Source organism: Lepus europaeus, unplaced genomic scaffold, assembly GCF_033115175.1.
Source record: "Lepus europaeus isolate LE1 unplaced genomic scaffold, mLepTim1.pri SCAFFOLD_41, whole genome shotgun sequence".
In the NCBI taxonomy this organism is placed as follows: domain Eukaryota; kingdom Metazoa; phylum Chordata; class Mammalia; order Lagomorpha; family Leporidae; genus Lepus; species Lepus europaeus.
Window position 1 is genome coordinate 327,006 of NW_026909285.1, and position 144,179 is coordinate 471,184.

Here is a 144,179-nt window from a genome sequence, read left to right on the forward strand (position 1 = left end):
CTGATAAAAAACATACAAAAAAATAAAGTCTGAGAATAATATCAGGAATGCACGAACACAGAGGCTGTAGCAATATTGGGATTGAGTTAGCCAAAACACAACCGGATATTTCCGGTTTCATCCAGTAATATACAGACAAACTGGTGTGGAATTCGTATGCAATGGACCGACAAAATCACAGTACAAATGGATTTTGAAAAAAAAATAATCCTTTCATTATTCAAGTAGATAAAATATCATCGATAGAAACTGAAATATCATGTTTGTTTGCCGCAGTTCCTCTAGATTTCTCCCTAGAAAATGCAAATAAGTGGAGCTGGTGTCTCCATGTGGAACCAATTAGAGTTTGCAAAACAAAATTAAATGTTCCATGATAAAAATCATTCAAAACAATAAACTCCGTGGATAATATCAGGAATACATAAACGCACAGTCTGTAGCAATATCTGGGATTGAAATAGCCAAAACAAAACAGGATATTTCCGGTTTTATCCAGTCATATCCGGACAAACTGGTGTGGAATTCGTATGCAATGGACAGAGAAAATCACAGTACAAATGGTTTTGGAGAAAAGCAAAGTCTTTTCGTTAGGCAAGGGCATAAAATGTCATCTAGACAAACAGAAATATCATGTTTTTTTTGATGCACCTCCTCTAGCTTTCTCCCTAGAAAATACGAATATGTAGAGCTGGTGTCTCCATGTGGAACCATTTACTGTATCCAAGCTCAAAATAAAATGTAACCCGATAAAAAACACTCAAAACAAAAAAGTCTATGGAATATCCAGAAAAAACAAACATTGAGGCTGTAGCTATATCTGGGATTCAATTTAGCCAAAACAAAACAGGATATTTCCGGTTTTATCCAGTCATATCCGGACAAAGCGGTGTGGAATTCATATGCAATGTAGCGAGAAAATCACAGTAAAAATGGTTTTGGAGAAAAGCAAAGGCTTTTCTTTAGGCAAGTGCATAAAATGTCATCCATACAAACAGCATTGTCTACCTTAGAAAAACTACTACAGAACATGCCTGTAACTATAGACTTGTAGTTCAGACCATTGAAGATTAGAGATGGGCTTTTCGTTAGGCAAGTCCATAAAATGTCATCTATACACACAGAAATATCATGTTTGTTTGCCCCAGTTCCTCTAGCTTTCTCCCTAGAAAATACGAATGTGTAGAGCTTGTGTCCCCATGATGAACCAATTAGTGTTTCAACGGTACAAAATTAATTGTTCCCTGAAAAAAAAACATTCAAAACAATAAAGTTTGTGGATAATATCAGGTATGCACAAACAGAGTGGCTGTAGCTATATCCTCGATTAAGATAGCAAAAACACAACTGGATATTTCGGGTTTCATCCAGTCATAACCGGTCAAAGTGGTGTGGAATTCGTATGCAATGGACCGTAAAAATCACAGTAAAAACGGTTTTGGAAAAAAGCAAAGTCTTTTCATAGGGCAAGTGCATAAAATGTCATCTATACAAACAGAAATATCATGTTTGTTTGCCGCAGTTCCTCTAGCTTTCTCCCTAGAAAATACGAATATGTAGAGCTGGTGTCTCCATGTGGAACCAATTATTGTTTCCAAGCACAAAGTTAAATGTTCCCTGAAAAAAACATGCTAAAAAATAAAGTCCGTGGATAATATCAGGAATACAAAAACACAGAGGCTGTAGCAGTATCTGGCATTGAGTTAGGCAAAAAAAACAGATATTTCCGGTTTCATGCAGTCATATCCAGACAAACTGGTGTGCAATTCGTATGCAATGTACCGAGAAGGTCACAATAAAAATAGTTTTGGAGAAAAGCAAAGTCTCTTCGTTAGGCAAGTGCATAAAATGTCATCGACACAAACAGAAATATCATGTTTGTTTGCCGCAGTTCCTCTAGCTTTCTCCCTAGAAAATACGAATGTGTAGAGCTGGTGTTCCCATGATGAAAGAATTAGTGATTCAACGGTACAAAATTAAATGTTCCCTGAAAAAAAAAATTCAAAACAATAAGTCCATCGATAATATCCAGAAAACAGAAACACAGAGGCTTTCACAATATTTCGGATTGAGTTAGCCAAAACACAACCGGACATTTCTGGTTTCATCCAGTCATATCCGGACAAACTGGTGTGGAATTTGTATGCATTGGACCGAGAAAATCACAGTAAAAATGGTTTTGGAGAAAAGCAAAGTCTTTTCATTAGGCAAGTAGATAAAATATCATCGATACAAACAGAAATATCATGTGTGTTTGCCGCAGTTCCTCTAGCTTTCTCCCTAGAAAATACGAATGTGTAGAGCTGGTGTCTCCATGTGGAACCAATTTGTGTTTCCAAGCACAAAATTAAATGTTCCCTGAAAAAGAAAACATTCCAAACCATAAGTCCATCAATAATATCCAGAAAATACAAACAGAGAGGCTTTCACAATATTTTGGATTGAGTTAGCCAAAACACAACCGGATATATCTGATTTCATCCAGTCATATCTGGACAAAGTGGTGTGGAATTCGTATGCAATGGACCGAGAAAATCACAGTAAAATATTTTGGAGAATAGCAAGTATTTTCGTTAGGCAAGTTCATAAAATATCAGCTATAGAAACAGAAATATCATGTTTGTTTGCCGCAATTCCTTTTGGTTTCTCCGTAGAAATTACAAATGTAATTACGGACGCCATGAACAAGAATGTCAAATTGTTAAGTCAGCAACAGGAGTCACTGTGTAGTTACATCCCATGTGGGATCTGTCCTTAATTTGTTGTCTAATGTGCAGTGATGCTATAACTAGTACTGAAACAGTATTTTTACACTTTGTGTTTCTGCATGGGTACAAACTGATGAGATCTTTACTAATTATATACTGAATCGATCTTCTGTATATAAAGATAATTGGAAATGAAAAAAAAAAACTTGTTGTTAAATTGGAAATGTCATAGAAAATTAATTAATTTTTAAAAAAATATTATGTAGGATCTCTGCCTTTAATGTGCTGTACACTCTTATTTAATGCTATAACTAGTACTCCAACAGTATTTTTTTTTCACTTTGTGTTGCTATATGGGGGCAAACTGTTGAAATCTTTACTTAATTTATACTAAACTGATCATTTGTATATAAAGAGAATTGAAAATGAATCATGATGTGATTGGAAGGGGAGAGGGAGCGGGAAAGGGGAGGGTTGTGGGTGGGAGGGAATTTTTGGGAGAGGGAAGCCATTGTAACCCATGAGCTGTACTTTGGAAATTTATATTCATTAAATAAAAGTTTAATAAAAAAAAGGAAATTACGAATGTGTAGAGCTGGTGTCTCCATGTGGAACGAATTAGTGTTTCCAAGCACAAAATTAAATGTTCCCTGAAAAAAAAATTCAAAAAAATAATGTCCGTGGATAATATCAAGAATACCCAAACACAGAGGATGTAGCAATATTTCGGATTTAGTCAGCCATAATACAAGCAGATATTTCCGGTTTCATCCAGTCATATCCGGACAACGTTGTGTGGAATTCGTATGCAATGGACCGAGAAAATCACAGTACAAATAGTTTTGGAGAAAAGTAAAGTATTTTCGTTAGGCAAGTGCATAAAATGTCATCGATACAAACAGAAATATCATGTTTGTTTGCTGCAGTTCCTCTATCTTTCTCCCTTGAAAATACGAATGTGTAGAGCTGGTGTCTCCATGTGGAACCAATTTGTGTTTCCAAGCACAAAATTAAATGTTCCCTGAAAAAAAAAAAACAGTGAGAAATAAAAAATCCATGAATAATATCCAGAAAACACAAACACAGAGGCTTTCACAATATTTCAAATTGAGTTAGCCAAAACACAACCGGATATTTCCGCTTTCATCCAGTCATATCCGGACAAAGTGGTGTGGAATTCGTATGCAATGGACCGAGAAAATCACAGTACAAATGGTTTTGGAGAAAAGCAAAGTCTTTTCGTTAGCCAAGTGCATAAAATGTCATCCATACAAACAGAAATATCATGTTTGTTTGCCACAGTTCTTCTGGATTTCTCCCTAGAAAATGCAAATGTGTAGAGCTGGTGTCTCCATGATGAACCAACTAGTGTTTCTACGGTACAAAAATAAATGTTCCCTGATGAAAACATTCAAAACAATAAAGTCCATTGATAATATCCAGAAAACATAAACACAGAAGCTTTCACAATATTTCAGATTGAGTTAGCAGAAACACAACTGGATATTTCTGGTTTCATCCAGTCATATCCGAACAAAGTGCTGTGGAATTCCTATGCAATGGACTGAGAACTTCACAGTAAAAATGGTTTTGGAGAAAAGCAAAGTCTTTTCGTTAGCCAAGTGCATAAAATGTCATCTATACAAACAGAAATATCATGTGTGTTTGCCGCAGTTCCTCTAGCTTTCTCCCTAGAAAATACGAATGTGTAGAGCTGGTGTCTCCATGTGGAAGCAATTAGTGTTTCTACGGTACAAAATTAAATGTTCCCTGATTAAAAACATTCAAAAAATAAAGTCTGTGGATAATATCAGGAATACACAAACACAGAGGCTGTAGCAATATTTCGGATTGAGTTAGCCAAAACACAACCAGATATTTCTGGTTTCATGTAGTCATATCCGGACAAACTCGTCTGGAATTCGTATGCAATGGACTGAGAAAATCTAGGTACAAATGGTTTTGGAAAAAGCAAGTATTTTCGCTAGGCAAGTGCATAAAATATCAGCTATAGAAACAGAAATATGTTTGTTTGCCGCAATTCCTATAGGTTTCTCCCTAGAAATTACGAGTATAATTACTGACGCCATGAACAAGAGTGTCAAATTGTTAAGTCAGCAACAGGAGTCACTGTGTAGTTACATCCCATGTGGGATCTGTCCTTAATGTGTTGTCTAATGTGCAGTGATGCTATAACTAGTACTGAAACAGTATTTTTACACTTTGTGTTTCTGCATGGGTACAAACTGATGAGATCTTTACTAATTATATACTGAATCGGTCTTCTGTATATAAAAATAATTGGAAATGAAAAAAAAACCTGGTGATAAATTGGAAATGGCATAGTAAATTAATTAATTGTTAAAAAAATATTATGTAGGATCTCTGCCTTTAATGTGCTGTACACTATTATTTAATGCTATAACTAGTACTCCAACAGTATTTTTTTTTCACTTTGTGTTGCTATATGGGGGCAAACTGTTGAAATCGTTACCTAATTTATACTAAACTGATCTTTTGTATGTAAAGAGAATTGAAAATGAATCATGATGTGATTGGAAGGGGAGAGGGAGCGGGAAAGGGGAGGGTTGTGGGTGGGAGGGAAGTTTTGGGAGAGGAACCCATTGTAACCCATGAGCTGTACTTTGGAAATTTATATTCATTAAATACAAGTTTAATAAAAAAAGAAATTACGAATGTGTAGAGCTGGTGTCTCCATGTGGAAACAATTAGTGTTTCAACAGTACAAAATTAAATGTTCCCTGATAAAAAAAACATTCAAAACAATAAAGTCTGTGGACAATATCAGGAATACACAAACACACAGGCTGGAGCAATATCTGGGATTGAGTTAGCCAAAACAAAACTGGATATTTCCGGTTTCATGCAGTCATATCCGGACAAACTGGTGTGGAATTTGTATGCAATGGACTGAGAAAATCACAGTAAAAATGGTTTTGTAGAAAAGCAAAGGCTTTTCGTTAGGCAAGTGCATAACATGTCATCTATACAAACAGTAATATCATGTTTGTTTGCCGCAGTTCCTCTAGCTTTCCCCCTAGAAAATACGAATGTGTGGAGCTGGTGTCCCCATGATGAACCAATTAGTGTTTCTACGGTACAAAATCAAATGTTCCCTGATAAAAAAGATTCAAAACAATAAAATCTGTGGATGATATCAGGAATACACAAACACGGAGGCTGTAGCAATATGTGGGATTGAGTTAGCCAAAACAAAACCGGATATTTCCGGTTTCATGCAGCCATATCCGAACAAACTGGTGTGGAATTCATATGACATGCACCGAGAACAACACAGTAAAAATGGTTTTGTAGAAAAGCAAAGTCTTTTCGTTAGGCAACTGCATAAAATGTCATCGATACAAACAGAAATATCATGTTTGTTTGCCGCAGATCCTCTAGCTTTCTCCCTAGAAAATACGAATGTGTAGAGCTGGTGTCCCCATGATGAACCAATTATTGTTTCTACGGTACAAAATAAAGTGTTCCCTGAAAAAAAACATTCAAACAATAAGTCCATCGATAATATCCAGAAAACACAAACACAGAGGCTGTAGCAATATCTGGGATTGAGTTAGCCAAAACAAAACCGGATATTTCGGGTTTCATCCCGTCATATCCATAAAAACTTGCATGGAATTCATATGAATTGTATGGAGAAAATCACAGAGAAATGGTTTTCCGGAAAAGCAAAGTCTTTTTGTTAAGCAAGTGCATAAAATGTCATCTATGCAAACAGAAATATCATGTTTGTTTGCCGCATTTCCTCTAGCATTCTGCCTAGAAAATACGAATGTGTAGAGCTGGTGACCCCATGATGAACCAATTAGTGTTTCAATGGTACAAAATGAAATTTTCCCTGAGAAAAACATTCAAAACAGTAAGTCCATCGATAATATCCAGAAAACACAAACACAGAGGCTTTCACAATATTTAGGATTGAGATAGCCAAAACACAATCGGATATTTCTAGTTTTATCCAGTCATTTCCGGACAAAGTGATGTGGAATTCCTATGCAATGGACTGAGAAAATCACAGGAAAAATAGTTTTGGAGAATAGCAAAGTGTTTTCATTAGGCAAGTGTATAAAATATCATCGATATATACAGAAATATCATGTTTGTTTGTCACAGTTCCTCTAGCTTTCTCCCTAGAAAATACGAATGTGTAGAGCTGGTGTCTCCATGTGGAACCAACTAGTGATTCCAAGCACAAATGTAATGTTCCCTGATAGAAAACATTCAAACAATAAAGTCCGTGCATAATACCATGAATACACAAACACAGAGGATGTAGCAATATCTGGGATTGAGTAAGCCAAAACAAAACCGGATATTTCCGGTTTCATCCAGTCATATCTGGCAAATATGTGTGGAGTTCGTATGCAATGGACTGAGAAAATCACAGCAAAAATTGTTTTGGACAAAAGCAAAGTCTTTTTGTTAGGCAAGTGCATAAAATGTCATCTATACAAACAGTAATATCATGCTTGTTTGCCGGAGTTCCTCTAGCTTTCTACCTATAAAATATGAATGTGTAGAGCCAGAGTCCCATGTGGAAATAATTAGTGTTTCACAGCACAAAATTAAATGTTGCCTGATTAAAAACATTCAAAATAATAAAGTCTGGGGATAATATCAGGAATACACAAACACAGAGGCTGTAGCAATATGTGGGATTGAGTTAGCCAAAACAAAACCAGATATTTCCTGTTTCATCCAGTCATATCCGGACAAACTGTTGTGGAATTCATATGCAATGGAACAAGAAAATCACAGTACAAATGGTTTTGGAGAAAAGCAAAGTCTTTTCGTTAGGCAAGTGCATACAATGTCATCTATACAAACAGAAATATCATGTTTGTTTGCCACAGTTCCTCTAGAATTCTACCTAGAAAATACGAATGTGTAGAGCTGGTGTCTCCATGTGGAACCAATTAGTTTTTCCAAGCTCAAAATAAAATGTTCCCTGATAAAAAATATTCAAAACAATCAAGTCCGTGGATAATTTCAGGAATACACAAACACAGAGGCTGTAGCAATATGTGGGATTGAGTTAGCCAAAACAAACCGGATATTTCCGGTTTCATCCAGTCATATTCGGACAAACTGGTGTAGAATTCGTATGCAATGGAATGAGAAAATCACAGTAAAAATGTTTTTGGAGTAAAGCAATGTCTTTTCCTTAGGCAACTGCATAATATGTCATCTATACAAACAGAAATATCATGTTTGTTTGCCACAGTTCCTCTAGTTTTCTACCTAGAAAATACGAATACATAGAGCTGGTGTCTCCATGTGGAACCAATTACTGTATCCAAGCTCAAAATAAAGTGTTCCCCGATTAAAAAAAATATTCAAAACAAGAAAGTCCATGGATAATATCAGGAATACACAAGCACAGAGGCTGTAGCAATATCTGGGATTGAGTTAGCAAAAACAAAACCGGATATTTTTGGTTTCATCCAGTCGTATCCGGACAAAGTGGTCTGGAATTCATATGCAATGGACAGAGAAAATCACAGTAAAAATGGTTATGGTGAAAAGCTAAGTCTTTTCGTTAGGGAAGTGCCTAAAATGTCATCTGTACTAACAGAAATATGATGTTTGTTTGCCGCAGTTCCTCTAGCTTTCTCCTTAGAAAATCTGAATGTGTAGAGCTTGTCCACATGTGGAACCAATTAGTGTTTCAATGGCACAAAATTAAATGTTCCCTGATAAAAATACACAAAACAATAAATTCCATCGATAATATCCAGAAACACAAACACAGAGGCTTTCACAATGTTTCTGATTGAGTTAGCCAAAACACAACCGGATATTTCAGGTTTCATCCAGTCCTATCTGGACAAAGTGGTTTGGAATTCGTATGCAATGGAGCGAGAAAATTACAGCTAAAAATGGTTTTGGAGAAAAGCAAAGTCCTTTCGTTAGGCAAGTGCATAAAATGTCATCTATACAAACAGAAATATGATGTTTGTTTGCCGCAGTTCCTCTAGCTTTCTCCTTAGAAAATATGAATGTGTAGAGCTTCTCCACATGTGGAACTATTTAGTGTTTCAATGGTACAAAATTAAATGTTCCCAGATAAAAATATTCAAAACAATAAAGTCCATTGATAATTTCCAGAAAACAAAAACACAGAGGCTTTCACAATGTTTATGATTGAGTTAGCCAAAATACAACCGGATATTTCAGGTTTCATCCAGTCCTATCTGGACAAACTGGTTTGGAATTCGTATGCAATGGAGTGAGAAAATTACAGCTAAAAATGGTTTTGGAGAAAAGCAAAGACCTTTCGTTAGGCAAGTGCATAAGATGTCATCTATACAAACGGAAATACCATGTTTGTTTGTCGCAGTCCCTCTCTTTCTCCCTAGAAAATACGAATGTGTAGAGCTGGTGTCTCCATGTGGAACCAATTAGTGATTCCAAGCACAAAATTAAATATTCCCTGATAAAAAACATTCAAAACAATAAAATCTGTGGATAATATCAGGAATACACAAACACAGAGGCTGTAGCAATATCTGGGATTGAGTTAGCCAAAACAAAACCGGATTTTTCCGGTTTCATCCAGTCATATCCGGACAAACTGGTGTGGAATTCGTATGCAGTGTATCGAGAAAATCACAGAAAAATGGTTTCGGAGAAATGCAAAGTCTTTTCGGTGGCAAGTGCATAAAATGTCTTCTGTATTAAGAGAAATATCATGTTTGTTTTCTGCAGTTCCTCTAGCTATCTCCCTAGAAAATAAGAATGGGTAGAGCTGGTGTCTCCATGTGGAACCAATTAGTGTTTCTACGGTATGAAATTAAATGTTCCCTGATAAAAACATTCAAAACAATAAAGTCTGTGGATAACATCAACAAAGTGGTGTGGAACTCCTATGGAATGGACCAAGAAAATCACAATAAAAATGGTTTTGGAGAAAAGCAAAGTCTTTTCATTAGGCAAGTGCACAAAATGTCATCTATACAAACAGAAATATCATGTTTGTTTGCCGCAGTTCCTCTAGCTTTCTCCCTAGAAAATGCAAATTTGTGGAGCTGGTGTCCCCATGATGAACCAATTAGTTTTTCAATGGTACAAAATTCAATGTTCCCTGAAAAAACATTCAAAACAATAAAGTCCATCGATAATATCCAGAAAACACAAACACAGAGGCTTTCACAATATTTCGGATTGAGTTAGACAAAACACAACCGGATATTTCTGTTTTCAACAGTCATATGCGGCCAAACTGGTGTGGAATTGGTATGCAATGGATTGAGAAAATCACAGTACAAATCGTTTTGGAGAAAAGCAAAGTCTTTTCGTTAGGCAAGTGCATAAAATGTCATCTACACAAACAGAAATATCATGTTTGTTTGTCGGAGTCCCTCTAGCTTTCTCCGTAGAACATATGAATGTGTAGAGCTGGTGTCTCCATGTGGAAACAATTAGTGTTTCAATGGTACAAAATTAAAAGTTCTCTGATAAAAAAAATTCAAAACAACAAAGTCTGTGGATAATATCAGGAATACACAAACACAGAGGCAGTAGCAATATGTCGGATTGAGTTAGGCAAAAAAAAAAAACGGATATTTCCGGTTTCATGCAGTTATATCCGGACAAAGTGGTGTGGAACTCCTATGCAATGGACCGAGAAAATCACAATAAGAATGGTTTTGGAGAAAAGCAAAGTCTTTTCATTAGGCAAGTGCACAAAATGTCATCTATACAAACAGAAATATCATGTTTGTTTGCCGCAGTTCCTCTAGCTTTCTCCCTAGAAAATGCAAATGAGTGGAGCTGGTGTCCCCATGATGAACCAATTAGTGTTTCAACGGTACAAAATTAAATGTTCCCTGAAAAAAACATTCAAAACAGTAAAGTCCATCGATAATATCCAGAAAACACAAACACAGAGACTTTCACAATATTTCGGATTAGGTTAGGCAATACACAACCGTATATTTCTGTTTTCATCGAGTCATATCCGGACAAACTGGTGTGGAATTCCTATGCAATGGATTGAGAAAATCAGAATGAAAATGGTTTTGGAGAAAAGCAAAGTCTTTTCGTTAGGCAAGTGCATAAAATGTCATGTATGCAAACAGAAATATCATGTTTGTTTGCCGCATTTCCTCTAGCAGTCTCCCTAGAAAATACGAATGTGTAGAGCTGGTGAACCCATGATGAACCAATTAGTGTTTCGACGGTACAAAATTAAATGTTCCCTGATAAAAACATTCAAAACAATAAAGTCCATCGATAATATCCAGAAAACTCAAACACAGTGTCTGTAGCAATATTTCGGATTGAGTTAGCCAAAACACAACCGGATATTTCTGGTTTCATCCAGTCATATCCAGACAAAGTGGTGTGGAATTCGTATGCAATGGACCGAGAAAATCACAGTAAAAATGGTTTTGGAGAAAAGCAAAGTATTTTCGTTAGGCAAGTGCATAAAATGTCATGGATACAAACAGAAATATCATGTTTGTTTGCCGCAGTTCCTCTAGCTTTCTCCCTAGAAAATATGAATATGTAGAGCTGGTGTCTCCATGTGGAACCAATTACTGTATCCAAGCAGAAAATTAAATGTTCTCTGATAAAAAACATTCAAAACAATAAAGTCCATTGATAATATCCAGAAAACACAAACACAGTGGCTTTCACAATGTTTCGGATTGAGTTAGCCAAAACACAACTGGATATTTCTGTTTTCATCCAGTCATATCCGGACAAAGTTCTTTGGAATTCGTATGCAATGGACCGAGAAAATCACAATAAAAATTGTTTTGGGGAAATGCATTCTTTTCGTTAGGCAAGTGCACAAAATGTCATCTATATAAACAGAAATATCATGTTTGTTTGTCGCAGTTCCTCTAGCTTTCTCCGTAGAATATATGGATGTGTAGAGCTGGTGTCCCCATGATGAACCAATTAGTGTTTCAACGGTACAAAATTAAATGTTCCCTGATTAAAAAAAAACATTCAAACAACAAAGTCTGTGGATAATATCAGGAATACACAAACACAGAGGCAGTAGCAATATGTCGGATTGAGTTAGGCAAAAAAAAAAAAACCGGATATTTCCGGTTTCATCCAGTCATATCCGGAAAAAGTGGTGTGGAATTCATATGCAATGGACCGAGAAAATCACAATAAAAATTGTTTTGGAGAAATGCATTCTTTTCGTTAGGCAAGTGCACAAAATGTCATCTATACAAACAGAAATATCATGTTTGTTTGTCACAGTTCCTCTAGCTTTCTCCGTAGAACATATGAATGTGTGGAGCTGGTGTCCCCATGATGAACCAATTAGTGTTTCAACGGTACAAAATTAAATGTTCCCTGATTAAAAAAAATCATTCAAAACAACAAGGTCTGTGGATAATATCAGGAATACACAAACACAGAGGCAGTAGCAATATGTGGGATTGAGTTAGGCAAAAAATAACTGGATATTTCCCGTTTCATGCAGTTATATTCGGACAAAGTGGTGTGGAACTCCTATGGAATGGACCAAGAAAATCACAATAAAAATGGTTTTGGAGAAAAGCAAAGTCTTTTCATTAGGCAAGTGCACAAAATGTCATCTATACAAACAGAAATATCATGTTTGTTTGCCGCAGTTCCTCTAGCTTTCTCCCTAGAAAATGCAAATTTGTGGAGCTGGTGTCCCCATGATGAACCAATTAGTTTTTCAATGGTACAAAATTCAATGTTCCCTGAAAAAACATTCAAAACAATAAAGTCCATCGATAATATCCAGAAAACACAAACACAGAGGCTTTCACAATATTTCGGATTGAGTTAGACAAAACACAACCGGATATTTCTGTTTTCAACAGTCATATGCGGACAAACTGGTGTGGAATTGGTATGCAATGGATTGAGAAAATCACAGTACAAATCGTTTTGGAGAAAAGCAAAGTCTTTTCGTTAGGCAAGTGCATAAAATGTCATCTACACAAACAGAAATATCATGTTTGTTTGCCGCAGTTCCTCTAGCTTTCTCCCTAGAAAATACGAATATGTAGAGCTGGTGTCTCCATTTGCAACCAATTAGTGTTTCCAAGATCAAAGTTAAATGTTCCCTGATAAAAACATTAAAAACAATAAAGTCCATGGATAATATCATGAATACACAAACACAGAGGCTGTAGAAATATCTGGGATTGAGTTAGCCATAACAAAACCGGATATTTCTGGTTCCATCCAGTCATATCCAGATAAACTGGTGTGGAATTTGTATGCAATGCACCAAGAAAATCACAGTAAAAACGGTTTTGCAAAAAAGCAATGTCTTTTCATTAGGCAAGTGCATAAAATGTCATCTATAGAAACAGAAATATCATGTTTGTTTCTGCAGCTCCTCTAGCTTTCTCCCTAGAAAATATGAATGTGTAGAGCTGGTGTCTCCATGTGGACCAATTAGTGTTTCGAAGCACAAAATTAAATGTTCCCTGACAAAAAAAAACATTCAAAAAAATAAAGTCCGTGGATAATATCAGGAATACAGAAATACAGAGGCTTTAGCAATATGTGGGATTGAGTTAGCCAGTACAAAACCGGATATTTCTGGTTTCATCCAGTCATATCCAGACAAACTGGTGTGCAATTCGTATGCAATGGATGGAGAAAATCACAGTAAAAATGGCTTTGGAGAAAAGCAAAATCTTTTCGTTAGGCAAGTGCATAAAATGTCATCTATACTAACAGAAATATCATGTTTGTTTGCCGCAGTTCCTCTAGCTCACTCCTTAGAAAATATGAATGTGTAGAGCTTGTCCCCATGATGAACCAATTAGTGTTTCAATGGTACAAAATTAAATGTTTCCTGATAAAAATATACAAAACAATTAATTCCATCGATAATATACAGAAACAGAAACACAGAGGCTTTCACAATATTTCCGATTGAATTAGCCAAAACACAACCGGATATTTCTCGTTTCATCCAGTCATATCCGGAGAATGTGGTGTGGAATTCGTATGCAATGGACCGAGAAAATCATAGTAAACATGGTTTTGGAGAAAAGCAAAGTCTTTTCGTTAGGCAAGTGCATAAAATGTCATCTATACAAACAGAAATATTATGTTTTTTTGCCCCAGTTCCTCTAGCTTTCTCCCTAGAAAATACAAATATGTAGATCTGGTGTCTCCATGTGGAACCAATTAGTGTTTCCAAGCAGATAATTAAATGTTCCCTGAAAAAAAAACATGAAAAACAATAAAGTCCGTGGATAACATCCAGAAAACACAAACACAGAGGCTGTAGCAATATCTGGGATTGAGTTAGCAAAACGAAACTGGATATTTCTGGTTTCATCCAATCATATCCGGACAATGTGATGTGTAATTCGTATGCAATGGACCGAGAAAATCACAGTACAAATTGTTTTGGAGAAAAGCAAATATTTTCGTTAGGCAAGTGCATAAAATGTCAGCTATAGAAACAGAAATATCATGTTTGTTTTCCGCAATTCCTATAGGTTTCTCTGTAGAAATTACGAATGTAATTACTTACGCCGTGATCAAGAGCGTCAAATTGTTAAGTCAGCAACAGGAGTCACTGTGTTCTTACCTCCCATGTGGGATCTGTCCTTAATGTGTTGTCTAATGTGCAGTGATGCTATAACTAGTACTGAAACAGTATTTTTACACTTTGTGTTTCTGCATGGGTACAAACTGATGAGATCTTTACTAATTATATACTGAATCGGTCTTCTGTATATAAAAATAATTGGAAATGAAAAAAAAAAACCTGGTGATAAATTGGAAATGGCATAGTAAATTAATTAATTGTTAAAAAAATATTATGTAGGATCTCTGCCTTTAATGTGCTGTACACTATTATTTAATGCTATAACTAGTACTCCAACAGTATTTTTTTTTCACTTTGTGTTGCTATATGGGGGCAAACTGTTGAAATCGTTACCTAATTTATACTAAACTGATCTTTTGTATGTAAAGAGAATTGAAAATGAATCATGATGTGATTGGAAGGGGAGAGGGAGCGGGAAAGGGGAGGGTTGTGGGTGGGAGGGAAGTTTTGGGAGAGGAACCCATTGTAACCCATGAGCTGTACTTTGGAAATTTATATTCATTAAATACAAGTTTAATAAAAAAAGAAATTACGAATGTGTAGAGCTGGTGTCTCCATGTGGAAACAATTAGTGTTTCAACAGTACAAAATTAAATGTTCCCTGATAAAAAAAACATTCAAAACAATAAAGTCTGTGGACAATATCAGGAATACACAAACACACAGGCTGGAGCAATATCTGGGATTGAGTTAGCCAAAACAAAACTGGATATTTCCGGTTTCATGCAGTCATATCCGGACAAACTGGTGTGGAATTTGTATGCAATGGACTGAGAAAATCACAGTAAAAATGGTTTTGTAGAAAAGCAAAGGCTTTTCGTTAGGCAAGTGCATAACATGTCATCTATACAAACAGTAATATCATGTTTGTTTGCCGCAGTTCCTCTAGCTTTCCCCCTAGAAAATACGAATGTGTGGAGCTGGTGTCCCCATGATGAACCAATTAGTGTTTCTACGGTACAAAATCAAATGTTCCCTGATAAAAAAGATTCAAAACAATAAAATCTGTGGATGATATCAGGAATACACAAACACGGAGGCTGTAGCAATATGTGGGATTGAGTTAGCCAAAACAAAACCGGATATTTCCGGTTTCATGCAGCCATATCCGAACAAACTGGTGTGGAATTCATATGACATGCACCGAGAACAACACAGTAAAAATGGTTTTGTAGAAAAGCAAAGTCTTTTCGTTAGGCAACTGCATAAAATGTCATCGATACAAACAGAAATATCATGTTTGTTTGCCGCAGATCCTCTAGCTTTCTCCCTAGAAAATACGAATGTGTAGAGCTGGTGTCCCCATGATGAACCAATTATTGTTTCTACGGTACAAAATAAAGTGTTCCCTGAAAAAAAAACATTCAAACAATAAGTCCATCGATAATATCCAGAAAACACAAACACAGAGGCTGTAGCAATATCTGGGATTGAGTTAGCCAAAACAAAACCGGATATTTCGGGTTTCATCCCGTCATATCCATAAAAACTTGCATGGAATTCATATGAATTGTATGGAGAAAATCACAGAGAAATGGTTTTCCGGAAAAGCAAAGTCTTTTTGTTAAGCAAGTGCATAAAATGTCATCTATGCAAACAGAAATATCATGTTTGTTTGCCGCATTTCCTCTAGCATTCTGCCTAGAAAATACGAATGTGTAGAGCTGGTGACCCCATGATGAACCAATTAGTGTTTCAATGGTACAAAATGAAATTTTCCCTGAGAAAAACATTCAAAACAGTAAGTCCATCGATAATATCCAGAAAACACAAACACAGAGGCTTTCACAATATTTAGGATTGAGATAGCCAAAACACAATCGGATATTTCTAGTTTTATCCAGTCATTTCCGGACAAAGTGATGTGGAATTCCTATGCAATGGACTGAGAAAATCACAGGAAAAATAGTTTTGGAGAATAGCAAAGTGTTTTCATTAGGCAAGTGTATAAAATATCATCGATATATACAGAAATATCATGTTTGTTTGTCACAGTTCCTCTAGCTTTCTCCCTAGAAAATACGAATGTGTAGAGCTGGTGTCTCCATGTGGAACCAACTAGTGATTCCAAGCACAAATGTAATGTTCCCTGATAGAAAACATTCAAACAATAAAGTCCGTGCATAATACCATGAATACACAAACACAGAGGATGTAGCAATATCTGGGATTGAGTAAGCCAAAACAAAACCGGATATTTCCGGTTTCATCCAGTCATATCTGGCAAATATGTGTGGAGTTCGTATGCAATGGACTGAGAAAATCACAGCAAAAATTGTTTTGGACAAAAGCAAAGTCTTTTTGTTAGGCAAGTGCATAAAATGTCATCTATACAAACAGTAATATCATGCTTGTTTGCCGGAGTTCCTCTAGCTTTCTACCTATAAAATATGAATGTGTAGAGCCAGAGTCCCATGTGGAAATAATTAGTGTTTCACAGCACAAAATTAAATGTTGCCTGATTAAAAACATTCAAAATAATAAAGTCTGGGGATAATATCAGGAATACACAAACACAGAGGCTGTAGCAATATGTGGGATTGAGTTAGCCAAAACAAAACCAGATATTTCCTGTTTCATCCAGTCATATCCGGACAAACTGTTGTGGAATTCATATGCAATGGAACAAGAAAATCACAGTACAAATGGTTTTGGAGAAAAGCAAAGTCTTTTCGTTAGGCAAGTGCATACAATGTCATCTATACAAACAGAAATATCATGTTTGTTTGCCACAGTTCCTCTAGAATTCTACCTAGAAAATACGAATGTGTAGAGCTGGTGTCTCCATGTGGAACCAATTAGTTTTTCCAAGCTCAAAATAAAATGTTCCCTGATAAAAAATATTCAAAACAATCAAGTCCGTGGATAATTTCAGGAATACACAAACACAGAGGCTGTAGCAATATGTGGGATTGAGTTAGCCAAAACAAACCGGATATTTCCGGTTTCATCCAGTCATATTCGGACAAACTGGTGTAGAATTCGTATGCAATGGAATGAGAAAATCACAGTAAAAATGTTTTTGGAGTAAAGCAATGTCTTTTCCTTAGGCAACTGCATAATATGTCATCTATACAAACAGAAATATCATGTTTGTTTGCCACAGTTCCTCTAGTTTTCTACCTAGAAAATACGAATACATAGAGCTGGTGTCTCCATGTGGAACCAATTACTGTATCCAAGCTCAAAATAAAGTGTTCCCCGATTAAAAAAAATATTCAAAACAAGAAAGTCCATGGATAATATCAGGAATACACAAGCACAGAGGCTGTAGCAATATCTGGGATTGAGTTAGCAAAAACAAAACCGGATATTTTTGGTTTCATCCAGTCGTATCCGGACAAAGTGGTCTGGAATTCATATGCAATGGACAGAGAAAATCACAGTAAAAATGGTTATGGTGAAAAGCTAAGTCTTTTCGTTAGGGAAGTGCCTAAAATGTCATCTGTACTAACAGAAATATGATGTTTGTTTGCCGCAGTTCCTCTAGCTTTCTCCTTAGAAAATCTGAATGTGTAGAGCTTGTCCACATGTGGAACCAATTAGTGTTTCAATGGCACAAAATTAAATGTTCCCTGATAAAAATACACAAAACAATAAATTCCATCGATAATATCCAGAAACACAAACACAGAGGCTTTCACAATGTTTCTGATTGAGTTAGCCAAAACACAACCGGATATTTCAGGTTTCATCCAGTCCTATCTGGACAAAGTGGTTTGGAATTCGTATGCAATGGAGCGAGAAAATTACAGCTAAAAATGGTTTTGGAGAAAAGCAAAGTCCTTTCGTTAGGCAAGTGCATAAAATGTCATCTATACAAACAGAAATATGATGTTTGTTTGCCGCAGTTCCTCTAGCTTTCTCCTTAGAAAATATGAATGTGTAGAGCTTCTCCACATGTGGAACTATTTAGTGTTTCAATGGTACAAAATTAAATGTTCCCTGATAAAAATACACAAAACAATAAATTCCATCGATAATATCCAGAAACAAAAACACAGAGGCTTTCACAATGTTTATGATTGAGTTAGCCAAAATACAACCGGATATTTCAGGTTTCATCCAGTCCTATCTGGACAAACTGGTTTGGAATTCGTATGCAATGGAGTGAGAAAATTACAGCTAAAAATGGTTTTGGAGAAAAGCAAAGACCTTTCGTTAGGCAAGTGCATAAGATGTCATCTATACAAACGGAAATACCATGTTTGTTTGTCGCAGTCCCTCTCTTTCTCCCTAGAAAATACGAATGTGTAGAGCTGGTGTCTCCATGTGGAACCAATTAGTGATTCCAAGCACAAAATTAAATATTCCCTGATAAAAAACATTCAAAACAATAAAATCTGTGGATAATATCAGGAATACACAAACACAGAGGCTGTAGCAATATCTGGGATTGAGTTAGCCAAAACAAAACCGGATTTTTCCGGTTTCATCCAGTCATATCCGGACAAACTGGTGTGGAATTCGTATGCAGTGTATCGAGAAAATCACAGAAAAATGGTTTCGGAGAAATGCAAAGTCTTTTCGGTGGCAAGTGCATAAAATGTCTTCTGTATTAAGAGAAATATCATGTTTGTTTTCTGCAGTTCCTCTAGCTATTTCCCTAGAAAATAAGAATGGGTAGAGCTGGTGTCTCCATGTGGAACCAATTAGTGTTTCTACGGTATGAAATTAAATGTTCCCTGATAAAAACATTCAAAACAATAAAGTCCATAGATAATATCCAGAAAACACAAACACAGAGTCTGTCACATTATTTCGGATTGAGTTAGCCAAAACAAAACCGGATATTTCTGGTTTCATCCAGTCATTTCCAGACAAAGTGATGTGAAATTCGTATGCAATGGACCGAGAAAATCACAGTACAAATGGTTTTGGAGAAAAGCAAAGTCTTTTCGTTAGGCAAGTGCATAAAATATCAATGATAGAAACAGAAATATCCTGTTTGTTTGTCACAGTTCCTCTAGCTTTCTCCCTAGAAAATACGAATGTGTAGAGCTGGTGTCTCCATGTGGAAACAATTAGAGTCTCCAAGCACAAAATTAAATGTTTCCTGATAAAAAATATTCAAAACAATAAAGTCTGTGGATAACATCAGGAATACACAAACATAGAGGCTGGAGCAATATTTCGGATTGAGTTAGCCAAAACACAATTGGATATTTCCAGTTTCATCCAGTCATATCTGGACAAAGTGGTGTGGAATTCGTATGCAATTGACCAAGAAAATCAAAGTACTATTGGCTTTGGAGAAAAGCAAAGTCTTTTCCTTAGGCATGCGCATAAAACGTCATCTACACAAACATAAATATAATGTTTGTTTGCCACAGTTCCTCTAGCTTTCTCCCCAGAAAATACGAATGTGTAGAACTTGCGTCCCCATGATGTACCCATTAGTGTTTCTACGGTACAAAAATAAATATTCTCTGATAAAAACATTCAAGAGAATAAAGTCCATCAATAATATCCAGAAAACACAAACACAGAGACTGTAGCAATATTTCGGATTGAGTTAGCCAAAACACAACTGGATATTTCTGGTTTCATCCAGTGATATCTGGACAAAGTGGTGTGGAATTCATATGCAATGGGTCGAGAAAATCAGAGTAAAAATGGTTTTGGAGAAAAGCAAAGTGTTTTCATTAGGCAAATGCATAAAATGTCATCTATACAAACAGAAATATCATGTTAGTTTGCCGCAGTTCCTCTAGCTTTCTCCCAAGAAAATATGAATATGTAGAGCTGGTGTCTCCATGTGGAACCAATTACAGTATCCAAGCTCAAAATAAAATGTTCCCCGATAAAAAATATTCAAAACAATAAAGTCCATCGATAAAATCCGGAAAACACAAACACAGATGCTTTCACAGTATTTCAGATTGAGTTACCCAAAACACAACCGGATATTTCCGGTTTCATCCAGTCATATTGGGACAAAGTGGTGTGGAGTTCATATGCAATGGAGCGAGAAAATCAGAGTAAAAATGGTTTTGGAGAAAAGCAAAGTCTTTTCCTTCGGCAAGTGCATAAAATGTCATCTATACAAACAGAAATGTTATGTTTGTTTGCCGCAGTTCCTCTAGCTTTCTCCCTAGAAAATACAAATATGTAGAGCTGGTGTATCCATGCGGAACCAATTAGTGTACCAAGAACAAAATTAAGTGTTCCCTGATAAAAAACATTGAAAACAATAAAGTTCGTGATAATATCAGGAATACACAAACACAGAGGCGGTAGCAATATCTGGGATTGAATTAGCCAAAACACAACCGGATATTTCTGGTTACATCCAGTCATATCAGGACAAACTGGTGTGGAATTCGTATGCAATGGACCTAGAAAATCCAAACACAGAGGCTTTCACAATATTTAGGATTTAGTTAGCAATAAACACAACTGAATATTTCTGTTTTCATCCAGTCATATTCGGATAAACTGGTGTGGAATTCCTATGCAATGGACCGAGAAAATCACAGTGAAAATGGTTTTGGAGAAAAGCAAAGTCTTTTCATTAGGCAAGTGCATAAAATGCCATCGATACAAACAGAAATATCATGTTAGTTTGCCACAGTTCCTCTAGCTTTCTACCGGGAAAATACGAATGTATAGAGCTTGTGCCTCCATGATGAACCAATTAGTGTTTCAACGGTACAAAATGAAATGTTCCTGATAAAAACATTCAAAACAATAAAGTCCATCGATCATATCCAGAAAACACAATACAAAAACTTTCACAATATTTCACATTGAGTTAGCAAAAACACAACCAGATATTTCTGGTTTCATCCAGTCATATCCGGAAAATGTCGTTTGGAATTATGATGCAATGGACCGAGAAAATCACAGTAAAAATGGTTTTGGAGAAAAGTAAAGTCTTTTCATTAGGCAAGTGCATAAAATGTCATCTAAACAAACAGAAATATCATGTTTGTTTGCTGTAGTTCCTCTAGTTTTCTCCCTAGAAAATACGAATATTTAGAGCTGGTGTGTCCATGTGGAACCAGTTAGTGCTTCCAAGAGCAATATTAAATGTTCCCTGATAAAAAAAACATTCGAAACTGTAAAGTCCGTGGATAATATCAGGAATGCACAAACACAGAAGCTGTAGCAATATCTGGGATTGAGTTAGCCAAAACAAAACCGGATATTTCCGGTTTCATCCAGTCATATCCAGAAAAAATGGTGTGGAATTCGTATGCAATGGACCTAGATAATCACAGTAAAATTGGTTTTGGAGAAAAGCAAAGTCTTCTCGTTAAGCAAGTGCATAAAATGTCATCGATACAAAGAGAAATATCATGTTTGTTTGCTGCAGTTCGTCTAGCTTTCTCCCTAGAAAATATGAATGTGTAGAGCTGGTTTCCCCATGTGGAACCAATTAGTGTTTCAACAGCACAAAATGAAATGTTCCCTGAGAAAAACATTTAAAACAATAAAGTCCATCGACAATATCCAGAAAACACAAATACAGAGGCTTTTACAATAGTTCAGATTGAGTTAGCCAAAATACATCTGGGTATTCCTTGTTTCATCCAGTCATGTCCGGATAAAATGTGTGGAATTCGTATGCAATGGACTGAGAAAATCACAGTAGAAATGGTTTTGGAGAAAAGCAATGTCTTTTCATTAGTCAAGTGCATAAAATGTCATCTATACAAACAGAAATATGATGTTTGTTTGCCACAGTTCCGCTAGCTTTCTGCCTAGAAAATACAAATATGTAGAGCTGGTGTATCCATGTGGAACCTAGTAGTGTTCAAAGTACAAAATTAAAAGTTCCCTGATAAAAAACATTCAAAACAATAAAGTCCGTGGATAATATCATGAATACACAAACACAGAGGCTGTAGCAATATTTCGGATTGAGTTAGAAAAAACACAACCGGATATTTCTGGTTTCATACAGTCATATCCGGACAAACTGGTGTGGCATTCATATGCAAAGGACCGAGAAAATCACAGTGAAAATGGTTTTGGAGAAAAGCAAAGTCTTTTCGTTAGCAAAGTGCATAAAATGTCATCTATAGAAACAGAAATATCATGTTTGTTTTCCGCAGTTCCTCTAGCTTTCTCCCTAGGAAATACGAATGTGTAGAGCTGGTGTTTCCATGTGGAACCAATTACTGTATCCAAGCTAAAAATAAAATTCAAAACAATAAAGTCCATCGATAATATCCATAAAACACAAAAAAGAAACTTTCAGAATATTTCACATTGAGTTAGCCAACACACAAATGGATATTTCTGGTTTCATCCAGTCAGATCCGGAAAAAGTAGTTTGGAATTCGGATGCAATGCACCGAGAAAATCACAGTAAAAATGGTTTTGGAGAATAGCAAAGTCTTTTCGTTAGGCAATTGCATAAAATGTCATCGATACAAACAGGAATATCATGTTTGTTTGCTGTAGTTCCTCTAGCTTTCTCCCTAGAAAATATGAATATGTTCAACTGGTGTCTCCATGTGGAACCAATTGCAGTATCCAAGCTCAAAATAAAATGTTCCCTGATAAAAAACATTCAAAATAATAAAGTCCATCAATAATATCCAGAAAACACAAACACAGAGGCAGTAGCAATATCTGTGATTGAGTTAGCCAATACAAAACCGGATATTTCCGGTTTCATCCAGTCATATCCAGACAAACTGGTGTGGAATTCGTATGCAATGGATCGAGAAAATCACAGTAAAAATGGTTTGGAGAAAAGGAAAGTCTTTTCGTTAAGCAAGTGCATAAAATGTCATCTATACAAACAGAAATATCATGTTTTGTTGCAGTTCATCTAGCTTTCTCCCTAGAAAATACGAATGTGTACAGCTGTTGTCCCCATGATGAACCAATTAGTGTTTCAACGGCACAAAATAAAATGTTCCCTGATAAAAACATTCAAAGCAATAAAGCCCATCGATAATATCCAGAAAACAAAAACACAGAATCTGTAGCAATATCTGAGATTGAGTTAGCCAAAGCAACTGGATTTTTCTGGATTAATCCAGTCATATCCAGACAAAGTTGTGTGGAATTCATATGCAACGGCCTGAGAAACTCAGAGTAAAAATGGTTTAGGAGAACAGCAAAGTCTTTTCGTTAGGCAAGTCCATAAAATGTCACCTATACAAACAGAAATATCATGTTTGTTTGCGGTGGTTTCTCTAGCTTTCTCCCTAGAAAATACAAATGTGTAGAGCTGGTGTCCCCATCATGAACCAATTAGTGTTTCTACGGTACAAAATTAAATGTTCCCTGATAAAAACATTTAAAACAATAAAGTCCATCGATAATATCCAGAAAACACAAACACAGAAACTTTCACAATATTTCGCATTGAGTTATCCAAAACAAAACCGCTTATTTCCGATTTTATCCAGTCATATCCCGAAAAAGTCGTTTGGAATTCAGATGCAATTGACCAAGAAAATCATAGAGACTTAAAGTCTTTTGTCATCCACAGTTATATATGATGTGCTGCTCATAAAACTAAAGCGTTGTTGGTTCTGTTTTTAGCTGTCCTCCTATAGGTTCCTTTTGGACTTTTTCCAGCCACTTTTATTGTATTCAGTACTTTGCGATGGCTCTGTAAAAGATGAAGCCAATAATGTATTAACAGTACCAACTGAGAGAAAGTATGGTTAACTGAGGTTACTACAAACAAGAAGCCATTCAAATCAATTGGCAATCTACAAAAACAGTTAAATATTTTAAAAACTATTATTAAAATTGCTATATTGGTCTATTATGCTATGTTATATGTGTGTACATATTGTATGTCCACGTGGGGAAATTTTATTAAGAGTTTTATTTTAAATGGCTTATAGATAAGATTGTCCATAAATTTAAGCTGCTAAAATCAATCAAAGATACATTTTAATTTGAGTGACCTGAATCTCTGTATCATATGTTTTATACTTGTTGGTAGAAAGAAACTAAAAACATTTTAGATGGTTGTGCTTAAGTTTACTGGCTAAACAAACTACACCATGTTAGATATTTAAGAGGTGTTTTCAAATACATGATTCTTAAAATTTATAGAAGGCATTGGACCTTCTGGTAAATGTTTTCTTAAGTTGTTATCTAATGGTTGAAACGGTTTGCTAAGTATTCATTTGATATTGCTATTGTCAGCAAGCGATCTAGGACTTGCTCCCTCATTTCTCTATTCTAAGCCCAACTTGTTCTTTCATTTCTCTATTCTCTTCAAGGTAGGAAACTAATTCTATTATGAAGGAATCTGTAGGATGCACAATTTAATCTTTAGACCTTATAAAAGAGATGGCTAACATTTTTCTGTAATAGCATAGCCAAAATAAGAACTTAAATAATAATCTCATTGCTAGATTCACTTCGCCATCAGCCAAGTATACAGTAAGTAGAAAAAACCTCCCTTTCAGACCAAAGGGAAAGAAAGTTTTAAAGTGAGAATATAATTTTCCTCTGGGCATTGTCTACCTTAGAAAAACTACTACAGAACATGCCTGTGACTATAGACTTGTAGTTCAGGCCACCGAAGATTAGAGATGGGACTTGGGCACTCTCTTGATTGCATCCTCTGGTCTGCTTTACACAAACCAGAAGGAAAAGAAAGCTCGGCATCAGAAGCAATGGGTGGCAGGCCTATAAATGGCTGATCTGTACAGTGATCTGCCCTCAAGGAGACCCAACAGGCCAGTCCACTGCAGTGGATTTCAAAGTGGTAAGCCTGGGCTTCAGCAGAAGTCAGCTTGTGAAGAGCCTTGGCAGCTCTGCCAAGAGTTGGATCACTGGAAATGGACATGCCCTGAAGTTGAAGGATGCCCAGGTCAGAGCCACAGATCTTATTGGCTCTAAGCTGAAAAGCCCTTCACTCAGCCCAACTTCCAAAGTGACCACTGCAGCTGAGGTATGGTCAAGTAGGGTCAGCAACATTGCAGGCAGAACTGTAAATTTCTTGTTAGAGATGCCCACTGCCTTTACCTGGCCAGCTCTCCTCCCAGGCCAGCCAAGTAATGAAAGTCAACAGAGTGCCTTCCCCTAAGAGGTTCACACCTCCCTTAGGATATAGCCCATGTGAAGAGATAGATAGGTCTGAGCCTCTGAATTTACAAGGCCTAAACCCCACCAGATTATTATCAAGCCCCTTTTATCAGGTTCTGTTTGCCTCTCAATCAGAAAAATTACTTGTAGCTTAGACAGCACCTTTCTTAGCTCCTCTAATAATGACTCTGTCCTTTGTTCTAGACCCTTTCTAGCGCACTTGGGCCTCATTCCGTCGTAATCATAACCTCTATTCTACCACCAATGGCTCTACTCCCAACCTGTGTGTACTGATGGTCCTCTTCCCCACTTAATGCTGTATAATTGTTCAAACCTGGTAAACGCCACTCTTAGGATCATTGGTTACTATCCTCACTCTGTCTTTTATGACCTTGTCTAAATATGATCAGAGTCGGTAAACCTGGAAGGCTTCCATAGCCTTGGCAACTCATGACGACAGCCTAGGATGGTTACTGGCACCATAAACTAGAGTGTCAATTTGTTGGGTCAACAACAGGAGCCACTGTGCAGTTGCTCCTCATGTGGGATCTCTGTCCTTAATGTGCTGTACATTGTGATTTAATGCTATAACAAGTACTCAAACAGTATGTTTCATTTGTGTTTCTATGTGGGTGCAAACTGTTGAAAACTTTATATTAAATTGATCTTCTGTATATAAAGAGAATTGAAAATGAATCTTGATGGAAATGAAAGGGGAGAGGGAGAGGGACAGGGGAGGGTTGCGGGTGGAAAGGAAGTTATGGGAGGGGGAAACCATTGTAATCCATAAGCTGTACACTGGAAATTTATATTCATTAAATAAAAGTAAAAAAAAAATATCCGAAAACAAAAACACAGAGCCTGTAGCAATATCTGGGATTGAGTTAGGCAAAACAAAACCGGATATTTTCGGCTTCATCCAGTCATATCCGGACCATCTGGTGTGGAAATCGTATGCAATAGACCGAGAAAATCACAGTAAAAATGGTTTGGAGAAAAGCAAAGTCTTCTCGTTAGGCAAGTGCATAAAATGTCACCTATACAAACAGAAATATCATGTTTGTTTGCCGCAGTTCCTCTAGCTTGCTCCCTAGAAAATACGAATGTGTAGAGCTTGTGTCTCCATGTGGAATCAATTAGTGTTTATAAGCACAAAATTGAAAGTTCCTTGATAAAAAACATAAAAACAATAAAGTCCGTGGATAATATCAGGAATACACAAACACAGAGGCTGTAGCAATATCTGGGATTGAATTAGCCAAAACAGAACCGGATATTTCTGGTTTCATCCAGTCATATCCAGACAAACTGTTGTGGAATTCGTATGCAATGCACCGAGAAAATCACAGTAAAAATGGCTTTGCGGAAAAGCAAAGTCTTTTCGTTAGGCAAGTGCATAAAATGTCATCTATACAAACCGAAATATTGTGTTTGTTTGCCGCAGTTGCTCCAGATTTCTCCCTAGAAAATACGAATATGTAGAGCTGGTGTCTTCATGTGGAACCATTACTGTATCCAAGCTCAAAATAAAATATTCCCTCATAAAAAACATTCAAAAAAATAAATTCCGTTGATAATATCCAGAAAACACAAACACAGAGGCTGTAGAAATATCTGGGATTCAGTTAGGCAAAACAAAACCAGAGATTTCCGGTTTCATCCAGTCATATCCTGAAAAACTGGTGTGGATTTCGTATGCAATAGACCGAGATAATCACATAATGGTTTTGGAGAAGAGCAAAGTCTTTTCGTTAGACAAGTACATGAAATGTCATCTATACAAACAGAAATATCATGTTTGTTTGCCACAGTTCCTCTAGCTTTCTCTCTAGAAAATACGAATGTGTAGAGCTGGTGTTCCCATGATGAACCAATTAGTGTTTCGACGGTACAAAATTAAATGTTCTCTGATAAAAAACATTCAAAACAATAAAGTCCATCGAAAATATCCAGAAAACACAAACACAGAGGCTTTCACGCTATTTTGGATTGAGTTAGCCAAAGCACAACCGGATATTTTGGTTTCATCCAGTTATATCCGGAGAAACTGCTGTGGAATTCGTATGCAATGGACCGAGAAAATAACAGTAAAAATGATTTGGAGAAAACCAAAGTCTTTTCGTTAGGAAAGTGCAAAAAATGTCATCGATACAAACAGAAATATCATGTTTGTTTGCCGCAGTTCCTCTGGCTTTCTCCCTAGAAAATACAAATGTGTAGAGCTGTTGTCCCCAGGATGAACCAATTAGTGTTTCAATGGCACAAAATAAAATGTTCCCTGATAAAAACATTCAAAGCAATAAAGTCCTTCGATAATATCCAGAAAACAAAAACACAGAGGCTTGTAGCAATATTTCAGATTGAGTTAGCCAAAGCAACTGGATTTTTCTGGATTGATCCAGTCATATCTGGACAAAGTGGTGTGGAATTCATATGCAATTTCCTGAGAAAATCAGAGTAAAAATGGTTTTTGAGAAAAGCAAATTCTTTTCGTTAGGCAAGTACATAAAACTTCATGTATACAAACATAAATATCATGTTTGTTTGTCGCAGTTCCTCTAGCTTGCTCCCTAGAAAATATGAATGTGTACAGCTGGAGTCTCCAATGGAACCAATTAGTGGTACCAAGAACAAAATTATATGTTCCATGATAAAAAACATTCAAAACAGTAAAGTCCGTGGATAATATCAGGAATACATAAACGCAGGGGCTGTAGTAATACCTAGGATTGAGTTAGCCAGAACAATATCAGATATTTCTGGATTCATCCGGTGATATTCGGACCAAATGGTGTGGAATTCGTATGCAATGGACCGAGAAAATCACAGTAAAAATGGTTTGGAGGAAACCAAAGTCTTTTCGTTAGGCAACTGCATAAAAGGTCATCTATACAAACAGGAATATCATGTTTGTTTGCCACAGTTCCTCTAGCTTTCTCCCTAGAAAATACGAATGTGTAGAGTTTGTGTCTCCATGTGGAACCAATTACTGTATCCAAGCTCAAAATGAAATGTTTCCCAATAAAAAACTTTCAAAAAAATAAAGTCCGTTGATAATATCCAGAAAACACAAACACAGCGGCTGTAGCAATATCTGGGATTGAGTTAGCAATAAAACCCCAGATATTTCCGGTTTCATCCAGTCATATCTGTACAAACTGGTGTGGAATTCGTATGCAATGGACCGAGAAAAGCACAGTAAAAATGGTTTTGGAGACAAGCAAAGTTTTTTTGTTAGGCAAGTGCATAAAATGTCATCTATACAAAGCGAAATATCATGTTTGTTTGTCGCAGTTCCTCTAGCTTTCAGCTTAGAATCTATGAATGTGTAGAGCTGGTGTCCCTATGATGAACCAATTAGTGTTTCTACCTTACAAAAATAAATGTTCCCTTATAAAAACTTTCAAAACAATAAAGTCCATCGATAATATCCAGAAAACACAAACACAAAGGCTGTAGCAATGTTTCGGATTGATTTAGCCAAAACAGAACCGGACATTTCTGTTTGCATCCAGTCATATCTGGACAACGTGGTGTGGAATTCATATGCAATGGGCTGAGAAAATGAGAGTAAAAATGATATTGGAGAAAAGCAAACTATTTTCGTTAGGCAATGCATAAAATATCATCAATATAAACAGAAATACCATGTTTGTTTGTCACAGTTCCTCTAGCTTTCTCCCTAGAAAATACAAACTTATAAAACTGTTGTCTCCATGTGGAACGATTTACTGTATCCAAGCTCAAAATAAAATATTCCCTGATAAAAAACTTTCAAAATAATAAAGTCTGTGGATAATATCTGGAAAACACAAACACAGAGGCTGGAGCAATATCTGGGATTGAGTTAGCCAAAACAAAACTGGATATTTCCGGTTTCATCCAGTCATATCCGGACAAACTGGTGTGGAATTCCTATGTAATGGACCGAGAAAATCACAGTAAAAATGGTTTTGGAGAAAAGCAAAGTCTTTTCGTTAGGCAAGTGCATAAAATGTCATCTATACAAACAGAAATATCATGTTTGTTTGCCGCAGTTCCTCTAGCTTTCTCCATAGAAAATACGAATGTGTAGAGCTGGTATCCCCATGATGAACGAATTAGTGGTTTCAAGCACAAAATTAAATGTTCCCTTACAAAAAACATTCAAAACAATGAAGTCCATAGATAATATCAGGAATACACAAACTCGGAGGCTGTAGCAATTTCTGGGATTGAGTTAGCCAAAACAGAACCGGATATTCACAGTTTAATCCAGTCATATCTGGAAAACTGGTGTGGAATTCGTATGCAGTGTACCGAGAAAATCACAGTAAATATGGTTTTGGAGAAAAGCAAAGTCTGTTCGTTAGGCAAGTGCATAATATGTCATCTATACAAAGAGAAATATAATGTTTGTTTGCCGCAGTTCCTCTAGCTTTCTCCCTAGAAAATACGAATGTGTAGAGCTGGTGTCCCCATGATGAACCAATTATCGTTTTTATTGTACAAAATTAAATATTCCCTGATAAAAAACATTCAAAACAATGAAGTCCATCGATAATATCCAGAAAACACAAAAAAAGAATCTTTCACAATATTTCGCATTTTGTGAGCCAAAACACATCCGGATATTTCTGTTATCATCCAGTCATATCCGGACAAAGTTGTGTGGATTTCGTATGCAATGTGCTGAGAAAATGAGAGTAAAAATTATTTTGGAGAAAAGCAACGTCAATTCGTTAGGCAAGTGCATAAATGTCATCAATAGAAACAGAAATACCATGTTTGTTTGCCACAGTTCCTCTATCTTTCTCCCTAGAAAATACGAATATATGGAGCTGGTGTCTCCATGTGGAACCAATAACTGTATCCAAGCTCAAAATGAAATATTCCACAATAAAAAATATTCAAAATAATAAAGTCCGTGGACAATATCCAGAAAACACAAACACAGCGGCTGTAGCAATATCTGGGATTGAGTTAGCAAAAACAGAACCGGATATTTCCGGTTTCATCCAGTCATATCCAGACAAAGTGGTGTGGAATTCGTATGCAATGGATCGAGAAAATCACAGTAAAAATGATTTCGGAGAAAAGCAAAGTCTTTTCGTTAGGCAAGTGCATAAAATGTCATGTATACAAACAGAAATATCATGTTTGTTTGTTGCAGTTCCTCTAGCTTTCTCCCTAGAAAATACGAATGTGTAGAGCTGGTGTCTCCATGTGGAATCAATTAGTGATTCCAAGGACAAAATTAAATATTCCCGGATAAAAAATATTATAATCAATAAAGTCCATAGATAATATCCAGAAAACACAAACACAGAGACTGTAGCAATATCTGGGATTGAGTTACCCAAAACACAACCGTATATTTCTGTTTTCATCCAGTCATATCCGGACAAAGTGGTGTGGAACTGGTATGCAATGGAACGAGAAAATCACAGTAAACATGGTTTTGGAGAAAAGCAAAGACTTTTCGTTAGGCAAGTGCATAAAATGTCATCGATACAAACAGAAATATCATGCCTGTTTGCCATAGTTCCTCTAGCTTTCTCCCTAGAAAGTATGAATGTGTAGAGCTGGTGTCTCCATGATGAATCAATTAGTGTTTCTACGGTACAAAATGAAATGTTTCCTGATAAAAATATTCAAAACAATAAAGTCCGTCGATAATATCCAAAACACACATACACAAGGTTTCACATTATTTCGGATTGAGTTAGCCAAAACATAACCGGATATTTCAGGTTTCATCCAGTCATATCTGGAAAATTCGTTTGGAATTCGGATGCAATGGACCGAGAAAATCACAGTAAAAATGGTTTTGGAGCAAAGCAAAGTCTTTTCGTTAGGCAAGTGCATAAAATGTCATCTATACAATCAGAAATATCATGTTTGTTTTCCGCAGTTCCTCTAGCTTTCTCCCTAGAAAATAAGAATGTGTAGAGCTGGTGTCTCCATGTGGAACCAATTACTGTATCGAAGCTCAAAATGAAATGTTCCCTGATAAAACGTTCAAAACAATAAAGTCCATCGATAATATCCGGAAAACACAAACAGAGAGGCTGTAGCAATATCTGGGATTGAGTTAGCAAAAAAAAACCAAGAATTTCCGGATTCATCCAGTCATATCTGGACAAACTGGTGTGGAATTTGTATGTAATGGACTGAGAAAATCACAGTAAAAATGGTTTTGGAGAATAGCAAAGTCTTTTCATTAGGCAAGTGCATAAAATGTCATCTATACAAACAGAAATATCATGTTTGTTTGCCGCAGTTCCTCTAGCTTTCTCCCTAGAAAATACGAATGTGTAGAGCTGGTGTCCCCATGACCAACCAATTAGTGTTTCAACGGTAGAAAATTAAATGGTCCCTGATAAAAACATTCAAAACAATAAAGTCCATCGATAATATCCAGAAAACACAAACACAGAGGCTTTCACAATATATCGGATTGAGTTAGCCAAAACACAACCGGGTATTTCTGGTTTCATCCAGTCATATCCGCACAAAGGGGTGTGGAATTCGTATGCAATGGATGAGAAAATCACAGCAAAATTGGTTTTGGAGAAAAGCAAAGTCTTTTCGTTAGGCAAGTGCATAAAATATCATCAATACAAATAGAAATCCCATGTTTGTTTGCTGTAGTTCCTCTAGCTTTCTCCCTAGAAAATACGAATATATAGAGCTGGTGTCTCCATGTGGAAACAATTACTGTATTCAAGCTCAAAATAAAATGTTCCCCGATAAAAAACATTCAGAATAATAAAGTCCGTGAATAATATCCAGAAAAAACAAACACAGAGGCTGTAGCAATATCTGCGATTGAGTTAGCCAAAACAAAACCAGATATTTCCGGTTTCATCCAGTCATATCTGGACAAAGTGGTGTGGAATTCGTATACAATGGACTGAGAAAATCACAGTAAAAATGGTTTTGGAGAAAAGCAAAGGCTTTTCGTTAGGCAAGTGCATAAAATGTCATCTACACAAACAGAAATATCATGTTTGTTTGCCGCAGTTCCTCTAGCTTTCTCCCTAGAAAATACGAATGTATAGAGCTGGAGACCCCACAGGCCAGTCCACTGCAGTGGATTTCAATGTGGTAAGCCTGGGCTTCAGCAGAAGTCAGCTTGTAAAGAGCAATGGTAGCTCTGCCAAGAGTTTGATCACTGGAAATGGACCTGCCCTGGAGTCGAAGGATGCCCAGGTCAGAGCCACAGATCTTATTGGCTCTAAGATGAAAAGCCCTTCACTCAGCCCAACTTCCAAAGTGACCACTGCAGCTGAGGGTATGGTCAAGTAGGATCAGCAACATTGTAGGCAGAACTGTAAATTTCTTGTTAGAGATGCCGCCTGCATTTACCTGGCCAGCGCTCCTCCCAGGTCAGCCAAGTAATGAAAGTCAACAGAGTGCCTTCCCCTAAGAGGTTCACACCTCCCTTAGGATATAGCCCATGTGAAGAGATAGATAGGTCTGGGCCTCTGAATTTACAAGGCCTAAACCCCACCAGATTATTATCAAGCCCCTTTTATCAGGTTCTGTTTGCCTCTCAATCAGAAAAATTACTTGTAGCTTAGACAGCACCTTTCTTAGCTCCTCTAATAATGACTCTGTCCTTTGTTCTAGGCCCTGTCTAGTGCACTTGGGCCTCATTCCTTTGTAATCATAACCTATACTCTACCACCAATGGCTCTACTCCCAACCTGTGTGTACTGATGGTCCTCTTCCCCACTTCATGCTGTGCAATTGTTCAAACCTGGTAAATGCCACTCTTAGGATCATTGGTTACTATCCTCACTCTGTCTTTTATGACCTTGTCTAAATATGATCAGAGTCAGTAAACTTGGAAGGCTTCCATAGCCTTGGCAACTCATGATGACAGCCTAGGATGGTTACTGGCGCCATAAATTAGAGTGTCAATTTCTTGGGTCAACAACAGGAGCCACTGTACAGTAGCTCCTCATGTGGGATCTCTGTCCTTAATATGCTGTACATTGTGCTATAATGCTATAACTAGTACTCAAAGAGTATGTTTCACTTTGTGTTTCTATGTGGATGCGAACTGTTTAAACCTTTACTTCATATATACTAACTTGATCTTCTATATATAAAGAGAAATGAAAATGAATCTTGATGCAAATGGAAGGGGAGAGGGAGGGGGAGAGGGGAGGGTTGCGGGTGGGAGGGAAGTTATGGGAGGGGTAAGCCATTGTAATCCATAAGCTGTACACTGGAAATTTATATTCATTAAATAAATGTTAAAAAAAGAAAAAAAAATAAAGTCCATTGATAATATCCAGAAAACACAAACACAGAGGCTTTCACAATATTTCGGATTCAGTTAGATAAAACACAACCGTATATTTCTGGTGCCATCCAGTGATATCCGGAAAAAGTGGTGTGCAATTCGTATGAAGTTTACCGAGAAAATCACAGAAAAATGGTTTTGGAGAAAAGCAATGTCTTTTCATTAGGCAAGTGCATAAAATGTCATCTATAGAAACAGACATATCATGTTTGTTTGCTTCAGTTCCTTTAGCTTTTCAGTAGAAAATACGAATGTGTAGATCTGGTGTCTCCATGTGGAACCAATTAGTGTTTCCAAGGACAAAACTAAGTGTTCCCTGATAAAAAACATTCAAAACAATAAAGTGCATCGATAATATCTAGAAAATACAAACACAGAGGCTTTCACAGTATTTCAGATTGAGTTAGCCAAAACACAACCGGATATTTCTGGTTTCATCCAGTAATATCCAGACAAACTGGTTTGGAATTCGTATGCAATGGACCGAGAAAATCACAGTAAATTGGTTTTGGAGAAAAGCAAAGTCTTTTCGTTAGGCAAGTGCATATAATGTCATCTATAGAAACAGAAATATCATGTTTGTTTGCTGCAGTTCCTGTAGATTTCTCCGTAGAAAATATGAATGTGTAGAGCTGGTGTTCCCCTGATGAAGCAATAAGTGTTTCGCAGCACAAAATTAAAAGTTCCCTGAAAAAAGAAAACATTGAAAAATATAAAGTCCATGGATAATATCAGGAATACACAAACACAGAGGCTGCAGCAATATTTCGGTTTGAGTTAGCCAAAACAAAACCAGATATATCCGGATTCATCCAGTCATATCTGGACAAACTGCTGTCGAATTCGTATGCAATGGAGCGAGAAAATATCAGTAGAAATGGTTTTGGAGAAAAGCAAAGTATTTTCGTTAGTCAAGTGCATAAAATGTCATCAATAGAAACAAAAATATCATGTTTGTTTGCCGCAGTTCCTCTAGCTTTCTACCTAGAAAATACGAATATGTAGAGCTGGTGTATACAGGTGGAAACAATTAGTGTTCTGCAGCACAAAATTAAATGTTCCCTAATAAAAAACATTCAAAACAGTAAATTCTGTGGAAAATATCGGGAATACAAAAACACAGAGGCTGTAGCAATATTTCGGATTGAGTTAGCACAAACACTACCAGATATTTCTGGTTTCAACCAGTCATATCCGGACAAACTGGTGTGGAATTGGTATGCAATGGAAGGAGAAAATCACAGTAAACGTGGTTTTGGAGAAAAGCAAGTCTTTTCGTTAGGCAAGTGCATAAAATGTCATCTATACAAACAGAAATATCATGATTGTTTGTCGCAGTTCCCCTAGTTTCTCCCTAGAAAATACGAATGTGTAGAGCTGGTGTCTCCATGATGAACCAGTTAGTGCTTCCAAGCAGAAAATTAAATGTTCCCTTATAAAAAACATTCAAACCAATAAAGTCTGTGGATAATATCAGGAATACACAAACACAGAGGCTGTAGCAATACCTGGGATTGAGTTAGCCAAAACAAAACCGGATATTGCCGGTTTCATCCAGTCATATCTGGATAAACTGCTGTGGAATTCGTATTCAATGGACCAAGAAAATCACAGTAAATATGGTTTTGGAGAAAAGCAAAGTCTTTTCGTTAGGCAGGTGCGAAAATATCATCTCTACAAACAGAAATATCATGTTTATTTGCCACAGTTCCTCTAGCTTTCTCCCTAGAAAATACGAATGTGTGGAGCTGGTGTCTCCATGTGGAAACTACTAGTGTTTCAACTGTACAAAATTAAATGTTCCCTGATAAAAACATTCAAAACAATGAAGTCCGTTGATAATATTCAGAAAACACAAACACAGAGGCTGTAGCAATATTTCGGATTGAGTTAGCCCAAACAAAACCGGATATTTCCGGTTTCATCCAGTCATATCCGGACAGAGTGTTGTGGAATTTGTATGCAATGGACCAAGAAAATCACAGTAAAAATGGTTTTGGAGAAAAGCAAAGTATTTTCATTAGGCAAGTGCATAAAATGTCATCAATACAAACAGAAATATCATGTTTGTTTGCCGCAGTTCCTCTAGCTTTCTCCCTAGAAAATACGAATGTGTAGAGCTGGTGTCTCCATGTGAAACCAATTAGTGTTTCAATGGTACAAAATTAAATGTTCCCTGATAAAAATATTCAAAACAATAAAGTCCATCGATAATATCCAGAAAACACAAACACAGAAACTTTCACAATATTTCAGATTGAGTTAGCCAAAACACAACCGGATATTTCTGATTTCATCCAGTCATATCCGGAGAAACTGGGGTGGAATTCGTATGCAATGGACCGAGAAAATCACAGGACAAATGGTTTTGGAGAAAAGCAAAGACTTTTCTTTAGGAAAATGCATAAAATGTCATCTATATAAACAGCAATATCATGTTTGTTTGCTGCAGTTCCTCTAGCTTTCTCCCTAGAAAATACGAATGTGTAGAGCTGTTGTCCCCATGATGAAGCAATTCGTGTTTCTACGGTACAAAATTAAATGTTCCCTGATAAAAACATTCAAAACAATAAAGTCCATTGATAATATCTTGAAAACACACACACAGAGGCTTTCGCAATATTTCGCATTGAGTTAGCCAAAATACAACTGGATATTTCCGATTTCTTCCAGTCATATCCGGACAAACATATGTGGAATTCGTATGCAATGGACCTAGCAAATCACAGCACAAATAATTTTGGAGAAAAGCAAAGTCTTTTCGTTAGACAAGTGCATAAAATGTCATCTATACAAGCAGAAATATCATGTTTGTTTGCTTCAATTCCTCTAGATTTCTCCCTAGAAAATAGGAATGTGTAGAGCTGGTGTCTCCATGTGGAATGAATTACTGTTTCCAAGCTCAAAATAAAATGTTCCCTGATAAAAAACATTCGAAACAATAAAGTCCATGGATAATATCAGGATTACACCAACACAGAGGCTGTAGCAATATCTGGGATTGAGTTAGCAATATGAAACCAGATATTTCCAGTTTCATCCAGTCATATCCGGTAAACTGGTGTGGAATTCCTATGCAATGTGCTGAGAAAATCACAGTAAAAATGGTTTTGGAGAAAAGCAAAGACTTTTCGTTAGGCAAGTGTATAAAATATCATCGATACAAACAGAAATGTCATGTATGTTTGCCACAGTTCCTCTGGATTTCTCCCTAGAAAATATGAATGTTTAGAGCTGGTGTCTCCATGTGGAAAAAATTAGTAATTACCAGCACAAAACTAAATGTTCCCTGATAGAAAACATTCAAAAAATAAAGTCTGTGGATACTATCAGGAATGCACAAACACAGATGCTGTAGCAATATCTGGGATGGAGTTAGCCAAAACACAACAGGATATTTCCGGTTTCATCCAGTCATATCCGGACAAACCGGTGTGGAATTCCTATGCAATGGGCCGAGAAAATCAGAGTAAAAATGGTTTTGGAGAAAAGCAAAGTCTTTTCGTTAGGCAACTGCATAAAATGTCATCTATACAAACAGAAATATCATGTTTGTTTGCCGCAGTTCCTCTAGCTTTCAACTTGGAAAATTACAATGTGCAGATCTTGATCTCCATGTGGAACCAATTACTTAACCAAGCTCAAAATAAAATGGTCTCCGATAAAAAATATTCAAACCAAAAAAGTCCGTTGATAATATCCAGAAAACAAACACACAAAAACTTTCACAATATTTCGGATTCAGTTAGCGAAAACACAACCGGATATTTCTGGTTTCATCCAGTCATATCCGGACAAACTGGTGTGGAATTCATATGCAGTGGACCGAGAAAAGCACAGTAGAAATGGTGTTGGAGAAAAGCAAAGTCTTTTCGTTAGGCAAATGAATAAAATGTCCTCTATACAAACAGAAATATCATGTTTGTTTGTCGCAGGTCCCCTTGCTTTCTCCCTAGAAAATAAGAATGTATAGAGCTGGTGTCCCCCTGATGAACCAATTAGTGTTTCAACTGTACAAAATTAAATGTTCCCTGATAAAAACATTAAAAACAGTATAGTCCATTGATAATATCCAGAAAACACAAACACAGAGGCTTTCACAATATTTCACATTGATTCAGCCGAAACACAACAGGATATTTCCAGTTTCATACAGTCATATCCGGTAAACTGGTGTGCAATTCGTAAGCAATGGACCGAGAAAATCACCATAAAAATTGTTTTGAGAAAAGCAAAGTCTTTTCGTTAGGGAAGTGCATAAAATGTCATCTATACAAACAGAAATAGTATGTTTCTTTGCTGCAGTTCCTCTAGCTTTCTCCCTAGAAAATACGAACGTGTAGAGCTGGTGTCTCCATGTGGAACCAATTACTGTATCCAAGTTCAAAATAAAATGTTTCCTGATAAAAAGCATTCAAAACAATAAAGTCCATTGATAGTATCCAGAAAAAACAAACAGAGATGCTGTAGCAATCGCTGGGATTGAGTTAGCCAAAAGAAAACCGGATATTTCTGGTTTCATGCAGGCATATCTGGAAAAACTGGTGTGGAATTCGTACGCAATGGACTGAGAAAATCACAGTACAAATGGTTTTGGATAAAAGCAAAGTCTTTTCATTAGGGAATTGCATAAAATGTCATCGATACAAACAAAAATATCATGTTTGTTTGCCACAGTTCCTCTAGGTTTCTCCCTAGAAAATACGAATGTGTAGAGCTGGTGTCCCCATGATGAACCAATTAGTGTTTCTTTGGCACAAAATTAAATGTTCTCTGATAAAAACATTCAAAACCATAAAGTCCATCGATAATATCCAGAACACACAAACACAGAGGCTGTAGCAATATTTCGTATTGAATTAGCCAAAACACAACCGGATATTTCTGGTTTAATACTGCCATATCCGGAAAACTGTTGTGGAATTCGTATACAATGGACAGAGAAAATCACAGTACAAATGGTTTTGGAGAAAAGCAAAGTCTTTTCGTTAAGCAAGTGCATAAATAGTCATCGATACAAACAGAAATATCATGTTTGTTTGCCGCACTCCCTCTAGCTTTATCCCTAGAAAATATGAATGTGTAGAGCTGGTGTCTCCATGTGGAACCAATTAGTGTTTCGCAGTTGAAAATTAAATGTTCCCTGATAAAAAACATTCAAAACAATAAGTCTGTGGATAATATCAGGAATACAAAAACACAAAGTCTGTAGCAATATCTGGGATTGAGTTAGCCAAAACAAAACCGGATAATTCCGGTTTCATCCAGTCTTATCCTGACAACTCCTGTGGCATTCGTATGCAATGGACCTAGAAAATCACAGTAAAATTGGTTTTGGATAAAAGCAAAGTCTTTTCGTTAGCCAAGTGCATAAAATGTCATCTACACAAACATTAATATCATGTTTGTTTGCCACCGTTGCTCTAGCAGTCTCTCTAGAAAATAGGAATGTGTAGAGCTGGTTTCCCCATGATGAACCAATTAGTATTTCTACGGTACAAAAGGAAATGTTCCTTGATAAAAATATTCAAAACAATAAAGTCAATCGATAATATGCAGAAAACACAAATACAGAGTCTTTCACAATATTTTGGATTGAGTTAGCCAAAACAAAACCGGATATTTCTGGTTTCATCCAGTCATATCCGGACAAACTGTTGTGGAATTCCTATACAAGGCCAGAGAAAATCACAGTACAAATGGTTTTGGAGAAAAGTAAAGGCTTCTCGTTAGGCAACTGCATAAAATGTCATCTATACAAACAGAAATATCATGTTTGTTTGCCACAGTTCCTCTAGCTTTCTAAATAGAAAATATGAATATGTAGAGCTGGTGTCTCCATGTGGAAACAATTACTGTATCCCTGCTCAAAATTAAATGTTCCCCGAAAAAAAGCATTCAAAACAAAAAAGTCCATTGATAGTATCCAGAAAAAAACAATCATAGAGGCTGTAGCAATATCTGGGATTGAGTTAGCCAAAACAATATCGGATATTTCCTTTTTCATCCAGTCATATCCGGACAAACTCCTGTGGAATTGATATGCAATGGACCGAGAAAATCACAGTACAAATGGTTTTGGAGAAAAGCAAAGTCTTTTCCTTAGGCAAGTGCATAAAAAGTCATCTATACAAACAGAAATATCATGTTTGTTTGCCGCAGTTCCTCTAGCTTTCTCCCTAGAAAATACGAATGTGTAGAGCTGGTGTCTCCATGTGGAACCAATTAGTGTTTCGCAGTTGAAAATTAAATGTTCCCTGATAAAAAACATTCAAAACAATAAAGTCTGTGTATAATATCAGGAATACAAAAACACAAAGTCTGTAGCAATATCTGGGATTGAGTTAGCCAAAACAAAACCGGATATTTCCGGTTTCATCCAGTCATATCCTGACAACTCCTGTGGCATTCGTATGCAATGGACCGAGAAAATCACAGTAAAAATGGTTTTGGATAAAAGCAAAGTCTTTTCATTAGGCAAGTGCATAAAATGTCATCTACACAAACATAAATATCATGTTTGTTTGCCACAGTTGCTCTAGCAGTCTCCCTAGAAAATAGGAATGTGTAGAGCTGGTGTCCCCATGATGAACCAATTAGTATTTCTACGGTACAAAAGCAAATGTTCCCTGATAAAAATATTCAAAACAATGAAGTCCATCGATAATATGCAGAAAACACAAACACAGAGGCTTTCACAATATTTTGGATTGAGCTAGCCAAAACAAAACCGGATATTTCTGGTTTCATCCTGTCATATCCGATCAAAGTTGTGTGGAATTCCTATTCAAGGACAGAGAAAATCACAGTACAAATGGTTTTGGAGAAAAGCAAAGTCTTTTTGTTAGGCAAGTGCATAAAATGTCATCGATACAAACAGAAATATCATGTTTGTTTTCCGACTTCCTCGAGCTTTCTCCCTAGAAAATGCGAATATGTAGAGCTGGTGTCTCCATGTGGAACCAATTACTGTATCCAAGCTCAAAATAAAATGTTCCCCGATAAAAACATTCAAAACAATAAAGTCCATTGATAATATCCAGAGAAAAACAAACGTAGATGCTGTAGCAATATCTGGGATTGAGTTAGCCAAAACAAAACTGGATATTTCCAGTTTCATCCAGTCATATCCGGACAAACTCCTGTGGAATTCGTATGCAATGACCAAGAAAATCACAGTACAAATGGTTTTGGAGTAAAGCAAACTCTTTTCGTTACGCAAGTTCATAAAATGCCATCGATACAAACAGAAATATCATGTTTATTTGCCGCAATTCCTCTAGCTTTCTCCCTAGAAAATATGAATGTGTAGAGCTGGTGTTGCCATGATGAACCAATTAGTGTTTCAACGGTACAAAATGACATGTTCGCTGATAAAAAACATTCAAAACAATAAAGTCCATCGATAATATCCAGAAAAAAAAAAAACACACAGAGGCTGTTGCAATATTTCGGATTGAGTTAGCCAAAACACAACCGGATATTTCTGTTTTCATCCGGTCATATCTGGACAAACTGGTGTGGAATTCGTATGCAATGGACCGAGAAAATCACAGTACAAATGGTTTTGGAGAAAAGCAAAGTCTTTTCGTTAGGCAAGTGCATAAAATGTCATCTATACAAACAGAAATATCATGTTTGTTTGCCGCAGTTCCTCCAACTTTCTCCCTAGAAAATACGAATGTGTAAATCTAGTGTCGCCATGATGAACCAATTAGTGTTTCCAAGCACAAAATTAAATATTCCCTGATAAAAAACATTCAAAACAATAAAGTCCATTGATAGTATCCAGAAAATATAAACACAGAAGCTGTAGCAATATCTGGGATTGAGTTAGCCAAAACGCAACCGGATATTTCTGGTTTCATCCAGTCATATCCGGAAAAACTGCTGTGGAATTCATATGAAATGGACCGAGAAAATCACAGTACAAATTGTTTCGGAGAAAAGCAAAGTCTTTTCATTAGGCAAGTGCATAAAATGTCATCTATACAAACAGAAATAGCATGTTTGTTTGTCCACAGTTCCTCTAGCTTTCTAATTAGAAAATACGAATATGTAGAGCTGGTGTCTCCATGTGGAACCAATTACTGTATCCAAGCTCAAAATTAAATATTCCCCAATAAAAAGCATTCAAAACAAAAAAGTCCATTGATAGTATCCAGAAAAAACAAACACAGAGGCTGTAGCAATATGTGGGTTTGAGTTAGCCAAAACAAAACCGGATATTTCCGGTTTCATCCAGTCATATCCGGACAAACTCCTGTGGAATTCACATGCAACGGACCGAGAAAATCACAGTACAAATGGTTTTGGAGAAAAGCAAAGTCTTTTCGTTAGGCAAGTGCATAAAATGTCATCTATACAAACAGAAATATCATGTTTGTTTGCCGCAGTTCTTCTAGCTTTATCCCTAGAAATTACGAATGTGTAGAGCTGGTGTCTCCATGTGGAAACAATTAGTGTTTTGCAGTTCAAAATTAAATGTTCCCTGATAAAAAACATTCAAAACAATAAAGTTCTTGGATAATATCAGAAATACAAAAACACAATGGCTGTAGCACTATCTGGGATTGAATTAGCCAAAACAAAACCGGGTATTTCTGGTTTCATCCAGTCATATCTGGACAAACTGGTGTGGAATTCGTAAACAATGGACCGAGAAAATCACAGTACAAATGGTTTTGGAGAAAAGCAAAGTCTTCTCGTTAGTCAAGTGCATAAAATGTCATCTATACAAACAGAAATATCATGTTTGTTTGCCACAGTTCCTCTAGCTTTCTAAATAGAAAATATGAATATGTAGAGCTGGTGTCTCCATGTGGAACCAATTACTGTATCCAAGCTCAAAATTAAATGTTCCCCGATAAAAAGCATTCAAAACTAAAAAGTCCATTGATATATCCAGAAGAAAACAAACATAGAGGCTGTAGCAATATCTGGGATTGAGTTAGCCAAAACAATATCGGATATTTCCTTTTTCATCCAGTCATATCCGGACAAACTCCTGTGGAATTCATATGCAGTGGACCGAGAAAATCACAGTACAAATGGTTTTGGAGAAAAGCAAAGTCTTTTCGCCAGGCAAGAGCATAAAATGTCATCTATACAAACAGAAATATCATGTTTGTTTGCCGCAGTTCTTCTAGCTTTGTCCCTAGAAAATACGAATGTGTAGAGCTGGTGTCTCCATGTGGAAACAATTAGTGTTTTTCAGTTCAAAATAAAATATTCCCTGATAAAAAACATTCAAAACAATAAAGTTCTTGGATAATATCAGAAATACAAAAACAAATGTTGTAGCACTATCTGGGATTGAGTTAGCGAAAACAAAAACTGATATTTATGGTTTCATCCAGTCATATCCGGACAAACTCCTCTGGAATTCGTATTCAATGGACCGAGAAAATCACAGTACAAATGGTTTTGGAGAAAAGCAAAGTCTTTTCGTTAAGCAAGTGCATAAAATATCATCTATACAAACAGAAATAGCATGTTTGTTTGCTGCAGTTCCTCTAGCATTCTCACTAGAAAATACGAATGTGTAGAGCTGGTGTCTCCATGTGGAACCCATTTCGGTATCCAAGCTCAAAATAAAATGTTCCCCCATAAAAAGCATTCAAAACAATAAAGTCCATTGATAGTATCCAGAAGAAACAAACAGAGAAGCTGTAGCAATCGCTGGGATTGAGTTAGTCAAAACAAAACCGGATATTTCTGGTTTCATGCAGTCATATCTGGAGAAACTGGTGTGGAATTCGTACGCAATGGACTGAGAAAATCACAGTACAAATGGCTTTGGATAAAAGCAAAGTCTTTTCGTTAGGGAAGTGCATAAAATGTCATCTATACAAACAGAAATAGTATGTTTCTTTGCTGCAGTTCCTCTAGCTTTCTCCCTAGAAAATACGAATGTGTAGAGCTGGTGTCTCCATGTGGAACCAATTACTGTATCCAAGCTCAAAATAAAATGTTCCCCAATAAAAAGCATTCAAAACAATAAAGTCCATTGATTGTATCCAGAAAAAACAAACAGAGAAGCTGTAGAAATAGCTGGGATTGAGTTAGCCAAAACACAATCAGATATTTCTGGTTTCATGCAGTCATATCCGGAAAAACTGGTGTGGAATTCGTACGCAATGGACTGAGAAAATCACAGTACAAATGGTTTTGGATAAAAGCAAAGTCTTTTCATTAGGCAAGTGCATAAAATATCATCGATACATACAGAAATATCATGCTTCCTTGCCGCAGTTCCTCTAGCTTTCTCCCAAGAAAATATGAATGTGTAGAGCTGGTGTCCCCATGATGAACCAATTTGTGATTCAACGGTACAAAATTAAATGTTCCCTGATAAAAACATTCAAAACAATAAAGTCCATCGATAATATCCAGAAAACACAAACACAGAGGCTTTCACAATATTTAGAATGAGTTAGCCAAAACACAACAGGATATTTCCGGTTTCATCCAGTCATATCCGGACAAACTGGTGTGGAATTCATATGCAATGGAAGGAGAATATCAGAGTAAAAATGGTCTTGGAGAAAAGCAAAGTCTTTTCGTTAGGCAAGTGCATAAAATGTCATCTATACAAAAGGAAATATCATGTTGTTTGCCGCAGTTCCTCTAGATTTCTCCCTAGAAAATACGAATGTATAGAGCTGGTGTCTCCATGTGGAACCAATTAGTGTTTCCAAGCACAAAATTAAATGTTCCCTGAAAAAATACATTGAAAAAAATAAAGTCCGTGATAATATCAGGAATAAACAAACACAGAGGCTGTAGCAATATTTCGGATTGAGTTAGCCAAAACACAACCAGATATTTCTGGTTTCATGCAGTCATATCCGGACAAACTGGTGTGGAATTCGTATGCAATGGACCGAGAAAATCACAGTAAAAATTGTTTTGGAGAAAAATAAAGTCTTTTCCTTAGGCAAGTGCATAAAATGTCATCGATACAAACAGTAATATCATGTTTGTTTGCCGCAGTTCCTCTAGCTTTCTCCCTAGAAAATACGAATGTGTGGAGCTGGTGTCTCCATGTGGAACCAATTAGTGTTTCCAAGATAAAAATAAAATGTTCCCGGATAAAAAACATTCAAAACAAGAACGTCCATCGATAATATCCAGAAAACGCAAACACAGATTCTATAGCAATATTTCGGATTGAGTTAACCAAATAAAACCGGATATTTCCGGTTTCATCCAGTCATATCCGGAAATTGGTGTGGAATTCGTATGCAATGGACCGAGAAAATGACAGTAATAATGGTTTTGGAGAATACCAAAGTTTCTCGTTAGGCAAGGGCATAAAATTCATCTATACCAAACAGAAATATCATGTTTGCTTGCCGCAGTTCCTCCAGCTTTCTCCCTAGAAAATACGAATGTGTACAGCTGGTGTCTCCATGTGGTCCAATAACTGTATCCAAACACAAAATTAAATGTTTCCGTATAAAAAATATTCAAAACAATAAAGTCCGTGGATAATATCTGGAATACACAAACACAGAGGCTGTAGCAATATCTGGGATTGAGTTAGGCTAAACAAAACCGGTTATTTCCGGTTTCATCCAGTCAATCCGGACAAGCTGGTGTGCAATTTGCATGCAGTGGACTGAGAAATGCAATTTAAAAGTGGTTTTGCAGAAAAGCAAATTCTTTTTGTTAGGCAAGTGCATAAAATGTCATGTATACAAAGAGAAATATCATGTTTGTTTACCGCAGTTCCTCTAGCCTTCTCCCTAGAAAATACAAATGTGTAGAGCTGGTGTCCCCTTTTGGACCAATTAGTGATTCCAAGGACAAAATTAAATATTCCCGGATAAAAAACATTCAAAAGAATAAACTCTGTGGATAATATCAGGAATACACAAACACAGACGCTATAGTGATATCTGGGATTGTGTTAGCCAAAACAAAACCGGATATTTCCGGTTTCATCCAGTCAAATCCGAAAAACTGGTGTGGAATTCGTATGCAATGGACCGAGAAAATCACAGTAAAAATGGTTTTGGAGATAAGCAAAGTCTTTTCGTTAGGCAAGTGCATAAAATGTCATCTATACAAACAGAAAAATCATGTTTGTTTGCCGCAGTTCCTCTAGCATTCTCCCTAGAAACTACGAATGTTTAGAGCTGGTGTCTCCATGTGGAATCAATTAGTGTTTCCAAGATCAAAATAAAATGTTCCCCGATAAAAAACATTCAAAAAAATAAAGTCCATTGATAATATCCAGAAAACACAAACACAGTGGCTGTAGCAATATTTCGAATTGAGTTAGCCAAAACACAACCAGATATTTCTGGTTTCATCCAGTCATATCCAGACAAACTGGTGTGGCATTCGTATGCAATGGACCGAGAAAATCACAGTACAAATGGTTTTGGAGAAAAGCAAAGTCTTTTCGCCAGGCAAGAGCATAAAATGTCATCTATACATACAGAAATATCATGTTTGTTTGTCACAGTTCCTCTAGTTTTATCCCTAGAAAATACGAATGTGTAGAGCTGGTGTCTCCATGTGGAAACAATTAATGTTTCCAAGCACAAAATTAAATATTCCCTGATAAAAAACATTCAAAACAATAAAGCCTGTGGATAATATCAGGAGTACACAAACACAGATGCTGTAGCAATATTTCGTATTGAATTAGCCAAAACACAACCGGATATTTCTCTTTTTATCCAGTCATTTCCGGACAAACTCATGTGGAATTCGTATGCTGTGGACGGAGAAAATCACAGTAAAAATGGTTTTGGAGAAAAGCAAAGTCTTTTCATTAGGCAAGTGCATACAATGTCATCTATACATACAGAAATATCATGTTTGTTTGCCACAGTTCCTCAAGCTTTCTCCCTAGAAAATATGAATGTGTAGAGTTGGTGTTCCCATAATGAACTAACTGGTGTTTCAACGGTACAAAATTAAATCTTCCCTGATGAAAACATTCAAAAGAATAAGTACCTCGATATATCCAGAAAACTCTAACACAGAGGCTTTCACCATATTTCAGATTGATTTATCCAAGGCGCAACCGGGTATTTCTGGTTTCACCCAGTCATATCCAGACAAACTGGTGTGGAGTTTGTATGCAATGGACCAAGAAAATCACAGTACAAATTGTTTTGGAGAAAAGCAAAGTCTTTTCGTTAGGCAAGTGCATAAAATGTCATCTATACAAACAGAAATATCATGTTTATTTGCCGCAGTTCCTCTAGCTTTCTCCCTAGAAAATACGAATCTGTAGAGCTGGTGTCTCCATGTGGAAATAATTAGTGATTTCAAGCATTAAATAAAATGTTCCCTGATAAAAAAAATTCAAAACAATAAAGTTCTTGGATAATATCAGGAATACACAAACACAGTGGCTGTAGCAATATCTTGGATTGAGTTAGCCAAAACAAAACCAGATATTTCTGGTTTCATCCAGTCATATCCGGACAAAGTGGTGTGGAATTCGTATGCAATGGACCGAGAAAATCACAGTAAAAATGGTTTTGGGGAAAAGCAAAGTCTCTTCATAAGGTAAGTAGATAAAATACCATCGATACAAAGAGAAATATCATCTTTGTTTGTGGCAGTTCCTCTTGTTTTCTCTCTAGAAAATACAAATATGTAGAGCTGGTGTCTTCATGTGGAAACAATTAGTGTTTCAACGGTACAAAATTAAATGTTCCCTGATAAAAAAAAAATTCAAAAGAATAAAGTCCGTGGATAATATCAGGAATACACAAACACAGAGGCTGTAGCAATAACTGGGATTGAGTTAGCCAAAACAAAACCGCATATTTCCGGTTTCATCCAGTCATATCCGACAAAGAAGTGTGGAATTCATATGCAATGGACCGAGAAAAATCACAGTAAAAATGGTTTTTTAGAAGTGCAATATTTTTTATTAGGCAAATAGATAAAATATCATCAATGCAAACAGAAATTTCATGTTTGATGGCTGCAGTTCCTCTAGCTTTCTCCCTAAAAATACGAATTTGTAGAGCTAGTATTCCCATGAGGATCCAATTAGTGTTTCAACGGTACAAATTTAAATGTTCCCTGATAAAAACATTCAAAACAATAAAGTCCATCGATAATATCCAGAAAACACAAACACAGAGGCTTTCAAATTATTTCGGTTTGAGTTAGCCAAAACACAAAAAGGAGATTCCTGGTTTCATCCTGTGATATCCGGACAAAGTCGTTTGGAATTCGTATGCAATGAACCGAAAAAATAACAGTAGCAATGATTTTGGAGAAAAACAAAGTCTTTTCGTTAGGCAAGTGCATAAAATGTCATCTACAGAAACAAAAATATCATGTTTGTTTGCTGCAGTTCCTTTAGCTTTCTCCCTAGAAAATACGAATATGTAGAGCTGGTGTCTCCATGTGGAACCAATTACTGTATCCAAGCTCAAAATAAAATGTTCCCCGATAAAATGCATTCAAAACAATAAAGTGCATTGATAGTATCCAGAAAAAACAAACACAGAGGCTGTACTAATATCTGGGAATAAGTTAACGAAAACAAAACTGGATATTTCCGGTTTCATCCAGTCATATCCGGACAAACTCCTGTGGAACTCGTATGCAATGGACTGAGAAAATCACAGTACAATTGGTTTTGGAGAAAAGCAAAGTCTTTTCGTTAGGCAATGCATAATATGTCATCTATACCAACAGAAATATCATGTTTGTTTGCCACAGTTCCTCTAGCTTTCTCCCTAGAAAATACGAATATATAGAGCTGGTGTCTCCATGTGGAACCAATTACTGTATCCAAGCTCAAAATAAAATGTTCCCCAATAAAAAGCATTAAAAACAATAAAGTCCATTGATAGTATGCAGAAAAAACAAACACAGAGGCTGTAGCAATATCTGGGATTGATTTAGCCAAAACAAAACTGGATATTTCTGGTATCATCCAGTCATATCCGGACATACTGGTTTGGAATTCGTATGCAAGGGACCGAAAAAATCAGAGTAAAATTGGTTCTGGAGAAAAGCAAAGTCTTTTCATTAGGCAAGTGCATAAAATGTCATCGATACAAACAGAAATGTCATGTTTGTTTGCAGCAGTTCCTCTAGCTTTCTCCCTAGAAAATACCAATGTGTAGAGCTGGTGTTCCCATGATGAACCCATTAGTGTTTCAACGGTAAAAAATTAAATGATCCCCAATAAAAAGCATTCAAAACAATAAAGTCCATCGATAATATTTAGAAAACACAAACACAGAGGCTGTTGCAATATCTGGGATTGAGTTAATCAAAACACAACTGGGTATTTCTGGTTTCATCCAGTCATATCCAGACAAACTGATGTGGAATTCATATGCAATGGACCGAGAAAATCACAGCACAAATGGTTTTGGAGGAAACCAAAGTCTTTTTGTTAGGCAAGTGCATAAAATGTCATCAATACAAACAGAAATATCATGTTTCTTTGCTGCAGTTCCTCTACATTTCTCCCTTGAATATATGAATATGTAGAGCTGGTGTCTCCATGTGGAACCAATTACTGTATCCTAGCTGAAAATAAAATATTCCCCGCTAAGAAGCATTCAAAACAATAAAGTCCATTGATAGTATCCAGAAAAAACAAACACAGAGCCTGTAGCAATATCTGGGATTTAGTTAGCCAAAATAAAACCGGATATTTCCGGGTTCATCCAGTCATATCAGGACAACGTGGTGTGGAATTCATATGCAATGGACCGAGAAAATCACAGTACAAATGGTTTTGGAGAAAAACAAAGTCTTTTCGATAGGCAACTGCATAAAATGTCATCTAAACAAACAGAAATATCATGTTTGTTTGCTGCAGTTCCTCTAGCTTTCTCCCTAGAAAATAAGAATGGGAGGAGCTGGTGTCCCCATGATGAACCAAGTAGTATTTCTACGGTACAAAATTAAATGTTCTCTGATAAAAAGATTCAAAACAGTAAGTCCATCGATAATATCCATAAAACAGAAACAGAGAGGCTTTCACAATATTTAGCATTGAGTTAGCAAAAACACAACCGGATATTTCTGGTTTCATCCAGTCATATCCGGACAAAGTGGTGTGGAATTCGTATGCAATGGAATGAGAAAATCACAGTAAAAATGGTTTTGGAGAACAGCAAAGTCTTTTCGTTAGGCAAGTGCATAAAATGTCATCTATACAAACAGAAATATCGTGTATGTTTCCTGCAGTTCCTCTAGCTTTCTCCCTAGAAAATACGAATTTGTAGCACTTGTGTCTCCATGTGGAACCAATTACTATATCCAGGCTCAAAATAATATGTTCCCCGATAAAAAACTTTCAAAACAATAAAGTCTGTGGATATTATCAGGAACACGACAACACAGAGGCTGTAGCAATATCTGTGATTGAGTTAGCCAAAACAAAACCGAATATTTCTGGTTTCATCCAGTCATATTCGGAGAAAGTGGCGTGAAATTCGTGTGCAATGGACCGAGAAGATCACAGTAAAAATGGTTTTGGAGAAAAGCAAAGTCTTTTTATTGGGCAAGTAGATAAAATATCATAGATACAAACAGAAATATCCTGTTTGTTTTCTGCAGTTCCTCTAGCTTTCTCCCTACAAAATACGAATGTCTAGAGCTGGTGTTTCCATATGGATCCAATTACTGTATCCAGTCTCAAAATAATATGTTACCCGATTAAAAAAAAAACTTTCAATACAATAAAGTCCATTGATAATACCCATAAAAAACAAACACAGAGGCTGTAGCAATATCTGGGATTGAGTTAGCCAAAACATAACAGGATATTTCCGGTTTCAACCAGTCATATCCGGACAAACTGGTGTGGATTTCGTATGCAATGCAATGAGAAAATCACAGTAAAAATGGTTTTGGAGAAAAGCAAAGTCGTTTTGTTAGGCAACTGCATAAAATGTCATCGATACAAACAGAAATCTCATGTTTGTTTGCCCCAGTTCCTCTAGCTTCCTCCCTAGAAAATACGAATGTGTAGAGCTGGTGTCTCCATGATGAACCAATTAGTGTTTCTATGGTACAAAATTAAATGTTCCCTGATAAAAACATTCAAAACAATAAAGTCCGTTGATAATATCCAGAAAACACAAACACAGAGGCCGTAGCAATATACGGATTGAGTTAGCCAAAAAACAACCTGATATTTCTGGTTTCATCCAGTCATATCCGTACAAACTGTTGTGGAATTCATATGCAATGGACCATAAAAATCACAGTAAAAATGGTTTTGGAGAAAAGCAAAGTCTTTTCGTTAGGCAAGTGCATAAAATGTCATCTATACAAACAGAAATATGATGTTAGTTTGCTGCAGTTCCTTTAGCTTTCTCCCTAGAAAATAGGAATGTGTGGAGCTGGTGTCCCCATGATGAACCAATTAGTGTTTCTACGGTACAAAATAAAATTTTCCCTGATAAAAACATTCAAAACAATAAAGTTCATGGATAATATCCAGAAATCACAAAAACTGAGTGTTTCACAATATTTCAGATTGAGTTAGCCAAAACACAACCGGATATCTCTGGTTTCATCTAGTCATATCCGGACAAAATGGTGTGGAATTCGTATGCAATGGACCAAAAAAATCACAGTAAAAATCGTTTTGGAGAAAAGCAAAGTCTTTTCATTAGGCAAGTGCATAAAATGTCATCTATACAAATAGAAATATCCTGTTTATTTGTCGCAGTTCCTCTAGCTTTCTCCCTAGAAAATACGAATGTGTACAGCGGGTGTCTCCATGTGGAACCAATTAGTGTTTCCAAGCACAAAATTAAATGTTCCCTGAAAAAAAAAACATTCAAAAAATATATTCCGTGGATAATATCAGGAATACACCAATACAGAGACTGTTTTAATATCTGGGATTGTGTTTGCCTAAACAAAAGCTGATATTTCCGGTTTCCTCCAGTCATATCCGGACAAACTGGTGTGGAATTTGTATGCTATGGACCGAGAAAATCACAGAAAAATGGTTTTGGAGAAAAGCAAAGTCTTTTCATTAGGCAAGTGCATAAAATGTCATCTATACAAACAGGAATATCATGTTTGTTCGCCACAGTTCCTCTAGTTTTCTCCATTGAAAATACGAATATATAAAGCTGGTGTCTCCATGTGGAACGAATTAGTTTTTCCAAGAAGAAAATTAAAAGTTCCCTGAAAAAAACATTCAAAACAATAAATTCCATGGATAATATCAGGAATATACAAACACAGAGGCTGTTGCAATATCTGGGATTGAGTTAATCAAAACACAACTTGATATTTCTGGTTTCATCCAGTCATATCCAGACAAACTGATTTGGAATTCGTATGCAATGGACTGAGAAATTCACAGTACAAATGGTTTTGGAGAAAAGCAAAGTCTTTCCTTAGACAAGTGCGTAAAATATCATCTATAGAAACAGAAATATCATGTTTGTTTGCCGCAGTTCCTCTAGCTTTCTCCCTAGAAAATACGAATGTGTAGAGCTGGTGTCTCATGTGGAACCAATTAGTGTCTCTACGGTACAACATGAAATGCTCCCTGATAAAAACATTCAAAACAATAAAGTCCCTTGATAATATCCAGAAAAGACAAACACAGAGGCTGTAGCAATATTTCGGATTAAGTTAGCCAAAACACAACCGGATATTTCTGGTTTCATCCAGTAATATCTGGACAAACTCGTGTGGAATTCGTATGCAATCGACTGAGAAAATCACAGTACAAATTGTTTTGGAGAAAAGCAGTCTTTTCGTTAGGTAAGTGCATAAAATGTCATCTATACAAACAGAAATGTCATGTTTGTTTGCCGCAGTTCCTCTAGCTTTCTCCCTAGGAAATACGAATGTGTAGATCTGGTGTTCCCATGATGAACCAATTAGTGTTTCCAACAACAAAATTAAATGTTCCCTGATAAAAACATTCAAAACAATAAAGTCCATCGATAATATACAGAAAACACAAACACAGAGATTTTCACACATTTCAGATTGAGTTAACCAAAACACAACTGGATATTTCCGGTTTCATCCAGTCATATCCCGACAAACTGGTGTGGAATTCATACGTAATGGACCGAGAAAATCAGAGTAAAATGGTTTTGCAGAAAAGAAAGTCTTTTCGTTAGGCAAGTGCATAAAATGTCATCTATACAAACAGAAATATCATGATTGTTTGCCGCAGTTCCTCTAGCATTCTCCCTGGAAAATACAAATGTGTAGTGCTGGTGTTCCCATGATGAAGCAATTTGTGTTTCTACAGTACAAAAATAAATGTTCTCGAGAGAGCAGCATGATGGTGGAGGAGGCAGGGAGCACACTATTATTCCGTGGGAGAGGCAATTTTATATAAGTGGAGATACTGCAGGGTCAAGGAAGAGTAGGGGAAGAAACAGGAGAGGAAACTCTTCCGGAACTAGTGATTCACAGTGGACCTGCGTGGAGAGCGTGGGAGCCCAAGTTCAGGACACCAGCGGCAGACTCAACACTCCAGCGGTGGAACACGAGGTGAGCCAAACCTCAATAGCCCGAGACACCAGCGGGCAAGCGGAAAAAGTAGGCTAGAGAGAACATGGCTTGAAACTCTGTGGGGAAAAATTCGCCAGGCTAACTAGAAGAGAGAGAGGAAAAAAATTTAAAAAATGACTGATACGGACACAAGTTTCTCTTTCTTCGCTCACCTCTCAAAGGCGAGCAAGACAGAGCAGCGCCATTTTGGACATACGTCATATGCAGGGCGACCTCAGGTCTGCACCAGCCCTGAGCCTAGCAGAAAAACCTGACTCTGGGGGGAGGGGTGAAATAACAGGAGATTAGCATCTAACTTGGCAACCCAGTGGGTGACTGCAGGAGAATTGGAGCCCACACTGAGGGCAGCACAGATTTCCTGTGTGGTCCTTGGGAAAAGCTTCCGATCTCTGGCTCCTGTGGGTATATCATTTGCCTGCTAGCTACCTCCAATTACATTCAGCTGTGTGGAATTACTTCCCTTTTGAATCAAAAAAAGAAAGTGAGATTTACCACACCTAACCTGGGAGTGTCATCTTTGACACACCCTCAACCCTGAGGAACCAAACACAGCTCTCAGCTCACACTCATCTCAAGCCTCTAAGGCTCCACTGAAAGCAGACAGTCCACTTAATATAGAGCCATAGTGTAACAAGAAAAAACACCACAGTGAAGAAACCAAATATCTCCAACATGCCAAACAACCAACGCAAAAACCAAGCTAACAAGAACAAGGAAGACACTATGACGACCCCAAATGAAAAAGACACCCCAATTCAAGATTATGAAGATGATGAGATCGAAGAAATGCAAGAAGCGGATCTCAAAAAATTGATAAGAACATTAAGAAGTTCTCAAAAACAAATTCTTGAACTACAGAAATCCTTAATGGACAAGATAGAAAATCTCTCTTGTGAAAATGAAATATTAAGGAGGAATCAAAATGAAATGAAACAACTAGTGGAACAAGAAACTGTGATAGTGACGAGAAATCATAATGAAATGAATTCAATAGATCAAATGACAAACACATGAGAGAGCCTTAAAAACAGAATGGGCGAAGCAGAAGAGAGAATATCAGACTTAGAAGATGGAGAACAGGAAAGGAAACAGGCAAACCAAAGAAAAGAAGAAGAAATTGGAAATCTAAAAAATATTGTCGAGAATCTACAGGATCCTATTAAAAAACCCAACATTTGCGTTCTAGGAGTTCCTGAAGGCATGGAGAGGGAGAAAGGATTAGAAGGCATTTTCAGTGAGATACTAGCAGAAAATTTCCCAGGTTTGGAGAAGGACAGAGGCATCTTAGTACAGGAAGCTTATAGAACCCCTAATAAACATGACCAAAAGAGATCCTCACCACGACATGTTGTAATCAAACTCACCACAGTGAAACATAAAGAAAAGACCCTAAAATGTGCAAGAGAGAAACGTCAGATTACTCTTAGAGGATCTCCAATTAGACTCACAGCAGACTTCTCATCAGAAACCCTACAAGCTAGAAGGGAATGGCGAGACATAGCCCAGGTACTAAGAGAGAAAAACTGCCAGCCCAGAATACTATATCCTGCAAAGCTCTCATTTGTGAATGAAGGTGAAATTAAGACTTTTCATAGCAAACAGAAACTGAAAGAATTTGTCGCCACTCATCCTGCCCTGCAAAAGATGCTTAAAGATGTGTTACACACAGAAACACAGAAACATGGTCACCAATATGAAAGAAGGAAAAGGAAGGAAACCTCACAGCAAAAGATCACAGGAAGCTCAATTTCTCTTTGACATAGAATTAAACTCTGATGCTCTGTTAAAGCAATGTGTTAAAGTAATCTATTATGTGCTCTTGATGTCTGTTAAATTCTAATTGTTCAAAAACAGCTGAATTTTTATTAAGAGCTATGGGTTATTTAACTATGTGCTTATTTTCCAAGATTTGAATAGTCACCTTGTAACAATGATCAAATTTGGTCTATGTTATGTCATGATTTTAAGGAATCTTATTTCAAGCAGATATTTTGGATTTTGAGCCTTCCTGGCATTCTTGACAGGCATTCAAAAAATCAAAGTTTCAAACAATCTGGTCTCTAAAATTTCCAGTAAATCCTGGACTTTGGTTTGTCCAGTTTGGGCCCTACTGAAAAAAATCGAAGGACCTATGTCTCTCATCTTATAGAGACACAAACTTAGCAGGCTATTTGGATTATATTAGAAGGACTGTCAGGATGTGATGTAGTACCAGACTTTAAGTTTCTATAATGGAAAATGCTATTAATACAAATGTTTGAGAATTAAAAAGTCTAATGATCTTGTGTTACAAGACATGATAGTTATCTTAATGAGAAAGCCCCAGAGGCCTAAAGGGTTAAATACTTCAAATCCTACAGGTGCTTTCAAAAATACTGTGAAGTAAGCAAGTGCCTCTTGTTGGTTGATGAGTTTATAATTTTAAACATGGCGACTTAAAGTCTTTTGTCATCCACAGTTATATATGATGTGCTGCTCATAAAACTAAAGCATTGTTGGTTCTGTGTTTAGCTGTCCTCCTATAGGTTCCTTTTGGACTTTTTCCAGCTACTTTTATTGTATTCAGTACTTTGGGATGGCTCTGTAAACAGATGAAGCCAATAATGTATTAACAGTACCAACTGAGAGAAAGTATGGTTAACTGAGGTTACTAAAAACACAAAGTAATTCAAATCCATTGGCAATCTACAAAAAGAGTTAAAGATTTTAAAAGCTATTATTAAAATTGCTATATTGGTCTATTATGCTATGTTATATGTGTGTACATATTGTATGTCCACATGGGGAAATTTTATTGAGTTTTATTTTAAATGGCTTATAGATAAAAATGTCCATAAATTTAAGCTGCTAAAATCAATCAAAGATACATTTTAATTGGTGTGACCTGAATCTGTGTATCATATGTTTTATACGTGTTGGTAGAAAGAAACTAAAAACATTTTAGATGGTTGTGCTTAAGTTTACTGGCTAAACAAACTGCACCATGTTAGATATTTAAGAGGTATTTTCAAATACATGATTCTTAAAATTTATAGAAGGCATTGGACCTTCTGGTAAATGTTTTCTTAAGTTGTTATCTAATGGTTGAAACTATTTGCTAAGTATTCATGTGATATTGCTATTGTCAGCAAGCGATCTAGGACTTGCTCCCTCATTTCTCTATTCTAAGCCCAACTTGTTCTTTCATTTCTCTATTCTCTTCAAGGTAGGAAACTAATTCTATTATGAAGGAATCTGTAGGATGCACAATTTAATCTTTAGACCTTATAAAAGAGATGGCTAACATTTTTCTGTAATAGCATAGCCAAAATAAGAAATTAAATAATAATCTCATAGCTAGATTCACTTCGCCATCAGCGAAGTACACAGTAAGTAGAAAAAACCTCCCTTTCAGACCAAAGAGAAAGAAAGTTTTAAAGTGAGAATATAATTTTCCTCATGGGCATTGTCTACCTTAGAAAAACTACTACAGAACCTGCCTGTGACTATAGACTCAAAATAAAATGTTCCACAATAAAAAACATTCAAAACAATAAATTCGGTTGAGAATACCCAGAAAACACAAACAGAGAGGCTGTAGTAATATCTGGGATTGAGTTAGCCAAAACAAAACCGGATATTTCCGGTTTAATCTAGTCATATCCGGACAAACTGGTGTGGAATTCGTGTGCAATGGACCGAGAAAATCACTGTAAAAAGGGTTTTGGAGAAAAGCAAAGTTTTTTCGTTAGGCAAGTGCATAAAATCTCATCTATACAAACAGAAATATCATGTTTGTTTGCCACAGTTCCTCTAGTTTTCTCCCAAGAAAACACAAATGTGTAGAGCTGGTGTTCCCATTACGAACAAATTAGTGTTTCAATGGTACAAATTTAAATGTTCCCTGATAAAAACATTCAAAACAATAAAGTCCATCGATAATATCCAGAAAACACAAACACAGAGGCTTTCACAATATTTCGGATAGAGTTAGCCAAAACACAACCGGATATTTCTGGTTTCATCCAGTCATATCCGGACATACAGGACTGGAATTCCTATGCAATGGACCAAGAAAATCACAGTACAAATGGTTTTGGAGAAAGGTAAAGTCTTTTCATTAGGAAAGTGCATAAAATGTCATCGATACAAACAGAAATATCATGTTTTTTTGCCGCAGTTCCTCTAGATTTCTCCCTAGAAAACACGAATGTATAGAGCTGGAATCTCCATGTGGAAACAATTAGTGTTTCGCAGCTCAAAATTAAATGTTCTCTGAGAAAAAACATTCAAAAAAATAAAGTTTGTGGATAATATCAGGAATACACAAACACAGAGGCTGCAGCAATATCTGGGATTGAGTTAGCCAAAACAAAACTAAATATTTCTGGTTTCATCCAGTCATATCCCGTAAACTCGTCTGGTATTCGTATGCAATGCACGGAGAAAATCACAGTACAAATGGTTTTGGGGAAAAGCGAAGTCTTTTCGTTAGGAAAGTGCATAAAATGTCATCTATACAAACAGAAATATCATGTTTGTTTGCCACAGTTACTCTAGCTTTCTCCCAAGAAATTACGAATGTGTAGAGCTGGTGTCTCCATGTGGAAATATTTAGTGTTTCACAGCACAAAATTCAATGTTCCCTGATAAAAACCATACAAAACAATAAAGTCTGAGAATAATATCAGGAATGCACGAACACAGAGGCTGTAGCAATATTGGGATTGTTTTAGCCAAAATACAACCGGATATTTCCGGTTTCATCCAGTAATATACGGACAAACTGGTGTGGAATTCGTATGCAATGGACCGAGAAAATCACAGTACAAATGTATTTTGAGAAAAAAAATTCTTTTCATTATTCAAGTAGATAAAATATCATCGATAGAAACTGAAATATCATGTTTGTTTGCCGCAATTCCTCTAGATTTCTCCCGAGAAAATGCAAATATGTGGAGCTTCTGTCTCCATGTGGAACCAATTAGAGTTTGCAAGCACAAAATTAAATGTTCCATGATAAAAATCATTCAAAATAATAAACTCCGTGGATAATATCAGGAATACACAAACGCAGAGCCTGTAGCAATATCTGGGATTGAGTTAGCCAAAACAAAACAGGATATTTCCGGTTTTATCCAGTCATATCCGGACAAACTGGTGTGGAATTCGTATGCAATGGACAGAGAAAATCACAGTACAAATGGTTTTGGAGAAAAGCCAAGTCTTCTCGTTAGGCAACTGCATAAAAATCATCTATACAAAGAGAAATATCATGTTTGTTTGCCACAGTTCCTCTAGCATTCTAAATAGAAAATACATATCTGTAGAGCTGGTGTCTCCATGTGGAACCAATTACTGTATCCAAGCTCAAAATAAAATGTTCCCCCATAAAAAGCATTCAAAACAATAAAGTCCATTGATAGTATCCAGAAAAAACAAACACAGAAGCTATAGCAATATCTGGGATTGAGTTAGCCAAAACAAAACGGGAAATTTCCGGTATCAACCAGTCTTATCCGGAGAAACTGGTGTGGAATTCGTATGCAATGGACAGAGAAAATCACAGTACTGATGGTTTTGGAGAAAAGCAAAGTCTTCTCATTACGCAACTGCATAAAATGTCATCTATACAAACAGAAATATCATTTTGTTTGTCACAGTTCCTCTAGTTATCTCCCAACAAAATATAAATGTGTAGAGCTGGTGTCCCCATGACGAACTAATTAGTCATTCAACGGTACAAAATTAAATGTTCCCTGAGAAAAACATTCAAAACAATAAAGTCCATCGATAATATCCAGAAAACACAAACACAGAGGCTTTCACAAAATTTTGAATGAGTTAGCCAAAACACAACCGGATATTCTGGTTTCATCCAGTCATATCCGGACAAACTAGTGTGGAATTCATATGCAATGGAACGAGAATATCAGAGTAAAAATGGTCTTGGAGAAAAGCAAAGTCTTTTTTTAGGCAACTGCATAAAATGTCATCTATACAAACAGAAATATCATGTTTGTTTGCCGCAGTTCCTCTAGCTTTCTGCCTAGAAAATACGAATGTGTAGAGCTGGTGTCCCCATGACGAACCAATTAGTGTTTCAACGGTACAAAAGTAAATGTTCCCTGAAAAAATACATTGAAAAAATAAAGTCCGTGATAATATCAGGAATAAACAAACACAGAGGCTTTCACAATATTTCGGATTGAGTTAGCCAAAACACAACCAGATATTTCTGGTTTCATGCAGTCATACCTGGACAAACTGGTGTGGAATTCGTATGCAATGGACCAAGAAAATCACAGTAAATATGGTTTTGGAGAAAAGTAAAGTCTTTTCCTTAGGCAAGTGCATAAAATGTAATCTATACAAAGAGAAATATCATGTTTGTTTCCCACAGTTCCTCTAGCATTCTCCCTTGAAAATACGAATGTGTAGAGCTGGTGTCTCCATGTGGAAAAAATTAGTGTTTCCAAGCACAAATTAAATGATCCCTGAAAAAAAAAACATTGAAAACAATAAAGTCTGTGGACAATATCAGGAATACAAAAACACAGAGGCTGTAGCAATATCTGGGATTGAGTTATCCAAAACAAAACTGGAAATTTCCGTTTTCATCCAGTCATATCGGACAAACTGGTGTGGAATTCGTATGCAATGCACCGAGATAATCACAGTAAAAATGATTTGGGAGAAAAGCAAAGTCTTTTCGTTAGGCAAGTGCATAAAATATCTTCGATACAAGTAGAAATATCATGTTTGTTTGCCGCAGTTCCTCTAGCTTTCTCCCTAGAAAATACGAATGTGTAGAGCTGGTGTCTCCATGTGGAACCAATTAGTGTTTCCAAGATCAAAATAAAATGTTCCCTGATAAAAAACATTCAAAACAAGAACGTCCATCGATAATATCCAGAAAACACAAACACAGTGGCTGTAGCAATATCTGGGATTGAGTTAGACAAAATAAAACTGGATATTTCTGGTTTCATCCAGTCATATCCTGAAATTGGTGTGGAATTCATATGCAATGGACCGAAAAAATCACAGTAATAATGGTTTTGGAGAATACCAAAGTTTCTCGTTAGGCAAGGGCATAAAATTCATCTATACCAAACAGAAATATCATGTTTGCTTTCCGCAGTTCCTCCAGCTTTCTCCCTAGAAAATACGAATGTGTACAGCTGGTGTCTCCATGTGGTCCAATAACTGTATCCAAACACAAAATTAAATGTTTCCGTATAAAAAACATTCAAAACAATAAAGTCCGTGGATAATATCTGGAATACACAAACACAGAGGCTGTAGCAATATCTGGGATTGAGTTAGGCTATACAAAACCGATTATTTCCGGTTTCATCCAGTCAATCCGGACAAACTGGTGTGCAATTTGCATGCAGTGGACTGAGAAATGCAATTTAAAAGTGGTTTTCCAGAAAAGCAAAGTCTTTTGGTTAGGCAAGTGCATAAAATGTCATGTATACATAGAGAAATATGATGTTTGTTTACCACAGTTCCTCTAGCTTTCTCCCTAGAAAATACAAATGTGTAGAGCTAGTGTCCCCTTTTGGACCAATTAGTGATTCCAAGGACAAAATTATATATTCCTGGATAAAAAACATTCTAAAGAATAAACTCTGTGGATAATATCAGGAATACACAAACACAGACGCTATAGCGATATCTGGGATTGAGTTAGCCAAAACAAAACCGGATATTTCCGATTTCATCCAGTCATATCCGATAAACTGGTGTGGAATTCGTATGCAATGGACCGAGAAAATCACAGTAAAAATGGTTTTGGAGATAAGCAAAGTCTTTTCACTAGGCAAGTGCATAAAATGTCATGGATACAAACAGAAATATCATGTTTGTTTGCCACAGTTTCTCTAGCTTTCTCCCTAGAAAGAACGAATGTTTAGAGCTGGTGTCTCCATGTGGAATCAATTAGTGTTTCCAAGATCAAAATAAATGTTCCCCGATAAAAAACATTCAAAAAAATAAAGTCCATTGATAATATCCAGAAAACACAAACACAGTGGCTGTAGCAATATTTTGGATTGAGTTAGCAAAAAAAAAAAAAAAACACCAGATATTTCCGGTTTCATCCACTCATATCTGGACAAATTGGTGTGGAATTCGTATGCAATGGACCAAGACAATCACAGTAAAAATGGTTTTGGAGAAAAGCACAGTCTTTTCTTTAGGCAAGTGCATAAAATGTCATGTGTACAAACAGAAATATCATGTGTGTTTGCCGCAGTTCCTCTAGCTTTCTCCCTAGAAAATACGAATGTGTAGAGCGGGTGTCCCCATGATGAACCAATTAGTGTTTCCAAGCACAAAATTAATTGTTCCCTGATAAAAACATTCAAAACAATAAAGTCCATCGATAATATCCAGAAAACACAAACACAGAAACTCACAATATTCCGAATTGGGTTAGCCAAAACAAAACCGGATATTTCTTGTTTCATCCAGTCATATGCGGACAAACTAGTTTGGAATTCGTATACAATGGACCAAGAGAATCACAGTAAAAATGGTTTTGGAGAAAAGCAAAGTCTTTTCGTTAGGCAAGTGCATAAAATGTCATTGATACAAAGAGAAATATCATGTTTGTTTCCCACAGTTCCTCTAGCTTTCTCCATAGAAAATATAAATATGTAGAGCTGGTGTCTCCATGTGGAAGCAATTAGTGTTTCCAAGGTCACAATTAAATATTGCCTGATCAAAAACATTCGAAACAATATAGTCCGTGGAGAGCAGCAAGATGGCGGAATAGGCAGGGAGCACACTATTAGTCTGGGGGGAGAAAATGTTTAATATAAGTGGAGATACTGCAGGGTCAAGGAAGAGTAGGGGATGAAACAGCAGAGGAAACTCTTCCGGAACTAGTGATTCACAGTGGACTTGCGTGGAGAGCGTGGGAGCCCAAGTTCGGGACACTAGAGGCAGACTCAAAACACCAGCGCTGGAACGCGAGTTGAGCCGAACCTCAATAGCCCGAGATACCAGCGGGCAAGCGGAAAGAGGAGGCTAGAGGGAACGAGGCTTGAAACTCCGTGGGGAAAATTTCACCAGGCTAACTAGAAGAGAGATAGGAAAAAAATAAAAAAAGTGACCGATACGGACACAAGTTTCTCTCTCTCCGCTCACCTCTCAAAGGCGAGCAAGACAGAGCAGGCGCCATTTTGGACATACGTCATAAGCAGGGCAACCTCAGGTCCGCACCAGCCCTGAGCCTAGCAGAAACACCTGACTCTGGGGGGAGGGGTGAAATAACAGGAGATTAGCATCTAACTTGGCAACCCAGTGGGAGACTGCAGGAGAATTGGAGCCCACACTGAGTGCAGCAGAGAACCCCTGTGTGGTCCTTGGGAAAGAGCTTCCGATCTCTGGCTCCTGTGGGTATATCATTTGCCTGCTAACTGCCTTCAATTACGTTCAGCTGTGCGGAATTACTTCCCTTTTAAATCAAAAAAAGAAAGAGACATTTGCCACTCCTAACCTGGGAGTGTCATCTTTGACACACCCTCAACCCTGAGGAACCAAACACAGCTCTCAGTCCACACTCATCTCAAGCCTCTAAGGCTCCACCGAAAGCAGACAGTCCACTTAATATAGAGCCATAGTGTAACAAGAAAAAACACCACAGTGAAGAAACCAAATATCTCCAACATGCCAAACAACAAACGCAAAAACCAAGCTAACAAGAACAAGGAAGACACTATGACGACCCCAAATGAAAAAGACACCCCAATTCAAGGTTATGAAGATGATGAGATCGAAGAAATGCAAGAAGCAGATCTCAAAAAATTGATAAGAACATTAAGAAGTTCTCAAAAACAAATTCTTGAACTACAGAAATCCTTAATGGACAAGATAGAAAATCTCTCTCGTGAAAGTGAAATATTAAGGAGGATTCAAAATGAAATGAAACAACCAGTGGAACAAGAAACTGTGATAGTGACGAGAAATCATAATGAAATGAAGAATTCAATAGATCAAATGACAAACACATGAGAGAGCCTTAAAAACAGAATGGGCGAAGCAGAAGAGAGAATATCAGACTTAGAAGATGGAGAACAGGAAAGGAAACAGGCAAACCAAAGAAAAGAAGAAGAAATTAGAAATCTAATAAATATTGTCGGGAATCTACAGGATACTATTAAAAAACCCAACATTTGCGTTCTAGGAGTTCCTGAAGGCATGGAGAGGGAGAAAGGATTAGAAGGCATTTTCAGTGAGATACTAGCAGAAAATTTCCCAGGTTTGGAGAAGGACAGAGGCATCTTAGTACAGGAAGCTTATAGAACCCCTAATAAACATGACCAAAAGAGATCCTCACCACGACATGTTGTAATCAAACTCACCACAGTGAAACATAAAGAAAAGACCCTAAAATGTGCAAGAGAGAAACGTCAGATTACTCTTAGAGGATCTCCAATTAGACTCACAGCAGACTTCTCATCAGAAACCCTACAAGCTAGAAGGGAATGGCGAGACATAGCCCAGGTACTAAGAAAAACTGCCAGCCCAGAATACTATATCCTGCAAAGCTCTCATTTGTGAATGAAGGTGAAATTAAGACTTTTCATAGCAAACAGAAACTGAAAGAATTTGTTGCCACTCATCCTGCCCTGCAAAAGATGCTTAAAGATGTGTTACACACAGAAACACAGAAACACGGTCACCAATATGAAAGAAGGAAAAGGAAGGAAACCTCACAGCAAAAGATCACAGGAAGCTCAATTTCTCTTTGACATAGAATTAAACTCTGATGCTCTGTTAAAGCAATGTGTTAAAGTAATCTATTATGTGCTCTTGATGTCTGTTAAATTCTAATTGTTCAAAAACAGCTGAATTTTTATTAAGAGCTATGGGTTATTTAACTATGTGCTTATTTTCAAAGATTTGAATAATCACCTTGTAACAATGATCAAATTTGGTCTATGTTATGTCATGATTTTAAGGAATCTTATTTCAACCAGATATTTTGGATTTTGAGCCTTCCTGGCATTCTTGACAGGCATTCAAAAAATCAAAGTTTCAAACAATCTGGTCTCTAAAATTTCCAGTAAATCCTGGACTTTGGTTTGTCCAGTTTGGGCCCTACTGAAAAAAAATCGAAGGACCTATGTCTCTCATCTTATAGAGACACCAACTAATCAGTCTATTTGGATTATATTAGAAGGACTGTCAAGATGTGATGTGGTACCAGACTTTAAGTTTCTATAATGGAAAATGCTATTAATACAAATGTTTGAGAATTAAAAAGTCTAATGATCTTGTGTTACTAGACATGATAGTTATCTTAATGGGAAAGCCCCAGAGGCCTAAAGGGTTAAATACTTCAAATCCTAAAGGTGCTTTCAAAAATACTGTGAAGTAAGCAAGTGCCTCTTGTTGGTTGATGAGTTTATAATTTTAAACATGGCGACTTAAAGTCTTTTGTCATCCACAGTTATATATGATGTGCTGCTCATAAAACTAAAGCGTTGTTGGTTCTGTGTTTAGCTGTCCTCCTATAGGTTCCTATGGACTTTTTCCATCCACTTTTATTGTATTCAGTACTTTGGGATGGCTCTGTAAACAGATGAAGCCAATAATGTATTAACAGTACCAACTGAGAGAAAGTATGGTTAACTGAGGTTACTAAAAACACAAAGTAATTCAAATCAATTGGCAATCTACAAAAAGAGTTAAAGATTTTAAAGCTATTATTAAAATTGCTATATTGGTCTATTATGCTATATTATATGTGTGTACATATTGTATGTCCACATGGGGAAATTTTATTGAGTTTTATTTTAAATGGCTTATAGATAAGATTGTCCATAAATTTAAGCTGCTAAAATCAATCAAAGATACATTTTAATTGGTGTGACCTGAATCTGTGTATCATATGTTTTAGACTTGTTGGTAGAAAGAAACTAAAAACATTTTAGATGGTTGTGTTTAAGTTTACTGGCTAAACAAACTACACCATGTTAGATATTTAAGAGGTGTTTTCAAATACATGATTCTTAAAATTTATAGAAGGCATTGGACCTTCTGGTAAATGTTTTCTTAAGTTGTTATCTAATGGTTGAAACGGTTTGCTAAGTATTCATGTGATATTGCTATTGTCAGCAAGTGATCTAGGACTTGCTCCCTCATTTCTCTATTCTAAGCCCAACTTGTTCTTTCATTTCTCTATTCTCTTCAAGGTAGGAAACTAATTCTATTATGAAGGAATCTGTAGGATGCACAATTTAATCTTTAGACCTTATAAAAGAGATGGCTAACATTTTTCTGCAATAGCATAGCCAAAATAAGAACTTCAATAATAATCTCATACCTAGATTCACTTCACCATCAGCGAAGTATACAGTAAGTAGAAAAAACCTCCCTTTCAGACCAAAGGGAAAGAAAGTTTGAAAGTGAGAATATAATTTTCCTCATGGGCATTTTCTACCTTAGAAAAACTACTACAGAACATGCCTGTGACTATAGACTTGTAGTTCAGGCCACCAAAGATTAGAGATGGGTCACGGGCACTCCCTTGACTTGCATCCTCTGGTCTGCTTTACACAAACCAGGAGGAAAAGAAAGCTTGGCATCAGAAGCAATGGGTGGCAGGCCTATTAATGGCTGATCTGTACGGTGATCTGCCCTCAAGGAGACCCAACAGGCTAGTCCACTGCAGTGGATTTCAAAGTGGTAAGCCTGGGCTTCAGCAGAAGTCAGCTTGTGAAGAGCCCTGGCAGCTCTGCCAAGAGTTGGATCACTGGAAATGGACATGCCCTGGAGTCGAAGGATGCCCAGGTCAGAGCCACAGATCTTATTGGCTCTAAGCTGAAAAGCCCTTCACTCAGCCCAACTTCCAAAGTGACCACTGCAGCTGAGGGTTTGGTGAAGTAGGGTCAGCAACATTGCAGGCAGAACTGTAAATTTCTTGTTAGAGATGCCACCTGCCTTTACCTGGCCAGCGCTCCTCCCAGGCCAGCCGAGTAATGAAAGTCAACAGAGTGCCTTCCCCTAAGAGGTTCACACCTCCCTTAGGATATAGTCCATGTGAAGAGATAGATAGGTCTGGGCCTCTGAATTTACAAGGCCCAAAGCCCACCAGATTATTATCAAGCCCCTTCTATCAGGTTCTGTTTGCCTCTCAATCAGAAAAAAGTACTTGTAGCTTAGACAGCACCTTTCTTAGCTCCTCTAATAATGACTCTGCCCTTTGTTCTAGGCCCTGTCTAGCGCACTTGGGCCTCATTCCTTTGTAATCAAAACCTCTACTCTACCACCAATGGCTCTACTCCCAACCTGTGTGTACTGATGGTCCTCTTCCCCACTTCATGCTGTATAATTGTTCAAACCTGGTAAATGCCACTCTTAGGATCATTGGTTACTATCCTCACTCTGTCTTTTATGAACTTGTCTAAATAGGATCAGAGTCGGCAAACTTGGAAGGCTTCCATAGCCTTGGCAACTCATGACGACAGCCTAGGATGGTTACTGGCACCATAAATTAGAGTGTCAATTTGTTGGGTCAACAACAGGAGCCACTGTGCACTTGCTCCTCATGTGGGATCTCTGTCCTTAATGTGCTGTACATTGTGATTTAATGCTAACTAGAACTCAAACAGTATGTTTCACTTTGTGTTTCTATGTGGGTGCACACCGTTGAAATCTTTATACTACATTGATCTTCTGTATATAAAGAGAATTGAAAATGAATCTTGATGCAAATGGAAGGGGAGAGGGAGCGGGAGAGGGGAGGGTTGCGGGTGGGAGGGAAGTTATGGGAGGGGGAAGCCATTGTAATCCATAAGCTGTACACTGGAAATTTATATTCATTAAATAAAAGTTAAAAAATAAATAAATAAATGTCACTAACTTGAAAAAAAAAGAAAAAAGAAATTATGGGACAAGTACTCTATAGAATACTATACAGCAGTAAAAAAAATGAAATCCAGTCAATTGCAACAAGATGGAGGAATCTGGAAAACATCATGCTGAGTGAAATAAGCCAGACCCAAAGGGACAAATATCACATTTTCTCCCTGATCGGCGACAACTAACTGAGCACCAAAGGGAAAACCTGTTGAAGTGAAATGGACACTATAAGAAACAGTGACCTGATCAGCTCTTGTCCTGACTGTTGATGTACAATGTAATACTTTATCCATTTTATTTTTTTTTGTTCTAGTACTATTAGTTGAACTCTAATTAACATACATTTATTCTTAGGTGTTTAAATTCTAACTGAAAAGTGATCCCTGTTAAATATAATAGTGGGAATAAGAGAGGGAGGAGAGTACAATTTGGGACATGCCCAATCGGACTTGCCCCAAATGGTGGATTAGAAACGTGCCAGGGGATCCCAATACAATCCCATCAAAGTGGCATGTACCAATGCCATCTCACTAGTCCAAGTCATCAATTTCAGTCATCAAAATCAAGTTCAATTGATCACACTGATAGGTCTAAGAGTCAAAGGGATCACACAAGCAAGACTAGTGTCTGCTAATACTAACTGTTAGAATCAAAAAGGGAGAGAACGATCCAACATGGGAAGCAGGATACACAGCAGACTCATAGAATGACAGATGTCCTAAACAGCACTCTGGCCTCAGAATCAGCCCTTAAGGCATGCGAATATGGCTGAAGAGCCCATGAGAGTATTTTAGGCATGCAAAGCCAAGACACCATGGAAAAGAAAAAAAAAAGAAGAAGACCTAAATGAAAGATCTCAGTGAGTGAGATCCCAGTGGAAAGAACAGGTCATCAAAGAAGGAGGTACCTTTCTCTGAAGGGAGGAGAGAACATCCACTTTGACTATGACCCTGTCTGAATAAGATGAAGTCTGCGAACTCTAAAGGCTTCCATAGCCTTAGCAACTCATGACTAGAGCCTAGGGAGATTACTGACGCCATAAACAAGAGTGTCAAATTGTTAAGTCAACAACAGGAGTCACTGTGTACTTACATCCCATGTGGGATCTGTCCTTAATGTGTTGTCCGATGTGATTTAATGCTATAACTAGTACTGAAAATGTATTTTACACTTTGTGTTTCTGTGTGGGTACAAACTGTTGAAATCTTTACTCAATATATACTAAATTGATCTTCTGTATATAAAGAGAATTGAAAATGAATGTTGATGTGAATGGAAGGGGAGAGGGAGCGGGAGACAGGAAGGGTGCGAGTGGGAGGGAAATTATGGCTGGGGGAGCCATTGTAATCCATAAACTGTACTTTGGAAATTTATATTTACTAAATAAAAAAAACTTAAAAAATAAAAAAGCAATTGTATAACTTGATTAAATTTTAGGGCCAGGAGTCCAGAACCCAGAATTCAGTTCTTTAGGGACTGACTAAATCACTGGTATCAATGCTTACAAATGTGTCTTAAACTTGGACATGAGTAATAAAGTTTATATTTTTTATTTTTATCTTTTAATTCCACAAACCTGTTTAAATCCCCTCATATAGTCATATAATGAAAAACTGAATATTATTAATTTTATCATAAAATAGTATGAATGCACTATTCATGAAAAAATTAAATATTTCAGAAAATAATAAACTAAAAAATAAAACTCTCCTGTTTCATATCTTCAAAAAAAAAGAACAGGTCATCAAAGAAGGAGGTACCTTTCTCTGAAAGGAGGAGAGAACTTCCACTTTGACTATGACCTTGTTTAAATATAATCAGAGTCGGTGAACTCAAAAGGCTTCCATAGCCTTGGCAACTCATGACTAGAGCCGAGGGTTCTTACACCATAAACAACAGTGTCAATTTGTTAAGTCAACAACAGGAGTCTCTGTGCACTTACTCCTCATATAGGATCCCTGTCCTTAATGTGCTGTACATTGTGATTTAATGCTATAAATAGTACTCAAACAGTATTTTGCACTTTGTGTTTCTGTGTGGGTGCAAACTGTTGACATCTTTACTTAATATATACTAAATTGATCTTCTGTACATAAAGAGCATTGAAAATGAATATTGTTGTGAATGGAAGGGGAGAGGGAGCGGGAGACTGGAGGGTTGTGGGTGGGAGGGAAGTTATGGGAGGGGGAAGCCATTATAATCCATAAACTGTACATCGGAAATTTATATTCATTAAATAAAAGTTAAAAAAATAAAAAAATTGATCTTCTGTATATAAAGAGAATTGAAAATGAATCTTGATGTGACTGGAAGGGGAGAGGAAGCAGGAGAGGGGAGGGTTGCAGGTGGGAGGGAAGTTATGTCGGGGGGGGAAGCCATTATAATCCATAAGCTGTATTTTGGAAATGTATATTCATTATATACCGGTACCACCATGATGAACCAATTAGTGTTTCAGCGGTACAAAGTTAAATGTTCCATGATGAAAAATTTCAAAACAATAACGTCCATTGATAATATCCAGAAAACACAAACACAGAGGCTTTCACAATATTTCGGATTGAGTTAGCCAAAACACAACCAGATATTTCTGTTTTCATGCAGTCATATCTGGACAAAGTTGTGTGGAATTCGTATGCAATGGGCTGAGAAAATGAGAGTAAAAATGGTTTTGGAGAAAAGCAAAGTCTTTTCGTTAGGCAAGTGCATAAAATATCATCAATACGAACAAAAATCCCATGTTTGTTTGCCGCAGTTCCTCTAACTTTCTCCCTAGAAAATTCGAATATATAGAGCTGGTGTCTCCATGTGGAACCAATTACTGTATCCAAGCACAAAATAAAATATTCCCCGATAAAAAATATTCAACACAATAAAGTCCATCGATAATATCCAGAAAACACAAACACAGAGGATTCACAATATTTTGCATTGAGTTAGACAAAACACAACTGGATATTTCCGGTTTCATCAAGTCATATCCGGAAAAAGTCGTTTGGAATTTGTATGTAATGGACCGAGAAAATGACAGTAAAAATGGTTTTGGAGAAAAGCAAAGTCTTTTCGTTAGGCAAGTGCATAAAATGTCATCGATACAAACAGAAATATCATGTTTGTTTGCCGCAGTTCCTCTTAGCTTTCTACCTAGAAAATATGACTATGTTCACCTGGTGTCTCCATGTGGAACCAATTACTGTATCCAACCGCAAAATCAAATGTTCCCCGATAAAAAAACATTCAAAAGAAGTAAGTCCATTGATAATATCCAGAAAACACAAACACAGAGGATTTCCCAATATTTAGGATTGAGTTAGCCAAAACACAACCGGATATTTCTGGTTTCATCCAGTCATATCCGGACAAAGAGGTGTGGATTTCGTATGCAATGAACCAAAATAATCACAGTAAAAATGGTTTTTGAGAAAAGCAAAGTCTTTTCGTTAGGCAAGTGCATAAAATGTCATCTATACAAACAGAAATATCATGTTTGTTTGCCGCCGTACCTCTAGCTTACTCCCTAGAAAACACGAATGTGTAGAGCTGGTGTCTCCATGTGTTACCAATTAGTGATTCCAAGCACAAAATTAAATGTTCCCTGATAAAAAAACATTCAAAACAATAAAGTCCGTGTATAATCTCGGGAATACACAGACACAGAGGCTGTTGCAATATCTGGGATTGAGTTAGTCAAAACAAAACTGGATATTTCCGGTTTCATCCACTCATATCCGGACAAACTGTTGTGGAATTCGTATGCAGTGGACCGAGAAAATCACATTAAAAATAGTTTTGGAGAATAGCAAAGTCTTTTCGTTAGGCAAGTGCATAAAATGTCATCTATACAAACAGAAATATCATGTTTGTTTGCCGCAGTTCCTCTAGCTTTCTCCCTAGAATATACGAAAGTGTAGAGCTGGTGTCCCCATGATGAACCAATTAGTGTTTCAATGGTACAAGCTTAAATGTTCCCTGATAAAAACATTCAAAACAAGAACGTCCATCGTTAATATCCAGAAAACACAAACACAGAGGCTTTCACAATATTTCGGATTGAGTTAGCCAAAACACCACCAGATATTTCTGCTTTCATATAGTCATATCTGGAGAAAGTGGTGTGGAATTCGTATGTAATGGACTGAGAAAATCACAGTAAACATGGTTTTGGAGAAAAGCAAAGTCTTTCGTTAGGCAAGTGCATAAAATATCTTCTATACAAATAGAAATATCTTGTTTGATCGTCGTAGTTCCTCTAGCTTTCCCCCTAGAAAATACGAATATGTAGAGCTGGTCTCTCCATGTGGAACCAATTAGTGTTTCCAAGATCAAAAATAAATGTTCCCTGATAAAAAAAATATTCAAAACAAAAAATCCATTGATAATATCAGGAATACACAAACACGGAGGCTGTAGCAATATCTGGGATTGAGTTAGCCAAAACACAACCGGTTATTTCCGGTTTCATCCAGTCAATCCGGGCAAACTGGTGTGGAATTTGCATGCAGTGGACTGAGAAATACACTTTAAAAGTGGTTTTGCAGAAAAGCAAAGTCTTTTCGTTAGGCAAGTGCATAAAATGTCATCTATAAAAACAGAAATACCATGTTTGTTTGCTGTAGTTCCTCTAGCTTTCTCCGTAGAAAACATGAATGTGTAGAGCTGGTGTCTCCATGTGGAACCAAATAGTGTTTCACAGCACAAAATTAAAAATTCCCTGAAAAAAAATATTAAAAAAAATAAAGTCAGTGGATAATATCAATAATACACAAACACAGAGGATGTAGCAATATTTCGGATTGAGTCAGCCATATTACAACCAGATATTTCTTGTTTCATCCAGTCATATCCGGACAAAGTGGTGTGGAATGCGTATGTAATGGACCGAGAAAATCACAGTAAAAATGGTTTTGGAGAAAAGCAAAGGCTTTTCGTTAGGCAAGTGCATAAAATGTCATCTATACAAACAGAAATATCATGTTTGTTTGCCGCCGTTCCTCTAGCTTACTCCCTAGAAAATACGAATGTGTAGAGCTGGTGTTTCCATGTGAAACCAATTAGTGTTTCCAAGATCAAAACAAAATGTTCCCTGATAAAAAACATTCAAAACACTAAAGTCCGTGGATAATATGAGGAATACACAAACACAGAGGCTGTAGCAATATCTGGGATTGAGTTAGCCAAAACAAAACCAGATATTTTCGGTTTCATCCAGTCATATCCCTACAAACTGTTGTGGAATTCGAATGAAGTGCACCGAGAAAATCACAAAAAAATGGTTTTGGAGAATAGCAAAGGCTTTTCGTTAGGCAAGTGCATAAAATGTGATCGATACAAACAGAAGTATCATATTTGTTTGCCGCAGTTCCTCTAGCTTTCTCCCTAGAAAATACGAATGTGTAGAGCCGGTGTCTCCATGATGAACCCATTAGTGTTTCTACGGTACAAAATGAAATGTTCCCTGATAAAAATATTCAAAACAATAAAGTCCATCGATAATATCCAGAAAACACAAACACAGAGGCTTTCACAAAATTTCGGATTGAGTTAGCCAAACACAACCGGATATTTCTGGTTTCATCCAGTCATATCCGGACAAAGTGGTGTGGAATTCGTATGCAATGGACCGAGAAAATCACAGTACAAATGTATTGGAGAAAATCAAGTATTTTTGTTAGGCAAGTGCATAAAATGTCAGCTATAGAAACAGAAATATCATGTTTGTTTGCCACAATTCCTATAGGTTTCTCCGTAGAATTTACGAATGTAATTATTGACGCCATGAACAAGAGCGTCAACTTGTTAAGTCAGCAACAGGAGTCACTGTGTAGTTACATCCCATGTGGGATCTGTCCTTAATGTGTTGTCTAATGTGCAGTGATGCTATAACTAGTATTGAAACAGTATTTTTACACTTTGTGTTTCTGCATGGGTACAAACTGATGAGATCTTTACTAATTATATACTGAATCAATCTTCTGTATATAAAGATAATTGGAAATGAAAAAAAAAAACCTGGTGTTAAATTGGAAATGGCATAGAAAATTAATTAATTTTAAAAAAATATTATGTAGGATCTCTGCCTTTAATGTGCTATACACTCTTATATAATGCTATAACTAGTATTCCAACAGTATGTTTTTTTTAACTTTGTGTTGCTATATGGGGGCAAACTGTTGAAATCGTTACATAATTTATACTAAACTGATCTTTTGTATATAAAGAGAATTGAAAATGAATCATGATCTGATTGGAAGGGGAGAGGGAGCAGGAAAGGGGAGGGTTGTGGGTGGGAGGGAAGTTTTGGGAGAGGGAACCCATTGTAACACATGAGCTGTACTTTGGAAATTTATATTCATTAAATAAAAGTTTAATAAAAAAAAAGAAATTACGAATGTGTAGAGCTGGTGTCTCCATGTGGAAACAATTAGTGTTTCAACGGTACAAAATTAAATGTTCCCTGATAAAAAAAACATTCAAAACCATAAAGTCTGAGGACAATATCAGGAATACACAAACACAGAGGCTGTAGCAATATCTGGGATTGAGTTAGGCAAAACACAACCAGATACTTCCGGTTTCATGCAGTCATATCCGGACAAACTGGTGTGGAATTCGTATGCAATGGACCGAGAACATCACAGTAAAAATGGTTTTGGAGAAAAGCAAAATAATGAATATAGGCAAGTGCATAAAATGTCATCGATACAAACAGAAATATCCTGTTTGTTTGCCGAAGTTCCTCTAGCTTTCTCTTTAGAAAATACGAACGTGTAGAGCTGGTGTCTCCATGATGAACCAATTAGTGTTTCTACGGTACAAAATGAAATGTTCCCTGATCAAAATATTCAAAAGAATAAAGTCCATCGATAATATCCAGAACACTCAAACACAGAGGCTTTCACAATATTTCGGATTGAGTTAGCCAAAACACAACCGGATATTTCAGGTTTCATCCAGTCATATCTGGAAAAAGTCGTTTGGAATTTGGATGAAATGGACCAAGAAAATCACAGTAAAAATTGTTTTGGAGAAAAGCAAAGTCTTTTCGTTAGGCAAGTGCATAAAATGTCATCTATACAAACAGAAATATCATGTTTGTTTGCCACAGGTCCTCAAGATTTCTCCCTAGAAAATACGAATGTGTAGAGCTGGTGTCTCCATGTGGAACCAATTAGTGTATCCAAGCTCAAAATAAAATGTTCCCCGATAAAAAACTTTCAAAAAAATAAATTCCATTGATAATATCCAGAAAACACAAACACAGAGGCTGTAGCAATATTTGGGATTGAGTTAGCAAAAAAGAAACCAAAAATTTCCCCTTTCATCCAGTCATATCCGGACAAACTGGTGTGGAATTCATATGTAATGGACCGAGAAAATCACAGAGAAATGGTTTTGGAGAATAGCAAAGTCTTTTCGTTAGGCAAGTGCATAAAATGTCATCTATACAAACAGAAATATCATGTTTGTTTGCCGCAGTTCCTCTAGCTTTCTGCCTAGAAAATACGAATGTGTAGAGCTGGTGTCCCCATGACGAACCAATTAGTGTTTCAACGGTACAAAAGTAAATGTTCCCTGATGAAAAACTTTCAAAACAAGAACGTCCATTGATAATATCCAGAAAACACAAACACAGAGGCTTTCACAATATTTCAGATTGAGTTAGCCAAAACACAACCGGATATTTCTGTTTTCATGCAGTCAAATCCGGACAAAGTTGTGTGGAATTCGTATGCAATGGGCTGAGAAAATGAGAGTAAAAATGGTTTTGGAGAAAAGCAAAGTCTTTTCGTTAGGCAAGTGCATAAAATATCATCAATACGAACAAAAATCCCATGTTTGTTTGCCGCAGTTCCTCTAACTTTCTCCCTAGAAAATTCGAATATATAGAGCTGGTGTCTCCATGTGGAACCAATTACTGTATCCAAGCACAAAATAAAATATTCCTCGATAAAAAATATTCAACACAATAAAGTCCATCGATAATATCCAGAAAACACAAACACAGAGGATTCACAATATTTTGCATTGAGTTAGACAAAACACAACTGGATATTTCCGGTTTCATCAAGTCATATCCGGAAAAAGTCGTTTGGAATTCGTATGTAATGGACCGAGAAAATGACAGTAAAAATGGTTTTTGAGAAAAGCAAAGTCTTTTCATTAGGCAAGTGCATACAATGTCATCGATACAAACAGAAATATCATGTTTGTTTGCCGCAGTTCCTCTTAGCTTTCTACCTAGAAAATATGACTATGTTCACCTGGTATCTCTGTGTGGAACCAATTACTGTATCCAACCGCAAAATAAAATGTTCCCCAATAAAAAAACATTCAAAAGAAGTAAGTCCATTGATAATATCCAGAAAACACAAACACAGAGGCTTTCCCAATATTTCGGATTGAGTTAGCCAAAACACAACCGGATATTTCTGGTTTCATCCAGTCATATCCGGACAAAGAGGTGTGGATTTCGTATGCAATGAACCAAAATAATCACAGTAAAAATGGTTTTGGAGAAAAGCAAAGTCTTTTCGTTAGGCAAGTGCATAAAATGTCATCTATACAAACAGAAATATCATGTTTGTTTGCCGCAGTTCCTTTAGCTTACTCCCTAGAAAACACGAATGTGTAGAGCTGGTGTCTCCATGTGTAACCAATTAGTGATTCCAAGCACAAAATTAAATGTTCCCTGATAAAAAAAATTCAAAACAATAAAGTCCGTGTATAATCTTGGCAATACACAAACACAGAGGCTGTAGCAATATCTGGGATTGAGTTAGCCAAAACAAAACTGGATATTTCCGGTTTCATCCACTCATATCTGGACAAACTGTTGTGGAACTCGTATGCAATGGACCGAGAAAATCACAGTAAAAATGGTTTTGGAGAAAAGCAAAGTCTTTTCGTTAGGCAAGTGCATAAATGTCATCTATACAAAAAGAAATATCATGTTTGTTTGTCGCAGTTCCTCTAGCTTACTCCCTAGAATATACGAAAGTGTAGAGCTGGTGTCCCCATGATGAACCAATTAGTGTTTCAACGGTACAAACTTAAATGTTCCCTGATAAAAACATTCAAAACAAGAACGTCCATCGATAATATCCAGAAAACACAAACACACAGGCTTTCACAATATTTTGGATTGAGTTAGCCAAAACACCACTAGATATTTCTGCTTTCATATAGTCATATCTGGAGAAAGTGGTGAGGAATTCGTATGTAATGGACTGAGAAAATCACAGTAAACATGGTTCTGGAGGAAAGCAAAGTCTTTCGTTAGGCAAGTGCATAAAATATCATCTATACAAATAGAAATATCTTGTTTGATTGTTGTAGTTCCTCTAGCTTTCCCCCTAGGAAATAGGAATATTTAGAGCTGGTGTCTCCATGTGGAACCAATTAGTGTTTCCAAGATCAAAAATAAATGTTCCCTGATAAAAAAACATTCAAAACAAAAAATCCTTTGATAATATCAGGAATACACAAAAACTGAGGCTGTAGCAATATCTGGGATTGAGTTAGCCAAAACACAACCGGTTATTACCGGTTTCATCCAGTCAATCCGGGCAAACTGGTGTGGAATTTGCATGCAGTGGACTGAGAAATACACTTTAAAAGTGGTTTTGCAGAAAAGCAAAGTCTTTTTGTTAGGCAAGTGCATAAAATGTCATCTATACAAACAGAAATATCATGTTTGTTTGTTGCAGTTCCTCTAGCTTTCTCCGTAGAAAACATGATTGTGTAGAGCTGGTATCCCCTTTTGGACCAATTAGTGATTCCAAGGAGAAAATTAAATATTCCCGGATAAAAAACATTCAAAACAATAAACTCTGTGGATAATATCAGGAATACACAAACACAGACACTGTAGAAATATCTGGGATTGAGTTAGCCAAAACAAAACAGGATATTTCCGGTTTCATCCAGTCATATCCGGACAAACTGGTGTGGAATTCGTATGCAATGGACTGAGAAAACTAAATGAAAATGGTTTTGGAGAAAATCAAAGTCATTTCTTTAGGCAAGTGCATAAAATGTCATCCATACAAACAGAAATATCATGTTTGTTTGCCACAGTTCCTCTAGATTTCTCCCTAGAAAATAAGAATGTGTAGATCTGGTGTCTCCATGATGAACCAATTAGTGTTTCTAAGGTACAAAATTAAATGTTCCCTGATAAAAATATTCAAAGCAATAAAATTCATCGATAATATCCAGAAAACACAAACACAAAGTCTGTAGCAATATGTTGAATTCAGTTAGCGAAACACAACCGGATATTTCCGGTTTCATCCAGTCATATCCGGCCAAAGTGGTGTGGAATTCGTATGTAATGTACACATAAAATCATAGTAAAAATGCTTTTTGAAAAAAGCAAAGTGTTTCCTTTGGCAAGTGTATAAAATGTCATCGATACAAACAGAAATATCATGTTTGTTTGCAGCAGTTCCTCTAGCTTTCTCATTAGAAAATGCAAATATGTGGAGCTGGTGTCTCCATGTGGAACCAATTAGTGGTTCCAAGCACAAAATGAAATTTTCCCTGATAAAAACATTCAAAGCACTGAAATCCATCGATAATATCCAGAAAACAGAAACACTGAGGCTTTAGCAATATTTGGGATATAGTAAGCCAAAACACAACCGGATATTTCTGGTTTCATCCTGTCATATCTGGACAAAGTGGTGTGGAATTTGTATGTAATGGACCGAGAATATCACAGTAAAAATGCTTTTGGAGAAAAACAAAGTCTTTTCGTTAGGTAGGTGCATAAAATGTCATCTATACAAACAGAAATGTCATGTTTGTTTGCTGCAGATCCTCTACCTTTCTCCCTAGAAAATACGAATATGTAGAGCTGGAGTCTCCATGTGGAACCAATTAGTGTTTCTACTGTACAAAATTAAATGTTCCCTGATAAAAACATTCAAAACAATAAAGTCCATCGATACTATCCACAAAACACAAACACAGAGGCTGTAGCAATATCTGGGATTGAGTTATCCAAAACACAACCGGATATATCTGGTTTCATCCAGTCATATCTGGCCAAATTGGGGTGGAATTTCTATGCAATGCACCCAGAAAGTCAGAGGAAAAATGATTTTAGAGAAAAGGAAAATCTTTACGTTAGTAACGTGCATAAAATATCATCTATACACACAGAAATATCATGTTTGTTTGCTGCAGTTCCTCTAGCTTTCTCTCTAGAAAATACGAATGTGTAGAGCTGTTGTCTCCATAAGGAACCAAGTAGTGTTTCCAAGCACAAAGTGAAATGTTCCCTGATAAAAAACATGCAAAAACATAAATTGCGTTGAAAATATCCATAAAACACAAACACAGAGTCTTTCACAATATCTGGGATTGAGTTAGCCTAAACACAGCTGGATATTTCTGGTTTCATCCAGTCATATCCTGACAAAGTGGTGTGGAGTTCGTATGCAATGGAACGAGGAAATCGGAGTAAAAATGGTTTGCAAAGCCTTTCCATCAGCAAGTGAAACCAATTAGTGTTTCCCAGCACAAAATTAAATATTCCCTGATAAAAATATCGAAAACAATAAAGTCTATGGATAATATCCAGAAAATGCAAACACAGAGGCTTTCTCAATATTTCTTATTGAGTTAACCAAAACACAACAGGATATGTCTAGTTTCATCCAGACATATCTGGACAAAGTGGTGTGGAATTTGTATGCAATGGACAGAGATAATCACAGTAAAATGGTTTTGGAGAAAAGCAAAGTCTTTTCGTTAGGCAAGTGCATAAAATGTCATCTATAGAAACAGTTATATCATATTTGTTTGCCACAGTTCCTCTAGCTTTTTCCCTAGAAAATACGAATGTGTAGAGCTGGTGTCTCCATGTGGAACTAATTAGTATTTCCCAGCACAAAATTAAATGTTCCCTGATAAAAAACATTCAAAACTATACAGTCCATTGATAATATCCGGGAAACAGAAACAGAGAGCCTGTAGTAATATCTAGTATTGAGTTAGCCAAAACAAAACCGAATATTCTGGTTTCATCCAGTCATATCTGGACAAATTGGTGTGGAATTCGTATGCAATGGACTGAGAAAATCACAGTAAAAATGGTTTTGGAGAAAAGCAAAGTCTTTTCGTTAGGCAAGTGCATAAAATGTCATCTATACAAACAGAAATATCATGGTTGTTTGCTGCAGTTCCTCTAGCTTTCTCCCTAGAAAATACGAATGTGTAGAGCTGGTGTCTCCATGTGGGACCAATTAGTGTTTCCCAGGAAAAAATTAAATGTTCCCTGACAAAAACATTGTAAACCATAAAGTGCATCGATAATATCCAGAAAACACAAATACAGAGGCTTTCACAATATTTCGGATTGAGTTAGCAAAAACAAAACCGGGTATTTTTGGTTTCATCCAGTCGTATCCGGACAAGTGGTGTGGAACTCGTATGCAATGGACAGAGAAAATCACAGCAAATATGGTTTTGGAGAAAAGCAAAGTGTTTTTGTTAGGAACGTGCATTAAATGTCATCTCAACAAACAGAATTATCATGTTTGTTTGTTGAAGTTCCTCTAGCTTTCTCCCTTGAAAACACGAATGTGTAGAGCTGGTGCCTCCATGTGGAACCAATTAGTGCTTTTACGGCACCAAATTAAATGTTCCCTGACAAAAACATTGTAAACCATAAAGTGCATCGATAATATCCAGAAAACACAAATACAGAGGCTTTCACAATATTTCGGATTGAGTTAGCAAAAACAAAACCGGGTATTTCTGGTTTCATCCAGTCGTATCCGGACAAGTGGTGTGGAACTCGTATGCAATGGACAGAGAAAATCACAGTAAAAATGGTTTTGGAGAAAAGTAAAGTCTTTCCGTTAGGCAATGCATAAAATGTCATCTGTACAAAGAGATATTTCATGTTCGTTTGCCGCAGTTCCTCAATCTTTCTGCCTAGAAAATACGAATGTCTAGAGCTGGTGTCTCCATGTGGAACCAATTAGTGTTTCCCAGCACAAAATTAAATGTTCCCTGATAAAGATACATTCCAAACAATAAAGTCTGTCGATAATATCCAGAAAACAGAAACACGGAAGCTTTCGCAATATTTTGGATTGAGTTAGCCAAAACAAAATGGATATTTCTGGTTTCATCCAGGAATATCCAGACAAAGTAGAATTCATATGCAATGGACCAAGAGAATCACAGTAAAAATAGTTTTCGAGAAAAGCAAAGTTTTTCGTTAGGCAAATGCATAAAGTGTCATCTATACAAACAAAATATCATCTTTGTTTGCCACAGTTCCTCTACCTTTCTCCCTAGAAAATATGAATGTGTAGAGCTGCTGTCTCCATGTGTTACCAATTAATGTTTCTTCGGTAGAAAATTAAATGTTCCCTTTTGAAAAATATTCAAAACCATAAAGTCCGTTGATAATATCTGGAAAACACAAAGATGGAAGCTGTAGCAAATTCTGTGACTGAGTTAGCCAAAACACAACGGGATATTTCTGGTTTCATCCAGTCATATCCAACAAACTGCTGTGGAATTCGTATGCATTAGACCGAGTATATCACAGTAAAAATGGTTTTGGAGAAAAGCATAGTCTTTTCGTTAGGCAAGTGCATAAAATGTCATCTATACAAACAGAAATATCGTGTTGGTTTACCACAGTTCTGCTAGCTTTCTCCCTAGAAAATACGAATGTGTATAGCTGGTGTCTCCATGTGGAACCAATTAGTGTTTCCCAGCACAAAATTAAATGTTCCCTGATAAAACACTTTCAAAACAATAAAGTGCATTGATAATATCCACGAAACACAAACATAGAGGCTTTCACAATATTTCTGATTTAGTTAGCCAAAACACTACCAGATATTTCTGTTTTCATAAAGGCATACCCGGAAAAATTGGTGTGGAATTCGTTTAAAATGGACTGAGAAAATCACAGTAAAAATGGTTTTGGAGAAAAGCAAAGCCTTTCGTTAGGCAAGTGCATAAAATGTCATCGTATAAAGAGTAACATCATGTATGTTTGCCACAGTTCCACTAGCTTTCTCCCTAGAAAATACGAATATGTAGAGCTGGTTTCTCCAGCTGGAAACAATTAGCGTTTCAATGGTACAAGATTAAATGTTCCCGGATAAAAATATTGAAAACAATTAGTCCATCGATAATATCCAGAAAACAGAAACACACAGACTGTAGCAATATTTCAGATTGAGTTAGCCAAAACACAACAGGATATTTCTGGTGTCTTCCAATCATATCCGGACAAAATGGTGTGGAATGCGTATGCAATGGACCGAGAAAAATCACAGCAAAAATCTTTTTGGAGAAAAGCAACGTATTTTCGTTAGGCAAGTGCATAAAATGTCATCGATACAAATAGAAATATCATGTTTCTTTGCCGCAGTTCTTCTTGCTTTCTCCCTAGAAAATACGAATGTGTGGAGCTGGTGACTCCATATGGAACCAATTAGTGATTCCAAGCAGAAATTAAATGTTCCCTGATAAAAAACTTTCAAAACAATAAAGTCCGTGGATAATATCAGGAATACTCAAACACAGAGGCTGTAGCAATATCTGGGATTGAGTTAGCCAAAACAAAACCGGATATTTCCGGTTTCATCCAGTCATATCCAGAAAAACTGGTCTGGAATTCGTATGCAATGGACCGAGAAAATCACAGTACAAATGGTTTTGGAGAAGAACAAAGTATTTTACTTAGGCAAGTAGATAAAATATCATTGATACAACAGAAATATCATGTTTGTTTGCAGCAGTTCCTATAGCTTTCTCCCTAGAAATACATATATATAGAGCTGATGTCTCCATGTGGAAACAGTTAGTGTTTTCAAGCACAAAATTAAATGTTCCTTGATAAAAAACATTGAAAACAATAAAGTCCGTGGATGATATCAGGAATACTCAAACACAGAGGCTTTAGCAATATCTGGGATTGAGTTAGCCAAAAAAAACGCGGATATTTCCGGTTTCATCCAATCATATACAGAAAAACTGGCATAGAATTCATATGAAATGGACCGAGAAAATCACAGTAAAAATGGTTTTGGAGAAAAGCAAAGTTGTTTCATTAGGCAAGTGCATAAAATGTCATCTACACAAACATAATTATCATGATTGTTTGCCGCAGTTCCTCTAGCTTTCTCCCAAGAAAATACGAATTTGCAGAGCAGGTTTCCCAATGAAAAACCAATAAGTGTTTCTACGGTACAAAATTAAATGTTCGCTGATAAAAACATTCAAAACAATAAAGTCCATTGATAATATCCAGAACACACAAACACAGAGGCTGGAGCAATATTTCGGATTGAGTTAGCCAAAACACAACCAGATATTTCTGGTTTCATCCAGTCATATCCGGATAAAGTGGTGTAGAATTCATATAAAAATAGTTTTGCAGAATAGCAAAGTCTTTCGTTAGGCAAGGGCATAAAATGTCATCTATGCAAACAGAAATATCATGTTTGTTTGCCATAGTTCCTCTAGCTTTCTCCCTAGAAAATATGAATGTGTAGAGCTGGTGTTTCCATGTGGAAACAATTAGTGTTTTCAAGCACAAAATTAAATGTTCCCTGATAAAAAACATTCAAAACAATTAAGTCCGTGGATAATATCACGAATATACAAACACAGAGGCTGTAGCAATATGTGGGATTGAGTTAGCAAAAAAAAAAAAAAAAAAAAAAACGGATATTTCTGGTTTCATCCAGTCCTATCCGGACAAACTGTTGTGGAATTCGTATGCATTAGACTGAGAATATCACAGTAAAAATCGTTTTGGAGAAAAGCAAAGTCTTTTCGTTAGGCAAGTGCATAAAATGTCATCGATACAAACAGAAATATCATGTTTGTTTGCCGCAGTTCATCTAGCTTTCTCCCTAGAAAATATGAATGTGTGGAGCTGGTGTCTCCATGTGGAAATAATTAGTGTTTCACAAACATAATTAAATGTTCCCTGATAAAAAACTTTCAAAACAAAAAAGTCCATGGATAATTTCAGGAATACACAAACAACGAGGCTGTAGCAATATCTGGGATTGAGTTAGCCAAAACACAACCGGACATTTCCGGTATCTTCCAATCATACCCAGACAAACTGGTGTGGAATTCATATAAAATGGACCAAGGAAATCACAGTAAAAAATGATTTTGGAGAAAAGCAAAGTCTTTCGTTAGGCAAGTGCATAAAATGTCATCGATACAAACAGAAATATCATGTTTGTTTGCCACAGTTCCTTAAAATTTCTACCTAGAAAATACAAATACATAGAGCTGGTGTCCCCATGATGAACCAATTTGTGTTTCTTCGGTACAAAATTAAATGTTCCCTGATAAAAACATTGAAAACAATAAAGCCCATCGATAACATACAGAAAAAACAAACACAGAGGCTTTCACAGTATTTAGGATTGAGTTAGCCAAATCACAACTGGATATTTCTGGTTTCATCCAGTCATATCCGGACAAAGTGGTGTGGAATTCGTGTGCAATGGACCGAGAAAATCACAGTAAAAATGGTTTTGAGAAAAGCAAAGTCTTTTCGCTATGCAATTGCATAAAATGTCATGTATAGAAACAGAAATATCATGTTTGTGTGCCGCAGTTCCTCTAGCTTTCTCCCTAGAAAATACGAATATGTAGAGCTGGTGTCTCCATGTGGACGAATTAGTGTTTCCAAGAACAAAATTAAATGTTCCCTGAAAAAAAAAACATTCAAAGAAATAAAGTCCGTGGATAATATCAGGAATACACAAACACAGAGGCTGTAGCAATATTTCGGATTGAGTTAGCCAAAACAAAACCAGATATTTCTGGTTTCTTCCAGTCATATCTGGACAAAGTTGTGTGGAATTCGTATGCAATGGACCGAGAAAATCACAGTACAAATGATTTTGGAGAAAAGCAAGTCTTTTCGTTAGGCAAGTGCATAAAATGTCATCGATACAAACAGAAATATCATGTTTGTTTGCCGCAATTCGCATAGGTTTCTCCGTAGAAATTACAAATGTAATTACTGACGCCATAAGCAAGAGTGTCAAATTGTTAAGTCAGCAACAGGAGTCACTGTGTACTTACATCCCATGTGGGATCTGTCCTTAATGTGTTGTCTAATGTGCAGTGATGCTATAACTAGTACTGAAACAGTATTTTTATACTTTGTGTTCCTGCATGGGTACAAACTGATGAGATCTTTACTAATTATATACTGAATCGATCTTCTGTATATAAAGATAATTGGAAATGAAAAAAAAAACCTGGTGTTAAATTGGAAAGACATAGAAAATTAATTAATTTAAAAAAATATTATGTAAGATGTCTGCCTTTAATGTGCTGTACACTCTTATTTAATGCTATAATTAGTACTCCAACAGTATTTTTTTTCACTTTCTGTTGCTATATGGGGGCAAACTGTTGAAATCTTTACCTAATTTATACTAAACTGATCTTTTGTATATAAAGAGAATTGAAAATGAATCATGATGTGATTGGAAGGGGAGAGGGAGGGGAAAGGGGAGGGTTGTGGATCGGAGGGAAGTTTTGGGAGAAGGAAGCCATTGTAACCCATGAGCTGTACTTTGGAAATTTATATTCATTAAATAAAAGTTTAATTAAAAATATTACGAATGTGAAGAGCTGGTGTCTCCATGTGGAAACAATTAGTGTTTCAACGGTACAAAATTAAATGTTCCCAGATAAAAAACATTCAAAACAATAAAGTCTGTGGATAATATCAGGAATACACAAACACAGAGGCTGTAGCAATATCTTGGATTGAGTTAGCGAAAAAAACCCAGATATTCCCGGTTTCATCCAGTCATATCCGGACAAAGTGGTGTGGAATTCTATGCAATGGACCGAGAAAATCACAGTAAAAATGGTTTTAGAGAAAAGCAAAGTCTTTTCATTAGGCAAGTAGATAAAATATCATCGATACAAACAGAAATATCATGTTTGTTTGCTGCAGTTCCTCAAGCTTTCTCCCTAGAAAATACGAATGTGTAGAGCTGGTGTCTCCATGGGGAACCAATTAATGTTTCCAACCACAAAATTAAAAGTTCCCTGATAAAAACATTCAAAACAATAAGTCCATCTATACTATCCAGAAAAGACAAACACAGATGCTGTAGCAATATTTTGGATTCAGATAGCTGAAACACAACTGGATATTTCTGGTTTCACCCAGTCATATCCGGACAAAGTGGTGTGGAATTCGTATGCAATGGACCGAGAACATCACAGTAAAAATGGTTTTGGAGAAAAGCATAGTCTTTTTTTTTAGGCAAGTGCATAAAATATCATCGATACAAACAGAAATATCATGTTTGCTGCACTTCCTCTAGGTTTCTCCCTGGACAATAAGAATGTGTAGAGTTGGTGTGTCCATGTGGAAACAATTAGTGTTTCAACGGTACAAAATTAAACGTTCCCTGATTAAAAAACGTTCAAAACAATAAACTCTGTGGATAATATCAGGAATGCACAAACACAGAGGCTGTATAAATATGTGGGATTGAGTTAGCCAAAACAAAACTGGATATTTCCTGTTTCATCCAGTCATATTCGGACAAAGTGCTGTGGAATTCATATGCAATGGACCGAGAACATCACAGTAAAAATGGTTCTGGTGAAAAGCAAAGTCTTTTTGTTAGGCAAGTGCAAAAAATGTCATCGATACAAACAGAAATATCATGTTTGTTTGCTGCAGTTTCGCTAGCTTTCTCCCTAGAAAATACGAATGTGTAGAGCTGGTGTCTCCATGTGGAAACAATTAGTGTTTCCAAGCACAAAATTAAATGTTCTCTGAAAAAAAACATTCAAAACAATAAAGTCTGTGGATGATATCAGGAATACACAAACACAGAGGCTGTAGCAATATTTCGTATTGAGTTAGCCAAAAAAAAAAAAAAAACGGATATTTCAAGTTTCATCCAGTCACATCAGGACAACCTGGTGTGGAATTCGTATGCAATGGAACGAGAAAATCACAGTAAAAATGGTTTTGGAGAAGAGCAAAGTCTTTTCGTTATGCAAGTGCATAAAATGTCATGTATAGAAACAGAAATATCATGTTTGATTGCCGCCGATCCTCTAGCTTTCTCCCTAGAAAATACGAATGTGTAGAGCTGGTGTCCCCATGATGAACCAATTAGTGTTTCTACGGTACAAAAATAAATGTTCCCTTAAAAATATATTCAAAACAATAAAGTCCATCGTTAATATCCAGAAAACAGAAACACAGAGGCTTTCACAATATTTCGGATTGAATTAACCAAATTACAACCGGATTTTTCTGGTTTCATCCAGTCATATCCGGACAAAGTGGTGTGGAATTCATATGCAATGGACCGAGAAAATCACATTACAAATGGTTTTGGAGAAAAGCATAGTCTTTTTTTTAGGCAAGTGCATAAAATGTCATTGATACAAACAGAAATATCATGTTGCTGCACTTCCTCTAGGTTTCTCCCTGGACAATAAGAATGTGTAGAGCTGGTGTGTCCATGTGGAAACAATTAGTGTTTCAACGGTACAAAATTAAACGTTCCCTGATTAAAAAACATTCAAAAATATAAAGTCCGTGGACAATATCAGGAATACACAAACACAGTGGCTGTAGCAATATTTTGAATTGAGTTAGCCAAAACACAACCAGATATTTCTGGTTTCATCCAGTCATATCCAAACAAACTGGTGTGGAATTCGTATGCAATGGAACGAGAAAATCACAGTACAAATGGTTTTGGAGAAAAGCAAAGTATTTTCGCCAGGCAAGAGCATAAAATGTCATCTATACATACAGAAATATCATGTTTGTTTGTCACAGTTCCTCTAGTTTTCTCCCTAGAAAATACGAATGTGTAGAGCTCGTGTCTCCATGTGGAAACAATGTTTCCAAGCACAAAATTAAATATTCCCTGATAAAAAACATTCAAAACAATAAAGTCTGTGGATAATATCAGGAGTACACAAACACAGATGCTGTAGCAATATTTCGTAGTGAGTTAGCCAAAACACAACCGGATATTTCTCTTTTTATCCAGTCATTTCCGGACAAACTCATGTGGAATTCGTATGCAATGGACGGAGAAAATCACAGTAAAAATGGTTTTGGAGAAAAGCAAAGTCTTTTCGTTAGGCAAGTGCATAAAATGTCATCTATACAAACAGAAATATCATGTTTGTTTGCCACAGTTCCTCAAGCTTTCTCCCTAGAAAATAAGAATATGTAGCGCTGGTGTCTCAATGTGGAACCAATTACTGTATCTAAGCTCAAAATAAAATGTTCCCTGAAAAAAATATTCAAAAAATAAATTCCATCGATAATATCCAGAAAATACAAACACAGAGGCTGTTACAATATTTTGATTGAGTTAGCAAAACAAAACCGGATATTTCCCTTTTTATCCAGTCATATCCGGACAAACTGTTGTGGAATTCGTATGCAAGGGACCGAGAAAATCACAGTAAAAATGGTTTTGGAGAAAAGCAAATTCATTTCGTTAGGCAAGTGCATAAAATGTCATGTATACAAACAGAAATATCATGTTTGTTTGCTGCAGTTCCTCTACATTTCTCCCTTGTAAATAGGAGTATGTAGAGCTGGTGTCTCCATGTGGAACCAATTACTGTATCCTAGCTCAAAATTAAATGTTCCCCGCTAAAAAGCCTTCAAAACAATAAAGTCCATTGATAGTATCCCGAAAAAACAAACACAGAAGCTGTAGCAATATGTGGGATTGAGTTAGCCAAATCAAAACCGGATATTTCCGGGTTCATCCAGTCATATCAGGACAACGTGGTGTGGAATTCGTATGCCATGGACTGAGAAAATCACAGTAGTAATTGTTTTGGAGAAAAGCAAAGTCTTTTCGATAGGCAAGTGCATAAAATGTCATCTATACAAACAGAAACATCATCTTTGTTTGCCGCAGTTCCTCTAGTTTCTCCCTAGAAAATACGAATGTGTAGAGTTGGTGTCCCCAGGATGAACCAATTAGTGTTTCAACGGTACAAAATTAAATGATCCCTGATAAAAAGCATAAAAAACAATATAGTCCATCGATAATATCAGAAAACACAAACACAGAGGCTGTAGCAATATTTCGTATTGAGTTAGACAAAACACAACCAGATATTTCTGTTTTCATTCAGTCATATCCGGACAAACTGGTGTAGAATTTGTATGCAATGGACTAAGAAAATCACAGTACAAATGGTTTCGGAGAAAAGCAAAGTCTTTTCGTTAGGCAAGTGCATAAAATGTCATCTATACAAACAGAAATATCATGTTTGTTTGCCGCAGTTCCTCTAGTTTTCTCCCTAGAAAATACGAAAGTGTAGAGGTGGTGTCGCCATGATGAACCAATTAGTGATTCAACGTTACAAAATTAAATGTTGCCTGATAAAAACATTCAAAACAATAAAGTCCATCGATAATATCCAGAAAACACAATCACAGAGGCTGTTGCAATATCTGGGATTGAGTTAATCAAAACACAACTGGCTATTTCTGGTTTCATCCAGTCATATCCGGACAAACTGATGTGGAATTCATATGCAATGGACCGAGAAAATCACAGCACAAATGGTTTTGGAGGAAACCAAAGTCTTTTGTTAGGCAAGTGCATAAAATGTCATCGATACAAACAGAAATATCATGTTTGTTTGCTGCAGTTCCTCTACATTTCTCCCTTGAATATATGAATATGTAGAGCTGGTGTCTCCATGTGGAACCAATTACTGTATCCTAGCTCAAAATAAAATGTTTCCCACTAAGAAGCATTCAAAACAATAAAGTCCATTGATAGTATCCAGAAAAAACAAACACAGAGGCTGTAGCAATATCTGGGATTGAGTTAGCCAAAACAAAACCGGATATTTCCGGGTTCATCAAGTCATATCAGGACAACGTGGTGTGGAATTCATATGCAATGGACCGAGAAAATCACAGTAGTAATGGTTTTGGAGAAAAGCAAAGTCTTTTCGATAGGCAACTGCATAAAATGTCATCTAAGCAAACAGAAATATCATCTTTGTTTGCTGCAGTTCCTCTAGCTTTCTCCCTAGAAAATACGAATGGGAGGAGCTGGTGTCCCCATGATGAACCAAGTAGTATTTCTACGGTACAAAATTAAATGTTCTCTGATAAAAAGATTCAAAACAGTAAGTCCATCGATAATATCCATAAAACACAAACACAGAGGCTTTCACAATATTTAGCATTGAGTTAGCAAAAACACAACCAGATATTTCTGGTTTCATCCAGTCATATCCGGACAAACTGGTGTGGAATTCGTATGCAATGGACGGAGAAAATCACAGTAAAAATGGTTTTGGAGAAAAGCAAAGTCTTTTCGTTAGGCAAGTGCATAAAATGTCATCTATACAAACAGAAATATCATGTTTGTTTGCCGCAGTTACTCTTGCTTTCTCCCTAGAAAATACGAATATGTAGAGCTGGTGTCTCCATGTGGAACCAATTACTATATCCAGGCTCAAAATAATATGTTCCCCGATAAAAAACTTTCAAAACAATAAAGTCTGTGGATATTATCAGGAATACGCAAACACAGAGTCTGTAGCAATATCTGTGATTGAGTTAGCCAAAACAAAACCGAATATTTCCGGTTTCATCCAGTCTTATTCGGAGAAAGTGGCATGAAATTCGTGTGCAATGGACTGAGAAGATCACAGTAAAAATGGTTTTGGGAAAAGCAAAGTCTTTTTATTGGGCAAGTAGATAAAATATCATGGATACAACAGAAATATCCTGTTTGTTTTCTGCAGTTCCTCTAGCTTTCTCCCTAGAAAATATGAATGTCTAGAGCTGGCGTTTCCATATGGATCCAATTACTGTATCCAGGCTCAAAATAATATGTTCCCCGATAAAAAAAAAAAACTTTCAAAACAATAAAGTCCATTGATAATACCCATAAAAAACAAACACAGAGGCTGTAGCAATATCTGGGATTGAGTTAGCCAAAACAAACCAGATATTTCCGGTTTCACCGAGTCATATCCGGACAAACTGGTGTGGATTTGTTTGCAATGGACCGAGAAAATCACAGTACAAATGGTTTTGGAGAAAAGCAAAGTCTTTCCGTTAGGCAACTGCATAAAATGTCATCGATACAAACAGAAATATCATATTTGTTTGCCGCAGTTCCTCTAGCTTTCTCCCTAGAAAATACAAATGTGTAGAGCTGGTGTCTCCATGATGAACCAATTAGTGTTTCTATGGTACAAAATTAAATGTTCCCTGATAAAAAACATTCAAAACAATAAAGTCCGTTGATAATATCCAGAAAACACAAACTCAGAGGCTGTAGCAATATACGGATTAATTAGCCAAAAAACAACCTGATATTTCTGGTTTCATCCAGTCATATCCGTACAAACTGTTGTGGAATTCAAAACAATAAAGTTCATGGATAATATCCAGAAATCACAAACACTGAGGGTTTCACAATATTTCAGATTGAGTTAGCCAAAACACAACCGGATATCTCTGGTTTCATCTAGTCATATCCAGACAAAGTGGTGTGGAATTCGTATGCAATGGACCAAAAAAATCACAGTAAAAATCGATTTGGAGAAAAGCAAAGTCTTTTCATTAGGCAAGTGCATAAAATTTCATCTATACAAACAGAAATATCCTGTTTATTTGTCGCAGTTCCTCTACCTTTCTCCCTAGAAAATACGAATGTGTAGAGCGGGTGTCTCCATGTGGAACCAATTAGTGTTTCCAAGCACAAAATTAAATGTTCCCTGAAAAAAAACATTCAAAAAAATATAGTCGGTGGATAATATCAGGAATACACCAATACAGAGGCTGTTTTAATATCTGGGATTGTGTTTGCCAAAACAAAAGCTGATATTTCCGGTTTCCTCCAGTCATATCCGGACAAACTGGTGTGGAATTTGTATGCTATGGACCGAGAAAATCACAGAAAAATGGTTTTGGATAAAAGCAAAGTCTTTTCTTTATGCAAGTGCATAAAATGTCATCTATACAAACAGGAATATCAGGTTGGTGTGCCGCAGTTCCTCTAGTTTCCTCCATTGAAAATACGAATATGTAGAGCTGGTGTCTCCATGTGGAACGAATTAGTGTTTCCAAGATGAAAATTAAAAGTTCCCTGATAAAAACATTCAAAACAATAAATTCCATGGATAATATCAGGAATATACAAACACAGAGGCTGTTGCAATATCTGGGATTGAGTTAATCAAAACACAACTTGATATTCCTGGTTTCATCCAGTCATATCCGGACAAACTGATGTGGAATTCGTATGCAATGGACTGAGAAAATCACAGTAAAAATGGTTTTGGAGAAAAGCAAAGTCTTCCCTTAGACAAGTGCGTAAAATGCCATCTATAGAAACAGAAATATCATGTTTGTTTGCCGCAGTTCCTCTAGCTTTCTCCCTAGAAAATACGAATGTGTAGAGCTTGTTTCTCCATGTGGAACCAATTAGTGTCTCTACGGTACAACATGAAATGCTCCCTGATAAAAACATTAAAAAAACAATAAAGTCCCTTGATAATATCCAGAAAACACAAACACAGAGGCTGTAGCAATATTTCGGATTTAGTTAGCCAAAACACAACCGAATATTTCTGGTTTCATCCAGTAATATCTGGACAAACTCGTGTGGAATTCGTATGCAATGGACTGAGAAAATCACAGTAAAATGGTTTTGGAGAAAAGCAAAGTCTTTTCATTAGGCAAGTGCATAAAATGTCATCTATACGAACAGAAATATCATGTTTGTTTGCCGAGTTCCTCTAGCTTTCTCCCTAGGAAATACGAATGTGTAGATCTGGTGTTCCCATGATGAACCAATTAGTGTTTCCAACAACAAAATTAAATGTTCCCTGATAAAAACATTCAAAACAATAAAGTCCATCGATCATATACAGAAAACACAAACACAGAGACTTTCACACATTTCAGATTGAGTTAACCAAAACACAACTGGATATTTCCGGTTTCATCCAGTCATATCCGGACAAACTGGTGTGGAATTCATATGCAATGGACCGAGAAAATCAGAGTAAAATGGTTTTGCAGAAAAGAAAGTCTTTTCGTTAGGCAAGTGCATAAAATGTCATCTATACAAACAGAAATATCATGATTGTTTGCCGCAGTTCCTCTAGCATTCTCCCTGGAAAATACAAATGTGTAGAGCTGGTGTTCCCATGATGAACCAATTAGTGTTTCTACAGTACAAAAATAAATGTTCCCGAGAGAGCAGCAAGACGGCGGATTAGGCAGGGAGCACACTATTATTCCGTGGGAGAGACTGTTTTATATAAGTGGAGATACTGCAGGGTCAAGGAAGAGTAGGGGAAGAAACAGGAGAGGAAAATCTTCCGGAACTAGTGATTCACAGTGGACCTGCGTGGAGAGCGTGGGAGCCCAAGTTCAGGACACCAGCGGCAGACTCAACACACCAGCGGTGGAACACGAGGTGAGCCAAACCTCAATAGCCCGAGACACCAGCGGGCAAGCGGAAAAAGGAGGCTAGAGAGAACGTGGCTTGAAACTCTGTGGGGAAAAATTCGCCAGGCTAACTAGAAGAGAGAGAGGAAAAAAAATTAAAAAATGACTGATACGGACACAAGTTTCTCTTTCTTCGCTCACCTCTCAAAGGCGAGCAAGACAGAGCAGCGCCATTTTGGACATACGTCATATGCAGGGTGACCTCAGGTCTGCACTGGCCCTGAGCCTAGCAGAAAAACCTGATTCTGGGGGGAGGGGTGAAATAACAGGAGATTAGCATCTAACTTGGCAACCCAGTGGGAGACTGCAGGAGAATTGGAGCCCACACAGAGGGCAGCACAGATTCCCTGTGTGGTCCTTGGGAAAAAGCTTCCAATCTCTGGCTCCTGTGGGTATATCATTTGCCTGCTAGCTACCTCCAATTACATTCAGCTGTGTGGAATTACTTCCCTTTTGAATCAAAAAAAGAAAGAGAGATTTACCACACCTAACCTGGGAGTGTCATCTTTGACACACCCTCAACCCTGAGGAACCAAACACAGCTCTCAGTCCACACTCATCTCAAGCCTCTAAGGCTCCACTGAAAGCAGACAGTCCACTTAATATAGAGCCATAGTGTAACAAGAAAAAACACCACAGTGAAGAAACCAAATATCGCCAACATGCCAAACAACCAACGCAAAAACCAAGCTAACGAGAACAAGGAAGACATTATGATGCCCCCAAATGAAAAAGACACCCCAATTCAAGATTATGAAGATGATGAGATCGAAGAAATGCAATAAGCACATCTCAAAAAATTGATAAGAACATTAAGAAGTTCTCAAAAACAAATTCTTGAACTACAGAAATCATTAATGGACAAGATAGAAAATCTCTCTTGTGAAAATGAAATATTAAGGAGGAATCAAAATGAAATGAAACAACTAGTGGAACAAGAAACTGTGATAGTGACGAGAAATCATAATGAAATGAAGAATTCAATAGATCAAATGACAAGCACATGAGAGAGCCTTAAAAACAGAATGGGCGAAGCAGAAGAGAGAATATCAGACTTAGAAGATGGAGAACAGGAAAGGAAACAGGCAAACCAAAGAAAAGAAGAAGAAATTAGAAATCTAATAAATATTGTCTGGAATCTACAGGATACTATTAAAAAACCCAACATTCGGGTTCTAGGAGTTCCTGAAGGCATGGAGAGGGAGAAAGGATTAGAAGGCATTTTCAGTGAGATACTAGCAGAAAATTTCCCAGGTTTGGAGAAGGACAGAGGCATCTTAGTACAGGAAGCTTATAGAACCCCTAATAAACATGACCAAAAGAGATCCTCACCACGACATGTTGTAATCAAACTCACCACAGTGAAACATAAAGAAAAGATCCTAAAATGTGCAAGAGAGAAATGTCAGATTACTCTTAGAGGATCTCCAATTAGACTGACAGCAGACTTCTCATCAGAAACCCTACAAGCTAGAAGGGAATGGCGAGACATAGCCCAGGTACTAAGAGAGAAAAACTGCCAGCCCAGAATACTATATCCTGCAAAGCTCTCATTTGTGAATGAAGGTGAAATTAAGACTTTTCATAGCAAACAGAAACTGAAAGAATTTGTTGCCACTCATCCTGCCCTGCAAAAGATGCTTAAAGATGTGTTACACACAGAAACACAGAAACATAGTCACCAATATGAAAGAAGGTAAAGGAAGGAAACCTCACAGCAAAAGATCACAGGAAGCTCAATTTCTCTTTGACATAGAATTAAACTCTGATGCTCTGTTAAAGCAATGTGTTAAAGTAATCTATTATGTGCTCTTGATGTCTGTTAAATTCTAATTGTTCAAAAACAGCTGAATTTTTATTAAGAGCTATGGGTTATTTAACTATGTGCTTATTTTCAAAGATTTGAATAGTCACCTTGTAACAATGATCAAATTTGGTCTATGTTATGTCATGCTTTTAAGGAATCTTATTTCAACCAGATATTTTGGATTTTGAGCCTTCCTGGCATTCTTGACAGGCATTCAAAAAATCAAAGTTTCAAACAATCTGGTCTCTAAAATTTCCAGTAAATCCTGGACTTTGGTTTGTCCAGTTTGGGCCCTACTGAAAAAAATCGAAGAACCTATGTCTCTCATCTTATAGAGACACCAACTTAGCAGGCTATTTGGATTATATTAGAAGGACTGTCAGGATGTGATGTAGTACCAGACTTTAAGTTTCTATAATGGAAAATGCTATTAATACAAATGTTTGAGAATTAAAAAGTCTAATGATCTTGTGTTACAAGACATGATAGTTATCTTAATGAGAAAGCCCCAGAGGCCTAAAGGGTTCAATACTTGTCAAATCCTACAGGTGCTTTCAAAAATACTGTGAAGTAAGCAAGTGCCTCTTGTTGGTTGATGAGTTTATAATTTTAAACATGGCGACTTAAAGTCTTTTGTCATCCACAGTTATATATGATGTGCTGCTCATAAAACTAAAGCGTTGTTGGTTCTGTGTTTAGCTGTCCTCCTATAGGTTCCTATGGACTTTTTCCAGCTACTTTTATTGTATTCAGTACTTTGGGATGGCTCTGTAAACAGATGAAGCCAATAATGTATTAACAGTACCAACTGAGAGAAAGTATGGTTAACTGAGGTTACTAAAAACAAAAAAGCAATTCAAATCCATTGGCAATCTACAAAAAGAGTTAAAGATTTTAAAAGCTATTATTAAAATTGCTATATTGGTCTATTATGCTATGTTATATGTGTGTACACATTGTATATCCACATGGGGAAATTTTATTGAGTTTTATTTTAAATGGCTTATAGATAAAAATGTCCATAAATTTAAGCTGCTAAAATCAATCAAAGATACATTTTAATTGGTGTGACCTGAATCTGTGTATCATATGTTTTATACGTGTTGGTAGAAAGAAACTGAAAACATTTTAGATGGTTGTGCTTAAGTTTACTGCCTAAACAAACTGCACCATGTTAGATATTTAAGAGGTATTTTCAAATACATGATTCTTAAAATTTATAGAAGGCATTGGACCTTCTGGTAAATGTTTTCTTAAGTTGTTATCTAATGGTTGAAACTATTTGCTAAGTATTCATGTGATATTGCTATTGTCAGCAAGTGATCTAGGACTTGCTCCCTCATTTCTCTATTCTAAGCCCAACTTGTTCTTTCATTTCTCTATTCTCTTCAAGGTAGGAAACTAATTCTATTATAAAGGAATCTGTAGAACAGACAATTTAAGCTTTAGACCTTATAAAAGAGATGGCTAACATTTTTCTGTAATAGCATAGCCAAAATAAGAACTTCAATAATAATCTCATAGCTAGATTCACTTCGCTATCAGCGAAGAACACAGTAAGTAGAAAAAACCTCCCTTTCAGACCAAAGAGAAAGAAAGTTTTAAAGTGAGAATATAATTTTCCTCATGGGCATTTTCTACCTTAGAAAAACTACTACAGAACATGCCTGTGACTATAGACTCAAAATAAAATGTTCCACAATAAAAAACATTCAAAACAATAAAGTCCGTTGAGAATACCCAGAAAACACAAACAGAGAGGCTGTAGTAATATCTGGGATTGAGTTAGCCAAAACAAACCCGGATATTTCCGGTTTCATCTAGTCATATCCGGACAAACTGGTGTGGAATTCGTGTGCAATGGACCGAGAAAATCACTGTAAAAAGGGTTTTGGAGAAAAGCAAAGCCTTTTCGTTAGGCAAGTGCATAAAATGTCATCTATACAAACACAAATATCATGTTTGTTTGCCGCAGTTCCTCTAGTTTTCTCCCAAGAAAACACGAATGTGTAGAGCTGGTGTTCCCATTACGAACAAATTAGTGTTTCAACGGTAGAAAATTAAATGTTCCCTGATAAAAACATTCAAAACAATAAAGTCCATCGATAATATCCAGAAAACACAAACACAGAGGCTTTCACAATATTTCGGATAGAGTTAGCCAAAACACAACCGGATATTTCTGGTTTCATCCAGTCATATCCGGACATACAGGAGTGGAATTCCTATGCAATGGACCAAGAAAATCACAGTACAAATGGTTTTGGAGAAAGGTAAAGTCTTTTCATTAGGCAAGTGCATAAAATGTCATCTATACAAACAGAAATATCATGTTTTTTGCCGCATTTCTCTAGATTTCTCCCTAGAAAACACAAATGTATAGAGCTGGTATCTCCATGTGGAAACAATTAGTGTTTCGCAGCACAAAATTAAATGTTCTCTGAGAAAAAACATTCAAAAAAATAAAGTTTGTGGATAATATTAGGAATACACAAACACAGAGGCTGCAGCAATATCTGGGATTGAGTTAGCCAAAACAAAACTAGATATTTCCGGTTTCATCCAGTCATATCCCGTAAACTGGTCTGGTATTCGTATGCAATGCACGGAGAAAATCACAGTACAAATGGTTTTGGGGAAAAGCGAAGTCTTTTCATTAGGAAAGTGCATAAAATGTCATCTATACAAACAGAAATATCATGTTTGTTTGCCGCAGTTCCTCTAGCTTTCTCCCAAGAAATTACGAATGTGTAGAGCTGGTGTCTCCATGTGGAATATTTAGTGTTTCACAGCACAAAATTCAATGTTCCCTGATAAAAAACATACAAAAAAATAAAGTCTGAGAATAATATCAGGAATGCACGAACACAGAGGCTGTAGCAATATTGGGATTGAGTTAGCCAAAACACAACCGGATATTTCCGGTTTCATCCAGTAATATACAGACAAACTGGTGTGGAATTCGTATGCAATGGACCGACAAAATCACAGTACAAATGGATTTTGAAAAAAAAATAATCCTTTCATTATTCAAGTAGATAAAATATCATCGATAGAAACTGAAATATCATGTTTGTTTGCCGCAGTTCCTCTAGATTTCTCCCTAGAAAATGCAAATAAGTGGAGCTGGTGTCTCCATGTGGAACCAATTAGAGTTTGCAAAACAAAATTAAATGTTCCATGATAAAAATCATTCAAAACAATAAACTCCGTGGATAATATCAGGAATACATAAACGCACAGTCTGTAGCAATATCTGGGATTGAAATAGCCAAAACAAAACAGGATATTTCCGGTTTTATCCAGTCATATCCGGACAAACTGGTGTGGAATTCGTATGCAATGGACAGAGAAAATCACAGTACAAATGGTTTTGGAGAAAAGCAAAGTCTTTTCGTTAGGCAAGGGCATAAAATGTCATCTAGACAAACAGAAATATCATGTTTTTTTTTGATGCACCTCCTCTAGCTTTCTCCCTAGAAAATACGAATATGTAGAGCTGGTGTCTCCATGTGGAACCATTTACTGTATCCAAGCTCAAAATAAAATGTAACCCGATAAAAAACACTCAAAACAAAAAAGTCTATGGATAATATCCAGAAAAAACAAACATTGAGGCTGTAGCTATATCTGGGATTCAATTTAGCCAAAACAAAACCAGATATTTCCAGTTTCATCCAGTCATATCCGGAAAACTGGTGTGGAATTCGTATGCAATGGACCGAGAAAATCACAGTAGAAATGGATTTGGAGAAAAGCAAAGGCTTTTCTTTAGGAAAGTGCATAAAACGTCATCTATAGAAACAGAAATATTGTTTGTTTGCCGAAATTCCTCTAGCTTTCTCCCTAGAAAATACGAATGTGTACAGCTGGTGTTCCCATTATGAAACAATTAGTGTTTCAACGGTACAAAATTAAATGATCCCTGATAAAAACATTCAAAATAATAAGTCCATCGATAATATCCTGAAAACACAAACACAGAGGCTTTCACAGTATTTCGGCTTGAGTTAGCCAAAACACAACCGGATATTTCTGGTTTCATCCAGTCATATCCGGACATACAGGAGTGGAATTCCTATGCAATGGACCAAGAAAATCACAGTACAAATGGTTTTGGAGAAAGGTAAAGTCTTTTCATTAGGCAAGTGCATAAAATGTCATCTATACAAACAGAAATATCATGTTTTTTGCCGCATTTCTCTAGATTTCTCCCTAGAAAACACAAATGTATAGAGCTGGTATCTCCATGTGGAAACAATTAGTGTTTCGCAGCACAAAATTAAATGTTCTCTGAGAAAAAACATTCAAAAAAATAAAGTTTGTGGATAATATCAGGAATACACAAACACAGAGGCTGCAGCAATATCTGGGATTGAGTTAGCCAAAACAAAACTAGATATTTCCGGTTTCATCCAGTCATATCCCGTAAACTGGTCTGGTATTCGTATGCAATGCACGGAGAAAATCACAGTACAAATGGTTTTGGGGAAAAGCGAAGTCTTTTCATTAGGAAAGTGCATAAAATGTCATCTATACAAACAGAAATATCATGTTTGTTTGCCGCAGTTCCTCTAGCTTTCTCCCAAGAAATTACGAATGTGTAGAGCTGGTGTCTCCATGTGGAATATTTAGTGTTTCACAGCACAAAATTCAATGTTCCCTGATAAAAAACATACAAAAAAATAAAGTCTGAGAATAATATCAGGAATGCACGAACACAGAGGCTGTAGCAATATTGGGATTGAGTTAGCCAAAACACAACCGGATATTTCCGGTTTCATCCAGTAATATACAGACAAACTGGTGTGGAATTCGTATGCAATGGACCGACAAAATCACAGTACAAATGGATTTTGAAAAAAAAAATAATCCTTTCATTATTCAAGTAGATAAAATATCATCGATAGAAACTGAAATATCATGTTTGTTTGCCGCAGTTCCTCTAGATTTCTCCCTAGAAAATGCAAATAAGTGGAGCTGGTGTCTCCATGTGGAACCAATTAGAGTTTGCAAAACAAAATTAAATGTTCCATGATAAAAATCATTCAAAACAATAAACTCCGTGGATAATATCAGGAATACATAAACGCACAGTCTGTAGCAATATCTGGGATTGAAATAGCCAAAACAAAACAGGATATTTCCGGTTTTATCCAGTCATATCCGGACAAACTGGTGTGGAATTCATATGCAATGGACAGAGAAAATCACAGTACAAATGGTTTTGGAGAAAAGCAAAGTCTTTTCGTTAGGCAAGGGCATAAAATGTCATCTAGACAAACAGAAATATCATGTTTTTTTTGATGCACCTCCTCTAGCTTTCTCCCTAGAAAATACGAATATGTAGAGCTGGTGTCTCCATGTGGAACCATTTACTGTATCCAAGCTCAAAATAAAATGTAACCCGATAAAAAACACTCAAAACAAAAAAGTCTATGGATAATATCCAGAAAAAACAAACATTGAGGCTGTAGCTATATCTGGGATTCAATTTAGCCAAAACAAAACCAGATATTTCCAGTTTCATCCAGTCATATCCGGAAAACTGGTGTGGAATTCGTATGCAATGGACCGAGAAAATCACAGTAGAAATGGATTTGGAGAAAAGCAAAGGCTTTTCTTTAGGAAAGTGCATAAAACGTCATCTATAGAAACAGAAATATTGTTTGTTTGCCGAAATTCCTCTAGCTTTCTCCCTAGAAAATACGAATGTGTACAGCTGGTGTTCCCATTATGAAACAATTAGTGTTTCAACGGTACAAAATTAAATGATCCCTGATAAAAACATTCAAAATAATAAGTCCATCGATAATATCCTGAAAACACAAACACAGAGGCTTTCACAGTATTTCGGCTTGAGTTAGCCAAAACACAACCGGATATTTCTGGTTTCATCCAGTCATATCCGGACATACAGGAGTGGAATTCCTATGCAATGGACCAAGAAAATCACAGTACAAATGGTTTTGGAGAAAGGTAAAGTCTTTTCATTAGGCAAGTGCATAAAATGTCATCTATACAAACAGAAATATCATGTTTTTTGCCGCATTTCTCTAGATTTCTCCCTAGAAAACACAAATGTATAGAGCTGGTATCTCCATGTGGAAACAATTAGTGTTTCGCAGCACAAAATTAAATGTTCTCTGAGAAAAAACATTCAAAAAAATAAAGTTTGTGGATAATATCAGGAATACACAAACACAGAGGCTGCAGCAATATCTGGGATTGAGTTAGCCAAAACAAAACTAGATATTTCCGGTTTCATCCAGTCATATCCCGTAAACTGGTCTGGTATTCGTATGCAATGCACGGAGAAAATCACAGTACAAATGGTTTTGGGGAAAAGCGAAGTCTTTTCATTAGGAAAGTGCATAAAATGTCATCTATACAAACAGAAATATCATGTTTGTTTGCCGCAGTTCCTCTAGCTTTCTCCCAAGAAATTACGAATGTGTAGAGCTGGTGTCTCCATGTGGAATATTTAGTGTTTCACAGCACAAAATTCAATGTTCCCTGATAAAAAACATACAAAAAAATAAAGTCTGAGAATAATATCAGGAATGCACGAACACAGAGGCTGTAGCAATATTGGGATTGAGTTAGCCAAAACACAACCGGATATTTCCGGTTTCATCCAGTAATATACAGACAAACTGGTGTGGAATTCGTATGCAATGGACCGACAAAATCACAGTACAAATGGATTTTGAAAAAAAAATAATCCTTTCATTATTCAAGTAGATAAAATATCATCGATAGAAACTGAAATATCATGTTTGTTTGCCGCAGTTCCTCTAGATTTCTCCCTAGAAAATGCAAATAAGTGGAGCTGGTGTCTCCATGTGGAACCAATTAGAGTTTGCAAAACAAAATTAAATGTTCCATGATAAAAATCATTCAAAACAATAAACTCCGTGGATAATATCAGGAATACATAAACGCACAGTCTGTAGCAATATCTGGGATTGAAATAGCCAAAACAAAACAGGATATTTCCGGTTTTATCCAGTCATATCCGGACAAACTGGTGTGGAATTCATATGCAATGGACAGAGAAAATCACAGTACAAATGGTTTTGGAGAAAAGCAAAGTCTTTTCGTTAGGCAAGGGCATAAAATGTCATCTAGACAAACAGAAATATCATGTTTTTTTTGATGCACCTCCTCTAGCTTTCTCCCTAGAAAATACGAATATGTAGAGCTGGTGTCTCCATGTGGAACCATTTACTGTATCCAAGCTCAAAATAAAATGTAACCCGATAAAAAACACTCAAAACAAAAAAGTCTATGGATAATATCCAGAAAAAACAAACATTGAGGCTGTAGCTATATCTGGGATTCAATTTAGCCAAAACAAAACCAGATATTTCCAGTTTCATCCAGTCATATCCGGAAAACTGGTGTGGAATTCGTATGCAATGGACCGAGAAAATCACAGTAGAAATGGATTTGGAGAAAAGCAAAGGCTTTTCTTTAGGAAAGTGCATAAAACGTCATCTATAGAAACAGAAATATTGTTTGTTTGCCGAAATTCCTCTAGCTTTCTCCCTAGAAAATACGAATGTGTACAGCTGGTGTTCCCATTATGAAACAATTAGTGTTTCAACGGTACAAAATTAAATGATCCCTGATAAAAACATTCAAAATAATAAGTCCATCGATAATATCCTGAAAACACAAACACAGAGGCTTTCACAGTATTTCGGCTTGAGTTAGCCAAAACACAACCGGATATTTCTGGTTTCATCCAGTCATATCCGGACATACAGGAGTGGAATTCCTATGCAATGGACCAAGAAAATCACAGTACAAATGGTTTTGGAGAAAGGTAAAGTCTTTTCATTAGGCAAGTGCATAAAATGTCATCTATACAAACAGAAATATCATGTTTTTTGCCGCATTTCTCTAGATTTCTCCCTAGAAAACACAAATGTATAGAGCTGGTATCTCCATGTGGAAACAATTAGTGTTTCGCAGCACAAAATTAAATGTTCTCTGAGAAAAAACATTCAAAAAAATAAAGTTTGTGGATAATATCAGGAATACACAAACACAGAGGCTGCAGCAATATCTGGGATTGAGTTAGCCAAAACAAAACTAGATATTTCCGGTTTCATCCAGTCATATCCCGTAAACTGGTCTGGTATTCGTATGCAATGCACGGAGAAAATCACAGTACAAATGGTTTTGGGGAAAAGCGAAGTCTTTTCATTAGGAAAGTGCATAAAATGTCATCTATACAAACAGAAATATCATGTTTGTTTGCCGCAGTTCCTCTAGCTTTCTCCCAAGAAATTACGAATGTGTAGAGCTGGTGTCTCCATGTGGAATATTTAGTGTTTCACAGCACAAAATTCAATGTTCCCTGATAAAAAACATACAAAAAAATAAAGTCTGAGAATAATATCAGGAATGCACGAACACAGAGGCTGTAGCAATATTGGGATTGAGTTAGCCAAAACACAACCGGATATTTCCGGTTTCATCCAGTAATATACAGACAAACTGGTGTGGAATTCGTATGCAATGGACCGACAAAATCACAGTACAAATGGATTTTGAAAAAAAAATAATCCTTTCATTATTCAAGTAGATAAAATATCATCGATAGAAACTGAAATATCATGTTTGTTTGCCGCAGTTCCTCTAGATTTCTCCCTAGAAAATGCAAATAAGTGGAGCTGGTGTCTCCATGTGGAACCAATTAGAGTTTGCAAAACAAAATTAAATGTTCCATGATAAAAATCATTCAAAACAATAAACTCCGTGGATAATATCAGGAATACATAAACGCACAGTCTGTAGCAATATCTGGGATTGAAATAGCCAAAACAAAACAGGATATTTCCGGTTTTATCCAGTCATATCCGGACAAACTGGTGTGGAATTCATATGCAATGGACAGAGAAAATCACAGTACAAATGGTTTTGGAGAAAAGCAAAGTCTTTTCGTTAGGCAAGGGCATAAAATGTCATCTAGACAAACAGAAATATCATGTTTTTTTTGATGCACCTCCTCTAGCTTTCTCCCTAGAAAATACGAATATGTAGAGCTGGTGTCTCCATGTGGAACCATTTACTGTATCCAAGCTCAAAATAAAATGTAACCCGATAAAAAACACTCAAAACAAAAAAGTCTATGGATAATATCCAGAAAAAACAAACATTGAGGCTGTAGCTATATCTGGGATTCAATTTAGCCAAAACAAAACCAGATATTTCCAGTTTCATCCAGTCATATCCGGAAAACTGGTGTGGAATTCGTATGCAATGGACCGAGAAAATCACAGTAGAAATGGATTTGGAGAAAAGCAAAGGCTTTTCTTTAGGAAAGTGCATAAAACGTCATCTATAGAAACAGAAATATTGTTTGTTTGCCGAAATTCCTCTAGCTTTCTCCCTAGAAAATACGAATGTGTACAGCTGGTGTTCCCATTATGAAACAATTAGTGTTTCAACGGTACAAAATTAAATGATCCCTGATAAAAACATTCAAAATAATAAGTCCATCGATAATATCCTGAAAACACAAACACAGAGGCTTTCACAGTATTTCGGCTTGAGTTAGCCAAAACACAACCGGATATTTCTGGTTTCATCCAGTCATATCCGGACATACAGGAGTGGAATTCCTATGCAATGGACCAAGAAAATCACAGTACAAATGGTTTTGGAGAAAGGTAAAGTCTTTTCATTAGGCAAGTGCATAAAATGTCATCTATACAAACAGAAATATCATGTTTTTTGCCGCATTTCTCTAGATTTCTCCCTAGAAAACACAAATGTATAGAGCTGGTATCTCCATGTGGAAACAATTAGTGTTTCGCAGCACAAAATTAAATGTTCTCTGAGAAAAAACATTCAAAAAAATAAAGTTTGTGGATAATATCAGGAATACACAAACACAGAGGCTGCAGCAATATCTGGGATTGAGTTAGCCAAAACAAAACTAGATATTTCCGGTTTCATCCAGTCATATCCCGTAAACTGGTCTGGTATTCGTATGCAATGCACGGAGAAAATCACAGTACAAATGGTTTTGGGGAAAAGCGAAGTCTTTTCATTAGGAAAGTGCATAAAATGTCATCTATACAAACAGAAATATCATGTTTGTTTGCCGCAGTTCCTCTAGCTTTCTCCCAAGAAATTACGAATGTGTAGAGCTGGTGTCTCCATGTGGAATATTTAGTGTTTCACAGCACAAAATTCAATGTTCCCTGATAAAAAACATACAAAAAAATAAAGTCTGAGAATAATATCAGGAATGCACGAACACAGAGGCTGTAGCAATATTGGGATTGAGTTAGCCAAAACACAACCGGATATTTCCGGTTTCATCCAGTAATATACAGACAAACTGGTGTGGAATTCGTATGCAATGGACCGACAAAATCACAGTACAAATGGATTTTGAAAAAAAAAATAATCCTTTCATTATTCAAGTAGATAAAATATCATCGATAGAAACTGAAATATCATGTTTGTTTGCCGCAGTTCCTCTAGATTTCTCCCTAGAAAATGCAAATAAGTGGAGCTGGTGTCTCCATGTGGAACCAATTAGAGTTTGCAAAACAAAATTAAATGTTCCATGATAAAAATCATTCAAAACAATAAACTCCGTGGATAATATCAGGAATACATAAACGCACAGTCTGTAGCAATATCTGGGATTGAAATAGCCAAAACAAAACAGGATATTTCCGGTTTTATCCAGTCATATCCGGACAAACTGGTGTGGAATTCATATGCAATGGACAGAGAAAATCACAGTACAAATGGTTTTGGAGAAAAGCAAAGTCTTTTCGTTAGGCAAGGGCATAAAATGTCATCTAGACAAACAGAAATATCATGTTTTTTTTGATGCACCTCCTCTAGCTTTCTCCCTAGAAAATACGAATATGTAGAGCTGGTGTCTCCATGTGGAACCATTTACTGTATCCAAGCTCAAAATAAAATGTAACCCGATAAAAAACACTCAAAACAAAAAAGTCTATGGAATATCCAGAAAAAACAAACATTGAGGCTGTAGCTATATCTGGGATTCAATTTAGCCAAAACAAAACCAGATATTTCCAGTTTCATCCAGTCATATCCGGAAAACTGGTGTGGAATTCGTATGCAATGGACCGAGAAAATCACAGTAGAAATGGATTTGGAGAAAAGCAAAGGCTTTTCTTTAGGAAAGTGCATAAAACGTCATCTATAGAAACAGAAATATTGTTTGTTTGCCGAAATTCCTCTAGCTTTCTCCCTAGAAAATACGAATGTGTACAGCTGGTGTTCCCATTATGAAACAATTAGTGTTTCAACGGTACAAAATTAAATGATCCCTGATAAAAACATTCAAAATAATAAGTCCATCGATAATATCCTGAAAACACAAACACAGAGGCTTTCACAGTATTTCGGCTTGAGTTAGCCAAAACACAACCGGATATTTCTGGTTTCATCCAGTCATATCCGGACATACAGGAGTGGAATTCCTATGCAATGGACCAAGAAAATCACAGTACAAATGGTTTTGGAGAAAGGTAAAGTCTTTTCATTAGGCAAGTGCATAAAATGTCATCTATACAAACAGAAATATCATGTTTTTTGCCGCATTTCTCTAGATTTCTCCCTAGAAAACACAAATGTATAGAGCTGGTATCTCCATGTGGAAACAATTAGTGTTTCGCAGCACAAAATTAAATGTTCTCTGAGAAAAAACATTCAAAAAAATAAAGTTTGTGGATAATATCAGGAATACACAAACACAGAGGCTGCAGCAATATCTGGGATTGAGTTAGCCAAAACAAAACTAGATATTTCCGGTTTCATCCAGTCATATCCCGTAAACTGGTCTGGTATTCGTATGCAATGCACGGAGAAAATCACAGTACAAATGGTTTTGGGGAAAAGCGAAGTCTTTTCATTAGGAAAGTGCATAAAATGTCATCTATACAAACAGAAATATCATGTTTGTTTGCCGCAGTTCCTCTAGCTTTCTCCCAAGAAATTACGAATGTGTAGAGCTGGTGTCTCCATGTGGAATATTTAGTGTTTCACAGCACAAAATTCAATGTTCCCTGATAAAAAACATACAAAAAAATAAAGTCTGAGAATAATATCAGGAATGCACGAACACAGAGGCTGTAGCAATATTGGGATTGAGTTAGCCAAAACACAACCGGATATTTCTGGTTTCATCCAGTAATATACAGACAAACTGGTGTGGAATTCGTATGCAATGGACCGACAAAATCACAGTACAAATGGATTTTGAAAAAAAAATAATCCTTTCATTATTCAAGTAGATAAAATATCATCGATAGAAACTGAAATATCATGTTTGTTTGCCGCAGTTCCTCTAGATTTCTCCCTAGAAAATGCAAATAAGTGGAGCTGGTGTCTCCATGTGGAACCAATTAGAGTTTGCAAAACAAAATTAAATGTTCCATGATAAAAATCATTCAAAACAATAAACTCCGTGGATAATATCAGGAATACATAAACGCACAGTCTGTAGCAATATCTGGGATTGAAATAGCCAAAACAAAACAGGATATTTCCGGTTTTATCCAGTCATATCCGGACAAACTGGTGTGGAATTCATATGCAATGGACAGAGAAAATCACAGTACAAATGGTTTTGGAGAAAAGCAAAGTCTTTTCGTTAGGCAAGGGCATAAAATGTCATCTAGACAAACAGAAATATCATGTTTTTTTTGATGCACCTCCTCTAGCTTTCTCCCTAGAAAATACGAATATGTAGAGCTGGTGTCTCCATGTGGAACCATTTAGTGTATCCAAGCTCAAAATAAAATGTAACCCGATAAAAAACACTCAAAACAAAAAAGTCTATGGAATATCCAGAAAAAACAAACATTGAGGCTGTAGCTATATCTGGGATTCAATTTAGCCAAAACAAAACCAGATATTTCCAGTTTCATCCAGTCATATCCGGAAAACTGGTGTGGAATTCGTATGCAATGGACCAAGAAAATCACAGTAGAAATGGATTTGGAGAAAAGCAAAGGCTTTTCTTTAGGAAAGTGCATAAAACGTCATCTATAGAAACAGAAATATTGTTTGTTTGCCGAAATTCCTCTAGCTTTCTCCCTAGAAAATACGAATGTGTACAGCTGGTGTTCCCATTATGAAACAATTAGTGTTTCAACGGTACAAAATTAAATGATCCCTGATAAAAACATTCAAAATAATAAGTCCATCGATAATATCCTGAAAACACAAACACAGAGGCTTTCACAGTATTTCGGCTTGAGTTAGCCAAAACACAACCGGATATTTCTGGTTTCATCCAGTCATATCCGGACATACAGGAGTGGAATTCCTATGCAATGGACCAAGAAAATCACAGTACAAATGGTTTTGGAGAAAGGTAAAGTCTTTTCATTAGGCAAGTGCATAAAATGTCATCTATACAAACAGAAATATCATGTTTTTTGCCGCATTTCTCTAGATTTCTCCCTAGAAAACACAAATGTATAGAGCTGGTATCTCCATGTGGAAACAATTAGTGTTTCGCAGCACAAAATTAAATGTTCTCTGAGAAAAAACATTCAAAAAAATAAAGTTTGTGGATAATATCAGGAATACACAAACACAGAGGCTGCAGCAATATCTGGGATTGAGTTAGCCAAAACAAAACTAGATATTTCCGGTTTCATCCAGTCATATCCCGTAAACTGGTCTGGTATTCGTATGCAATGCACGGAGAAAATCACAGTACAAATGGTTTTGGGGAAAAGCGAAGTCTTTTCATTAGGAAAGTGCATAAAATGTCATCTATACAAACAGAAATATCATGTTTGTTTGCCGCAGTTCCTCTAGCTTTCTCCCAAGAAATTACGAATGTGTAGAGCTGGTGTCTCCATGTGGAATATTTAGTGTTTCACAGCACAAAATTCAATGTTCCCTGATAAAAAACATACAAAAAAATAAAGTCTGAGAATAATATCAGGAATGCACGAACACAGAGGCTGTAGCAATATTGGGATTGAGTTAGCCAAAACACAACCGGATATTTCCGGTTTCATCCAGTAATATACAGACAAACTGGTGTGGAATTCGTATGCAATGGACCGACAAAATCACAGTACAAATGGATTTTGAAAAAAAAATAATCCTTTCATTATTCAAGTAGATAAAATATCATCGATAGAAACTGAAATATCATGTTTGTTTGCCGCAGTTCCTCTAGATTTCTCCCTAGAAAATGCAAATAAGTGGAGCTGGTGTCTCCATGTGGAACCAATTAGAGTTTGCAAAACAAAATTAAATGTTCCATGATAAAAATCATTCAAAACAATAAACTCCGTGGATAATATCAGGAATACATAAACGCACAGTCTGTAGCAATATCTGGGATTGAAATAGCCAAAACAAAACAGGATATTTCCGGTTTTATCCAGTCATATCCGGACAAACTGGTGTGGAATTCATATGCAATGGACAGAGAAAATCACAGTACAAATGGTTTTGGAGAAAAGCAAAGTCTTTTCGTTAGGCAAGGGCATAAAATGTCATCTAGACAAACAGAAATATCATGTTTTTTTTGATGCACCTCCTCTAGCTTTCTCCCTAGAAAATACGAATATGTAGAGCTGGTGTCTCCATGTGGAACCATTTACTGTATCCAAGCTCAAAATAAAATGTAACCCGATAAAAAACACTCAAAACAAAAAAGTCTATGGATAATATCCAGAAAAAACAAACATTGAGGCTGTAGCTATATCTGGGATTCAATTTAGCCAAAACAAAACCAGATATTTCCAGTTTCATCCAGTCATATCCGGAAAACTGGTGTGGAATTCGTATGCAATGGACCGAGAAAATCACAGTAGAAATGGATTTGGAGAAAAGCAAAGGCTTTTCTTTAGGAAAGTGCATAAAACGTCATCTATAGAAACAGAAATATTGTTTGTTTGCCGAAATTCCTCTAGCTTTCTCCCTAGAAAATACGAATGTGTACAGCTGGTGTTCCCATTATGAAACAATTAGTGTTTCAACGGTACAAAATTAAATGATCCCTGATAAAAACATTCAAAATAATAAGTCCATCGATAATATCCTGAAAACACAAACACAGAGGCTTTCACAGTATTTCGGCTTGAGTTAGCCAAAACACAACCGGATATTTCTGGTTTCATCCAGTCATATCCGGACATACAGGAGTGGAATTCCTATGCAATGGACCAAGAAAATCACAGTACAAATGGTTTTGGAGAAAGGTAAAGTCTTTTCATTAGGCAAGTGCATAAAATGTCATCTATACAAACAGAAATATCATGTTTTTTGCCGCATTTCTCTAGATTTCTCCCTAGAAAACACAAATGTATAGAGCTGGTATCTCCATGTGGAAACAATTAGTGTTTCGCAGCACAAAATTAAATGTTCTCTGAGAAAAAACATTCAAAAAAATAAAGTTTGTGGATAATATCAGGAATACACAAACACAGAGGCTGCAGCAATATCTGGGATTGAGTTAGCCAAAACAAAACTAGATATTTCCGGTTTCATCCAGTCATATCCCGTAAACTGGTCTGGTATTCGTATGCAATGCACGGAGAAAATCACAGTACAAATGGTTTTGGGGAAAAGCGAAGTCTTTTCATTAGGAAAGTGCATAAAATGTCATCTATACAAACAGAAATATCATGTTTGTTTGCCGCAGTTCCTCTAGCTTTCTCCCAAGAAATTACGAATGTGTAGAGCTGGTGTCTCCATGTGGAATATTTAGTGTTTCACAGCACAAAATTCAATGTTCCCTGATAAAAAACATACAAAAAAATAAAGTCTGAGAATAATATCAGGAATGCATGAACACAGAGGCTGTAGCAATATTGGGATTGAGTTAGCCAAAACACAACCGGATATTTCCGGTTTCATCCAGTAATATACAGACAAACTGGTGTGGAATTCGTATGCAATGGACCGACAAAATCACAGTACAAATGGATTTTGAAAAAAAAATAATCCTTTCATTATTCAAGTAGATAAAATATCATCGATAGAAACTGAAATATCATGTTTGTTTGCCGCAGTTCCTCTAGATTTCTCCCTAGAAAATGCAAATAAGTGGAGCTGGTGTCTCCATGTGGAACCAATTAGAGTTTGCAAAACAAAATTAAATGTTCCATGATAAAAATCATTCAAAACAATAAACTCCGTGGATAATATCAGGAATACATAAACGCACAGTCTGTAGCAATATCTGGGATTGAAATAGCCAAAACAAAACAGGATATTTCCGGTTTTATCCAGTCATATCCGGACAAACTGGTGTGGAATTCATATGCAATGGACAGAGAAAATCACAGTACAAATGGTTTTGGAGAAAAGCAAAGTCTTTTCGTTAGGCAAGGGCATAAAATGTCATCTAGACAAACAGAAATATCATGTTTTTTTTGATGCACCTCCTCTAGCTTTCTCCCTAGAAAATACGAATATGTAGAGCTGGTGTCTCCATGTGGAACCATTTACTGTATCCAAGCTCAAAATAAAATGTAACCCGATAAAAAACACTCAAAACAAAAAAGTCTATGGAATATCCAGAAAAAACAAACATTGAGGCTGTAGCTATATCTGGGATTCAATTTAGCCAAAACAAAACAGGATATTTCCGGTTTTATCCAGTCATATCCGGACAAAGCGGTGTGGAATTCATATGCAATGTAGCGAGAAAATCACAGTAAAAATGGTTTTGGAGAAAAGCAAAGGCTTTTCTTTAGGCAAGTGCATAAAATGTCATCCATACAAACAGCATTGTCTACCTTAGAAAAACTACTACAGAACATGCCTGTAACTATAGACTTGTAGTTCAGACCATTGAAGATTAGAGATGGGCTTTTCGTTAGGCAAGTCCATAAAATGTCATCTATACACACAGAAATATCATGTTTGTTTGCCCCAGTTCCTCTAGCTTTCTCCCTAGAAAATACGAATGTGTAGAGCTTGTGTCCCCATGATGAACCAATTAGTGTTTCAACGGTACAAAATTAATTGTTCCCTGAAAAAAAAACATTCAAAACAATAAAGTTTGTGGATAATATCAGGTATGCACAAACAGAGTGGCTGTAGCTATATCCTCGATTAAGATAGCAAAAACACAACTGGATATTTCGGGTTTCATCCAGTCATAACCGGTCAAAGTGGTGTGGAATTCGTATGCAATGGACCGTAAAAATCACAGTAAAAACGGTTTTGGAAAAAAGCAAAGTCTTTTCATAGGGCAAGTGCATAAAATGTCATCTATACAAACAGAAATATCATGTTTGTTTGCCGCAGTTCCTCTAGCTTTCTCCCTAGAAAATACGAATATGTAGAGCTGGTGTCTCCATGTGGAACCAATTATTGTTTCCAAGCACAAAGTTAAATGTTCCCTGAAAAAAACATGCTAAAAAATAAAGTCCGTGGATAATATCAGGAATACAAAAACACAGAGGCTGTAGCAGTATCTGGCATTGAGTTAGGCAAAAAAAACAGATATTTCCGGTTTCATGCAGTCATATCCAGACAAACTGGTGTGCAATTCGTATGCAATGTACCGAGAAGGTCACAATAAAAATAGTTTTGGAGAAAAGCAAAGTCTCTTCGTTAGGCAAGTGCATAAAATGTCATCGACACAAACAGAAATATCATGTTTGTTTGCCGCAGTTCCTCTAGCTTTCTCCCTAGAAAATACGAATGTGTAGAGCTGGTGTTCCCATGATGAAAGAATTAGTGATTCAACGGTACAAAATTAAATGTTCCCTGAAAAAAAAAATTCAAAACAATAAGTCCATCGATAATATCCAGAAAACAGAAACACAGAGGCTTTCACAATATTTCGGATTGAGTTAGCCAAAACACAACCGGACATTTCTGGTTTCATCCAGTCATATCCGGACAAACTGGTGTGGAATTTGTATGCATTGGACCGAGAAAATCACAGTAAAAATGGTTTTGGAGAAAAGCAAAGTCTTTTCATTAGGCAAGTAGATAAAATATCATCGATACAAACAGAAATATCATGTGTGTTTGCCGCAGTTCCTCTAGCTTTCTCCCTAGAAAATACGAATGTGTAGAGCTGGTGTCTCCATGTGGAACCAATTTGTGTTTCCAAGCACAAAATTAAATGTTCCCTGAAAAAGAAAACATTCCAAACCATAAGTCCATCAATAATATCCAGAAAATACAAACAGAGAGGCTTTCACAATATTTTGGATTGAGTTAGCCAAAACACAACCGGATATATCTGATTTCATCCAGTCATATCTGGACAAAGTGGTGTGGAATTCGTATGCAATGGACCGAGAAAATCACAGTAAAATATTTTGGAGAATAGCAAGTATTTTCGTTAGGCAAGTTCATAAAATATCAGCTATAGAAACAGAAATATCATGTTTGTTTGCCGCAATTCCTTTTGGTTTCTCCGTAGAAATTACAAATGTAATTACGGACGCCATGAACAAGAATGTCAAATTGTTAAGTCAGCAACAGGAGTCACTGTGTAGTTACATCCCATGTGGGATCTGTCCTTAATGTGTTGTCTAATGTGCAGTGATGCTATAACTAGTACTGAAACAGTATTTTTACACTTTGTGTTTCTGCATGGGTACAAACTGATGAGATCTTTACTAATTATATACTGAATCGATCTTCTGTATATAAAGATAATTGGAAATGAAAAAAAAAACTTGTTGTTAAATTGGAAATGTCATAGAAAATTAATTAATTTTTAAAAAAATATTATGTAGGATCTCTGCCTTTAATGTGCTGTACACTCTTATTTAATGCTATAACTAGTACTCCAACAGTATTTTTTTTTCACTTTGTGTTGCTATATGGGGGCAAACTGTTGAAATCTTTACTTAATTTATACTAAACTGATCATTTGTATATAAAGAGAATTGAAAATGAATCATGATGTGATTGGAAGGGGAGAGGGAGCGGGAAAGGGGAGGGTTGTGGGTGGGAGGGAATTTTTGGGAGAGGGAAGCCATTGTAACCCATGAGCTGTACTTTGGAAATTTATATTCATTAAATAAAAGTTTAATAAAAAAAAGGAAATTACGAATGTGTAGAGCTGGTGTCTCCATGTGGAACGAATTAGTGTTTCCAAGCACAAAATTAAATGTTCCCTGAAAAAAAAATTCAAAAAAATAATGTCCGTGGATAATATCAAGAATACCCAAACACAGAGGATGTAGCAATATTTCGGATTTAGTCAGCCATAATACAAGCAGATATTTCCGGTTTCATCCAGTCATATCCGGACAATGTTGTGTGGAATTCGTATGCAATGGACCGAGAAAATCACAGTACAAATAGTTTTGGAGAAAAGTAAAGTATTTTCGTTAGGCAAGTGCATAAAATGTCATCGATACAAACAGAAATATCATGTTTGTTTGCTGCAGTTCCTCTATCTTTCTCCCTTGAAAATACGAATGTGTAGAGCTGGTGTCTCCATGTGGAACCAATTTGTGTTTCCAAGCACAAAATTAAATGTTCCCTGAAAAAAAAAAACAGTGAGAAATAAAAAATCCATGAATAATATCCAGAAAACACAAACACAGAGGCTTTCACAATATTTCAAATTGAGTTAGCCAAAACACAACCGGATATTTCCGCTTTCATCCAGTCATATCCGGACAAAGTGGTGTGGAATTCGTATGCAATGGACCGAGAAAATCACAGTACAAATGGTTTTGGAGAAAAGCAAAGTCTTTTCGTTAGCCAAGTGCATAAAATGTCATCCATACAAACAGAAATATCATGTTTGTTTGCCACAGTTCTTCTAGATTTCTCCCTAGAAAATGCAAATGTGTAGAGCTGGTGTCTCCATGATGAACCAACTAGTGTTTCTACGGTACAAAAATAAATGTTCCCTGATGAAAACATTCAAAACAATAAAGTCCATTGATAATATCCAGAAAACATAAACACAGAAGCTTTCACAATATTTCAGATTGAGTTAGCAGAAACACAACTGGATATTTCTGGTTTCATCCAGTCATATCCGAACAAAGTGCTGTGGAATTCCTATGCAATGGACTGAGAACTTCACAGTAAAAATGGTTTTGGAGAAAAGCAAAGTCTTTTCGTTAGCCAAGTGCATAAAATGTCATCTATACAAACAGAAATATCATGTGTGTTTGCCGCAGTTCCTCTAGCTTTCTCCCTAGAAAATACGAATGTGTAGAGCTGGTGTCTCCATGTGGAAGCAATTAGTGTTTCTACGGTACAAAATTAAATGTTCCCTGATTAAAAACATTCAAAAAATAAAGTCTGTGGATAATATCAGGAATACACAAACACAGAGGCTGTAGCAATATTTCGGATTGAGTTAGCCAAAACACAACCAGATATTTCTGGTTTCATGTAGTCATATCCGGACAAACTCGTCTGGAATTCGTATGCAATGGACTGAGAAAATCTAGGTACAAATGGTTTTGGAAAAAGCAAGTATTTTCGTTAGGCAAGTGCATAAAATATCAGCTATAGAAACAGAAATATGTTTGTTTGCCGCAATTCCTATAGGTTTCTCCCTAGAAATTACGAGTATAATTACTGACGCCATGAACAAGAGTGTCAAATTGTTAAGTCAGCAACAGGAGTCACTGTGTACTTACATCCCATGTGGGATCTGTCCTTAATGTGTTGTCTAATGTGCAGTGATGCTATAACTAGTACTGAAACAGTATTTTTACACTTTGTGTTTCTGCATGGGTACAAACTGATGAGATCTTTACTAATTATATACTGAATCGATCTTCTGTATATAAAGATAATTGGAAATGAAAAAAAAAAAAAGAAAAACCTGGTGTTAAATTGGAAATGGCATAGAAAAATAATGAATTTTAAAAAATTATTATGTAGGATCTCTGCCTTTAATGTGCTGTACACTATTATTTAATGCTATAACTAGTACTCCAACAGTATTTTTTTTTCACTTTGTGTTGCTATATGGGAGCAAGCTGTTGAAATCGTTACCTAATTTATACTAAACTGATCTTTTGTATATAAAGAGAATTGAAAATGAATCATGATGTGATTGGAAGGGGAGAGGGAGCGGGAAAGGGGAGGGTTGTGGGTGGGAGGGAAATTTTGGGAGAGGAAAGTCAAATAACCCATGAGCTGTACTTTGGAAATTTATATTCATTAGATAAAAGTTAAAAAAAAAAGAAATTACGAATGTGTAGAGCTAGTGTCTCCCTGTGGAAACAATTAGTGTTTCAACGGTACAAAATTAAATGTTTCCTGATAAAAACATTCAAAACAATAAAGTCTGTGGATAACATCAGGAATACACAAACACAGATGCTGTAGCAATATTTCGGATGGAGTTAGCCAAAACACAAGCAGATATCTCTGGTTTCATCCAGTCATATCTGGACACAGTGGGGTGGAATTCGTATGCAATGCACCAAGAAAATCACAGTAAAAATGGTTTTCGAGAAAACCAAAGTCTTTTCATGAGGCAAGTGCATAAAATGCCATCGATACAAACAGAAATATCATGTTTGTTTGCCGCAGTTCCTCTAGCTTTCTCCCTAGAATATAAGAATGTGTGGTGCTGGTGTCCCCGTGATGAACCAATTGCTGTTTCTACGGTACAAAATTAAATGTTCCCTGATAAAAATATACAAAACAATAAATTCCATCGATAATATCCAGAAACACAAACACAGATGCTTTCACAATATTTCCGATTGAGTTAGCAAAAAAACACCACCGGACATTTCTGGTTTCATCCAGTCATATCCGGACAAAGTGGTGTGGAATTCGTATGTAATGGACCGAGAAAATCAGAGTAAAAATGGTTTTGGAGAACAGCAAAGTCTTTTTGTTAGTCACGAGCATGAAATGTCATCTATACAAACAGAAATATCATGTTTGTTTGCCTAGTTCCTCTAGCTTTCTCCCTGGAAAATACGAATGTGTAGAGCTGGTGTCTCCATTTGGAACCAATTAGTGTTTCACAGCACAAAATTAAATGTTCCCTGATAAAAAACATTCAAAACCATAAAGTATGTGGATAATATCAGGAATGCAAAATCACAGAGGCTGTAGCAATATCTAGGATTGAGTTAGCCAAAACAAACCAGATATTTCCGGTTTCATCCAGTCATATCCGGACAAACTGGTGTGGAATTCGTATGCAATGGACCGAGAAAATCACAGTACAAATGGTTTTGGAGAAAAGCAAAGTCTTTACGTTAGGCAAGTGCATAAAATGTCATCTATACAAACAGAAATATCATGTGTGTTTGCCGCAGTTCCTCTAGCTTTCTCCCTAGAAAATACGAATGTGTAGAGCTGGTGTCTCCATGTGGAAGCAATTAGTGTTTCACAGCACAAAAATAAATGTTCCCTGATAAAAACCATTCAAAAAATAAAGTCTGTGGATAATATCAGGAATACACAAACACAGAGGCTGTAGCAATATTTCGGATTGAGTTAGCCAAAACACAACCAGATATTTCTGGTTTCATGTAGTCATATCCGGACAAACTCGTCTGGAATTCGTATGCAATGGACTGAGAAAATCAAGGTACAAATGTTTTTGGAGAAAAGCAAGTATTTTCGTTAGGTAAGTGCATAAAATGTCAGCTATAGAAATAGAAATATGTTTCTTTGCCGCAATTCCTATAGGTTTCTCCCTAGAAATTACGAGTATAATTACTGACGCCATGAACAAGAATGTCAAATTGTTTGTTAAGTCAGCAACAGGAGTCACTGTGTAGTTACATCCCATGTGGGATCTGTCTTTAATGTGTTGTCTAATGTGCAGTGATGCTATAACTAGTACTGAAACAGTATTTTTACACTTTGTGTTTCTGCATGGGTACAAACTGATGAGATCTTTACTAATTATATACTGAATCGATCTTCTGTATGTAAAGATAATTGGAAATGAAAAAAAAAACCTGGTGTTAAATTGGAAATGGCATAGAAAATTAATTAATTTTTAAAAAAATATTATGTAGGATCTCTGCCTTTAATGTGCTGTACACTCTTATTTAATGCTATAACTAGTACTCCAACAGTATTTTTTTTTCACTTTGTGTTGCTATATGGGGGCAAACTGTTGACATCGTTACCTAATTTATACTAAACTGATCTTTTGTATATAACGAGAATTGAAAATGAATCATGATGTGATTGGAAGGGGAGAGGGAGCGGGAAAGGGGAGGGTTGTGGGTGGGAGGGAAGTTTTGGGTGAGGGAAGCCATTGTAACCCATGAGCTGTACTTTGGAAATTTATATTCATTAAATAAAAGTATAATAAAAAAAAGAAATTAGGAATGTGTAGAACTGGTATCTCCATGTGGAAACAATTAGTGTTTCAACGGTACAAAATTAAATGTTCCCAGATAAAAAACATTCAAAACAATAGAGTCTGTGGATAATATCAGGAATACACAAACACAGAGGCTGTAGCAATATTTCGGATGGAGTTAGCCAAAACACAAGCAGATATCTCTGGTTTCATCCAGTCATATCTGGACACAGTGGGGTGCAATTCGTACGGAATGGACCGAGAAAATCACAGTACAAATGGTTTTGGAGAAAAGCAAAGTCTTTTCGTTAGGCAAGTGCATAAAATATCATCTATACAAGCAGAAATATCATGTTTGTTTGCCGCAGATCCTCTAGCTTTCTCCCTAGAAAATACGAATATGTAGAGCTGGTGTCTCCATGTGGAACCAATTACTGTATCCAAACTCAAAATAAAATGTTCTCCGATAATAAACATTCAAAAAATAAAGTCTGTGGATAATATCCAGGAAACACAAACACAGAGGCTGTAGCAATATCTGGGATTGAGTTAGCCAAAACACAACCAGATATTTCCGTTTTCAACCAGTCATTTCCGAACAACCTGTGTGGAATTCGTATGCAATGGACCGAGAAAATCACTGTAAAAATGGATTTGGAGAAAAGCAAAGTTTTTTCATTAGGCAAGAGCATAAAATGTCATCCATACAAACAGAAAATCGTGTTTGTTTGTCGCAGTTCCTCGAGCATTCTCCCTAGAAAATATGAATATGTAGAGCTGTTGTCTCCATGTGGAACCAATTACAGTATGCAAGCTCAAAATACAATGTTCCCCGATAAAAAACATTCAAAACAATAAAGTCTGTGGATAATATCCAGAAAACTCAAACACAGAGGCTGTAGCAATATTTCGGATTGAGTTAGCCAAAAAAAAACTGGATATTTCCGGTTTCATCAGTCATATCCGGACAAACTCGTGTGGAATTCGTATTCAGTGGACCGAAAAAATCACAGTAAAAATGGTTTTGGAGAAAAGCAAAGTATTTTCGTTAGGTAAGTACATAGAATGTCATCGATACAAACAGAAATATCATGTTTGTTTGCCACAGTTCCTCTAGCTTTCTCCCTAGAAAATACGAATGTGTAGAACTGGTGTCTCCATGTGGAAGCAATTAGTGTTTCACAGCGCAAAATTAAATGTTTGCTGATAAAAAACATTCAAAACAATAAAGTCTGTGGACAATATCAGGAATGAAGAAACACAGAGGCAGTAACAATAACTGGGATTGAGTTAGCCAAATCAAAACTGGATATTTCCTGTTTCATCCAGTCATATCCGGACAAACTGGTGTGGAATTCGTATGCAATGGACCGAGAAAATCACAGTACAAATCGTTTTGAAGAAAAGCAAAGTCTTTACATTAGGCAAGTCCATAAAATGTCATCGATACAAACAGAAATATCATGTTTGTTTTTTGCAGTTCCTCTAGCTTTCTCCGCAGAAAATATGAATGTGTAGAGCTGGTGTCTCCATGTGGAACAAACTAGTGTTTCCAAGCACAAAATTAAATGTTCCCTGAAAAAAAAACATTCAAAAAAATAATGTCCATGGATAATATCAAGAATACACAAACACAGAGGATGTAGCAATATATCAGATTGAGTCAGCCATAATACAAGCAGATATTTCCGGTTACATCCAGTCATATCCGGACAAAGTTGTGTGGAATTCGTATGCAATGGACCGAGAAAATCACAATACAAATGGTTTTGGAGAAAAGCAAAGTCTTTACGTTAGGCAAGTGCATAAAATGTCATCTATAAAAACAGAAATGTCATGATTGTTTGCCGCAGTTCCTCTGGCTTCTCCGTAGAATATACGAATGTGTAGAGCCGGTACCCCCATGATGAACCAATTAGTATTTCTACGGTACAAAAATAAATGCTCCCTGATAAAAACATTCAAAACAGTAAAGTCCATCGATAATATCCAGAAAACACAAACACAGAAGCTTTCACTATATTTCGGATTCAGTTAGCCAAAACAGAACCGGACATTTCTCGTTTCATCCAGTCATTTCCGTAAAAACTGGTGTGGCATTCGTATGCAATGGACCGAGAAAATCACAGTACAAATGGTTTTGGAGAAAAGCAAAGTATTTTGGTTAGGCAAGTGCATAAAATGTCATCTTTACAAACAGAAATATCATGTATGTTTGCAGCAGTTCCTCTAGCTTTCTCCCTAGAAAATACGAATGTGTAGAGCTGGTGTCTCCATGTGGAACCAATTAGTGTTTCACAGCACAAAATTAAATGTTTGCTGATAAAAAACATTCAAAACAATATAGTCTGTGGATAATATCAGGAATGCAAAATCACAGAAGCTGTAGCAATATCTGGGACTGAGTTAGCCAAAACAAAACCAGATATTTCCGGTTTCATCCACGCATATCTGGACAAAGTGGTGTAGAATTCGTATGCAATGGACTGAGAAAATCACAGTACAAATGGTTTTGGAGAAAAGCAAAGTCTTTATGTTAGGCAAGTGCATAAAATGTCATCTATAAAAACAGAAATATCATGTTTGTTTGCCACAGTTCCTCTGGCTTTCTCCGTAGAATATACGAATGTGTAGAGCCGGTACCCCCAAGATGAACCAATTAGTATTTCTACGGTACAAAAATAAATGCTCCCTGATAAAAACATTCAAAGCAATAAAGTCCATCGATAATATCCAGAAAACACAAACACAGAAGCTTTCACTATATTTCGGATTCAGTTAGCCAAAACAGAACCGGATATTTCTCGTTTCATCCAGTCATATCCGTACAAACTGGTGTGGAATTCGTATGCAATGGACTGAGAAAATCACAGTACAAAGGGTTTTGGAGAAAAGCAAAGTCTTTTCGTTAGGCAAGTGCATAAAATGTCCTCTATACAAACAGAAATATCATGTTTGTTTGCCGCAGTTCCTCTAGCTTTCTCCCTAGAAAATACGAATGTCTAGAGCTGGTGTCTCCATGTGGAAGCAATTTGTGTTTGCAAGCACAAAATTAAATGTTCCCTGAAAAAAATCATTCAAAAAAATTAAGTCCGTGGATAATATCAGGTATACACAAACACAGAGGCTGTAGCAATATTTCGGATGGAGTTAGCCAAAACACAAGCAGATATCTCTGGTTTCATCCAGTCATATCTGGACACAGTGGGGTGCAATTCGTACGGAATGGACCGAGAAAATCACAGTACAAATGGTTTTGGAGAAAAGCAAAGTCTTTTCGTTAGGCAAGTGCATAAAATATCATCTATACAAGCAGAAATATCATGTTTGTTTGCCGCAGATCCTCTAGCTTTCTCCCTAGAAAATACGAATATGTAGAGCTGGTGTCTCCATGTGGAACCAATTACTGTATCCAAACTCAAAATAAAATGTTCTCCGATAATAAACATTCAAAAAATAAAGTCTGTGGATAATATCCAGGAAACACAAACACAGAGGCTGTAGCAATATCTGGGATTGAGTTAGCCAAAACACAACCAGATATTTCCGTTTTCAACCAGTCATTTCCGAACAACCTGTGTGGAATTCGTATGCAATGGACCGAGAAAATCACTGTAAAAATGGATTTGGAGAAAAGCAAAGTTTTTTCATTAGGCAAGAGCATAAAATGTCATCCATACAAACAGAAAATCGTGTTTGTTTGTCGCAGTTCCTCGAGCATTCTCCCTAGAAAATATGAATATGTAGAGCTGTTGTCTCCATGTGGAACCAATTACAGTATGCAAGCTCAAAATACAATGTTCCCCGATAAAAAAACATTCAAAACAATAAAGTCTGTGGATAATATCCAGAAAACTCAAACACAGAGGCTGTAGCAATATTTCGGATTGAGTTAGCCAAAAAAAACTGGATATTTCCGGTTTCATCAGTCATATCCGGACAAACTCGTGTGGAATTCGTATTCAGTGGACCGAAAAAATCACAGTAAAAATGGTTTTGGAGAAAAGCAAAGTATTTTCGTTAGGTAAGTACATAGAATGTCATCGATACAAACAGAAATATCATGTTTGTTTGCCACAGTTCCTCTAGCTTTCTCCCTAGAAAATACTTATGTGTAGAACTGGTGTCTCCATGTGGAAGCAATTAGTGTTTCACAGCACAAAATTAAATGTTTGCTGATAAAAAACATTCAAAACAATAAAATCTGTGGACAATATCAGGAATGAAGAAACACAGAGGCAGTAACAATAACTGGGATTGAGTTAGCCAAATCAAAACTGGATATTTCCTGTTTCATCCAGTCATATCCGGACAAACTGGTGTGGAATTCGTATGCAATGGACCGAGAAAATCACAGTACAAATCGTTTTGAAGAAAAGCAAAGTCTTTACGTTAGGCAAGTCCATAAAATGTCATCGATACAAACAGAAATATCATGTTTGTTTTTTGCAGTTCCTCTAGCTTTCTCCGCAGAAAATATGAATGTGTAGAGCTGGTGTCTCCATGTGGAACAAACTAGTGTTTCCAAGCACAAAATTAAATGTTCCCTGAAAAAAAAACATTCAAAAAAATAATGTCCATGGATAATATCAAGAATACACAAACACAGAGGATGTAGCAATATATCAGATTGAGTCAGCCATAATACAAGCAGATATTTCCGGTTACATCCAGTCATATCCGGACAAAGTTGTGTGGAATTCGTATGCAATGGACCGAGAAAATCACAATACAAATGGTTTTGGAGAAAAGCAAAGTCTTTACGTTAGGCAAGTGCATAAAATGTCATCTATAAAAACAGAAATGTCATGATTGTTTGCCGCAGTTCCTCTGGCTTCTCCGTAGAATATACGAATGTGTAGAGCCGGTACCCCCATGATGAACCAATTAGTATTTCTACGGTACAAAAATAAATGCTCCCTGATAAAAACATTCAAAACAGTAAAGTCCATCGATAATATCCAGAAAACACAAACACAGAAGCTTTCACTATATTTCGGATTCAGTTAGCCAAAACAGAACCGGACATTTCTCGTTTCATCCAGTCATTTCCGTAAAAACTGGTGTGGCATTCGTATGCAATGGACCGAGAAAATCACAGTACAAATGGTTTTGGAGAAAAGCAAAGTATTTTGGTTAGGCAAGTGCATAAAATGTCATCTTTACAAACAGAAATATCATGTTTGTTTGCCGCAGTTCCTCTAGCTTTCTCCCTAGAAAATACGAATGTGTAGAGCTGGTGTCTCCATGTGGAACCAATTAGTGTTTCACAGCACAAAATTAAATGTTTGCTGATAAAAAACATTCAAAACAATATAGTCTGTGGATAATATCAGGAATGCAAAATCACAGAAGCTGTAGCAATATCTGGGACTGAGTTAGCCAAAACAAAACCAGATATTTCCGGTTTCATCCACGCATATCTGGACAAAGTGGTGTAGAATTCGTATGCAATGGACTGAGAAAATCACAGTACAAATGGTTTTGGAGAAAAGCAAAGTCTTTATGTTAGGCAAGTGCATAAAATGTCATCTATAAAAACAGAAATATCATGTTTGTTTGCCACAGTTCCTCTGGCTTTCTCCGTAGAATATACGAATGTGTAGAGCCGGTACCCCCATGATGAACCAATTAGTATTTCTACGGTACAAAAATAAATGCTCCCTGATAAAAACATTCAAAGCAATAAAGTCCATCGATAATATCCAGAAAACACAAACACAGAAGCTTTCACTATATTTCGGATTCAGTTAGCCAAAACAGAACCGGATATTTCTCGTTTCATCCAGTCATATCCGTACAAACTGGTGTGGAATTCGTATGCAATGGACTGAGAAAATCACAGTACAAAGGGTTTTGGAGAAAAGCAAAGTCTTTTCGTTAGGCAAGTGCATAAAATGTCCTCTATACAAACAGAAATATCATGTTTGTTTGCCGCAGTTCCTCTAGCTTTCTCCCTAGAAAATACGAATGTCTAGAGCTGGTGTCTCCATGTGGAAGCAATTTGTGTTTGCAAGCACAAAATTAAATGTTCCCTGAAAAAAATCATTCAAAAAAATTAAGTCCGTGGATAATATCAGGTATACACAAACACAGAGGCTGTAGCAATATTTCGTATTGACTGAGCCAAAACACAACCAGATATTTCTGGTTTCATCCAGTCATATCCGGACAAACTGGTGTGGAATTCGCATGCAATGGACCGAGAAAATCACAGTACAACTGGTTTTGGAGAAAAGCAAAGTCTTTACGTTAGTCAAGTGCATAAAATGTCATCTATACAAACAGAAATATCATGTGTGTTTGCCACAATTCCTCTAGCTTTCTCCCTAGAAAATACGAATGTGTAGAGCTGGTGTCTCCATGTGGAACCAATTAGTGTTTCACAGCACAAAATTAAATGTTCCCTGATAAAAACCATTCAAAAAATAAAGTCTGTGGATAATATCAGGAATACACAAACACAGAGGCTGTAGCAATATTTCGGATTGAGTTAGCCAAAACACAACCAGATATTTCTGGTTTCATCCAGTCATATCCGGACAAACTCGTCTGGAATTCGTATGCAATGGACTGAGAAAATCTAGGTACAAATGGTTTTGGAGAAAAGCAAGTATTTTCTTTAGGAAAGTGCATAAAATATCAGCTATAGAAACAGAAATGTGTTTGTTTGCCGCAATTCCTATAGGTTTCTCCCTAGAAATTACGAGTATAATTACTGACGCCATGAACAAGAGTGTCAAATTGTTAAGTCAGCAACAGGAGTCACTGTGTAGTTACATCCCATGTGGGATCTCTCCTTAATGTGTTGTCTAATGTGCAGTGATGCTATAACTAGTACTGAAACAGTATTTTTACACTTTGTGTTTCTGCATGGGTACAAACTGATGAGATCTTTACTAATTATATACTGAATCGATCTTCTGTATGTAAAGATAATTGGAAATGAAAAAAAAAACCTGGTGTTAAATTGGAAATGGCATAGAAAATTAATTAATTTTTAAAAAAATATTATGTAGGATCTCTGCCTTTAATGTGCTGTACACTCTTATTTAATGCTATAACTAGTACTCCAACAGTATTTTTTTTTCACTTTGTGTTGCTATATGGGGGCAAACTGTTGAAATCTTTACCTAATTTATACTAAACTGATCTTTTGTATATAAAGAGAATTGAAAATGAATCATGATGTGATTGGAAGGGGAGAGGGAGCAGGAAAGGGGAGGGTAGTGGGTGGGAGGGAAGTTTTGGGAGAGGGAAGCCATTATAACCCATGAGCTGTACTTTGGAAATTTATATTCATTAGATATATGTTAAAAAAAAGAAATTAGCCATCTCTTTTATAAGATCTAAAGATTAAATTGTGCATCCTACAGATTCCTTCATAATAGAATTAGTTTCCTACCTTGAAGAGAATAGAGAAATGAAAGAACAAGTTGGGCTTAGAATAGAGAAATGAGGGAGCAAGTCCTAGATCGCTTGCTGACAACAGCAATATCACATGAATACTTAGCAAACCGTTTCAACCATTAGATAACAACTTAAGAAAACATTTACCAGAAGGTCCAATGCCTTCTATAAATTTTAAGAATCATGTATTTGAAAACACCTCTTAAATATCTACCATGGTGTAGTTTGTTTAGCCAGTAAACTTAAGCACAACCATATAAAATGTTTTTAGTTTCTTTCTACCAACAAGTCTAAAACATATGATACACAGATTCAGGTCACACCAATTAAAATGTATCTTTGATTGATTTTAGCAGCTTAAATTTATGGACAATCTTATCTATAAGCCATTTAAAATAAAACTCTTAATAAAATTTCCCCATGTGGACATACAATATGTTCACACATATAACATAGCATAATAGACCAATATAGCAATTTTAATAATAGCTTTTAAAATCTTTAACTCTTTTCTAGATTGCCAATGGATTTGAATTGCTTTTTGTTTTTAGTAACCTCAGTTAACCATACTTTCTCTCAGTTGGTACTGTTAATACATTATTGGCTTCATCTGTTTACAGAGCCATCCCAAAGTACTGAATACAATAAAAGTAGCTGGAAAAAGTCCATAGGAACCTATAGGAGGACAGCTAAACACAGAACCAACAACGCTTTAGTTTTATGAGCAGCACATCATATATAACTGTGGATGACAAAAGACTTTAAGTCGCCATGTTTAAAATTATAAACTCATCAACCAACAAGAGGCACTTGCTTACTTCACAGTATTTTTGAAAGCACCTGTAGGATTTGACAAGTATTGAACCCTTTAGGCCTCTGGGGCTTTCTCATTAAGATAACTATCATGTCTAGTAACACAAGATCATTAGACTTTTTAATTCTCAAACATTTGTATTAATGGCATTTTCCATTATAGAAACTTAAAGTCTGGTACCACATCAGCATAGCCAAAATAAGAACTTAAATAATAATCTCATAGCTATATTCACTTCGCCATCAGTGAAGTATACAGTAAGTAGAAAAAACCTCCCTTTCAGACCAAAGGGAAAGAAAGTTTTCAAGTGAGAATATAATTTTCCTCATGGGCATTGTCTACCTTAGAAAAACTACTACAGAACATGCCTGTGACTGTAGACTTGTAGTTCAGGCCACCGAAGATTAGAGATGGGACACGGGCACTCCCTTGAATTGCATCCTCTGCTCTGCTTTAACACAAACCAGGAGGAAAAGAAAGCTCGGCATCAGAAGCAATGGGTGGCAGGCCTATTAATGGCTGATCTGTACAGTGATCTGCCCTCAAGGAGACCCAACAGGCCAGTCCACTGCAGTTGGTTTTCAATGTGGTAAGCCTGGGCTTCAGCAGAAGTCAGCTTGTGAAGTGCCCTGGCAGCTCTGCCAAGAGTTGGATCACTGGAAATGGACCTGCCCTGGAGTCGAAGGATGCCCAGGTCAGAGCCACAGATCTTATTGGCTGTAAGCTGAATAGCCCTTCACTCAGCCCAACTTCCAAAGTGACCACTGCAGCTGAGGGTATGGTCAAGTAGGGTCAGTAACAAGCATTTCTTGTTAGAGATGCCACCTGCCTTTACCTGGCCAGCTCTCCTCCCAGGCCAGCCAAGTAATGAAAGTCAACAGAGTGCCTTCCCCAAGGAGGTTCACACCTCCCTTAGGATATACCGCATGTGAAGAGATAGATAGGTCTGGGCCTCTGAATTTACAAGGCCTAAATCCCACCAGATTATTATCAAGCCCCTTCTATCAGGTTCTATTTGCCTCTCAATCAGAAATATTACTTGTAGCTTAGATAGCACCTTTCTTAGCTCCTCTAATAATGACTCTGTCCTTTGTTCTAGGCCCTATATAGTGCACTTGGGCCTCATTCTTTTGTAATCATAACCTCTACTCTACCACCAATGGCTCTACTCCCAACCTGTGTGTACTGATGGTCCTCTTCCCCACTTCATGCTGTATAATTGTTCAAACCTGGTAAATGCCACTCTTAGGATCATTGGTTAATATCCTCACCATGTCTTTTATGACCTTGTCTAAATATGATCAGAGTCGGTAAACTTGGAAGGCTTCCATAGCCTTGGCAACTCATGACGACAGCCTAGGATGGTTACTGGCGCCATAAACTAGGGTGTCAATTTGTTGGGTCAACAACAGGAGCCACTGTGCAGTGGCTCCTCATGTGGGATCTCTGTCATTAATGTGCTGTACATTTTGATTTAATGCTATAACTAGTACTCAAACAGTATGTTTCATTTTGTGTTTCTATGTGGGTGCAAACTGTTGAAATCTTTATACTAAATTGATCTTCTGTATATAAAGATAATTGAAAATGAATCTTGATGCAAATGGAAGGGGATAGGGAGAGGGAGAGGGGAGGGTTGCGGGTGGGAGGGAAGTTATGGGAGGGGGAAGCCATTGTAATCCATAAGCTGCACACTGGAAATTTATATTCATTAAATAAAAGTTAAAAAAAAAGAAATTAGGAATGTGTAGAGTTGGTGTCTCCATGTGGAAAAAATTAGTGTTTCAATGGTACAAAATTAAATGTTCCCTGATAAAAAACATTCAAAACAATAAAGTCTGTGGATAATATCAGGAATACACAAACACAGAGGCTGTAGCAATATGTCAGATGGAGTTAGCCAAAACAAAAGCAGATATCTCTGGTTTCATCCAGTCATATCTGGACACAGTGGGGTGCAATTCGTACGGAATGGACCGAGAAAATCACAGTACAAATGGTTTTGGAGAAAAGAAAATCTTTTCGTTAGGCAAGTGCATAAAATATCATCTATACAAGCAGAAATATCATGTTTGTTTGCCGCAGTTCCTCTAGCATTCTCCCTAGAAAACATGAATGTGTAGAGCTTGTGTCTCCATGTGGAACCAATTACTGTATCCAAGCACAAAATAAAATGTTCTCCGTTAATAAACATTCTAAACAATAAAGTCTGTGGATAATATCCAGGAAACACAAACACAGAGGCTGTAGCAATATCTGGGATTGAGTTAGCCAAAACACAACCAGATATTTCCGTTTTCAACCATTCATATCCGGACAACCTGTGTGGAATTCGTATGCAATGGACCGAGAAAATCACTGTAAAAATGGATTTGGAGAAAAGCAAAGTTTTTTAATTAGGCAAGAGCATAAAATGTCATCCATACAAACAGAAATATCATGTTTGTTTGTCGCAGTTTCTCGAGCTTTCTCTCTAGAAAATACTAATATGTAGATCTGGTGTCTGCATGTGGAACCAATTACTGTATGCAAGCTGGAAATACAATGTTCCCTGATAAAAAAAAACATTCAAAACAATAAAGTCTGTAGATCATATCCAGAAAACTCAAACACAGAGGCCGTAGCAATATCTGGGATTGAGTTAGCCAAAACAAAACTGGATATTTCCGCTTTCATCCAGTCATATCCGGAGAAACTGGTGTAGAATTCGTATGCAATGGACGTAGAAAATCACAGTAAAAATGGTTTTGGAGAAAAGCAAAGTCTTTTCGTTAGGCAAGTGCTTAGAATGTCATTGATACAAACAGAAATATCATGTTTGTTTGCCGCAGTTCCTCTAGCTTTCTCCCTAGAAAATACGAATGTGTAGAGCTGGTGTCTCCATGTGGAAACAATTAGTGTTTCACAGCACAAAATTAAATGTTCCTTGATAAAGAACATTCAAAACAATAAAGTCTGTGGATAATATCAGGAATACACAAAAACTGATGCGGTAAAAATATCTGGGATTGAGTTAGCCAAAACACAACCGGATATTCCGGTTTCATCCAGTCATATCCGAACAAACTGGTGTGGAATTCGTATGCAATGGACCAAGAAAATCACAGTAAAAATGGTTTTGGAGAAAAGCAAAGTCTTTTCATTATGCAAGTGCATAAAATGTCGTCTACACAAACAGAAATATCATATTTGTTTGCCGCAGTTCCTCTAGCTTTCTCCCTAGAAAATACGAATGTGTATAGCCGGTGTCTCCATGTGGAACCAATTATTGTATCCAAGCTCAAAATACAGTGTTCCCTGATAAAAAAAATTCAAAACAATAAAGTCTGTGGATAATATCCAGAAAATACAAACATAGAGGCTGTAGCAATATCTGGGATTTAGTTTGCCAAAAAAAAAATAAAAAAAAATAAATAAAGACATTTCCGGTTTCATAAAGGCATATGCGGACAAACTGGTGTGGAATTCGTATGCAATGGACCGAGAAAATCATAGTACACATTTTTTTGGAGAAAGGAAAAGTCTTTTCATTAGGCAAGTGCATAAAATGTCATCTATGCAAACAGAAATATCATGTTTCTTTGCCGCAGTTCCTCTAGCTTCTCCGTAGAATATACGAATGTGTAGAGCCGGTACCCCCATGATGAACCAATTAGTGTTTCTACGGTACAAAAATAAATGTTCCCTGATAAAAACATTCAAAATAATAAAGTCTATCGATAATATCCAGAAAACACAAACACAGAAGCTTTCACTATATTTCAGATTCAGTTAGCCAAACACAACCGGATATTTCCGCTTTCATCCAGTAATATCCGGACAAACTAGTGTGGGATTCGTATGCAATGGAACGAGAAAATCACAGTAAAAATGGTTTTGGAGAAAAGCAAAGTCTTTTCGTTAGGCAAGTGCATAAAATGTCATCTATACAAACAGAAATATCATGTTTGTTTGCCGCAGTTCCTCTAGCTTTCTCCCTAGAAAATACAAATATGTAGAGCTGGTGTCTCCATGTGGAAACAATTAGTGTTTCACAGCACAAAATTAAATGTTCCCTGATAAATAACATTCAAAACAATAAAGTCTGTGGATAATATCAAGAATACACAATCAATGATGCTGTAGCAATATTTCGGATTGAGTGAGCCAAAACACAACCAGATATTTCTGGTTTCATCCAGTCATATCCGGACAAAGTTGTGTGGAATTTGTATGCAATGGACCGAGAAAATCACAGTAAAATGATTTTGGAGAAAAGCAAAGTCTTTTCGTTAGTCAAGTGCATAAAATGTCATCTATACAAACAGAAATATCATGTTTGATTGTTGCAGTTCCTCTAGCTTTCTCCCTAGAAAATACCGTTGTGTAGAGTTGGTGTCTCCATGTGGAACCAATTAGTGACTCCAAGCACAAAATTAAGTGTTCCCTTATAAAAAACATTCTAATCAATAAAGTGTGTGGATAATATCAGGAATACACAAACACAGAAGTTGTGGCAATATTTTGGATTGTGTTTGCCAAAACTCAACCGGATATTTCCGGTTTCATCCAGTCATATATGGTAAACTGGTGTGGAATTCATATGCAATGGAGTGAGAACATCACAGTAAATATAGTTTTGGAGAAAAGCAAAGTCTTTTCGTTAGGCAAGTACATAAAATGTCATCTATACAAACAGAAATATCATGTTTGATTGTTGCAGTTCCTCTAGCTTTCTCCCTAGAAAATACGAATGTGTAGAACTGGTGTCTCCATCTGAAACCAATTAGTGTTTCTACGGTATAAAATTAAATGTTCTCTGATAAAAACATTCAAAACAATAAAGTCCATCAATAATATCCAGAAAACACAAACACGGAGGCTTTCACAATATTTCGGTTTGAGTTAGCCAAAACACAACCGGATATTTCTGTTTTCAACGAGTGATATCCAGACAAACTGGTGTGGCATTCGTATGCAATGGACGGAGAAAATCGCAGTAAAAATGGTTTTGGAGAATAGCAAAGTCTCTTCGTTAGGCAAGTGCATAAAATGTCATCGAAACAAACAGAAATATCATGTTTGTTTGCTTCAGTTCCTCTAGCTTTCTCCCTCGAAAATAGGAATGTGAGCGCTTGTGTCTCCATGTGGAACCAATTAGTGTTTCACAGCACAAAATAAAATGTTCCCTGATAAAACACATTCAAACCAATAAATTCCGTGGATAATATCAGGAATACACAAACATAGAGGCTGTAGCAATATCTGGGATTGAGTTAGCAAAAAAAAAAAAAACAGATATTTCCGGTTTCATCCAGTCATATCTGGACAAACTGGTGTGGATTTGTATGAAGTGTACCGAGAAAATCATAGTAAAAATGGTTTTGGAGACTAGCAAAGTCTTTTCCTTAGGCAAGTGCATCAAATGTCATCTATACAAACAGAAATATCATGTTTGTTTGCCGCAGTTCCTCCAGCAGTCTCCCTAGGAAATATGAATGTGTAGTGCTGATGTCCCCATGAAGAACCAATTAGTGTTTCTATGGTACAAAATTAAATGTTACTTGATATAAATATTCAAAACAATAAAGTCCATCGATAATATCCAGAAAACACAAACACAGAGGCTGTAGCAATGTTTTGGATTGAGTTAGCCAAAACACAACCGGATATTTCTGTTTTCATCCAGTAATATCCGGACAAACCGGCGTGGAATTCGTATGCAATGGGCTGAGAAAATCACAGTACAAATGGTTTTGGAGAAAAGCAAAGTCTTTTCTTTAGGAAAGTGCATAAAATGTCATCTATACAAACAGAAATATCATTTTTGTTTGCCGCATTTCCTCTAGCTTTCTCCCTAGAAAATACAAATATGTAGAGCTGGTGTCTACATGTGGAACCAATTACTGTATCCACGCTCTAAATAAAATGTTCCCCAATAAAAAACATTCAAAAGAATATAGTCCGGTTAGGAAATTAGGAGAGCGGCAAGATGGCAGAATAGGCAGGGAGCACAATATTAGCCCCGGGGGAGAGATAGTTTAATATAAGTGGAGATACAGCAGGGTCAAGGAAGAGTAGGGGATGAAACCGCAGAGGAAACACTTCTGGAACTAGTGATTCACAGTGGACCTGCGTGGAGAGCGTGGGAGCCCAAGTTCGGGACAGCAGCGGCAGACTCAACACACCAGCGCTGGAATGTGAGGTGAGGCGAACCTCAATTGCCCGAGACACCAGCGGGCAAGTGGAAAGTGGAGGCTAGAGGGAACAAGGCTTGAAACTCCGTGGGGAAAAATTCACCAGGCTAACTAGAAGAGAGAGAGGAAAAAAATTAAAAAAGTGACCGATACGGACACAAGTTTCTCTCTCTCCACTCACCTCTCAAAGGTGAGCAAGACAGAGCAGGCGCCATTTTGGAGATACTTCATAAGCAGGGCGACCTCAGGTCTGCACTGGCCCTGAGCCTAGCAGAAAAACCTGACTCTGGGGGGAGGGGTGAAATAACAGGAGATTAGCATCTAACTTGGCAACCCAGTGGGAGACTGCAGGAGAATTGGAGCCCACACTGATGGCAGCACAGATTCCCTGTGTGGTCCTTGGGAAAGAGCTTCCGATCTCTGGCTCCTGTGGGTATATCATTTGCCTGCTAACTACCTCCAATTACGTTCAGCTGTGCGGAATTACTTCCCTTTTGAATCCAAAAAAGAAAGAGACATTTGCCACACTTAACCTGGGAGTGTCATCTTTGACACACCCTCAACCCTGAGGAACCAAACACAGCTCTCAGTCCACACTCATCTCAAGCCTCTAAGGCTCCACTGAAAGCAGACAGTCCACTTAATATAGAGCCATAGTGTAACAAGAAAAAACACCACAGTGAAGAAACCAAATATATCCAACATGCCAAACAACAAATGCAAAAACCGAGGTAACAAGAACAAGGAAGACACTATGATGCCCCCAAATGAAAAAGACACCCCAATTCAAGATTATGAAGACGATGAGATCGAAGAAATGCAATAAGCGGATCTCAAAAAATTGATAAGAACATTAAGAAGTTCTCAAAAACAAATTCTTGAACTACAGAAATCCTTAATGGACAAGATAGAAAATCTCTCGTGAAAATGAAATATTAAGGAGGAGGGAATAGGAAGGGAGCACATTGATAGTTCGTCAAGACGCACGTTAATAAAAGTGGAGATACTGCAGGGTCAAGGAAGAGTAGGGGAAGAAATAGCAGAGGAAACTCTTCCAGAACTAGTGATTCACAGTGGACCTGCGTGGAGAGCGTGGGAGCCCAAGTTCGGGACAGCAGCGGCAGACTCAACACACCAGCAATGGAACGTGAGGTGAGCCGAACCTCAATAGCCCGAGACACCAGCGGGCAAGCGGAAAGAGGAGACTAGAGGGAACAAGGCTTGAAACTCCGTGGGGAAAAGTTCACCAGGCTAACTAGAAGAGAGAGAGGAAAAAAAAAATGACCGATACGGACACAAGTTTCTCTCTCTCCACTCACCTCTCGAAGGAGAGCAAGACAAAGAGCAGGCGCCATTTTGGAGATACGTCATAAGCAGGGCGACCTCAGGTCTGCACTGGCCCTGAGCCTAGCAGAAACACCTGACTCTGGGGGGAGGGGTGAAATAACAGGAGATTAGCATCTAACTTGGCAACCCAGTGGGAGACTGCAGGAGAATTGGAGCCCACACTGATGGCAGCACAGATTCCCTGTGTGGTCCTTGGGAAAGAGCTTCCGATCTCTGGCTCCTGTGGGTATATCATTTGCCTGCTAACTACCTCCAATTACGTTCAGCTGTGCGGAATTACTTCCCTTTTGAATCCAAAAAAGAAAGAGACATTTGCCACACTTAACCTGGGAGTGTCATCTTTGACACACCCTCAACCCTGAGGAACCAAACACAGCTCTCAGTCCACACTCATCTCAAGCCTCTAAGGCTCCACTGAAAGCAGACAGTCCACTTAATATAGAGCCATAGTGTAACAAGAAAAAACACCACAGTGAAGAAACCAAATATATCCAACATGCCAAACAACAAATGCAAAAACCGAGGTAACAAGAACAAGGAAGACACTATGATGCCCCCAAATGAAAAAGACACCCCAATTCAAGATTATGAAGACGATGAGATCGAAGAAATGCAATAAGCGGATCTCAAAAAATTGATAAGAACATTAAGAAGTTCTCAAAAACAAATTCTTGAACTACAGAAATCCTTAATGGACAAGATAGAAAATCTCTCGTGAAAATGAAATATTAAGGAGGAAGGAATAGGAAGGGAGCACATTGATAGTTCGTCAAGACGCACGTTAATAAAAGTGGAGATACTGCAGGGTCAAGGAAGAGTAGGGGATGAAACAGCAGAGGAAACGCTTCCAGAACTAGTGATTCACAGTGGACCTGCGTGGAGAGCGTGGGAGCCCAAGTTCGGGACAGCAGCGGCAGACTCAACACACCAGCGCTGGAACGTGAGGTGAGCCGAACCTCAATAGCCCGAGACACCAGCGGGCAAGCGGAAAGAGGAGACTAGAGGGAACAAGGCTTGAAACTCCGTGGGGAAAAGTTCACCAGGCTAACTAGAAGAGAGAGAGGAAAAAAAAAGTGACCGATACAGACACAAGTTTCTCTCTCTCCACTCACCTCTCGAAGGAGAGCAAGACAAAGAGCAGGCGCCATTTTGGAGATACGTCATAAGCAGGGCGACCTCAGGTCTGCACCAGCCCTGAGTCTAGCAGAAAAACCTGACTCTGGGGGGAGGGGTGAAATAACAGGAGATTAGCATCTAACTTGGCAACCCAGTGGGAGACTGCAGGAGAATTTAGCCCACACTGAGGGCAGCACAGATTCCCTGTGTGGTCCTTGGGAAAGAGCTTCCGATCTCTGGCTCCTGTGGGTATATCATTTGCCTGCTAACTACCTCCAATTCCATTAAGCTGTGCGGAATTACTTCCCTTTTGAATCAAAAAAAGAAAGAAAGATAGTGAGATTTACCACACCTAACCTGGGAGTGTCATCTTTGACACACCCTCAACCCTGAGGAACCAAACACAGCTCTCAGTCCACACTCATCTCAAGCCTCTAAGGCTCCACCGAAAGCAGACAGTCCACTTAAGATAGAGCCATAGTGTAACAAGAAAAAACACCACAGTGAAGAAACCAAATATCTCCAACATGCCAAACAACAAACGCAAAAACCAAGCTAACAAGAACAAGGAAGACACTATGATACCCCAAATGAAAAAGACACCCCAATTCAAGATTATGAAGATGATGAGATAGAAGAAATGCAAGAAGCAGATCTCAAAAAATTGATAAGAACATTAAGAAGTTCTCAAAAACAAATTCTTGAACTACAGAAATCCTTAATGGACAAGATAGAAAATCTCTCTCGTGAAAATGAAATATTAAGGAGGAATCAAAATGAAATGAAACAACTAGTGGAACAAGAAACTGTGACAGTGACAAGAAATCATAATGAAATGAAGAATTCAATAGATCAAATGACAAACACATTAGAGAGCCTTAAAAACAGAATGGGCAAAGCAGAAGAGAGAATATCAGACTTAGAAGATGGAGAACAGGAAAGGAAACAGGCAAACCAAAGAAAAGAAGAAGCAATCAGGAATCTAAATAATATTGTCAGGAATTGCCGGCGCCGTGGCTCAACAGGCTAATCCTCCGCCTTGTGGCGCCGGCACACCGGGTTCTAGTCCCGGTCGGGGCACCGATCCTGTCCCGGTTGCCCCTCTTCCAGGCCAGCTCTCTGCTGTGGCCAGGGAGTGCAGTGGAGGATGGCCGAAGTCCTTGGGCCCTGCACCCCATGGGAGACCAGGAGAAGCACCTGGCTCCTGCCATCGGAACAGCGTGGTGCGCCGGCCGCAGCGCGCTACCGTGGCGGCCATTGGAGGGTGAACCAACGGCAAAAGGAAGACCTTTCTCTCTGTCTCTCTCACTGTCCACTCTGCCTGTCAAAAAAAAAAATATTGTCAGGAATCTACAGGATCCTATTAAAAAACCCAACATTTGGGTTCTAGGAGTTCCTGAAGGCATGGAGAGGGAGCAAGGATTAGAAGGCATTTTCAGTGAGATACTAGCAGAAAATTTCCCAGGTTTGGAGAAGGACAGAGGCATCTTAGTACAGGAAGCTTATAGAACCCCTAATAAACATGACCAAAAGAGATCCTCACCATGACATGTTGTAATCAAACTCACCACAGTGAAACATAAAGAAAAGATCCTAAAATGTGCAAGAGAGAAACGTCAGATTACTCTTAGAGGATCTCCAATTAGACTCACAGCAGACTTCTCATCAGAAACCCTACAAGCTAGAAGGGAATGGCGAGACATAGCCCAGGTACTAAGAGAGAAAAACTGCCAGCCCAGAATACTATATCCTGCAAAGCTCTCATTTGTGAATGAAGGTGAAATTAAGACTTTTCATAGCAAACAGAAACTGAAACAATTTGTCGCCACTCATCCTGCCCTGCAAAAGATGCTTAAAGATGTGTTACACACAGAAACACAGAAACACGGTCACCAATATGAAAGAAGGAAAAGGAAGGAAACCTCACAGCAAAAGATCACAGGAAGCTCAATTTCTCTTTGACATAGAATTAAACTCTGATGCTCTGTTAAAGCAATGTGTTAAAGTAATCTATTATGTGCTCTTGATGTCTGTTAAATTCTAATTGTTCAAAAACAGCTGAATTTTTATTAAGAGCTATGGGTTATGTAAATAGGTGCCTATTTTCAAAGATTTGAATAGTCACCTTGAACAATGATCAAATTTGGTCTATTTTATGTCATGCTTTTAAGGAATCTTATTTCAACCAGATATTTTGGATTTTGAACCTTCTTGGCATTCTTGACAGGCATTCAAAAAATCAAAGTTTCAAACAATCTGGTCTCTAAAATTTCCAGTAAATCCTGGACTTTGGTTTGTCCAGTTTGGGCCCAACTGAAAAAATCGAAGGACCTATGTCTCTCATCTTATAGAGACACCAACTAATCAGGCTATTTGGATTATATTAGAAGGACTGTCAAGATGTGATGTAGTACCAGACTTTAAGTTTCTATAATGGAAAATGCTATCAATACAAATGTTTGAGAATTAAAAAGTCTGATGATCTTGTATTACTAGATGTTGTCGTTGAATTCTCTACAATGTTGCAGTGGGTTCGTTTCTGAGAAGAGCAGCGTGGTGGGGGCAAGAGGCGCGGAGTCAACACACAGACCCCGGGAGTCCGGTGAGAGCAGGCTTGAGGCGAGCAGCCTGCAGACTCGTTTATTACAGTTGATACAACAGCTTATATAGCCAAGACCAGCCAATCTGGTCAAGGGGCGGTCTATACCCCAACCAATCACAGCCTGTTACCAGGCAGTTTCCAGAGCCATCCAATCACAGCCTGTCGCCAGGCAGTTTCCAGAGCCATCCAATCACAGCCTGTCGCCAGGCAGTTTCCAGAGCCATCCAATCACAGCCTGTTGCTAGGCAGTTTCAAAGCCATTCCTGACTAACTGATGCTCGCTTGCCGGTGGCCACCTTGGCATGGCCTTCTCATTCCACTACATTTCCCCCTTTTCGTTTATTTTTTGAGCAACGGGAGGCATGATTCTTGGCCATACCATTGTTGACCCCGTTTCCATGTGGTCTCCATATGCAGCTGTGCCTGTCTTAGGTTGTCCCCCAGGGGATCTTACCCGTCATTGACTAACCAGCGCTCAAATCGAGAGACCACAGGATTGCTTGCTCAGATAGAGGTAGGAATGAGGAATAACGGTTATCAGGAATGGCATGACCACACACAGGCTGTGGGCCATTTGAGTGGCTGACCAGAGCTAGTGGGGTATACACAGTTACAGATATGGCTTTCGGCAGTTTCTCAGGGTAGGATGATAGGGCAGGTGTGTCTGCTAACAAGGCGGAGTCTTGGTCTTGTTCAGCTGGTTCTGGTTGGCTGTCAGTTGCAGGCTTGATGTTTCTGGCTGGAACCCAAATGGACTGTTCCACATTCTCTGGAAAGACACAAGCATATCCTCGACCCTTGGTTAATATAAGCCTTTTTACAGGCGTTGGAATCCAGGGCTTGAATTTTGCATACACTTCAACATTAGCAGCAAACATGCTGATGGCATGGGATCTAGCGGCTGCGCTGAGAGCTTGGGGTGCCTGAGGACTGCCACAAATATGGGGATCCTCACTGGGTGCGGATGGGATGACCTCACATGAATTATTGTCTAGAGGTCCTCTTAGTTCATCCCACCGGTATGTGGGGGGTGGCTGACTAGGCATTGCTACCTTGTTTGCAAGTTGTTTTTTTCACTGTCAGAGCTCTCTTTCCCTAAGTCATCAACCATTGTCTGTGAGACAGGGACCTGGAGTGTCAGGCTCCTATCACTCACAGATTCACTATCTTTGATAATCTACACAGGATTCTGAGAGGGGGGTATCTTTCCCATGTCTGAGTGCTTAAGAGCGGCAAGGTACGCCAACTCTAGCCAGAGGAAAGACACGTATAGCACTGCTACCGTAACAAAGCAAATTCCTAGCACCTCAACTGTGGATGGCATTTTGTAGGAGGTTTCCCTATGCTAGACAAACAGATAGTGGTGTATCAGATCGTACGTATGTCCTGTGCTTAGTGGGGAACTTCCTTGATTCGTTAGGTCAAGGCCATATGCCCACACGGTGTCTCCAGAGCGTCACCTATCTCGAGTGAGGGAAGATGACTTGGTTCCGAATTCTTGGATGATCAGTCCCTTATGTGAATTCGCCGGGCGAACCGAAAGTAAAAGGAGGAGCCGAGAAGCGACGTACACTTCAGGGCGGTGTGTGCTAACCTGGGGTCACTTAGACCAAGGACAAGGACAAGGAAAGGGGTGTAGGAGGGGGTTCTGTGCTCACCCTCACAGAACCGAACAGCACACAAAACACCGAAGGGCCTACTTGCCGAAATCCAGGGGGGACCTCGCCGAGTCCGACACGCTATTTCTTTCTCAGTCATGTTGGCGTGCCAGATGTTGCAGTTCATTTCTCCACTACTAGACATGATAGTTATCTTAATGAGAAAGCCCCAGAGGCCTAAAGGGTTCAATACTTGTCAAATCCTACAGGTGCTTTCAAAAATACTGTGAAGTAAGCAAGTGCCTCTTGTTGGTTGATGAGTTTATAATTTTAAACATGGCGACTTAAAGTCTTTGGTCATCCACAGTTATATATGATGTGCTGCTCATAAAACTAAAGCGTTGTTGGTTCTGTGTTTAGCTGTCCTCCTATAGGTTCCTATGGACTTTTTCCAGCTACTTTTATTGTATTCAGTACTTTGGGATGGCTCTGTAAACAGATGAAGCCAATAATGTATTAACAGTACCAACTGAGAGAAAGTATGGTTAACTGAGGTTACTAAAAACACAAAGCAATTCAAATCCATTGGCAATCTAGAAAAGAGTTAAAGATTTTAAAAGCTATTATTAAAATTGCTATATTGGTCTATTATGCTATGTTATATGTGTGTACATATTGTATGTCCACATGGGGAAATTTTATTAAGAGTTTTATTTTAAATGGCTTATAGATAAGATTGTCCATAAATTTAAGCTGCTAAAATCAATCAAAGATACATTTTAATTAGTGTGACCTGAATCTGTGTATCATATGTTTTAGACTTGTTGGTAGAAAGAAACTAAAAACATTTTATATGGTTGTGCTTAAGTTTACTGGCTAAACAAACTACACCATGGTAGATATTTAAGAGGTGTTTTCAAATACATGATTCTTAAAATTTATAGAAGGCATTGGACCTTCTGGTAAATGTTTTCTTAAGTTGTTATCTAATGGTTGAAACGGTTTTCTAAGTATTCATGTGATATTGCTGTTGTCAGCAAGCGATCTAGGACTTGCTCCCTCATTTCTCTATTCTAAGCCCAACTTGTTCTTTCATTTCTCTATTCTCTTCAAGGTAGGAAACTAATTCTATTATGAAGGAATCTGTAGGATGCACAATTTAATCTTTAGACCTTATAAAAGAGATGGCTAACATTTTTCTGTAATAGCATAGCCAAAATAAGAACTTAAAGAATAATCTGATAGCTAGATTCACTTTGCCATCAGCCAAGTATACAGTAAGTAGAAACAACCTCCCTTTCAGACCAAAGGGAAAGAAAGTTTGAAAGTGAGAATATACTTTTCCTCATGGGCATTGTCTACCTTAGAAAAACTACTACAGAACATGCCTGTAACTATAGATTTGTAGTTCAGACCATTGAAGATTAGAGATGGGCTTTTCGTTAGGCAAGTCCATAAAATGTCATCTATACAAACAGAAATATCATGTTTGTTTGCCACAGTTCCTCTAGCTTTCTCCCTAGAAAATATGAATGTGTAGAGCTGGTGTCGCCATGATGAACCAATTAGTGTTTCAACGGTACAAAATTAAATGTTCCCTGATAAAAACATATAAAACAAGAACGTCCATCGATAATATCCAGAAATCACAAACACAGAGGCTTTCACAATATTTCGGATTGAGTTAGCCAAAACACCACCAGATATTTCTGGATTCATCCAGTCATATCCCGACAAACTGGTGTGGAATTCCTATGCAATGGACCTAGAAAATCGCAGTAAAATGTTTTTGGAGAAAAGCAAAGACTTTTCGTTAGGCAAGTGCATAAAATGTCATCTACAAAAACAGAAATATCATGTTTGTTTGCCACAGTTCCTCTAGCTTTCTCCCTAGAAAATAGGAATATGTTCAGCTGGTGTCTCCATGTGGAACCAATTACTGTATCCAAGTTCAAAATAAAATGTTCCCCAATAAAAAAACATTCGAAAAGATAAAGTCCATTGATAATATTCAGATAACACAAACACAGTGGCTGGAGCAATATTTGGGATTGAGTTATCCAAAACAAAACCAGATATTTCCGGTTTCATCCAGTCATATCCGGACAAAGTGGTGTGGAATTCGTATGCAATGGACTGAGAAAATGACAGTAAAAATGGTTTTGGAGAATAGCAAAACTTTTCGTTAGTCAAGCGCATAAAATGTCATCTATACAAACAGAAATATCATGTTTGTTTGTCGCAGTTACTCTAGCTTTCTCCCTAGAAAATACGAATATTTTCAGCTGGTGTCTCCATGTGGAACAAATTACTGTATCCAAGCTCAAAATAAAATGTTCCCCGATAAAAAACATTCGAAAAGGTAAAGTCCATCGATAATATCCAGAAAACACAAACACAGAGGCTGGAGCAATATTTGGAATTGAGTTATCCAATACAAAACCAGATATTTCCGGTTTCATCCAGTCATATCCAGACAAACTGGTGTGGAATTCGTATGCAATGGACGGAGAAAATCACAGTAAAAATGGTTTTGCAGAATAGCAAAGCTTTTCGTTAGGCAAGTGCATAAAATGTCATCTACACAAACAGAAATATCATGTTTGTTTGCCGCAGTTCCTCTAGATTTCTCCCTAGAAAATAGGAATGTGTAGAGCTGGTGTCTCCATGTGGAACCAATTAGTGTTTCCAAGATCAAAAATAAATGTTCCCTGATAAAAAGCATTCAAAACAAAAAATGCGTTGATAATATCAGGAATACACACACGCAGAGGCTTTTGCAATATCTGGGATTGAGTTAGCCAAAACAAAACCAGATATTTCCGGTTTCATCCAGTCATATCCATACAACGAGGTGTGGATTGGTATGCAATGAACCGAGAAAATCACAACAAAAATGGTTTTGGAGAATAGCCAAGTCTTTTCGTTAGGCAAGTGCTTAAAATGTCATCTATACAAACAGAAATATCATGTTTGTTTGGCTTAGTTCCTCTAGTTTTCTCCCTAGAAAATGCGAAAGTGAGGGGCTGGTGTCCCCATGATGAACCAATTAGTGTTTTAACAGTACAAAATTAAATATTCCCTGATAAAAAGCATTCAAAACAGTAAAGTCCGTGGATAATATCAGGAATCCACAAACACAGAGGCTGTAGCAATATCTGGGATTGAGTTAGCCAAAACAAAACCAGATATTTCTGGTTTCATCCAGTCATATCCAAACAAACTTGTTGGAATTCATATGAAGGGTACCGAGAAAATCAAAGAGAAATGGTTTTGGAGAAAAGCAAAGTCTTTTCGTTAGGCAAGTGCATAAAATGTCATCTATTCAAACAAAAATATCATGTTTGTTTGCCACATTTCCTCTAGCAGTCTCCTTAGAAAATACGAATGTGTAGAGATGGTGTCCCCATGATGAACCAATTAGTGTTAAGACGGTAAAAAATTAAATGTTCCCTGATAAAAATATTCAAAACAATAAAGTCCATCGATAATATCCAGAAAACAGAAACACAGAGGCCTTCACAATATTTCGGATTGTGTTAGCCAAAACACAACCGGATATTTCTGTTTTCATCCAGTCAGATCCGGACAAAGTGATGTGGAATTTGTATGCAATGAACCAAAAAAAATCACAGTAAAAATATGTTTGGAGAAAAGCAAAGTCTTTTCGTTAGGCAACTGCATAAATTGTCGTCTATACAGAGAAATATCATGTTTGTTTGCCAAAGTTCCTCTAGCTTTCTCCCTAGAAAATCCGAATGTGTAGAACTGGTGTCTCCATATGGAAACAATTAGTGTTTACAAGCACAAAATTAAATGTTCCCTGATAAAAAAACATTAAAACAATAAATTCTGTGGATAATATCAGGAATACACAAACACAGAGGTTGTACCAATATCTGGGATTGAATTAGCCAAAAGAAAACTGGATATTTCCGGTTTCATCCAGTCATATCCGGTAAACAGTTGTGGAATTCATATGCAATGGACCGAGAAAATCACAGTAAAAATGGTTTTGGAGAAAAGCAAAGTCTTTTCGTTAGGCAAGTGCATAAAATGTCATCTACACAAGCATAAATATCATGTTTGTTTGCCGCAGTTCCTCTAGCTTTCAGCTTACAAAATATGAATGTGTAGAGCTGGTGTTCCCATGTGCAACCAATTAGTGTTTCAATGGTACAAAATGAAATGTTCCCTGATAAAAAACATTCAAAACAATAAAATCCATCGATAATGTCCAGAAAACACAAACATAGAGGCTTTCACAATATTTCGGATTGAGTTAGACAAAACACAACCGGATATTTCTGGTTTCATCTAGTCATATCCGGACAAAGTGGTGTGGAATTCATATGCAATGGACCGAGAAAATCACAGTAAAATGGTTTTCGAGAAAAGCAAATCTTTTCATTAAGTATGTAGATAAAATATCATCTATAAAACAGAATTTTCACGTTTGTTTGCCGCAGTTCCTCTAGCTTTCTCCCTAGAAAATACGAATGTGTAGAGCTGGTGTCTCCATGTGGAAACAAATTACTGTATCCAAGCTCAAAATAAAATGTTGCCTGACAAAAAACATTCAAAACCATAAAGTCCATCGATAATATCCAGAAAACACAAACACAGATGCTGTAGCAATATCTGGAATTGAGTTAGCCAAAACACAACCGGATGTTTCCGGTATCATCCAGTCATATCCAGTCAAACTGGTGTGGAATTCCTATGCAATGGACGGAGAAACTCACAGTAAAAATGTTTTTTTAGAAAAGCGAAGTCTTTTCGTTAGGCAAGTGCATAAAATGTCATCAATACAAACAGAAATATCATGTTTGTTTGTCGCAGTTCCTCTAGATTTCTCCCTAGAAAATACGAATGTTTCAATGTGTAGAGCTGGTGTCCCCATGATGAACTAATTATTGTTTCTACGGTACAAAAATAAATGTTCCCTGCTAAAAGTATTCAAAACAATAAAGTCCATCGATAATATCCAGAAAACACAAACACGAAGGCTTTCACAATATTTCCAATTGAGTTAGCCAAAACACAACCGCATATTTCTGGTTTCTTCCAGTCATATATGGACAAACTGGTGTGGAATTCGTTTCAATGGACCAAGAAAATCACAGTAAAAATGGGTTTGGCGAAAAGCAAAGTCTTTTTGTTAGGCAAGTGCATAAAATGTCATCGATACAAACAGAAATATCATGTTTGATTGCCGCAGTTCCTCTAGCTTTCTCCCTAGAAAATACGAATGTGTAGAGCTGGTTTCTCCATGTGGAACCAATTACTGTATCCCACCTCAAAATAAAATGTCCCGGATAAAAAACATTCAAAACAATGAAGCCCGTGGATAATATCCGGAAAACACAAACCCAGAGGCTCTAGCAATATCTGGGATTGAGTTAGCCAAAACAAAACCGGTTATTTCCAGTTCCATCCAGTCATATCTTGACAAACTGGTGTGGAATTCGTATGCAATGGACTGTGAGAATCACAGTACAAATGGCTT